The following is a 129,207-nucleotide window of genomic DNA, read 5'->3' as shown; positions in this document are numbered from 1 at the left end:
CGTGGGCAAATTTAGCCTCAGTCTGTCTTTCTTTTCAAAACCTTACTTCTTGAAATCCTGAATCGCTTGCCTTAGCCAAAGGAACATGCATTATTTGATTGTGATTTCAGATGCTAACCATTTCACAAATAGTTATATGGTAGCAGAACTTAGGCTACAAAGGGATGATCTCCTGGCAGTTTTATTTCAAGTGAACCGGAGGGAATACAAAAGAATGAAGGAACAATGTGTCTTTAAAAACCGCAGGAGTTCAACAGGTGCAGTGTCTCCCTTCAGAGGAATACAGCTATAGGTAAATCAACACTTGTTGAATGTTGGCACAGTGTCCCTGTCACAGAAAGGGTAATCCATAAAAGATTTAAAAAAAGATGCCAGCATGCTTATCTATGATAACATTGAGAAGAAATGCTTCGCTGTTAGGGTATGGTACTTTCACTTAATTAGCTGGCAAATGTTTGATATTTGACACTTATACACACTTTTGTTAAAGCAGGACGATGCTTTAAAATATTATTGTGAAATGGCAGCCTTGGTGATTCTATGGAAATACACACACACACACACACACACACTCAATTTCATACCTAGAAGTCCAGTTTTATGTCAAAGAAATCTGTTCAAACTGCTTTGTTCACCTTCAGAAGTTATTCTGGGAGCAGAATGTTTTTGCCTGCCACAGCTTCTTTGTAAAACTGCCATACACACTTCCCAATAGCATATAACCATAGAACGATAACTGAACGAGAGGCACCACCATGGGGTACTTAAGTCAGAGGGACCTGGGTTCAAATACACTTCTCAGCCAGAAATCCCACAGGGTGATCTCATGCTAACAGCTGCTGTTCTTCATTGTGACCTCAGGGTATTTGTGAGGAGGGAAGGGGCAACAAGTATGCTGCCAAGAGATCTTGGGTGGGTGGGGAGCTCAAAATGGCATAAATGAATGACCCCACCCCACGATGGGGTGGAAGGTTCACAGGCTATGATGGACTTGCTTACAAATTTATTGACAGCTGCACGAATTATGATAGCTAGGAAGTGGAAGGGGCAAGCAGAATATAAAATGGAAGAATGGTATAAAGAGGTGTGGGATACAGCTATTAATGATAAATTAATGGGTGCCATTAAGGTAAGATGGGGAACACGCAGGAGAAATGATTTTGAGGAGATATGGAGGGTGTTTGTAGAATGGGGTCAAACCATCGCAGGAGGTGTTGAAATTTTGGGAGGTTGAATAGTTACAATGGAATGATCTCGATGGTGGGGTGCACATTTTTATTCTTATTTATTAATGATTATTACTTTGTCAAAATAAAAAAATAAAAATAATGGATAAATAAAAATAAATAAATAAATAAATGACACCCCCACACCCTTTCAGGTGGCAAGACTGTGGGCAAGATGATTATTTCAAGAGTCCTTTGGCAGGGAACTCACTGCCCCTCCTCGTATTAAGTGTCAGGAGCTGGTCCTACACTTGAGTAGGACCCTGGCAGAGACACAGGCCCAACTGGCATGTTCTCTCCCTCCTGGTCTTTCATTTGGGAGCTTCAAAAGCTTTCTTCTTCCCGAACATCACAGCGACCGATGCCAACAGACACCGGCACACTTAGGGATCCGCAGAGTCTGCGCAGTTCCTCAGCAACTCAGCATTTTGGCTAATCTACTTCATTTACATATAAACACACACGGAGCACTGCAACATGGCTCCCTCTCTCTCTAGCATCAGTCAGCAAAGAGAAAAAGAACAAAGGACAATAGTCCCACTTCATGGAACACAGTAACACAAACATCCTGTCTCCGTCACTTCCCACTTTGTGGAGTCAAAACATATACCGTCATGTGATAGACAAAAATCCTATGACTGCAATCATGGAGCAGGAATTCTAACATTAAGCACCCCCATCATGAAGTCTTTGGACGTAACACCAGGGGTGAGGGGTCTGGTAAACACCACAAAGCCTGAAACAGCCATAGCTTTTATTGATACTTATCTAACAGTGTAGTGTTTAGAGTGTTGGACTATGACACACTCTAGTTCAAATCCCCACTTAGTCATGAAGCTCATTGTGTGACCGTGTACCAGTCACGGTCTCTCAGCCTAAATCTACTTCACAGAGATGTGATGGGGATTACATGAGGAGAGGGAGAACCACCTACACCACCCAAAGCTCGGGGGGGGGGAGGTATAGTATAAATGCAATAAATAAATGATCAATGTGTGCATGCAGGCTTTATGACATACAGAGGAACAATGGCTGCATCTTTTGGGGCAGTTAAACGTAATCCTACTTTTAATAACGTGGGTGGCGCTGTGGTCTAAACCACTGAGCCTTGGGCTTGCCGATCGGAAGGTCGGAGGTTTGAATCCCCGCGATGGGGTGAGCTCCTGTTGCTCGGTCCCTGCTCCTGCCAACTTGCAGTTCAAAAGCACGTCAAAGTGCAAGTAGATAAATAGGTACCGCTGCGGTGGGAAGGTAAACGGCAATTCTGTGCACTGCTCTGGTTCGCCAGAAGCAGTTTAGTCATGCTGGCCACATAACCTGGAAGCTGTACGCCGGCTCCCTCGGCCAGTAAAGTGAGATGAGTGCTGCAATCCCAGAGTCGTCCGCGACTGGATTTAACGGTCAGGGGTCCCTTTACCTTTACTTAATTTTAATAAAGTTTTTGCATGCAAAAGTTTTGGGGCAGTTATACTGCTTTGTTTCCAGTCTGTGCATGTCCTGTAACTTCCTGCTGAAATCCTGTAACTTTTTATATCACAAATGTCCCAGTTTATTCTTTGTCCCAGTTCTGTTGAGCTATAGTGCAAGAGTGCTCCTCCAGATGGCAACAATATGGTAGCGTTGAGGAAGCATCACAGAACTAATAAAGCAGAATGATGTGTAAACAGCCAGTCCAGCATAAATCCGCCACCAATGAACTATTAATGCATCAATTACATGTTGCAGAGTACATACACACCCCCCCACAGGCAGGAGCCCATAAGATTTTCTTTCTACTTAATTTTTCCCTAAGCCCTTCATTCAATATCTTTTGTTTGCATTCTCCTATGATTTGCTACTCCCCCCCCCATTGCCCAATATCTCTCCCTTGCAGAGTGCATGCGAGCTAACATCTCACTCTGTTGTCACAGTGCAATTTTTCTTTTACTATCTCATGGGAGCTGAATCCATATCTTTTCCCTTTGATTCTTTTAAATAACCTTCAAACTGACTTTAAAATAAGGCACATTATGTTATTTTTCTCCCAGTGCAGCCTTATAAACTCTCCGCGGGTGTGCTGCTAGCATAGTGCTAATGATTTATGTGTAAAAATAAAGGCTGCCCCTCAATTCGATTATGGCTTTTAATTCTTTCCAGGCACGGCCAGTTTGTCATCTCAACTCCAAACATGGTACTTGAAAGCAAGTCCCATAATGTCAGGGAAATGTACTTCCAATATAACTTACCCTCTGCTGTGCAGCCCAACTGCAGCATAAATGCTAAGGGCCTTTGCTTTCTCATGGGAACAGTTTATGAATAAGGTGATTCAATGCAACTGCAAACTATTGGGCATTCACTTTTTCTGGGAGGGAGAAGGGGGCTGCACTTTTTGCCCTTGCCCCCTCTGTCACATCACCCGGCTGTCGCCTTCCACACGTTGGTAGCGGAGTCTGAAGTGGGGAGCCTCTGCTACGGTGTAGGACAGGGGTCAGCAAACTTTTTCAGCAGGGGGCCAGTCCACTGTCCCTCAGACCTTGTGGGAGGCCGACTATATTTTTTTAAAAAATATGAACGAATTCCTATGCCCCACAAATAACCCAGTGATGCATTTTAAATAAAAGGACACATTCTACTCATGTAAAAACACGTCGATTTCCGGACCGTCTGCAGGCCGGATTTAGAAGGTGATTGGGCCGGATCCGGCCCCCAGGCCTTAATTTGCCTACCCATGGTGTAGGATCCCTGTGCAACTTACAACCCTGGCCATTTTAACCTGTACAGTTGCTGCTGTTCAGCTGCTCCCTTTTTCTTCTTTTTCTTTATCCCCCTGTTCTGGGACTGTGAATTTCAGACCTGCCCCCAGCTGCCATCTTCTTCTGAAGGAGCAGCGAAGGAGCTTGTGAGGAGAAGGGCAGAAAGTTCCTCACAACAGCAGTGGTGGTGACTGCTACTGTTGTTGCTGGATGAGCATTGCCCTGGCAGGGAGCAAGCGTTGTGCAGGGACGTGCCGGATTTCCGTATAAGCTAAACAAGCCATAGCTTAGGGCCCCAAAAAAATTTAAAGGGGGGAAAAACTGGATGCAGATTTCCAAAATATTAGATAAAAAACAAATAAAATAAAACCTACATACAGCAACAGTGTTTTGTGTTGTGTGGGCTCCTATGATGTAAGTAATGGGCCCCGCCTGCTAGCCTGCTCCCTCGAATATCACTGGTTTGCTCATTTCTATATATAGGGTGCCTACATTCTGCATGTGCAAATGGCTTTAGATACCTATTAGGTCCATAAATTACCATATAGCATATATTCAACACAAAAAACAGCAACAATTTGTTGTTGATGAAGAACAGCTGGACATATAAAGGGCCCCATTACCTTCAGTAGCTTAGGGCCTCATCAAACCTAAATCCAGCCCTGTGCAGGGAGAACTGGAGGCTGACAACTGGAGAGAAAGGGTCAGGTTCATACCGGGAGTTGTCAGATAAAACACTATATAGCTCTCAGAGAATTTCCGCTTTAGATGCTAGTGTCTGTTACCAAGCCAAAGTGGGATGACTTAACTTAGGCGCAAAATGATGTCTAATTGGGCTTTTCACAAGCCCTGCCTCTTGCAGCACTGTAAGGTATCTATTGGTCTGTGAAATGAGGGTGCTTCTGTCACTGTGTATGCAGCTGTTTATAGACATTACACATAGCTATGATAGGGTTGGTCACAAGATACAAAAGATTCACATGAGCTTGGCTGTGCTCAACAAGTGGTTTATGTTTACTCCTTCACTGATACTTTATCATGGAATGTGCATAGCAAAACCTGTGAAATACCATTCTATCTGCCACTCAGCAGCCAGAGGTGGGACTGTAGCAGAATGACAGAGCACAGGCTTTGTAGGCAGGTCTCGGGTTCAATCACTGGCCTCTATAGCTAGGGTTGGGAAAGTCCCTGTTTGAAACCTGCTCAACTGCTGCCAGTCTGTGAAGACAATATTGAGCTAGATGGGCAAAGGTCTGTTTTGGTATGTTTATTATCAGGAAGTAAATAAACCTCCTGTTTCTTTCTGCCTCTTTGGGACTGCAAAAATTGGGGGGGGGGGGGAGGTCAGAATACATGATCTATATAGTATGATTCATGTAATTCCCCTACCAGCAATTACCATATTTTTCGCTCCATAAGGTGCACCTGACCATAAGGCACACCTAGTTTTTAGAGGGGGGATTCAAGAAAAAAAAAATTTAAAGGGAGCGCTGATCAGAGCTTGTATGCTCTGTCCCTTCCCCCACCCGCAAAAGCCAGGGATAGCTGCGCGAAGCCTCCACAGGGCAGCGGGATGAAGGCTCCCCGCTGCCCTGCGGAGGCTTTGCGCCGCCAAGGTAGAAGCTAAAACAGCTAGAGGGAGCGCTGCGCAGCACGCTCTCTAGCTGTTCTGGCTTCTGGGGTAGCCCGCGAACCCTTCGCAGGGCAGCGGGGAGCCTTCATCCCGCTGCCCTGTGGAGGCTTCACTGGCTACCCTAGAGCTGCTTAGGAGCTTGTTGGGGCTGGCAGGGGAAACCCGGATTTCCCTCCCCCCCAGCCCCAAAGAGCAGCTCTGGGAGTATTCCCCACCTCCCGCAAAAGCCCACAGGAGCCGCACACACTTTAAAGAGTGTGCGGCTCCTGCGGGCTTTTCTACGAGGAGGGAGAAGGGACTGACACAGCCAGTCAGTCCCTTCTCCCTCCTGGGGAAAAGCCCGCAAGAGCCACGCAGTGTGCAGCTCTTGGGGGGCTTTTCCCGCCTGCCTCCCCCCTGCATTCGCTCCATAAGATGCACACACATTTCCCCTTACTTTTTAGGAGGGAAAAAGTGTGTCTTATGGAGCGAAAAATACGGTAGCCTTAGACTAAAAGTAAAAGTAAGTATGGATACTTCAATATTTTCCTTGAAGTGAAATGCTGTTAATAAAATTAAGAATGAAAATATCTCCTGTCTCCAGGAGCGAAAATTTGACATATCTGGATAATCATGGCAGTCTCTCTTCATCCTCGTCTTATATGCATAAGCAATCAAACTTGCTGTCAACATGAGTCTCTGGAAATGAGATGGGAGACAAATCAAATGATAAGTAATTAAGGACTATTAAGAGGTACTCTGACAGACATGGAAAATTATTTTCAGATAATCCTTTGAATTGTTAATGCATGTTCAGTTCAAACCTCAAGGGACCCTTTTAAAGAGAAGTGTACACAAAGCTATCTTGATTGCTTGGAATTGCAGTGACCCATAAACTCCATCTTGCTCTAAATCAACGACAATTCCCTCAATCATTAGATATCTGAAATTGTTTATGTTGCCCTTTTCTCTATACCCTGATAAACAAACTTATGGTGCACAGATCGGCTCTGTTCACACTTAATGCTAAGCCATACGCTCATTTGATTACGCAAGTGTGTGGGCTCCTGGAGGAGACTGTGTCTATTTTGCTCCATCTCTGCTTGTGATACTATTGCACTGCACTAAGCCATGATTTGGCTTAGTGCAGGGCTGTCTTAAACATATGTGGCACTGGGGTGCAAAGATCCGCCCAGCGCCCCCCCCGGTTGCCTAGTCCCAGGTGTGCAGGAGGGCGGAGCTGCCCGCCCGCCTGCCTCAGTGTCTTCCTGGCTCGGTCGCCCCTGAACTCGCGGCACAGAGCCACCTGCAGCAGACAAGCCCGCTGCGGCGCTCCAGTGGGCAGGCTCTTCCCCGGACTCAACTCTCGGGTCCCGGACTCTCGGTCTGGTGCCCCTGAGAACCTGGCGCCTGGGTGCCCCACACCCCTAACGCCTATGGGTAAGATGGCCCTGGCTTAGTGTGCTGTTTGACCTGAGTTCATTATTTGACTTCTCCAGACAAACCATGTCTGGATTTGGGCAACGCGCTAAGCAAAACTATGGCTTAGTTCACAGAAGTGCAGCAGCAGCAAGACCAGAGGAGGAGAAAAGCAGATGTGATCTCCATTCCAAGGATGTGCACCCTCACATGTTTGCGGTAAGCCAAGGATTAGCATTATGCACAAACCAGGTCAGAAGAACTCCTGGATTCAGTATCATCTATGGATCCTCAGGTGGTATTGGTGGCGAGAGATATGCTTTTTACCAGCTTTGACTGGTTTGCTAGCTGTGGCCTTGTCAAGAGAAAGCAGAGCTCACGTCAGTGACACATGTGTTAATTATGTTCATGTTTTAGATTATTGTAATGTGTTCTATGTGGGGCTGCTCTTAATGACACCTGAAAAACTTCAATTGGCGAAGAACGCAGCAGCTAAAACACTTGTACAAGTTATTTATTTTGATCATATTATGCCTGTTCTGTACCAGTCACATCAGCCGTCTTTCCATTTCTGGGTCCAATATAGAGTGTTCGTACTAACTCTGAAAGCCCTAAATCTGTGGCAACTAGCCTATAGTGCTGCAGATGTTATTGGACTCCAAATCCAATCGTTCCCATCTACCATGCCCAGTGGTCAAGGGTGAAGGAAAATGTAGTCCAGCAGTATTTTCAGGGCCACAGGTTAGTTTACATCCATATGAATTTCCTGAGCTTGAAGATCAGTATCCTTGGCCTTTCTCTCGAGCCACCAGTAAGGGCTGCCTGATCAGTACCAGCAGAATATTCTTAGGGAAATGTGTTGACCTTGAGGAGAGAGATTTGGACACTTGCTCATTCAGCATAGAATTGGGGTAATTTTATGGGACTTTAAACATTTGCTGCTGCTAATTTGAAATGTTAATACTTTGCTGGTTGTCATATATGGCTGCATAATCATATAAGATGAATTTTAAAGAAATCTGTTTTTAAAAGAAATACAGTAACCCCAAATGTAAACCACAGAGAACGTTTGTTAGTGGATGGTATATACTGTAAATAAGGAAAGGAACTGTGTAGACTGTAGTGAGAAAAAAGAGTGTTCTAACTAGCATCTATTGCCCACAAGGGAAAAATAATATTCTGGCCACCAGCTGCTGTACATGGGATACAGCATTCTGCTTTGGGGGGATTGTGTGAGGGAAGAGGAGCTATTATAACCCTCCCTGCCCCATCTTCCAGAATCTAATTCAAGCCCTTGTCATAGTCTCAGAAAATTCTCTCCTTATGTCTTTGTTGCTCCAAACATTTGAGGCACTTGATGCCACAGTCTGCTTCCCTGAACACCTCTCATTAAAAACATGCATATTCAGGCAGAACCCTGATCCTGTACTGTGGGGGGAAAGTCCCATTTCTGTTTTAGAACCCACTCTTTGCAACTTGTGTTACAAGGCATGCATACCACCAAGATGAATGATGAATTGCCACAGCATCAGACCCAAGTGCATGTATTAGCCTCCTGACACAATAGCCAGTAACACAGACAAGCATATTAAACATATGGCTGTATGGAAGATATTGCCAGAGTCCTTAGAGAGGAAACATTGTGGTTGCCATGATTTCCTGTTGGAAAAGGAACTAAGACTAGATTATATTGTCCTTACTATTGCCCTTACATAGGTCCATCTAAAATAGACACATGTGCCTGTGATAGCCTGAGGCTTGGCAAGCTTCCTGTTCTTTAAAAAAGAAATCAATGTGTCCCTCATACTGCATGGAAATTGCAGATGGCATTCTGCCTCTGCTTTAACTGAGTAACAGTAAACTTTCCTACAAATAATTCTCACTTTGAAGCTGCCATACTTCAGGTTCACCATGTGCCTGAAGTATGCACATGGTGAACCTGAAGTATGGCAGCTTCAAAGAACCATGTGCCTGGTTTGGTAGAACCATGTGCCTGTCCTTTAAGAGTACTTCCCTTTTCTGAGTTAAGAAGCCAGATGCAAAGGGGGCAGCCTCATGCGACAAACAGAAGCTAGGTGGACACCTTAACCTACCTTGTAAATCAAGGTGGAGAATGTGAGGTCCTTCGGATGTTCTTGAACATCATCCCTGACCATTGGCTATCTTGGATGGGAGTTGGAAGGGTCACAGGTTCCCCACTCCAAGTATAAATAGGGCATAATAAATGTTGCATTTGGTTAAGGCCACTTGCTAATTCCTTCCAGTTTTGATTATCATAAAACATCAGACATTCACCAATAACGGTGTCAGGATTGAATTTCCCAGATTTGCAGAACAAATGACAACAAAACAGATTTTAATTTCATTTTTAAATTGTTTTCTCCTGCTCTCCTTACCACAGTAACTCCAACTGTGGTAATATGGGGGAATCCCAAGATGTTAGCATCAATTGTGAAAACACACTTGCTTATAATTAGGCCAGAGGAATAAACACTACTTGACTACTTCTGAAGTCAGATGTAGCATACTAAGGGTAATAGTTTGTGTTACGGGCAGACCAACCACCAAATCAAATGCTGGATTGTTGAGTTGCTTCCTGTCTCAGTGAGGTGAGTCGTCCTTCCAATTCCCACATCTAGTTCTGCCTCAACCCAGTAATTTATGCTTACAAACAAGGAACACCTATCCAAAAACCCTAACTATTCAGAACAAACATATTTAACACCATTTTATAAACCAGAGGCAAAGCACAGCTGTATGCTCATGATAATTTTTTTTACAATTATATATACATATCTCTAGGGAACTCAGGTGCTATTTGAAATCTGAGGAGAGTGAAAGAAACCAAGATTTCCAGCCGTTTCCTGGTGTCCATGCCAGATTCACTGCTGGGAAACCAGTGAAAGAGTGGTGGTGGTTTCCCCCCTATAGTCTATGATTTATGTGTTTGAGAAACATTGACTAATATCTTCCTCAAGACACTCCTTAAACTCAAAAGTGCTGTTCCTTGTTAGGCTGCTTCAATAGCTGTGACAGCTGCTCTTTTATTCATTACTGCAAAAGATAAAAGTAGGAGAGGAGATTTGACTGTGTGGGAGGAAATGCAAATTTTCTGTTTAAAAGACAGATTGGTGTCAGGTGAAAGAGACCAGGAGCAAAATATATTAACCTGTATTTCTGCTCACCAGACTAGGAATAACCATCACCTCTAAAAGCATGCATATGTCCAAAACATACGAGCCTATTTTTCTATGAGAACGGATCCCTGGCAAATTACAGTCATACCTCATATTATGTTTGCTTCAGGTTGAGCGTTTTCAGGTTGCATCTCACAGTGACCTGGGAGTACCAGAAAGGGTTACTTCCGGGTTTCGCTGCTCGCACATGCGCAGACGCGCAAAATGACGTCACGCACATGCACAGAATTGACGAATCGTGACCCACGCACGCGCAGACGCGGGTTGCATTCTGATCATGTCACGAACGGGCCTCTGGGACGGATCCCCGTTCGTAACCAGAGGTACCACTGTACTCATTAAGCATGGCCCTTAGGAGAGCCAGTGTGGTGTAGTGGTTAAGAGCGGTAGTGTCGTAATCTGGTGAACCAGGTTCGCGTCTCTGCTCCTCCACATGCAGCTGCTGGGTGACCTTGGGCTAGTCACACTTCTTTGAAGTCTCACTCACCTCACAGAGTGTTTGTTGTGGGGGAGGAAGGGAAAGGAGAATGATAGCCACTTTGAGACTTCTTTGGGTAGTGTTAAAGCAGGATATCAAATCCAAACTCTTCTTCTTCTTCCTTAATATTGTCCTCCACATCAGCCAGTTCAGGAATCTCAAAATGTGTATGCAGGTCCAGTTAGTTTGTATCTAGCTTTTAGAATAGAATGGAGCAAAATTCATTTGAGAATGGTCTTATATGCATTGGGGTCCTTTGGTATGTATGCTGAAGCATTGTTCTTCTGCAGTCAGCTCGAATCAAAATGATAACTGTGGTACCTCACAGTATTTCATGTAGTATTACATTCCATATTACAACCCCACAATTGAGATGTGAATCGGCTTCTGGTCAAAACGTGCTGAGAATTGTAGTCTTCCGTTAGTGAAGGCTTCCCTATTTGTTGTGCTTTAAAAAAGATCCTGCTTCTCCCAAGATTATTGAAAGTGTCTTTTTAATTAAGCATTTCCTCAGGTGGTTTCCTCCTACCCACTTGCATTTGGCCTGCAAATGATTCATTTCCGGAACTCAAATCACACTGTTTCCCAGCTGTCTTTTTTTTGGGGGGGGGGGGAGGGATTAGGGAGTTAAGCACAATTGCAGGAACTTAAAAATTATTTTAATTTTTTTATTTTCAAAAGAAATGTGATGAATGCAGGAGAGCATTAAGAAGTAGCAAAAGATGCAGGAAAGAATGTAGCAAGAAAAGAGGAGGCAATGATTAAAAGGTGTACAGAGGAAGGTGGTCCAAATAGCAAAGGGGCTATTATGGTCTATATTGCTGCTGCCGCCCTAGCTTAATTTGCAAGTCTGCTGAAAATAATAATAATAATAATAATAATAATAATAATAATAATATTTATATCCCGCCCTCCCCAGCCGAAGCCGGGCTCAGGGCGGCTAACAACAATAAAACAGTACAACAGTAAAACACAACACTCTAAAATCATTCATTATAAAATTAATTCATAATAAGTCCCTGGAATCCAAAAGGAAATATCATTTGTGCAGCCACTGTGGCTGCTTCTAGCGTCAGTACTGATGGCATCAAGGCACACTGGATCCTGCATTGCAGTGGTGGATATATTCAGTTAAAAGTATTGTAGGTAGTTTGATCTTAGTGGATATGCATGAAACCCAAATATAGCAATGAAAATACAATTGTGTGTGTACTGCTATATTTGCATAAAAACTGATTTTGGTTTTGTTTTAATCCCAAGTGTTGAAAAGCTATGGGGGATGCACAACACAGGACATGGAATAACAATGCAACCAGCAAACACAAGGAAAAACAAATCAGAAAGCCGAGTCAACACCCATCACAACACCAGCTGCCTCATGGACCATTCTTCTGCCAATACACACAGGTTAGACTGATGCTGCAATTTTGTTTAAATCAGAATAATTGCCACAAACCTGGTCTTTAGAAAGATGGGAGGACAACTTGACTAATCAATTGGCAGTGACATATTGATTTTTATCTTTCGCTAAATTACATTTGTCTCTAAACAGTGTACATGAAACTCAATACAATGAGAATAAGATTGAGTTAAAACTATGACATCAGAATTCAGTTAAAATACTGGCTGGAATAAACAGTAGGCACCAGAAGTTCAAGAGGAAGCGGGATGTTATATTGAATGTACAGCTGAAGGCAATACTGAATGCACGGCTCCTGCTGGATATGAGCTGTGCATGCCAGCCATGGATAATACAAACTAAATAAACAAATGTCACCTCCAGCCTATATTAACTGGGTTTTTATAGGAATGTAGAAACAACTTAAAATGCCCACCGTTTTAATCCCAGGTGTTGTAAATTAGCACCACTAATAAGAACAAGTGAATCATGCACTTTGGGGTGGGGTAAGAGAGAAATGAAAATGTAGTTGCCAGATTATTTGTTTTTTGCTAGATGCTGAAGTTAGATTATTATTTTTCTTAAAGTTACTGGTTCACCTATACAAGCTTGCATATATCAAGCACACTCTGGTGTGCTTGCCTGTCAGGTCCCCCATGACAGACACCCATCTACAGCCCTCATTTTGAAATTTGTATTACCCTACTTGGAAATAATAATAATCCCTTCAGACATCTGTCCTGACGTTAGCTAAGTGCAACACCCAAAATCCTTTGATAAGGATTTCTGAGCGGCTTAATTTTTTAACACCTGATGGAACAGAGACATATTATACAGAGCATACGTTCTTCCGCATTTTAGGAAAATACAGCCATCTTGTGGCCAAAATTAAAGTTTTGATTCAGTGGCATAGAGCATGTTTTCCAGGCGAAAGCTGCGGGGGAAAATGCAAAATGGCTTGGGCGCATGCCTAGAAAGCACAGGAGAAGTGTGGACAAGCCCTGTTTTTGCCTGCTAGAATGTATCCTTGAAATGGATGTTGGGGTTAAGGCAGATAGCACAATGGGAATGTTGACCCAGCATGCAGCAACTGCAGCAAAAAGAGGAATTGTTGGGGACTATTAGGAAAGGGCTTGAAAACAAAGCTGTTGCTATCACCAATCTATGGTGCAACCACACCTGGAATACAGTGTACAGCTCTGGTTGCAGTATCTAAAAAAAGGGTACTATAGAACTAGAAAGGGGGCAGAAAGGGGCAGCCGAAATTTTTGGGGCTCCAGAGTGCCTTCCAGTTGTGAAAAAACTAAAGGAAGGAAGGAAGGACAGACCTCTCTTTTTAAAACCAGACAGCTGCAGATGACTTCATTTGCAGGTGGCAGCCCCAATTCTGCTTGCATTCATTAAAATATATGTAAGTAATACTTAGGGACACGGGTGGCGCTGTGGGTTAAACCACAGAGCCTAGGACTTGCCGATCAGAAAGTCGGCGGTTCTAATCCCCGTGAAGGGGTGAGCTCCCGTTGCTCGGGCACAGCTTCTGCCAACCTAGCAGTTCAAAAGCACATCAAAGTGCAAGTAGATAAATAGGTACTGCTCCGGCGGGAAAGTAAACGGCATTTCCATGCGCTGCTCTGGTTCGCCAGAAGTGGCTTAGTCATGCTGGCCACATGACCCGGAAGCTGTCTGTGGACAAACGCCAGCTCCCTCGGCCAATAAAGCGAGATGAGCACCACAACCCCAGAGTTGGTCACGACTGGACCTAATGGTCAGGGGTCACTTTACCTTTAAGTAATAGTTGTTGTTCAACTGTTGCCAGCCTGACAAGGAAATATTTATCTTCAACTATCTGTGCATGGCATATATTTCTACCATAAACAGCAAATGTAATATAATAAACAAATAAAAATTTTTTAACAAAGAGACTAGCACAACTTCTTTCAAAGTCTCATTTCCTACTACACAACCCCATGACAGATAGGAAAACCAAAGCCTCAAAGTGGCCTGGGAGATGACATCCAGACTATAAACCCCAATCCAAATCCTATAACAATATAAATGTAATAGGGATTGGGGCGGACTCCTGTCTCTTCCGTCAGCAGCCCATGCCCGGTTATTATTAATTAAATAAAAACATAATAACAATAAAGATTATGATATCCCTAGTGCTGGATAGCTCAGTTGGTTAGAGCCTCGTGTTGATAACACCAAGGTCGCAGGTTTGGTTCCCATAAGGGGCAGCTGCAGACCCTCCAAATATCCCTTTTTCAGAGACAGTCCCGGATTTACAGAAGCTGTCCTGGTTTCCGACTTGATCCTGGAATGTCCCGCTTTTCCTTAGGATGTCCCTATTTTCATTGCAGAAATGTTGGGAGGATGTGGTTATGTGACCCCCTCAAGCCAAGGAGATAAGTAACTATACAACCTTTAGAAGACATCTGAAAGCAGCTCTGTATAGGGAAGCTTTTTAATGTTCAATGTTTTATTATGTTTTTGTATAAGCTAGAAGCCACCCAGAGTAGCTAGGGCAACCCAGTCAGATGGGCATGGTATCAATGATAACATTATCATCATCATCATGGAATAGGAGGCCCCTATTTGCTTTCGACGGTAGGCACCAACATATTTCTTTATTGCAGGGGGTTGGACTAGATGATCTTCAGGGTACCTTCCATCTCTATGACTCCATGATAATGTATTTATTATCATTACCATTCCCCGCCCCGTTTCTTCGTGCTGAGAGAGGCCGCCTGGAAGCAGCAAATAATAACAACTACTTCTTCTTCTTAACTTCTTCTTCTTGCGTTACTCAACCCATTTCTTCATGCAGAAAATTAACTATTATTATTATTGCATTCCTCGCCCCATTTCTTCATGCATAAATTATTATTTTTATTATTTCTCGCCCGTTTCCTCATGCAGCAAACAACTCCTCCTCCTCTTTTTCTATCGTTCCTCCTCCCGTTTCTTCATGCAGCAAATAACAAGAGCAACTATTATTATTATTATTACGTTCCTCGCTCCGTTTCTTCATGCAGCAAATAACTATTATTATTATTTTGTTCCCCGCCCCGTTTCTTCGTGTTCTGAGAGAGGCCGTCTGGGAGCAGCAAAGAATAATAACAGCAATTATTAGTATTGTTATTACTACTACTACTACTACTACGTTCCTCGCTCCGTTTCTTCATGCAGCAAATAACTATCATTATTATTATTATTATTTTGTTCCCCGCCCCCCGGTTCTTCGTGCTCTATGAGAGGCCGTCTAGGAGCAGCAAATAAATAAATAAATAAAGATAGATAGATAGATAGATAGATAGATAGATATCGATAGATTAATATAATATAATATAATATAATATAATAATTTGTCCCCCCCCCCCCCCCGAGCGAGGCCGTCTGGGAGCGGCAAGCGCCTCGCTTCCTGATGAAGCCGCGGGAGGGCCAGCAGCGTCCAAGCAAGCGCCGGCCTCCGGCTCCGCCGGCTCCTCCTTTTCCCTCCCCGCCAGGATGTGAGCTCAGCGGCCGCGCCGCCTCCTTCCTCTTGTGTAATGCTTACCGGTTTCCCGTGCGGCGGCGGCCGAGGAGCCGAGAGCGCTGGGGGCAAGCGCGGCCCTGGCCTCCCGGGACTCCCCGGGGCCAGCTGAGGAGAGGCGGTGAGTCGCCGTTGGCGCGGCGGCAAGGCTCGCGCTCTCCCCCTCACGCCTCGCCTCAGGCGGCGGGAAAGCGCCTGAGGTAAAAAAGGGCGCGAGGAGGACCCACACGCCGCCCCTGTTGGGAGGAGGGACTTCGCTTCTGAGGGGTCCCCAGCGCCATGGCGGGCCCCCTTTTATTGGGGGACCCTTCGTGAAGCCTTTCCTTTCTGTCTCCCGAAACTGCAAAGGGATGTTAAGGAGCAGGGAGTGGTGTTTTCTGAGGGAGGGAGAACGGACGGACTGACTGACGGGCTCATTCATGGCCGACCGCTGGGCATGGCAAATAGAAATGTTGACCAGCGTGATGGGGCCTTGGCTTCGTCGACTTGAATCCGAGACGCCACAGAGCGGGGTTTCCCAAACTTGGGTCGCCGGCTGTTTGTTTTTTTAGGACTACAACTCCCATCATCCCTGGACTACTGGTCCTGCTAGCTAAGGATGATGGGAGTTGTAGTCCAAAAACAGTTTGGGAAACTGCTCCAGGAGAGAGAGAGAGAGAGAGAGAGAGAGAGAGTGTGTGTGTGTGTGTGTGTGTGTGTGTGTGTGTGTGTGTATACACAGTGCTCCTCCCCCAAAACAAAAAATGTTTAGGGCTACTCTTATTTTGATTTGAGAAAAATCACCATTTTATACTTCAAATTGGGAAAAATAAATAAATGGACAAAAGTACTGCACAAAGATTCACAAAATGTTTAGGGGTATGCGTCCCCCCAGAGAAAAGTGCTCTCTCTGTGTGTGTGTGTGTGTATATGTATGTATATATATATATATATATATACACACACACACACACACATACACATACATACATACAGGGTGAGTCCTTTAAAAGAGGCCCCGTGGATACAGAGTACACACGTTCCATGGGGGTCTCTTTTAAAAGACTCACCCTGTATATGTGTGTACAATAAAATGTGTGTGTGTGTATAATAAAATCTTCCAAGATGAATCTTAGAAGGAAACGGAAGGAAGAGGTGTAAAGTTAAAAGGCGGGAGAAGTGTGAAATGCTGTGGTAGAAATTGGCCATGGCTTGCCGTGGGAATGTTTCTAGAAGGCTGCTTGGGAAAGCGGTGCCTTTGCACAGCCTGGTCCTTCCAAATATTTTTAGACTGACTACAATTCCCATCAGCCCCAGCGAGCATGGCTCCATGGTCAGGTGCGATGGGAATTGTAGTCCAGCAGTGTCTTGGTTTGGAAAAGGCTGCCCTGTTAAATATTCTGTGTTAAGGGAAATGGGAGCCTTTGGGTTATTAAATGCTGTGATCTCAGACACGTTGTGAAAAATGGGAACGTACGGGGACATAACAGCCTCAGGTGACTCGAGGGGTCAGTGCGTCTGGCGTTTTGAGGTTGGTGTTTTGAGCCCATCCAGGGATGGCTGCAGACAGGATTCCTGCATTGCAGGGGGTTGGACTAGATGACCCTCAGGGTCCCTTCCAACTCTGCAGTCCTTTGACCCACCTAGTCCAGCATCCTGTTCTTTCAGTGGCCAACCAGAGTCCTATAAGAAGCCCAAAAGCAGGATCTGAGTGCAACAGCACTATTCCCACTTGTGATTTCCAGCAACTGGGCTCTATATCGACTTGCCGTCCCATTCTACACTTTCTAATTGATATTTTAAATCAAATTGGTACATATGTGGACTCAGTTTAATAACATTAATAAAACAAGACATTAACATACAAATTATTATTTATAAAATATTTCAGATAGAGCCACTTAATAGTAATTTGTGTGTTTCAAAATGAAATCCTGTATTGTGTGTCGTTTGTGAAGAGTTGAGATTAACAAATCATTCTCTTGTCTTTTTTAGGCAGAGTTGTGACGAAGAACTAAAGGTCTGCCATGGGGAACCAGCTGGCTGGTATTGCCCCTTCTCAGATCCTCTCCGTTGACAGCTATTTCTCAGACATCCATGACTTTGAATATGACAAAAGCTTGGGCAGTACTCGGTTTTTTAAAGTTGCCCGAGCCAAGCACAGAGAAGGTCTGGTGGTCGTCAAGGTGTTTGCCATTCAAGATCCAACTTTACCGTTAACTAGTTACAAGCAGGAGCTGGAGGAGCTGAAAATAAGGTTGAATTCTGCGCAAAACTGTCTTCCCTTCCAGAAGGCCACATTATCTGAAAAAGCAGCCATGCTTTTCAGGCAGTATGTACGAGATAATCTCTATGACCGTATTAGTACTCGTCCGTTCCTGAACAACATTGAGAAACGGTGGATAGCCTTCCAGATCTTGACTGCAGTGGACCAAGCACACAGGTCTGGGGTCCGTCACGGAGACATCAAAACTGAAAATGTCATGGTGACCAGCTGGAACTGGGTCCTTCTAACAGATTTTGCTAGTTTTAAACCAACCTACCTTCCTGAAGACAACCCTGCTGATTTCAATTATTTCTTTGATACGTCAAGAAGGAGGACTTGCTACATTGCTCCAGAGCGCTTTGTTGATGGCAGCATATTTGCAACGGAACTGGAGAATATGAGAGATCCTTCCACTCCCCTGGTGGACTTGGCTAACAGTAATCAACGAAGCAGGGGGGAACTAAAGCGTGCAATGGACATCTTTTCTGCAGGTACTTTAAAGTGATCAATTAAACGATATGCATAAGCTGTGCCTTCATAGAAAGTGTTGCTTTCTGATTTCTGGGGGCGAGTGGGGAACTTAGTGCAATCTTGTGATAACTAAAACCACCAGCCTTTTCCAGATATAATGTATGAGATACAGTATAGAACTACAGTGGTACTTTGGTTCTCAGACTTAATCTGTTCTGGCAGTCCGTCCCAAAACCAAGGCGTGTTTTCCCATAGAAAGTAATTCAAAATGGATCAATCCATTCCAGTTTTTTAAAAGCAACCCCTAAAACAGCAATTTAATAAGAGTTTTACTATCTTACGAGACCATTGATCCATAAAATGAAAGCAATAAACAATGTACTTCAGTCACACAATTAATCAGTAGCTGAACTAGGTTCCACACAGTCAGAAAAACAAACAAAAAGAGCCGCAAAAACAAAAATGCAAAATAAATAGCAAAAACAGACAGACCTCAGTGTAACATTCAAAACGGAAGTGTGGCACTCAAAAGGGAAGTGGCACTCAAAACGGAAGTGTAACACTCAAAACCGAATTGTGGCACTCAAAACCGAATTGTGGCACTCGAATCGGAAAGGTAACACTCAAAACGGAGCAAATTCGGCTTCCGAAAAATGTTTGCAAACCGGAACACTTACTTCCAGGTTTGCAGTGTTTGGGTTCCAAGTTGTTTGAGTACCAAGGTGTTTGAGAACCAAGTTACCACTGTACATACAGGCTTTACTTCACAGTCACATTAGTCTGCATGATAATTCTTAGCATTCCTTGTGAATCCTCAAGTCTTCCTGTGATTAGCAAAGTATAATGTTTAGCAGGAGGCTTGCAAACAATTAAGCTCCACATTTGTCCAGCTAAAGTATATATAAAAAAATAACATATAGTACATCTCTCCTGTAATCATACCACTTCAGAATGTAATGGGAAAATGCATCGTTGAAAGCTCCGTGTAAAAATCATAATAAAATCATTGCACATAGAAAACTAGCAAGTAAGTATGAAGGGTCCTAGCTTAGCCTTCTCCCCAGTACGCTAGTTTTTCCCATTTAGAATGGTGTTGTTGTTTGTTTGCTTCCTTGTATTTTTAAAAACAAACAAACAAACAAGCATGCCATTCTCTCATCTGCGTTCTGAAATGGTACTGTCCCAGGAGACATACTCTAATTTCTGTAGTTGCGAAGTACACTGAATAACAGTAGCATCTCTGTATTTTAATGGTGATTCATACTGGGCTAATTTCTATGCCTCTGAGGGTGTTTCCAGATGTGGGCTTAATATTACAAAAAGGCTATTGAGACACTGCAAATAGGGCATTGTAACTTGCTGGATTTTCCCTTTTCTGGAAAATCCTGATTAAAGGTGGGGGGAGGAAATATGGAGCGGTATTTTGATGTCAATAGCATTGTATCGAATGCATAATGAACACCATTCCCCCATAAACACCTGTCTGGAAGCAATCTGAAAGCACTTCCTGGTGTCAAATCCATGTGGCTACTTTTGTTCCGCTGGGGTCTCTGCATTAAGCCTGTGGGTTGTAGTGGGAGGATTGGTCACATGAGTTAGCCCCAGATACATTAGTGAAATTGTAAAACATGCTCACAAGAAACCTTATAATTTCATGATCCGCAATATTTTTTTGTTGGCATCAATGTCTTCTTACTATTTAGAGGCCAGACATCTTGCCCTGGTGCTGACAGTTAATTTGCACTTCTGTCATTCTTCCTAAGTGATGTGAATCTACATGCAGGTTTGGGGGCTTCATCATGTTGGGCAGCCCTTGATTGTTTCTGCTTCAGGAAGCAATGGTAGTTACCTTGGTTGAGAAATCCTACAGTCAGTTGAAGGACAGAGAAACTAACTCCAGGCACATCTAGAGAAGAACAGCTTATTTTCATACTTTCTTTCCTTTTTCAATAAACAGTATTTGGTGGGAGCTTTTCTGCCTAGCTGTCAGTGTATGATGTGGGTTCATATTGTGTTCTGAATGCAGTCAACTGGTAGTATATAGTCTCGCTCATTCAATAGCAGGAAATATGGATGCCAACAGGTGCTGAATGCTCCTTTTCTCCAGGCTGTAAAGGTTAATCTACAATTTTGAACTCCACATGGGGTTCTGTCTACATTGCATCCCTAGTCATATTGTTTTGGGCCACTGATCATCTCTTGTGGATGTGTGGGTGTGTAAAACATCTTCAGGCCTGCACGTATTCTTACTGGTTCTCTCTTTTTTTTTAAAGCAATTTATTAGGTTTTACAATAAAAATGAACATAATAAACAATATAACATTGATCTTAACATATTTTCACATTTTCTTTGGACTTCCTCACATCTCCCGCTCCCACTTTCATCGTTGTAACATTTTGTCAGCAATTTATCATCTTATTTAAATTCTTATATCCCTTCTATATTTCATAATCTTATAATTCTCAGAAGGAGCTAAGTTTCACAGTCTTACTTATTTTCTTAAAAACTTCTAAATTTAGTGGTGCTCAGTTATTTTGATCTAGCATCTTATTTAGCATTCACTCAAATTACAATACTTTTGTAAATAGTTCTTAAATTTCTTCCAGTCCTCCTCAATCCTCTCTTCTCCCAGGTCACGGATTCTGCCGGTCATTTCAGCCAGTTCCATGTAGTCTATCAGTTGTATCTGCCATTCTTCCAGTGTGGGTAGATCTTGAGTTTTCCAATGTTTTGCGAGAAGTATCCTTGCTGCTGTTGTTGCATACATAAAAAATGTCTGGTCCTTCTTTGCCACCCCTTGGCCGACAATACCCAAAAGGAAAGCCTCTGGTTTCTTAGTGAAGGTATATTTAAATACCTTTTTCAGTTCATTATAAATCATTTCCCAGAACGCCTTCACTTTAGGGCAAGTCCACCAGAGGTGGAAGAACGTTCCCTCACACTCTTTGCATTTCCAACACTTATTATCAGACAGGTGGTAAATTTTGGCAAGTTTGACTGGGGTCATATACCATCTATAAATCATTTTCATTACATTTTCTTTCAGAGCGTTACATGCAGTAAATTTCAATCCATTACTCCACAACCTCTCCCAGTCCTCAAACATGATATTATGCCCGATGTCCTGTGCCCACCTTATCATAGCCGATTTAACCGTTTCGTCTTGTGTATTCCATTTCAACAGCAAGTTATACATCCTTGAAAGTACCTTAATCTTTGGTTCTAGCAATTCTGTTTCTAATTTCGATTTCTCCACCTGGAACCCTAGTTTCTTATCATTTTTAAAAACTTCTTTAATCTGAGCGTAATGTAACCAATCTCGCACTTTGTCTTTCATTTTCTCCAAACTCTGCAATTTCCAATTGTCTCCATCCTTTTCTAGTATTTCCCAATATTTTGGCCATTTAGCCTCCATATTGGGTCTTTTTCGGGCCTTGGCTTCCAAAGGTGAAAGCCACCTTGGTGTTTTATTTTCCAGCAAGTCTTTATATTTTGTCCAGACATTAAACAATGATTTTCTGACAATATGGTTCTTAAAGGCCTTATTTGCTTTAACCTTGTCATACCATAAATATGCATGCCATCCAAAGGCATTGTTAAACCCTTCCAAATCTAACACATCAGTGTCTTCAAGAAGTAGCCAGTCTTTTAGCCAGCAGAACGCTGCGGCTTCATAGTACAACTTTAAGTCTGGCAGGGCAAAGCCCCCTCTTTGTTTTGCATCGGTTAGTATCTTAAACTTAATTCTGGGCTTTTTGCCCTGCCAGACAAACTTAGAAATGTCTCTCTGCCACTTCTGAAAGCACTCCGTTTTGTCCAAAACCTGAAGTGTTTGAAATAAAAACAACATCCTTGGCAATACATTCATCTTGATAGCAGCAATTCGGCCTAACAAAGAAAGTTTCAATTTTGACCAACTATCTAAGTCTCTCTTAATTTCTACCCAGCATTTTTCATAATTATCCTTAAATAGACTTAGGTTTTTTGCTGTTATGTTTACCCCTAGGTATTTTACTTTTTTAACCACATTAAGTTCCGTCTCATTCTGAAACCGTTCTGACTCTGTGTCAGTCAAATTTTTCCCCAAAACCTTAGTTTTCTGTTTATTTAGTTTAAATCCAGCCACCCGACCAAAGTCATTAATCAGTTGTAATACTCTTTTCGTACTGGGCTCTGGCTTCTGCAAGGTCAAAACCAGGTCATCTGCGAAAGCTTTTAATTTATATTGTTTCTGACCGACCTGAATTCCTTCCACCAACCGATCCCCTCTAATCATGTTCAATAGCACTTCCAGAACCGAAATGAATAACAAAGGGGAAATAGGGCAACCTTGTCGTGTCCCTTTTTCAATTTTAAACTCTTCTGTAACCACATTATTAACTATCAGTTTAGCTTTCTGTTCTGAATATATCGCCTCAATCCCATTCTCAAAACCCCGTCCCACTCCCATCTCTTTTAAATTTCCCATCATAAATTTCCAGGAGATATTGTCAAAGGCCTTCTCCGCGTCTATAAAAATTAAAACTGCTTTTGTATTTATGTCTGTTTGCAAAAGTTCCAAAATGTCAATAATGTTCCTTGTATTAGCAAACAGATGTCTACCTGGGAGAAAACCGGCCTGGTCCTTATGAATTACTTCATTTAAAACTTTTTTAAATCTATTTGCCAAAATGTCTGCAAATATTTTGTAATCCACATTTAAAAGAGAGATGGGACGGTAGTTCTTAAGTTGTGTCTTTTCAGCTTCCGACTTTGGTATTAATGTGATGAACGCTTCCTTCCAAGACTCCGGTGCCCTCTTCCCCTCCATAATTTCATTGCTGACCTCCATAAAGGTTGTATCAAATAGTCTTTTAATGTCTTATAGTACTTGGAGGTCAGCCCATCTGGTCCTGGAGATTTGCCAAGTTGCATGTTCTGGATGGCTTGTTCGATCTCCTGTCGTGTTATTTTAGAATTCAGGATTGTCCTATTTTCTTGTGACAATTTAGATAATCCGTTTTTTGCCAAAAATTGTTTAATCTCAACATCGTCTTGCGGCCCTTGGGTGTATAATTTTTTGAAGTATCTCTGGAAACACTTTCTGATATCCACTGGATTCTGGATGTTTTTTCCATCAACCTCTAAGTTTGTAACAGTATTTAATCTTTGTCTTCTCTTCAACTGCCAAGCTAGCAGTTTTCCACATTTATTCGCCGACTCAAACGTTTTTTGTTTCATTAATTTAACCTTCCATTCAATTTCCTGATTTATCAATTTAGAATATTGTGTTTGATAAAGTTTAATTTCTCTCAGAGTTGGCTGTGACTTCGGATTCACTCTTAATTTCTTCTCTAATTCTTTTATTTTATCCAAGATCTTATCTTTTTTCTCATTTTGTGTTCTTTTCTTTACTGCATTCTGTTGTATCAAGAATCCCCTCATTACAGCTTTGCTTGCGTCCCAGATTATTCTTTTTTCCACCATATTATTCATGTTTATCTCAAAGTAGTCCTTCAAAACTTTTTGGGCCTTCTTGGTAATTTCCTGATCTCTAAACAAATTGTCATTCATCTTCCATCTAAAGGATCCAGTTGGTAATAGTGTCATATCCATCTTTACTGCATTATGGTCGGAGCAGGTCTTTGGGCAGATTTCCACTTTTCTGACCTTAGGTGCCAGGCCTCTAGAAATCCATATTTGGTCGATTCTTGTCCAGGTCAGTTGGGCTTCAGAAAAGAATGTTCCCTCTCTTCCTAGTGGGTTCTTTGTCCTCCAAATGTCAATCAAATCCATATTGTCAGTCATTTCGAAAAAAGTTTTAGGTAGTCTGCCGTCTTTTGTAACATTTTGACTTTGTGACTTGTCCATGTTAGTTGATACGACCCCATTCATATCTCCCATCATTATGATGTTGTTGTAATCCAGATAGTCCAGCATTGTCTCCTGCAACTTCTTGTAAAATTCCGATTTCCCTTCATTAGGTGCATAGATTCCTAATATCAACAGTTTCTCTCCTTGATATTGTATCTCAATAGCCAAAATTCTTCCATGTTCATCTTTAAATAGGAATTTAGGTGACAGGCTCTCTTTTGCATATATCACCACGCCTCTCTTCTTGACTTTGTCCGACGATACAAATTCCTGGCCCAATCTTTTATTTATTAACACTTTTCTGTGGAGCCTCGTCACATGTGTTTCTTGTAAACAAATAATGTCCAATTGTTCTTTTTTTAATATATGAAATATTTTCTTCCTTTTTTCCGGAATGTTACAACCATTAATATTCCAGCTCAACAGTTGCAGAGACATCCTGAACTATCTGGTTATTTTTCAAGGGGTGGTATCTTGTTCTCAGGATCTTCAAGTTCCACAGGTGCTGGTGTTGGTACTGGCGTTGCCTCAGGCCCAGAAGGTAGTTCAATTCCTTTTTGAAGGTCCTCTCCGTATGTAGACAGGAATTTGTCTCTCTCTTCCAGTGTTCTTACTTTAACCTTTCTCCCTCTAAAGGTAAAAGATATTCCTTGGGGAAATTCCCACCTGAATGGAATTGCGTTGCTCCTTAGTAGTTTAGCAAGTTCAAAATAGGCGGCTCTAAGATCCAGCAGTAGTCTTGGGATATCTTTATAGATTTCAATTCTTCTATCCAAAACCTCCAGTGATTTTACGAAATGTAGGCCCAAGATCTTATCCCTTTCCTCCTTTGATCTCAATGTTATCAAACAGTCTCTGGGCCTCTCCTTCTTTATGAATCTTCCAAGTCTAAAAGCTGACACGATTTTAAAGTCCTTTTCTTCCAAATTCCAGAACTTGGAGAATTCTTTGGTCAAAAACTCAGTTAGATGTCCTTCTTCTGCCTCTTGTAATGATCTAATCCTCAAGTTATTCTCACGATTTCGCAGTTCTATCATAGAGAGATAAATCTGATGTTCCCCAACTTGTTTAGTGAGTGGTCTTACCTCTTGCTCTAAATTTTCTAATTTTTGTCTGGTGTCCTCAGCCAATTTCCGATTTTCTGCTGAGGCCTCCGTTAACTGTCCAATTGCTTGTGCATTCTGTACCACTTGTGTAGTTAATTTATTTAGACATTCTGTATTTTTGTCAATCTTTGCTGATTGCGCATCTACTTTCTTGTCCAAAGCTTCCAATTTTTCAAAAATTTTGTCTAGAACAGAAACAGATACTCCTAAGGCCATATCTTCCAATTGTAACTGCTCTGCTTCGCCCTCTCCCTCCACTTCTGAGGGCAAAGTAGGTACAGATGATCTACGTGTCTGCGAGGCTGAGGTTAGAGTTGTTAAAGTTGTTTGTTTAGCTCTCCCTCTTTTTCTTGTGCCACTCATTCCAACGTTATCTGTCAGTCAAGGTCACACTGAGTTATTCCCATGGGAATGGAAAGGTCCAGAGCAAGCAAACAACAAGGGAATCGAAAGTAAAATGTACATGTAAAGTCACTGTTTTAATCCAATCCTCTAGAGGGAGCTTAAAATGTCTTTCAGAGTCTAATTTAATGTCCAAGAACCTTCAAATACAAATGTTTAGCAGAGTTTATAAATTTATCACTTTGTTACAGACAGTGCTTATTTATCTCCAAAAAGAGTGTTTCAAATTTAAAAGGTCTCAATACCCTCAGATTGTTTCAAGTTCCAATATACAGTATCCAAATCTGCAGTGCTGACAGCTCCCTTAGTGCTCAGGCAGCTCCTGACTCTGGGTTTCACCTTCTAATTTGTAATCCAATAAAAGGAGGAAAGTCAAGTGCAAGTAATAATCCCAAATCTTTAGCTTAAAGTCTTTACTTTAAGATGCAAGTTCAATAGATGCTTAGATCTGTAAAGCTTAGAATCTCTTTCTTTCAGCCTCCACTCCTCCAGCTGATTGCTTTTTTCAAGTTCAATGGCTGCGGAAGACGGACTTCCTGCTTCCACGTCTCTCCGCTTTCAGCCAAGTTCAAGCCAATTTAGATTTTCCCTTTAAAGTCTCTAATTTCAAGTGACTCAGTCTTTTACTCACAAGTTAGTTGCTTTTCGTCCGAATCCGTAATTTAGCAGGAAAAGGGATCAGCGCTCACCGGCAGCAGCAGCGCGGCTTCGCTCCACAGGCTGTGAAGCAGCTCTCAGCGCCGCAACCCCCCTCCGCGCTCCGGAGCCCCTTACGGGGTTCCTTTTGCACTTGGAGGGTCGCTCAAGGCGCCCACCGAGCCTCAAGACCCCAGGCTCTTGCTGCCTGGGGTTTTCCAGAATGGGTCTCCGCTTCGCCGTAGCGGACGACCCGTTGCCTGCGGAGCCTCCTCTCCCATTCAGAAGAGGACCGCCATTGCCGTTCGCGCCGCCCCCGGAAGTCGTATTCTTACTGGTTCTCAGTGATGGTTTCCAAGATCATTTGAACACCAGAGGGGGGAAAAAAAAAAGGATGTGGTTGATACGCTTTTCCCACACACCCCAATTTGATGGGGTTTCTATTTCTTGTAAAAGAAATAGAATGCCCTCCCATCAGATGTTAAGGAGATGCGTAATTATATAACATTTAGGAAACATCTGAGGGAAGCCCTGTATAGGGAAGCTTTTTAAGATTTAATGTTTTACTCTGTTTTTATATATGCTGGAAGCCGCCCAGAGTGGCTGGGGCAACGCAGTCAGATGGGCAAGGTACTACTACAGTGGTACTTCGGGTTACATACGCTTCAGGTTACATACGCTTCAGGTTACAGACTCCACTAACCCAGAAATAGTACCTCGGGTTAAGAATTTTGCTTCAGGATGAGAACAGAAATCATGCTCTGGCGGCAGCGAGAAGCCCCATTAGCTAAAGTGGCGCTTCAGGTTAAGAACAGTTTCAGGTTAAGAACGGACCTCCAGAACGAATTAAGTTCTTAACCCGAGGTACCACTGTACTACTAATTTACTATTATTATTATTAGTAGTAGTAGTATTTATTATAGCAATAGAGTTAGAAAAAGCAAGTTCCTGTGCTGCAAGCTGAAGTCTTCATCAGCCTCCTCATGTCAGTTTTTGGAGTGCAGGATCATGGTTCTATATTGGTAACTAGAGCACTGAGGGCTGGAAGTTGAATGAACTATAGAGGTGGAGAGAAGTGATGTCTTCTTAAATGCTCAAACTTGAAAAGGAATGTGTGGCCAATTGGAAAGTGACATCATCTCCATCTTTTATAGTCTTGGTTATGAGCAGGCAAAACAAGAGATGTCTACCAAATAATTCTCAGGAAGCTGTTCTGTATTTTCCAGGTTGCGTAATAGCTGAGCTCTTTACAGAAGGTGTACCTCTGTTTGACTTGTCACAGCTTTTGGCGTATAGAAATGGCCTCTTTTCCCCTGAACAAGTCCTGAATAAAATTGAAGACCGGAGTATTAGAGAACTGGTAACTAATTCCATTCTATTTACAGTGGCTTATTGCATTTTCCATACCTACTTTAATAATAAAGCATTGCCTTCACCTTGCTCTTTTTGCTCTCTTTTATCTGAAGGTTACCCAGATGATCCACTGTGAACCAGAAAAACGTTTAGCAGCTGAAGACTACTTGAAACAACAACGAAACAACGCATTTCCTGAAATATTTTATACTTTCCTCCAGCCTTACATGGCACAGTTTGCCAAGGAAACCTTTGTATCTGCAGATGAGCGCATTCTCGTTATACGTAAAGATCTGGACAACATTATCCATAATCTCTGTGGGCATGACCAAACCGAAAAAGCTGAAGGAGAGACAAAGGAAAATGGGCTGGTCATTTTGGTGTCGGTGATAACGTCCTGCCTTCAGACCCTCAAATACTGTGATTCAAAGCTGGCTGCTTTGGAACTGATTCTCCAGTTGGCACCCAGGTTAAGTGTGGAAATTCTGCTGGATCGTATCACGCCTTATCTCTTGCATTTCAGCAATGACTCTGTGCCCAGAGTAAGGGCAGAAGCTGTTAGGACACTCACTAAAGTTCTTGCTCTGGTCAAAGAAGTACCACGTAATGATATCAATATCTACCCAGAGTACATCTTGCCAGGTATTGCACATTTGGCCCAAGATGAAGCCACTATTGTCCGACTGGCTTATGCTGGTAAGAGGGGAGATGGGGGGCTTTGGGGAAGGTTTTCTTTGATGTCATTGCATTTCTTTTTTAAAATCACAACTGGAATAAAGAGGGAAGTGTCTGCAAATGTAGATTTTTATTTAGTGCTGAATTTATTTTTCCTTGTATGAGAATTTGGGGGATAAAAAAAAGAAATTATCAGAATGACCTGTTGTGTCTAAATTAAATAAATAGGCCAGAATGTCAATGGCAAAAACATGTTTGGGTCCTACCATCTGCCTGTCTTACTCCTCTAAAAATAACAAACCAACCAGGAGTGTGCCCTGCTACTTGTGCTTCTGACACAAGAATGCCAGAATGATCATTGGTTTCTTTGGATCTGAAACAAGTTTGTCTAGACCTGCATTCTGTTTTTGCCAGTATGTGAGGGGTCTCTTGGAACCCACACACAGAATATGATGGTCGTGCCGAGGTCCATATGGCACAGACATGAAATGGGCATCATTGGTGGCTATTGCCCATGCCCTGCCTCCAAAAAACTGGTAAAGGAAGCAATTTCTCAAAGTTCAAGCTTGGTTTTCTATGTCTGGGGTAAGCCAGTATAAGATGCTGTTATTCTGAGAGCCTTCACATTTTAATCACATATCACCTGTGCTTAAAACTATTGCCACTGTTGCTGCTGTTGTTAATCTTTTTTTAAAAAAACGTGGATTATCTGTCTCTTACATCCTGCTCTGATATTTGCAGAAAACATAGCACTGTTGGCAGAAACTGCTCTGAGATTCCTAGAACTTGTCCAGTTGAAAAACTTGAACATGGAGAATGAACCAAATAGTGAAGAAATGGATGATGCAACACATCCAAGTGAAAATTATGATACTGGTAATGTATCTTTCACTTTCCTTTACTTAGAGCATGCTCATATGAATACTTATTGGGGAGTAAGCCCAATTGGATGTAGTGGTTGTTGTGTCCAAATGAACATGCATAGACTCAAGAGACTGTTAATTTTTTTCATCGTTATGGTTCAGATTCCAGAAGGATGCTGAGAACTACAGAAGGGATTTAAGATAGTCTCCCAATTCCTACTGAGAAAGAGGCACCAAAAGACCAGTGCCACAGTCAAGCCGCGATACCTTTATCCAGTCCTTCAGGAAATCAGACTGGTGATCATCCTAGCAAGAAATTATGACTTAAGGATAGCCATCACCCTTCTTGGCATTTTAAAGCTCTGTGGAACTTGACAGAGCACAGAGAAAACATTGTCCTACAAGGCAGCCTAAAAATAGCTGCTCAAAGAAGATAAAATATTTTGAATAAATAGAGTTTTGCACGTAAAGCAGAAGTGGGGAACATGAGGCACGGGGGCGGATTTAGCAATCCAGGCCTTTCTCACTGGCCTTTGGACTCTTCCCAGGCCACACCACTCCCATTGCCCTGCTTTGTGCCCTGATCAAGCCCTTATCAATCAGAGTGGTAGAGTGACCTTTATCTGTGATAATCCCGCTTGTTTGCTTGGATGGCTAGATGTGTTTGTGGGAGGTAGAAATCTCCAGCACTTGTGTGTCTAGAATATAGCCTACTGTACAAAGTTAAGAGTCATATCAGTTTTTCCAACAACCTTTGCCTCTGGCCTCATCCACCACTGGCATGTGTCCCTGGAAGGTTGCTGATGAGGTAGTGTAACCTTCTGGCTGAAAGAAGTTCCTCATCCCTAAACTAGAGCCTTCCATATTCCCTATAGTGTTAAGGAGATCACTCCAATGGGCGTAAGTGCACAGGTATATCCTCAACACTGAAGTGTGTGAGGAACGTAATGTTTGCAGAGTGAACTTTAGGTTCTGTGCAGCAAGTACCTCTAAAGAGGAGTTGCTTCCTAGTTTCTAAAATCTAAGGTGTTTAATTGAGCAAATAGTCAGGGAGACTTTTAGTTGTCCCTTCAGTTTCAATGTTGCGCATCTACTCTAAACCTCTCACTCCAAGGCTACACAAAGCTACCCACAAGAGGTTCGTCTCCTGATCAAAATGTTTTTCTACCCACAATTGCGTGCTGGTCCTGCTTCTGCTCATTCTCTCTTTCTCTGTTCTATCCACTATCCCTTCCCCTGCCATCTGAAGGGCAGTCTTTTATCCTTGTGCTCCTCAAGCCGCAGCAGGCCTAGAAGTAACCTTTGAAGTTATAGGAATGGCCAGAAAATTGAATTTCTTGGGTGTTGTTAACATAGTGCTTTTTCTGCATATTTGCTGATCTACTTACACACATAACCACATACATCCAACAGGTAGATCGCGAGCCACTGGCAGATTGCGGGGGGTCCATGGTAGATCGAAGTAGATCATGGAGTGCTCCCCCCCCCCCAAAAAACTTTGGCTCCCTAAAAAAGTTCAACAACTCTGGTAGATCACTGCCAGTTTTTTATAGTGGGAGTAGATCTCAGTCTCTTGAAATTTGGACATGCCTGGCATACATGATTCCTTTAGAAGCAGTGACATTGTCAGTGCAGCAAATTGGATACCATAACCTCAACCAGTTTAGAACAAGGAAGCATAGAAACTCAATGCGAGTGTTGCAGTTCATGTGGGGCTGTGACTGCGCCCTGATGTGTATGCTGTGGGCCCAACCCATGGCCTTTGACCACCCATGGCCTAATGCCGTTATATATATGAGTGTGTGTGTGTTTTAAAAATATATATTAAATAATACAAAAATAATGACCAACAAAAGGCGGGATTCCTGAGTGCAAATAATACATCACAAGGATGATAACACAGTCACATCTGGTTTTTCCTTAACCTTTTTCTATGGTCTTCTTTGTAGAGCTTCAGGCCTTGCATGAAATGGTCCAACAGAAAGTTGTCACTTTGCTGAGCGACCCTGAAAACATTGTGAAGCAGACGCTGATGGAAAATGGAATAACTCGCCTTTGTGTCTTTTTTGGTCGTCAAAAAGCCAACGACGTTCTCCTCTCCCATATGATCACCTTTCTCAACGATAAGAATGACTGGCATTTACGAGGAGCGTTTTTTGACAGCATAGTGGGTATGTGCTTGACAACAAATACCAGCTTTTTATCCTGAGGTCACATTTGGGCTGATAGCTTTATTAGGACCAACCCCAAAGTCACAGAAATGTGGTAAGCTTTCAAGTTTTCCAGAACTGTTCTTCAGACGTTATACAAATCAAGGGGTAGTGCGTGCAGGATTCCTTTTATGTGCAGATTGATAGAATGAATTAGCACAAGGAAGGAACACAGTCCCTCAAGCCTGTCACAGAAGACACTTTAACCTCAAAGCCAACATTTAGGAGAAGTTTTAGGAAGAGACAGGGTGGTATTTTAAGTAAATAAACCTAGTTAATCTATGGAAGACTAGTTGCATCAGCCTATTACTGCAGGCAAGGTCACCCCAAGTGTCGAAGCAACATGTATGGTGAAGGAGGCAGGCATGTTTTATACTATGTTTTGGGCACAGTGGTGACCTTAGTTTAGACCCCTTGGGTAGGAATTGTCTTTACAGATATCCATCTTCCCCCACACCTCTGGTTTTGTATACTACCTTGTCTGATGAAAACTTTCAGAAAATTTGAAAATTTGCCACATTTTTGTAAACTTATTGGTTGATCCTCATAAAGGTATTTTCCAACTGTGGAATTCATAGTTTTTTCTTGGGGACTAGCACAGCTACCTTTTGCTTTTTATAAGCAGATTTTCAGTGTATGAAATGAGGGTCTGTTAGTTTTTAATTGGGGGATTAAGAAGGTTTCAGTTGCTTATATGACTAATTGTCTGTGTTTGAGTGGCAGTGCTCCCCAACCTGGTTCCCTGCAGATATTTTGGACTACAACTCCCACCAGCCCCAGCCAGCAAGGCCAGTAGTCAGGGCTGATGAAACACCCAAAACATCTGCAGGGCACAGGTTGAGGAAGGGTTGACTAAGGACTAAGCCGAAGGCAGGCATGGCCAAACTTGGCCCTCCAGATGTTTCGGGACTACAATTCCCATCATCCCTGACCACTGGTCCTGTTAGCTAGGGATGATGGGAGTTGTAGTCACAAAACATCTGGAGGGCCGAGTTTGGCCATGCCTGGCCTAAAGTGTGGCAATAATAGCTGAATCATCTTATGTTTGAGTAACAATAATAAATACATATGAATTACCCTGGTGGATATGACCAACAGTATATCTAGTGCAGTTCTCTGTACCCAGTTGGATGCTCCCTAGCAAGGGAGATAATATAGTCACATGCCATCTCTTGATGTTTATCTCTCACATGTTTTAATCAGAAATACGTTAAGTCCCATTCTTCACTCTTAGAACTCATACATCTATCTGGCATGACTATATGGCAATCTTAAAGTCATCTATGCTAGTGGCCATAATATTATCTTGTGGCATTGGAATCCATTACAGTGGTACATTGGTTCCCGAACGGCTTAGTTGACGAACCAATCGGCTCCCGAATGCCGAAAACCTGGAAGTAAGTGTTCTGGTTTGTGAACGTTTTTCGGAAGCCGAATGTCCGTTTTGGCTGTTGGCATTGTTTCTGGGGCCAATCAGAAGTCGCGCCTTGGTTTGCAAATGTTTTGTACGTCGAATGGACTTCCAGAACGGATTGAGTTCGAGAACCAAGATACCACTGTATTTAATGGTGGAAAATAGATTTAAGATGAGACCTGATGATGAAAAGCACTGAAGCTCATGGGTAGCTCAAATTGAACCCTACTTATTTGGGTTTTTCCCTTCTTCAGGCTTGCATGAGTTAACCCTGCTTGCATGTGATATTTCTACTTGCGTTAGCTTTTAGGAATTGTAATTTGTTTTTATTCTGCCATGATTACAGGTGTTGCTGCTTATGTTGGCTGGCAAAGCTCTTCAATTCTAAAGCCTCTGCTCCAGCAAGGGCTCAGTGATGCAGAAGAATTTGTCATATATAAGGCCCTCAATGCCCTTACCTGTATGTGCCAATTAGGACTTTTGCAGAAACCACATATCTATGAGTTTGCCTGTGATATCGGTAAGCCTGCTCCCATAGCAGCAATTTTCTACTTTTAACAATCTTTTGTCTAGCATGCCGTTTATATTGCCAACTTCATTATCCAGCATATGGCATCACTTAGTTGTGAACTTCTAATCAGAATGACATTTAAGCAGTTGTCATTCAGTGTGTATTATGTTCTTGGCCTTACCTTATGCTTTTTTTACTCAGGAATGTTAGGGCTTATTTCAAAGTGACTGTGTTTAGGATTCCAGCCTTAGAAAGCTGAGAAGTCTTTGTTGCCAGTTCTACACATCTTCTAGTTCACATGTTACAGAAACCATAGAGATCCTGAGTCCATTAAATGCCACATGAAGGACTTATCCACACTTTAATAACCTGAGGAAATTAACAAAGACAACCGAGTCTCAACTTGGATTTGAACAGAATAATGTTTATTTACAGTGCCCAAATGCTGGTTGTCAAGGCAACTAAAAATGGCTTTTTGGCCTGAAGTGCCAAATGGAATGTCACAGACTAGCAAGATGGTTAGTTACTGCAAGGCTGAAGAGGTCTGCTCTCATGGGCTTGGGGAAGAAAAGCATGGAGCAGCCCCATGGGAGAGAGACTGAACAAATCGGGGCATTGACAGGTGCCAGTTATAGGAAGAAGGTTTCCTGAAGGAAGTGGTCTGTGAGACACATTTAGTTGGAAAAAGATATTGAAATCTAGCCCACATAATGGGCCATTACACAACAAAATTCATGGATAGTGAATTTCCTGGGACCACCTGAGTCAAACATATTGAGTGTCATGTCATTTAAAAATGTGCTCGTGCCTTTGCTGAAAGAAGTGAGCTTGGGAGTTTTCAGGAAAGGCAAAAAGGGCATTTGATTTATTTTAACTGTAATAATACAGTTGCAGGTCAGAATGGAACAAAAGTCCAGGGTAGGTGTCTGCCATGAGGCAAGATCCTAATGTGAACTTGATTTGGTGTTATTTTATGTTGGATCCCCTTTGGAATTTAGTCTGAAGTATGTGTGTGAGTGTGAACTTGTTCCTGTTTTTAGAATTTTAATTGCATGACTTACATCAATTAAAATCGGTTCCTCTCTTTTTGTTCATTTCCTTCTGCAGCACCATTCCTGTGCCACCCTAATCTTTGGATACGCTATGGAGCAGTAGGATTTATAACTGTTGTAGCACAACATTTGAATATTGCTGATGTTTATTGCAAACTCATGCCTTACCTGCATCCTTTTATCACTCAGCCAATAATACAGGTAAGGAATCAACTAGATAAGCACCTTTCCTTCATTTGGAATTGCAGCATATGAAGGGCTTGAAAATAATTTAGCTTAATATCTTCATGCCCTGATTCTGAAAGCTTCGTTAGATATTAGGATGATCAAGAAGGTGCTGCGAATGCCAGCATCTCAGTGGTGAACCCTCCCTACCTCTGCTGCAATGGCTTACCACATGATGCAAAAGCATCATGTGAATTTTGCTGTCCCAGCCTGATTTCATTGGCTACTGCTGGTGGAGGTGAGAAAACCTGGAATATGGTGATCCCTAATGCATTTTCAAGGGACCTGGGTGGCGCTGTGGGTTAAACCAAAGAGCCTAGGACTTGCCGATCAGAAGGTCGGCGGTTCGAATCCCCGCGATGGGGTGAGCTCCCGTTGCTTGGTCCCTGCTCCTGCCAATCTAGCAGTTCGAAAGCATGTCAAAGTGCAAGCAGATAAATAGCTACCGCTCCGGCGGGAAGGTAAACGGCGTTTCCGTGTGCTGCTCTGGTTCACTAGAAGCGGCTTAGTCATGCTGGCCACATAACCCGGAAGCTGTACACTGGCTCCCTCGGCCAATAAAGCGAGATGAGTGCTGCAACCCCCGAGTCGGCCACGACTGGACCTAATGGTCAGGGGTCCCTTCACCTTTAATGCATTTTCAGTACTCAAATATATTATTTCAGTAGGGACAGGGGGGATTTGTGACATGGATGCTTCCCCCCACTCATGCAAAACACCAGCCAGTGCAACGTGTGACCCAGCTCATCATGCATACAAACCCATCCTACCTAGGTTCTGTTGTGTAACAAAGCCATGCCAAAATGCATGCCAGGTCTGAGGAGCATTTTAATAAAATAGCCCAGATAGTTCAAACAGGCCCTGGGCAAATCCTGATTAGCTCTCAGCTTTCATTTTAGGGATGGGGCACCTGTGACCCTCCAGTTGTTGTGGGACTCCATCACCCACCATCCTTGTTCCCGGACCATGCTGGCTGGGACTGATGGGAGCCGGAGTCCAACAACATATGGAGGGCCACAGATTCCTCTTTCCTGCATTAAATGCAAAGTGTAGTTTTCATTCCTCAGATGATTGTTGCGAGGGAAACCACAGTATGACTTGTGCAGTCCTTTACATGTTAAAAAGTGTTGCACAAATAACAAAAAGTAGTTTAATGAAAAAAGTGCTGCACAAATAACAAAAAGTAATTTAATATTATCCAAAGTAACTAGCTCAAAATAGTCTGATATAAAAGAAGTAGATATTTGCAAAGTTTTTAAACTTACCAGCCAGTCCCCTTTCTTTCAAAACCTACCACTGAGGTCAGTGTCTAGACCTGACCTCCCACTCATTCCCTCAAGAAGAAAAATTCCTCAGTTGCATTTCTATGGTCATCTGATTACTTCCTTGTTCCCTGTCCTGAATTACAGATAGATAAAGAAATAGTCCTACTGAGCGTCCTCAAAGAGCCTGTAAGCCGTTCTATATTTGATTACGCTCTGCGTTCTAAGGACATAGGAAGCCTTTTCAGAACTCTACAACTTCGTCAGAAGAAAAGGAATGGCGCTCTTCCCGACTGCCCTCCCCCTGAAGATCCAGCAATTGTGCAGCTGTTGAAGAAGCTACTTTCTCAAGTATATTCTTACTGCTATAATGGTAGTGCTGAGAATCCACAATAAAGCAAGGACATGTATTGTTTCAGCATCTGTACTACATCAAAGTAGTACTTTGCCAGCGGCGCTGACAATTTCTCCTGCACAAGCCCCATTGAAATGAATCTGAGTTATGAAACAGCAATGGTGTCCTTTTACATTTCAGTAGGGCTTGTGCATAAATGGAAGTTCTGTTTAGGAACCCATGGCTGCAGGAAGCTTATCAGATAGTCACCAAAACTATGTGGTTGGTCTTCGTCCCAGATTATTCTGTTTTATTATTGATTCCTATTGAGTAAGAGCTCTCTCAGCATAAGAACTTGCATAGAACTCATATTGGCTTGATTTCCCAAATGTTTTCGTATCTGGGCAGCCCACAACAGACCTTCCAACATTCTGACCATTATTTGGGGAAGGGCCATAGTTCAGTGCCACAGTATCTGTTTTGCATGCCCCACATTCAGTTCCTGGGATGTTTACATAGGCCTTGGAGTGCCTCTTGTCTAAAGAGACACCTGCAGAGCCAGGCGCCAGCCAGTAAAAGACTACTTAGTTAGCTGGACCAATGGCCTGGCTCCGTATAAGGCAGTTTCCAATGTCCCTGTTTAAAAAAGGTGCCCTGTTATATTGTGGCAGCCAAAGCCACACATTTCTTTAGTTACAGTGTAAATCTAACTTTTATATCCTGAACCCTCTTGAGCCCAATTGCCACATGTTAAAAACTGAAAATCTTTGCTCTGTCTTGATGAACTGTCTATTTTTTTGTTTTCTTTTGGGATAGGGAATGACTGAGGAAGAAGAAGACAAGCTGTTAGCCTTAAGAGACTTCATGCTGAAGTCCAACAAAGCGAAGGCCAACATAGTGGACCAGAGCCACCTTCATGACAGCACCCAGAAAGGAGTGATAGACTTGGCAGCTCTGGGTATAACCGGGAGACAAGTTGATCTTGTTAAAACTAAGCAGGAGTCTGATGATAAACGTGGTTAGTATGGTCTTGTAATTTGCATTGTTGCTTTGTTTATAATTTTATATTGGAGGATTTAAAATGCTTATAGTAGACATGGAAGAGTCCACTATCAACACATTCCATCCACATCTAGAATATCTGCTTACATTGAACTCTTCAGACTGAAGGCGAAATTTAACATCTTGAGTTCACATACGTCTTTATCGTTTAGTGGGTGAAACATTGCAGATTTGAATGGGCCATCAAGCTTTCATGTGAAACTCAAGGTTTTCTTAATGGAAGCAATTAACATATAACAAGTGATTGTGCTGGCTTATTGAGTGATCTATAGGCCTGTGTGAATTAGTATAATATATGAGGATGGAGGTTCTGTACCAAGCTTGACTACAAGATATTCTCTCACAGCCTCCAGTCATGTTTCTCCAATTGTCAGTCTAGTTTCCTGCTAAACTACTAAAATAGGAAAATGGACAGGTTTTTATAGCTTTGTATAGTTTAACTTGGGGGGACGGGGGTGGCGCTGTGGTCTAAAACCACTGAGCCTAGGGCTTGCCGATCAGAAGGTCGGCGGTTCAAATCCCTGCAACGGGGTGAGCTCCCGTTGTTCGGTCCCAGCTCCTGCAAACCTAGCAGTTCGAAAGCACCTCAAAGTACAAGTAGATAAATAGGTACCACTCCAGTGGGAAAGGTAAATGGCATTTCCATGCGCTGCTCTGGTTCGCCAGAAGCAGCTTAGTCATGCTGGCCATATAACCCGGAAGCTGTCTGCGGACAAATGCCGGCTCCCTTGGCAAGATGAGGGAGCAAAATGAGCACTCAACCCCACAGTCGTTCGCGACTGGACCTAACGGTCAGGGGTACCTTTACCTTTATAGTTTAACTTTGGCAGCAGTATATGAAGCTGTAGTTGGTTGTAAAAAAGTAAAAATCATGTGAATTGAAAGTGTCATAATAAGGAAACCCATTTTCAAGCTAGGTAGGCACAATATATTGAAATGAAGTTTCTGTGTATTTTGCCCTATTTGTCCAACTTGCCTTTTCAGATATAATTGGCTGTGTCTGTTCTAACTTTTAGATGTGTTTACATAACGGCCTGAAAAACCATCTTGGAGATACATGATTCTTTCCCTACCACCACCACCACAAACTTGGCATTCTAGAACAATTACTTCCTTAATGCTAAGGCCAGCATAACCTTGCAAAAAACCACAAGGTTCATTCACCGATCTGTATAAATAAAGATGACATGGGTCATCTGCAAAAATTAGGCTAAGCATTCCAAGTTTATTTCATCTGTTGATGGATTGAAACCTTTGCCCAAGTCATGTAACAGCTGATTTATATGATCCAGCACTCAGTTTAACATTATGCCACAATAAATCAGGTTAAGTAACTCAAAACTCTGCTTATACAGCTAGAATCCTGTACATTTTGGTTGTTTTGTTATAAACAAAATCTTACAGTGATCCTTCTTTTGGGTCTTGCTGACCAGCTAGAAAACACGTAAAACAAGATTCAAATGTAAATGAGGAATGGAAGAGTATGTTTGGCTCTCTGGAACCTTCTAACATGCCTCAGCCAATTAGCAAAGGCCACAGCCAAGCCACAGATCAAGAAGCCATTCAGAGTGGGAAATCTCTTCGGTCAGAGTCCTCCGCTGGCATTTGTGCTCCTTTGTCATCCTCACCACAGGTACTTCTGGGGATTTTTAAATTAGTGTGTTTTACCATAGAATTAGAAGAGCTGCCAATAGTTTTTAACATAGAGTGATTTATTTTTACTCTCAATGCTCAATCATTTCTTTGAAATAGACTCTGGATCTATTTTTTTATACTATAAACTGCCCTGTGATATCCAGCTGAAAGGCGGTTTATAAATTTAATTAATAATGAATAAATAATATTTTTAAACAAGATTAATAGTCCTGAAACTACAACTTCTGAACTCAAATCAGCTTTTGATTTGGATGTTGTGGGGTGAATCAGATGTTGAAGAGAATTGTCAAGCCAACAACCCACTAGTAAGATACAGAACTCTTGACTGACCTGTGTCTTGGGCTAAATGAACCTGTGAGTGGGATCAGTGGTGTCACCCCTGCTTGGTGAAGTTTACAGCTCCATAGAGCAGCTCAGAGTCTGATCAAACAGTCAAAATATTTTTGCATTAGGTTATCATGGGCATCTGTTGTTTTTATGTTTAATTTCCCCCTGAACGCACTTCTTTTTGTTGTTGTCCCCCCTACCCCATGTAACACTGAATTGACAAGTGTGTGTGTGTGTGTGTGTGTGTGTGTGTGTACGTGTACACACATACACATATACATACACATATTTCATGCATCTGATAAAGCAGTTCACAAAAGCTTTTCTCATTATAAAAGTGTTGGCGTTTAAGGTACCACAAGACTCTCTGCTGGTTTTGCTACAGCAGACTAACACAGCTATCCTTCTGGAAGTTATATTTGAGATCATCCGTAGAGATCCTTTTCAGGGCGCCCTCAGCACCTGAGCTTTGCCTACTGGGGAGGTCGTTTTCTATGGTTGTGGTCCACCTGTGCCTCACTTTGCACCAACTTTTCTGTCTTTAAAGAGTCAGGCAAAATCTGTCTTGTTTACCTGGGCTTGCTTGGGATCTGACTGGGAAAAATCCAGGATATAAATAAATAAAATTAAACAAGCAATAAATTAGTAAAATGGTAGTTTGGAGTACAGGCAGCGGCTGTTTCACATGCATCTGGTTGATGCGTGATCACACACACCTGGAAGTGGCCCAAATATGGGCCGGGGTGGGCTGGCGCACACTCTGCCAACACGTGTGGGGATCGGGAATGGAAACCCCGTGCAAAACAGCCGCTGCCTGTAAAGTTGATTTCTGATGCAGAAGCTGGTTTTGAATTATAGAAGAGAGGATGTCGCCCTTTCCTTTGAAACATAAAACACGGATCGTGTTTTCTAAACGTGACTGGGCTTATTCCTTTCAGGCAGCAGATGGAACTGTTGTCCAAGCCAGAAAACCAACCATACAAGTGTTAAGCAATATAGCTTCGCCTTCCACATACCAGCTGCGCATTACTACTTGTAAAACGGAACTTCAGCAGCTGATACAGCAGAAACGTGAACAGTGCAACGCAGAAAGAATTGCCAAGCAGATGATGGAGAATGCAGAATGGGAGAGCAAGCCACCGCCTCCAGGTAATACTTGCTATACTCTTGACATACCGCCAGAGCTGCTATGAGGGTAGCACCGAACTGACCCCTTTCAGCCCTGCAAACACCAAGGTATACTGGCATGGGGTTGTATTTCTATTTATTGTGTCCTCTGAAGTCCAATTTGGCTGGTCTGCTTGCAAAGAAATAGAACATGTTAGCAGGAAACCAGGGCTCTGTATTACACGGGGAGACTTCACAAGTGGAGGAGGCTCCTTGCTTGCGGACAGGTCAGCCTCCAGCTTGGTGGGAGTGGAGGTAGTGCACTTGTTCCTGCTGTTCTGCTCTACTTATGAGTGTAATGCCTGAATGGGGTTTTAGTGGCTTGTAGATTGAGGGGCTGGGAGCTGGGGGCACTGTTATACAGTGCTTCCGCTCCTTCCTCCTGGGCCGTGTTCAGAAAGTGGTGGTGGGGGATGAGTGTTCAAACCCCTGGGCTCTCACTTGTGGGGTGCCTCAGGGTTCTGTCCTCTCCCCCATGCTTTTCAACATCTACATGCAGCCGCTGGGAGAGATCATCAGGGGGTTTGGGCTGGGTGTTCATCAGTATGCGGATGATACCCAGCTCTACCTCTCTTTCAAATCAGAACCAGTGAAGGTCCTGTGTGAGTGTCTGGAGGCGGTTGGAGGATGGATGGCGGCTAACAGATTGAGGCTGAATCCTGACAAGACAGAAGTACTGTTTTGGGGGGACAGGAGGCGGGCAGGTGTGGAGGACTGCTTGGTCCTGAATGGGGTAACTGTGCCCCTGAAGGACCAGGTGCGCAGCCTGGGAGTCATTTTGGACTCTCAGCTGTCCATGGAGGCACAGGCCAATTCTGTGTCCAGGGCAGCTGTTTACCAGCTCCATCTGGTACGCAGGCTGAGACCCTATCTGCCCGCAGACTGTCTTGCCAGAGTGGTGCATGCTCTAGTTATCTCTCGCTTGGACTACCTCAATGCGCTCTATGTGAGGCTACCTTTGAAGGTGACCCAGAAACTACAAGTCATCCAGAATGTGGCAACTAGACTGGTGACTGGGAGAGGCCGCCAAGCCCATATAACACCGGTCTTGAAAGACCTACACTGGCTCCCAGTATGTTTCCGGGCACAATTCAAAGTGTTGGTGCTGACCTTCAAAGCCCTAAACGGCCTCGGTCCAGTATACCTGAAGGAGCGTCTCCACCCCCATCGTTCTGCCCGGACACTGAGGTCCAGCGCCGAGAGCCTTCTGAGGGTTCCCTCACTGCGAGAAGCCAAGTTACAAGGAACCAAACAGAGGGCCTTCTTGGTAGTGGCACCCGCCCTGTGGAATGCACTCCCACCAGATGTCAAAGAGAAAAACAACTACCAGACTTTTAGAAGACACCTGAAGGCAACCCTGTTTAGGGAAGCTTTTAATGTTTGATGCACTACTGTATTTTAATATTTTGTTGGAAGCCGCCCAGAGTGGCTGGGGAAACCTGGCCAGATGGGTGGGGTATAAATAAATTATTATTATTATTATTGTTGTTATTATTATTATTATTATTACTACTATAGTTTGTCAAACATCACTTGCATGTCGTTGCTACAGAGCTGCTGAACCAGTGCTGTCTGAATGTAGTTTGGAACTTAGCTTTGTTAGGTGGCATGTGAAGAAACAAACAAACAAAAATTAAGGTAGCTCTGTCAACTGTAGTAGGCAGAGCCAAGCGGGAAACTTGCAATCTTGTTTAAAAGAGAACATGCTACGTAACATAATAGTATATATACAAGTATGTGTCCTGGTCCTTTGCAGGTACAAAATATCTACTTGTGTGGACACTTTTGAATTACTTTACACACAATTAGTTTTGTATTAATTTGCTTAAAATATTCACACCATACCTTTTCATCATAATGGGGTGTCACACCCGTTTACAAAACTTAAATACTGTCATAAAACAGCAGACATTGCAATCATCAGAAGCTTGTGGAAGCAGTTGTTTTTCATTGCCACCTGACAGCCAAACAAGAACGTGCTAAATGAATAATTCTGTATGCTGCCCAGTACATAAAATAAGGCCTTTGAATAGTTGTCTCCTCAGTGATGAATTTGGAATTGAAGTGCATCCACATTGTAAAACTGCTAAGATATATTTTAGATTTCCATCTGTGAGAAAAGAGAGCCAGAAACATGGCAACATTTATCCTTCATGGGATAAGTGATATATGACACGTAATCCTAATCCTATAACTCATTAGTCTCCATGTAGCATATGACATTCCTAGATGCAAATAACATGCAAGATGTTTACTGGCTTGAGAGTCTAGTTAAATTTCTTGGCCAAATGCATTCTAATTCTTTGCACATTTCTGAAATATTTAAACAAGCTCCTGTCCATTCAAAAGTAACGATGCTAACTTTGTCAAAAAGACAAAGCATTATAAAACAATTTGAAAAGTAAATCTTGCATTTCCTGTTCACTTTCAAATATATTACATGTTTATCCTGATCTAGTAATTGCTGATATATACAGTTGTCACAGTCTAGAGTCCCATGCGTGAGGCATTTTGCAAAAGGAACTCCTGCATGTGTTTGCTTCACCGCTGATATTAATGGGGAAAAATTCTGTTGCTTTCCTTAGGATGGCATCCTAAAGGACTTCTGGTTGCTCACCTTCATGAGCATAAGTCTGCTGTGAACCGCATTAGAGTTTCTGATGAACATTCAATTTTTGCCACATGTTCAAATGATGGAACAGTGAAAATCTGGAACAGTCAGAAAATGGAGGGCAAGACGACTACTACTAGGTAATGCATAACACCACAGGATGGCAGGATACTCATAAATAATAAATAAATAAGATTAAAACTTTTGCACCAACACAAGTATTTTGCTACCATCTGGGATATAAGGTTAAGAACGCATGCTCACTATTTTTTATTTTTTATTCATTGGCAATGGTGTTTGAAATCCTCTTGGATGTTACTGTTCAGATGTGTTACTAAAATAACAAAATCCAGCATTTTAAAATTACATTTCCTTTGACTTACATCATCCCTTTATTCATTTATATGTATTACTTATCTTGCTCTATCTCTATCCACTTCGACTCTTCAGTGTTTAAACAGTGAATGAAGAGCTGAAGTAAAATAAATATCACATGGGCTCAGCGTGGCTTATAGCACTGTGTTTAAACACCTATAGCTCTGTTCCCTAAGGTTTCACAATCTCAGGAATTACATGGTCTGGGGGATAGACTGAATGGGGGCAAAACAAAATCTGTTTTTTAAAAGTGAATTGTTCAAACCACAGCCAAAGCAACCATTAAAAAAAAATCATAGGATAATGCTTTCTGCAGACAAGCTAAATGTCTATTGTTAAAGAGGTGCTGAAGAGTTAAGTGGGATGGATCACAATTTTTGCCCAGGAAGTAGGTGAATCTTTACTCCCAGGCTTTGGAATGCTGCTCCTCTCCAGCAGCAACATAAATTAAGGAGCTGCAGAGTGGGATGTTCAGATATAGGGAGTCTGTAGCTGTTATTTCACATACCCACCCCTTCCAGATTAAAAAGGAAAAAGAAACAAAAATTCCAGAAAATAGTAGTCACTTATTCTCCTAACCAAATGAAGGACTACTGAACACTTGCAGGGACCAGTTGGGTTAAGACAAACAACTTCACTGAATGGAAAATGCAACTCGTTGATTGCTTACTATGTAAAACGTACTTGCTGTGTCACTGTTCGTGTCTCCCTCCCCCAATTCAAATAATAAATATATTCCTATCCAATCATAACGCAGCTGATATTATATCAGGTGATCTAACTTGTAATTTCTCTCCCAAGTTGATGGAAAAGGGGATCTCTTAACAGAAAATATTCATTTTCCTAACAAAACTGCAAATTCCCAGGATTCTGTAGAACAAGCCTTGATAGGATATGTTTTAAATTTAGTTGTCTATTTGATATTTCATTGGACCTTACTGTTCAATTTGTGTAGATTTTTAGAATCTAGCAGTCTTTGAACTATGTCCTTTCTGCTTCCTACGACAGGTCAATCTTGACATATTCCCGGATTGGAGGGCGTGTGATGACGCTTACATTTTGCCAGGGTTCTCATTACTTGGCTGTAGCTTCAGATAACGGAGCTATTCAACTTCTTGGGATTGAAGCTTCAAAACTACCCAAGTCTCCTAAGATCCATCCAATACAAAGCAGGTTTTTATCAATCCTTTGACGCATCCCATTGGGTATCTGCTGGGCTCACTAGCAGGCTCATATTAGAAGCCTGAAATGGTATAGTCTACTCTTGCCACCTTATTCTCCTGAATGTGTCTAGGTACTACACCCAGGGCCGGATTTAGGTTTGATGAGGCCCTAAGCTACTGAAGGTAATGGGGCCCTTTATATGTTCAGCTGTCCTTTGTCAACAACAAATTGTCGCTGTTTTTTGTTGTTGAATATATGCTGTAATTTATGGACCTAATAGGTATCTAAAGCCATTTGCACATAACAAAATATGTATTTTATCAAAGTAATTGTTGAACTTATCTTATATTTTGGAAATGTACATCCAGTTTTTTCCCCTTTAATTTTTTTGGGGGTTCCCAAGAGAGTGGAGCCCTAAGCTATAGCTTGTTCAGCTTATACGTAAATCCGACACTGGCTACACCTCTGCTACACCCGAGTTCCTTCATTCAGATATTGAGTTTATTGTGGGCCCTGGGGAAGATAGAGACATGCAGAGAACATTTTGCTGGTGTTACACTGCCCTCTCATTTTTCCTGCCAGGGAGGTCATTCTTTTCCAAGATTTGTGAGAGGGCTGAATGAATACTTGGGGCATGAATGATAAAACAAGTATCTGCTATAACTAGGTACAGAATCTCCATTCAGATCCAGAATTAGTAGTTCCAGCCAAATATGCATCACCAAAACGAGAGCAGAGTGGAAGGCTATAGGCAAAAGAAGCAAGAGTGTGGACAATTTGAAGTCCTGTGACATTTCAATGAATTATACCCATCTTGTCATCTCCTTTACTCAGGTTTTTAGATCAGAGGGACGATGGCTGTGTCGTCGACATGCATCACTTCAATTCAGGAGCCCAGTCAGTGTTGGCTTACGCCACTGTGAATGGTTCCTTAGTGGGATGGGACCTGAGATCTTCTAATAATGCCTGGACATTGAAGCATGATTTACGGTTGGGACTTATAACCTCATTTGCTGTAGACATACATCAATGCTGGCTTTGTATTGGTAAGATGCATTTTGTGTTTCCCCCATTAAATAATTACATGTATTTAGAATCACCATATAAATAAAATTGCTCTTTGTGAAGGTCTTGTGGGGAATGACTGCAACATCCTTGCTTTCAAGAGGGGCAGTTTAGTTAGGTTGCCGGAGAGATGGGTGGATTTGACGTCAACTCCATTTTCTGTTACGGATTTAATCTGGGCAAATCATGTCCTCTCGTTCTTGGTTTCCCAGTAAGTTGCTATGCAGGGCTGTTACAAGGGGCAAGTGCACTAAATCTCTTTGCGAAAGATAAAAAGTGTAAGTGATTAGCGGAAATCAAAGATGTCTTTGAACCTTAGGCATACTGGTACAGTATATGTATAATCAGGGCCAGTGGACATTGCTTAAAATGTCATTAACTACAGTCTTAACCATGTCTAAAGGTAAAGGTAAAGGGACCCCTGACCATTAGGTCCAGTCGTGACCGACTCTGGGGTTGCGGCACTCATCTCGTTTTATTGACCAAGAGAGCCGGCGTACAGCTTCCGGGTCATGTGGCCAGCATGACTAAGCCGCTTCTGGCAAACCAGAGCAGCGCACAGAAACGCCATTTACCTTCCCGCCAGAGCGGTACCTATTTATCTACTTGCACTTTGACGTGCTTTTGAACTGCTAGGTTGGCAGGAGCAGGGACCGAGCAATGGGAGCTCACCCCATCGCAGGGATTCGAACTGCCGACCTTCTGATCGGCAAGTCCTAGGCTCTGTGGTTTAACCCACAGAGCCACCCGCGTCCCTACATGTCTACTCGGAAGTAAATATTGAATTTAATGGGGCTTACTCCTTGGTCAGTAGGGCTAGGATTGCTGCTGATAGTCTCTTTTTCTTTACAAGGTACAAGCAGTGGTACCATGGCATGCTGGGACATGAGATTTCAGTTACCCATCTCTAGCCATTCCCATCCTTCCAGAGCACGGATCAGACGCCTGCTTATGCATCCCCTCTCTCAGTCATGGGTGATTGCAGGTAGAGCTCACTCTCTTTCTCTCTCTATCAGAGCACCAGCAAAATGGCAGATGGCCATCCAACCTCTGCTTAAAAACCTCCAAGGAAGGTTTTCTTATGGGATTCTGTTCCACTGTACTGTAAGTTCTTCCTGAGGTTTAGTCGGAATAAGTGAGGGCATTCTCCAGCGGTTGCTAAGGGACAGTCTTCACATGCATTTATTTTAATGAGTGCTGTCAGCAGCCAAGTAACTCGCTTTCCTCATCCCTTTTATATTGCTAGACTACAATTCAAGAAATAAACCCTAAGATGTAAGTCTGCCCCCATTCCTGCACTTTTGGTTTATAACGGTTGTCCATGGCTTTTCCGTAGCTGTTCAAGGCAATAATGAAGTCTCCATGTGGGATATGGAAACAGGCGACAGACGCTTCACGTTATGGGCCAGCAATGCCCCACCTCTTTCAGAACATCAGGTTTGGCTTTCTGATTGTAAAGTTTTGAGCAGAATAAAGCAGGCCTATGTAGTTTTTAGTCCTTTGGTGGATATTAAATGCCCATCATGCCAAAGTTTTATGTTTTCAGTTGGGAAGAGATGTATTATCTATACTGGGTTAAGCAAAATACATTTCGCCAATTCTGAAAGCGCTTCCTGTGTACTTCTGGGTGCAATTCAAAGCACTGATGTTAACTTATAAAGTCCTGCGTAGCTTGGGGCAAGTGTACTAAGCCCAGATAGTGGTACCAAACAAAATGATGTAAGCTTTCAGTTTCTCAGAACTCTTCATTAGGCTGGATAATACACGAAGCAGAAGTTGGGAAGATGATGCAGAGGGGATTAAAAAAAATAACCTTAAGGTTTGCATTCAGACTCGGTCTGAAGATGTAGATTACAGACTAAATCATTTAGCTTGCAGGCTGAATTATATGCTTGCAGGCACTGAATTACACATAGATTCTTGGATGAAGAGGCAGTTGCTGAGCCCCATTTTGAAACGTAAAAGCCTGGCTATCACTCTGACCTGTCTCTGTTTTAGCCCCTATTTGCTTACTTTAGACTTGCCATATGTCCCGAATTTCCCGGATATATCTGGAATACTGCAGTCGCAAGCAGTGTCCAAGGGGAAATTGGCCAAATCAATGGAGAAATCCTGACATATGGCAGCAACCCTAGCTTACTTGGAAGTAAGTACCACTGTCATCATTGGGGCTTACTCTTGAGAAAGTGTGCATAAGATTGCAAGCATTCAAACCTATACACGTCTACCCAGGTGTAAGACCTATGGGGACCAGTGGGACTTACATACTTGTGAATAAGAGCAGGGTTGCAGCCTTAGTGTTTTTATCTACTACTGTTTGAATATTTTTCTTTTGCTAAATGCTCAGCAGCTGTTTTTATTCTCCTCGTATTGTTTTCTATCCTGAGATTTCAGTTTATTTCATAACTTGTAAATTGTCTTTGGTATTAAGTAAATAATCAAATGTAAATGTGTGGATACAAAATTTAAAACGATTAATTTGATTTTTTAAAAACAAAACAAAACAAAAAAAAATGTTTATAGTTGTAATTCGAAGTTCAATGTCTTTCATTAGAAGCTACAGCTATGTGTTCAGGATTAGTGCCTTAATGACATGATTGTTAATTAAGATAACTCAGTTTTTAAAAGTTAGCATATTTTAACACCAGTTGTTGAAAAAAAACCTATTCCCCCCCCCCCTTTAGCCTTCACCTCATAGTGTTCATGGAATATACTGCAGCCCAGCAGATGGAAATCCTATATTACTGACAGCAGGTTCAGACATGAAGATAAGGTAAAATCTAATAAATGATGATATCTCACCACCACAGAAGCTAGAGTTTCCTTTTCTGCATAAAAATCCCGTATGAAGTAAAAAAAACAAAAAACAATCTTGTAAGGTTCAGAATTTATTTGACTAACATATTGATTCAAACTGGTTGGTGGGAGGAGGGAACCTACCAGATTTAGTGTGTGTTCAACCATTCTGTATATGGGACATAAACTTCTCCCTTTTGTGTAAACCTGCTGAACACCAAACTGTAAGGCTTTGAAATAGAAATATACCCCCCAAGTACCTTATAGAATAAAATTTTCTAGTCACCTGATGTAAGGCTAGACAGGCCTGTTATGTGACCCTATACCGCTCTCCTTATGATAGCTGCAATGCTGTTTTAAAGCCTGGAAGGATTCTAGTCAAAGATTTTAGGTTTTATATTGTCGCCTTTGTTCTTTGCAGGTTCTGGGATTTAGCATACCCTGAGAGGTCCTACATTGTTGCTGGAAGTTCAAGCAGCCCATCTGTGTCTTATTATAGGAAGATCATTGAAGGCACAGAAGTTGTTCAGGTATAGTTGCTCGCAAGTCTCATTCCCAGACCTGGGAAAGTGGGAATTGTTCCGCTGTCACTGCAGGCAGTAGCTATCTGTGAGCACATTCATACTCCGCATAGCAAACTCAACAGCTCCGGATTCACTGTCAGTTTTGCATGTAACAAAATAAAGAGTGTATCCAATATGCACTTGTTGGGCTTAAAACAGGAAAGCACCTTTCAGGGATGTGGGTGGTGCTGTGGGTTAAACCACAGAGCCTAGGACTTGCCAATCAGAAGGTTGGCAGTTCGAATCCCCGCGACGGGGTGAGCTCCCGTTGCTCGGTCCCTGCTCCTGCCAACCTAGCAGTTCGAAAGCACGTCAAAGTGCAAGTAGATAAATAGGTACCGCTCTGGCGGGAAGGTAAATGGCGTTTCCGTGCGCTGCTCTGGTTCGCCAGAAGCGGCTTAGTCATGCTAGCCACATGACCCGGAAGCTGTACACCGGCTCCCTCGGCCAATAAAGCGAGATGAACGCCGCAACCCCAGAGTCGTCCGTGACTGGACCTAACAGTCAGGGGTCCCTTTACCTTTACCTTTCAATAAAAACAGTTAAATACAATGCAAAACAGGAAAGCACCTGAAACCAAAAGGATTTAGTCATCAACGTTTCACCATTTTCCCTTTTCAACAGGAAATTCAAAACAAGCAGAAGGTGGGCCCCACGGATGAAACTCCTCGAAGGGGTCCCGAGTCTTTACCAGTTGGGCATCATGACATTATCACAGACATTGCTACTTTTCAGACAACTCAAGGATTTATAGTTACTGCATCACGAGATGGCATTGTCAAAGTGTGGAAGTAAAAGTTGCACTGACCTATAGGAACTGTAAATACAGGTAATAAAGAGAAACAGGACGGGATTGAGTCTCTTTTGAAGAATTGTTTCGAGAACATAAATGATGGATTGTAAAGCTCATGACGGTGACCAGTGGTCCTTTCAGAACCTGCCATTGTATTAAAGTAGAGTGACTCATGCAGTGTTTTTCTGAAACAACCAAGCAAATGCAGTTTAAAATGAAGGCATCACGCTTAACTTCTGACCATGTTATTCTTTGGAAGTCTAACAGATGGTTTATTATCACATGAAGAAATCTGTTACATCAACAATATTTATGTAAACTGACTTTGTTTTTTTTATTTACTTGAGCGAATGAGAAAGAACGATAAAATGGTTGCACTTTTGTTCATGTATATTCAAATCCCTGTATACCTAATAATGAAAAAATAAAAAGAGTTTGGATCATTCCTGTGTGCCAAAGCTGTGTGGCAGGCTGCACAAACAGCATCCTCTTTGAAACATTCATTCACAATATACCAACCCTAGCATGTTTTAAATCCCATGTACTCCTCACAACTGCACCCCATAAAAAAAAAAAATAGATGCAAACCTAGTCTTCAACATTTCCCCCTATGTTTCAGACCAGATTGTTTCATCACTGTAGCCCCGTAGCTGAGGCACACACCGCATTGATAGTACAGTACAGTAATCAGCAGGATCTGTGTGGTTTCTGTCTACAAACATTATAATGTGGCGTAGAAATCCAACTCACATAAAAAGTGACCTACTAAGGCACAATGATGTTTAAAGTATCGGGATGTTTATCAGCTGGAGGATGTGGGATTGAGGGGTGGAGGGTGTCCAATAAAACTTTCGGATGAATTGGGTGAGCTGGAATGGTTGGGCCGTTTGAAGCAAAAAAAATCTTTTGTGTGAATATTTTTGGAATTAAACGTCCTCCTTCCGCTCACCCTTTTTTTTTTTTTTTTTACGCTTCAGAATGATACAGTGATTTATTTGGTTTATTTAAGGGATTTTTACTCATCCTTTAGTTTAAAAATAATCCCAAGGTGGAGCCCTTAAGCAAATACATCATCCCAGTTTGACATGTTAACAGATGTATGTGTTTAAATTTCACATCTAATAAAATCATGTAGAATGATGGGGAGGGAGGAGGCCCTGAGGATTGTTTACAGCCACATGGCCTTGTTTAAATTCCAGAGGGATGGGAAACATCTTTACACGGCCCTTGAGTTTTTCTGCCTCACTGGAATATGCCCTTGAGATCCGATAATGCTTCTTGTGTTAATGGGAAGATAGGTGAGAGTGGGGGAATGTGAAGAAATGAGTTTACTGTACAAAGGTAAGATTCACTTCCATAGCTCCGCCCACTTTTGTCTCTGGCCCCGCCCACCACTGCCATGTAGCCGCCCCCCCCGCCCCCCAGAAAGTGAGATGTGACCTTTGGGCTGACCAATGTTCCCCAGATCTGGAGAGCAGGATTCCGAGCCTGTGTCACCTGATGTCAATTTTGTTTGTATGTTGAGGCGTAGATTTCATACCCTCCAACATTTATCCGATGAATATAGGGACGTCCTATTCCATAATCCTAATAATTTTCTTATTTATGCACCAGCCATCTGACTGGGTTGCCCCAGCCATTCTGAGCGGCTTCCAACATAGACAAAAGCATAATAAAAGATTAAATAACTTCCCTATAAAGGGAAACTACCATCAGATGTCTACTAAAGGTTGTATTCTTTATCTCCTTAGTTCAGGGGGTCACATAACTCCATACTCTCCAACATTTCTCTGATGAAAATAGAGATGTCCAAAGGATGTATAAGTAATAAATGATAATGATGCTGTGTAAAGGTAAAGGGACCCCTGACCATTAGGTCCAGTCGTGACCAACTCTGGGGTTGCGGCGCTCATCTCGCTTTATTGGCCAAGGGAGCCGGCATACAGCTTCTGGGTCACGTGGCCAGCATGACTAAGCCGCTTCTGGCGAACCAGAGCAGCGCACGGAAACGCCGTTTACCTTCCCACTGGAGTGGTATCTATTTATCTACTTGCACTTTCACGTGCTTTCGAACTGCTAGGTTGGCAGGAGCAGGGACCGAGCAACAAGAGCTCACCCCGTTGCGGGGATTCGAACCGCTGACCTTCTGATCGGCAAGTCCTAGGCTGTGATGATGCTGTGTACACCCCCTTAAATGCCCCATTGGAATGACACCATGCCATGCCACAGTGGTGCACCAGAAGTGCTGGGGGAGAGGAAGATGGTACCCCACCTGGCGAGTGGCAGCTGCCATTGGACTACTGCAATGCGCTCTATGTGAGGCTACCTTTGAAGGTGACCCTGAAACTACAGCTAATCCAGAATGTGGCAGCTGGACTGGTGACTGGGAACGGCTGCAGAGACAATATTAACACCGGTCCTGAAAGACCTACATTGGCTCCCAGTACTGAGCACAATTCAAAGTGTTGGTGCTGACCTTTAAAGCCCTCAACGGCCTCAGCCCAGTATACCTGGAGTATCTCCACCCCCATTGTTCTGCCCGGACATTGAGGTCCAGCTCCAAGGGCCTTCTGACGGTTCACTCCCTGCAAGAAGTGAGGTGACAGGGAACCAGGCTGAGGACCTTCTCGGTAGTGGCACCCGCCCTGTGGAACGCCCTCCCATCAGATGTCAAGGAAATAAACAACTATCTGACTTTTGGAAGACATTTGAAGGCAGCCCAGTTTAGGGAAGTTTTTAATGTTTTATTGTGTTATTAATATTCTGTCGGGAGCCACCCAGAGTGGCTGGGGAAACCCAGCCAGTTGGGCGGGGTATAAATAAATTATTATTATTATTATTATTATTATTATTATTATTATTTCCCTTGAGAGTACTTCTGGGGCAATGGCACATCATGAGACTGAGAAACCTGGAGGCCCCCTGGGCTGGTCATTGTTGCAGCTCCGTTACCACTCATGGAAACAGAGCAATTAAATTTAACGAAGGGTTTATCCTTTCTAGTAAACCCTGCTGCCCATGAATATCTCCTCCTGATTTGCCTTCCTTTCAGCATCCCCTGCCCCTTTTCAGCCCAATTTCCAAAAGGTCGCCTTTGCCCCCTTCCCCAACCGCCCAAGTCTACTGTCACAAAATATGGCATTGGCAGTGGTGAGAAAAAAAATTCTATTTATGGTGTTCTCTTATTTTGGGGTGGGGGAAGCTATGGTCCTTCAGACAGTGCAGCTTGTATTGGCACAGGGTGTTCCAATGAATTGCAAGAAGAGCTTCTCTCTTTGTATTTGGGTTGTGTTTTATTTCTTTTAAAACAAGATAATAGATATGTGTTATCACATAGCACCATGAGGAACACTCATCCCACCACAAAGCCCATCTGGAAGTGCTTTCTTTTGCCGGTAGTTCTAACTATCAAGCTGTCCCTTCTTATAGGACTGAAGACACAGAAGTGGCTCAGGTACACGAAGCATAATTTCACCCGTTTTGATTCCGAGATCAACTTTATTTGCACACATTCTTGCATCGATTTGTAGCCCCTTTATAATCCACAACCACTGAGCTATCTGGGATAGAGCGAAAGAGGCATCCCTGATGGGGGACAAGGTTTCAGTGTGCTGACTCAGCCCATTTGACACTTGCACGGCATGCGTTTCCCGTTACCTCAAGTCCAAAGTGCAGATTAGAAACGAGTGTCACAGTGAAATGAGTAAATCCCCACACAACATCATATCATCCCATGTACAAAATGAGCACAAAATTAAAGAATCAGCCGTACAAAAAAGCAACCTTCCACTGCTATTGCATTACAACATCAGATTGGCATTCAATATTTTTTTTTTGGCTGGACTGTCTTCAGAGAGCACAGCTATCCAAGGACACTAACAAACACAATCAGGAAACAAAACGAACTTTTAAGAAGAGTTATTAAAAATGGTTCAGGTCTGAGCAAGTGGAAACGAGGGAACTATCACTGATGATGTCACAGCTAAGAGACACTTGCAAGTATGGACATATTCCATATAGCAAACTCAACAGTGCTGGATAGGTTAGCAAGTTCCCAACTACAAAATACAGCACATCAGTTTGTGCATTGATTAGGCTAAAAGCCAGAAAACCTCTGGAAACAACAAAGGAATTGTGGCTTCTACGCTCCATAATTTTCACTCTTCTAAAGGAAATTCAAAACAAGCAGGAGGTGGATTCACAGATGCAAACCTTCTAATGTACAGGAAAACCTATTTCATTCTTCAGCCTGTCTTGTCAGAACCATCACTTTGCACCTTCCCAAAATTGCCTTCAGTTTGTCTTTGTTTTTAATAGAGATTTGTTTCCAGTTCCTGAACAAATGAATCAATGAGCAAAGTCATTAGCAACGACGACGGCAATAGAAATGGAAGTGCAGTACTTCTCAAGTTGCTGCAGAGGCATACCGGTATTTTCCAACCCAAACACGTTGCTAATTTCCAGGTACCTGAAAAGGGAAGGAGAACAATGTTACCTGCTGAACTTTAGGGCATGATGCAGTCGATGCTCAGCAGGTAAAGCTCTCTACCCATGGAAATGTTTGTTGGAAATGTAAGGAAAAGGAAGGCACCTTCTATCATATGTGGTGGAACTGCAAAGTGATAAAGGAATTCTGGGAAATGATACGCAAAGAATTTTTTAAAAAATTAAAATAACTTTTGTAAAAAAACTAGAAGCCTTTTTGTTAGGAATTGTAGGTGCAGAGATACCAAAATATCTGAAAAGACTGTTTATGTACGCTACGACTACGAGGATACTTCTTACCCAGGGTTGGAAATACAACAATATAACTACTAGGGAAGACTGGGAGATGAAACTATTGGACTATTCAGAGATGGCAAGATTGATCAGGAAAATCAGAAATCAGGAGGATCAGAACTGCAACAAGGAATGGGACAAATAAATATTGTATCTGAAAGACCACTGTAAACACTTGAACTCTTTGGCAGGCTTTACATAACTCTTGCAATGATACATAGATTTTGGATACAATGGAGGAGTGTAAGTTAGCTGGACTTATAATATGCAGTTAAAACAAAAAAGTTATTTAAAGAACCGACGGAGGGGAGGAGGGAAGTCTTGAGATTCGGAAGAATCTTGTGTAAACTTTATTATTTGTAATCATACTGCTTCTGTGAATGAATTTGTAAAAATCAAATAAAAAATATGTTTTTTTTAAAAAGCTCTCTACACATGGAATGGGGGCTGACCAAAAGGGCAAGTCATCAGTCAATGCTACATGGAACGGCAAGAATAATTCTATTTGTTTTGTTTTTTTAAAGCATCTTTATGGGACAAAGAAAGTCTACTTACAATGATCTGTTGTCCACTGCTGAAGGGATTTCCAGGGGTCACAAAATCATATGGTGTGGGCTCCCAAAAAGCAGATTCGGCATCTAGAAGCGTAGCTCCATTTGACATAGTGTTGTCAACAGCAAAACTAGGTATGCAACAAGAAAACAGAGTCTGGGATCAATGTGTGTGCAAAGGTTCTAATGTAATGCAGAGGATTAGCACAGAATTGCTTTGAAGTAAAGCTACTCTTTCCCCGTCTCCATCCAACGTTTTGCTTGGACAGGCGGAATCCCCCAAACCCATGTGGAATAACTACTCAAGACAACATGTTATGGGATTAAATTGGCCACAACTTTCTTATATTTCAGATGTGGGTAGACCTTGGCTCAGGCATTGGGCGTTATCCCTCCCCAGTCCCCAGCCGGGGGAACATCAGGGTTATCCAGTGTTTGGGGGGGATGGGCCGGCTCTGGAGAACATATGTTCAAGTAGAGATAGCCGCCCCCATTATGCCGCCGTCGCAGGGGAGAGCAATGACGACCTCTCGGCGTATGGCCAAAGCCTCCCCTCAGAAACCCCTTTAATGGGGAACCCTAATATCACCGCTGCAAAGAGGAAGGGGGTGTGGGTCACCGCTACACGCCTCTCCCATTCAGGAAGATAGACTAAAGGATTCCGCCCAAGGCCTGATACCGCCAAAGTTGTGATGTTTTGCTACAGGAAAGGCAAAACCTGCCAATGCAGGGGAATTCCTTTCCGGCCCTTCAACAGCGACCTTGACGTAGCAGCGCCTGCATACCTGTGAAGAAAAGCTTAACCTGCAAAATAAGACTTAACTGAGGGTGGGTAGGGTGGGAGAAGCTCTGGAGTCAACTGAGGATTCCCAGGTAAGGTCGTCCCTCTATTGTGTGGGCAGGTAGTCCCTCCCCTACCTGGCCTGGTCTCCTTGGCAACGCTTCCCCCAGGTGGGATTGGACAACTGACTGAGGTAGGCGGAGACCTCCAGGTATCCCACCAGAGGGTGGGAGGCAAAGCCAAGTCTATGCTGATGGAGACGCATCGGGTCCAGGGGCTGCGCGCGTCCACGCAAAGTGCGCCCCCCGTTTAATGCGGGGAGCGGTCATTACTAGCGGCCAATTGTTATATCCCCCTTCTTTTTCGATGGGGTATACAGGGTAAGGTGCTGACGGGTACAGGATCAGAGCTGTTGCATGAGAGCTGAAGCTCATCTCCAAGCCTTGCATTACAGCTGCCAGTGCTACTATATTGATGCTTCTCTGTTTCTCCTGCACGATTGGCAAGAGATGGCAATGTGGAGAGCGGTCATTTCTGTGTAGCAAAACCAACAGCCACGATCAGCCGTTGTTTCCTGGTGTAACAATACACACAAAGCAAACGTGATCTTATGTGAGTCAGACTTGCTACTCATTTAGACTTAGTTGAAGGCCAGCACAGCTCCCATAAGAGTGTAGGTCATGGATATACGAGTGGATATATATCAAAGTGGAAAAGTAATGTCTGGAAACAAACTCACATGCGTTTGGGTGGACCATACAGAGGCCTTTGTGCACTAATGCTTGTACATTTTCTCTTGAGCTGTGCTTGCGGATACTTGTTCATTTCACCTGTCAAGACATATGGCACAATAGGTGGGAAATGATAAGCAGAGCTATGATGCGAGAAATGAACTGCAGTCCTTTTCACACAAACACTTAGCAAACAAGGTTGGGTGAAGTCTTCCATCCTCTGTATTAAGTTGTGGGTGAACATATAAGACGACACAAACAGCTCTTGTTTATTCACAGGCCAGAACAGAACTGAACTGAAGGGTTCAGCCAGCCTGCTTATATAGAACTCCACTACAACGCAACAGTAACCACTTTCTGTAACTATCTAATCACTGAATGTCATTTTCAACCCCTTATTTGCATATGTGGACCTGAGTGAAAACTATCTATCCCCCTGCTGGCCCAGGGTGAAAACTTCAGTACATAACACCCTGCCAAAGGAAGCAGCAAACAGTCCAACTTTTGGGGACATCTGTGCACGCTTTCTGCCACACCCCACCCAGTCTGTGTACTCTTTTTGCACACACACCCTGCCCAATTCGTGCCCTCTTTCTCCCAGCAACCCCTCCCAATCTTTGCACCCCAGCTGCCCCCTCCCGCCACAGCCTTCCCTTTACTGGCTCCTCCTCCTCCTTTGCCACCGCCACAGCTAGGCCTTGACCTACTTGCCGCTTATTTTTGCGGCCTACTCAGCCTCGCCACAGGCACCAGAAGTGGTACGCCTGCTTCCAGAAGTGTTCTCCTAGATGCGCTTCACCTGCTTCTGGGAATATGGCGGTGGTGGTAGTGGTTGGCCACAATGGCAGTGAAGCCTATGGCGGAGGCTGTCCCAGAGGAGGAAGAAGAGACAAGGGGGCAGTAGCTAGACATCACAGACTTCAAACAGAAGCTGCGGCAGCTTCTGCAAATCCATGATGTCCTGCTTAATTCGGGACAGTTGAGTTGTGTGAAGCAGACTTCATTGTTGCAGGGACACCTGCTCAGCCCCTGCTCAGATATAAGCATCTTTTTGTACTGGCTTATCTCACTGAGCAATATTGGCTCCAAAAGGCAGTGACTCTCCAAGGTCTCAAGTACAGTACAGGTTTTCCCTGCCTTTGCTGCCTGAGTTTCTTAATGGAGATCCTTTCAATGGAGATGAAAGAGTCTGAATTTTGTATATGCAAAGCATGTTCTGTACCACTAACTGCTATGTCTAACCGTAATAATTTTCCAAATGATTACACAGCATCTGGAACCAAAATGAAACGAACCATCTGTCGGGGACTTGCACAATTGCTTTTCCTTTGGCGTTGTAAAATGCTCACAAAGCTGGGGGCATTCAACAGGCTGTGTAATCTATAATGTGTTTTTATCACAGGCTTACCAATATTTGGCAAGCGCAATCTCGAGGCCTGCCAAACTCAAGCTAGCCTGTGACCTGGATATGTCCTTGATACTTTATATTTCTCTTTTTCATCATCATTCTGGTGCAAGATGGGAGGAAACAAGTTCAGACATTAGGGGCTTTAAATTTAGCTCTTATTTTTTAAAAATAAAAATGGGCTCATTCACTGAAGGGTTTCGTGAACAGCACAGCTCTGACTCCACTGGGAGTGGCAGAAATGCGGTTGGCAAACTTTGAAAGTCCCCCGTTCAGCATTGTTTGGCCTGGGAATCATATTCAGACAAACCATTCAGGCTGTAACAACCTTAAATAATAGGTGTTGTCACTATGAAAGCTTACTTTAGCCCAAAGGTCTGAAAAGCCAACTACAATTCAACATCAGATCACTCATTCGCCCAATATTCAATTACACAATTTTTATTTCTAAGAATGTATGATTCTTCCAGATGCCTCAGTAAACACTAGGAATAAATGCTGGACTGAATTGGTTCCTTGTCATCTGGAAGCATTTAAGGGATTCCCTTGTAAACACAAAGCTCTTTCTCTATATAAAGCAAAGTCAGCAACAGTAGAAGGACTTACTCTTAAGGAGGCGTAGAAATGGCTTCAGAAACTTCACTGCATATCCAAGTTCAGCCTTGTGAATTCGTCCAAGCTGCACCAAGTGATGTTCCAGGGGCAGGCTTGCTAGTTCTTCAATTTCCACATCGTCATATTCATCTCCTAATGAAACCACAAAGAGTGCGTAGCCCAGGCACTTGGCTCTCAGAGCTGCATCCCTGAGCACTTCCTTGTCCCATCGACTTGTTTCTCCAACAGAAACAACAAAGATAGCCTTGTATTTTCTCTTGTTGGGTGCCTCAGAAAAGATGTTGCTAACGGTCCACTGTATGGCATGTCCAACAGCAGCCGCTCCATTTAGCTGCTGGATAGACTCCTGGATGTGTCTCTTCATTCGTAGTTTACTGCCGTAAGTCAAAAAGTCAAACTCGATCTCTACTGGGCTCCTCTGGGTTCGGGGCCTGAATTCTGGTGGAGCATGGCTCAACACAGCCACCCTGTCCCCTGTCAAAGAGGTCTCTGGTTCAGCAGAGATGTCAAAGCTGTCGAGCGCTGCGCTTAGAAAATCTTTCAGTTTCTGAAATTCCACCGGGCTTATTTTCCTTGAATTTTCCAAAATGAAAGCGGCGTCCACATAGCCCCGAGCACGGGGGGTTTCAGCGCGGAAGCAAGAGCTATCTGGTTTGCATTTGTCTGGAAATGGAAACACAGTCGTTTTAATAATACAATATGTGCGGGGAGAAGAGAAACTCTGGATGGAAGTTTGGTTCGCATGCTGTTTTCATGTGCTCTCACCATAGCAAAGTACACACGACTGAAGTCTTTGTAAGGCTGGAGTATAATCTCTCTCAGGTTGAATAACTTGAAACAGTCTTGTGTCACCTATCTGAAAGAATATAAGATTTAAATAGATGTATAACTTATCAGGCAGATGGTGAGAGTTGTGACCCTGCCCACATCAGTCCCCCTTTCTCGTCCATGCTTCCCAGAAAGCTCCCAGGAGGATGAAACTGTCAGTTTGCATTTCTTAGTGCAGAAAGTATTGATCTGATGTGTAGAGATCTTTCCTATTCTAATTAATTCAAGAGGGTTCTGGAAGCTTCTCTGCGTGAAAGAAACAAGCAGATGGTTCATGATGTTTGGGTTATTCTTTCAGAGAAGCTGAGTACAGCTGGCTTAAACTGGTTCTCTTATCTCTTCTGTCAAGGTCATGCTGACTATAATAATAAGGCCAGAAGGAGCCTGGATTTCACGTTCTCTTTCTATCTCTCTTCCTTCTGGTGTGGTGTTCTGTACATAGTATGTTTAGTGTTAAGTTTTAGCCTTATTATAAGTTATTGTAAGTCTGAAGGCAGCCCTGTTTAGGGAAGCTTTTCATAGAATCATAGAGTTGGAAGAGACCACAAGGGCCATCGAGTCCAACCCCCTGCCAAGCAGGAAACACCATCAGAGCACTCCTGACATATGGTTGTCAAGCCTCTGCTTAAAGACCTCCAAAGAAGGAGACTCCACCACACTCCTTGGCAGCAAATTCCACTGTCGAACAGCTCTTACTGTCAGGAAGTTCTTCCTAATGTTTAGGTGGAATCTTCTTTCTTGTAGTTTGGATCCATTGCTCCGTGTCCGCTTCTCTGGAGCAGCAGAAAACAACCTTTCTCCCTCCTCTATATGACATCCTTTTATATATTTGAACATGGCTATCATATCACCCCTTAACCTCCTCTTCTCCAGGCTAAACATGCCCAGCTCCCTTAGCCGTTCCTCATAAGGCATCGTTTCCAGGCCTTTGACCATTTTGGTTGCCCTCCTCTGGACACGTTCCAGTTTGTCAGTGTCCTTCTTGAACTGTGGTGCCCAGAACTGGACACAGTACTCCAGGTGAGGTCTGACCAGAGCAGAATACAGTGGCACTATTACTTCCCTTGATCTAGATGCTATACTCCTATTGATGCAGCCCAGAATTGCATTGGCTTTTTTAGCTGCCGCATCACACTGTTGGCTCATGTCAAGTTTGTGGTCAACCAAGACTCCTAGATCCTTTTCACATGTACTGCTCTCAAGCCAGGTGTCACCCATCTTGTATTTGTGCCTCTCATTTTTTTTGCCCAAGTACAATACTTAAACAAGCTTTTAATGTTTGATGTATTACGGTATTTTAATATTTTGTTGGAAGCCGCCCAGAGTGGCTGGGGAAGCCCAGCCAGATGGGTGGGGTATAAATAATAAATTATATTATTATTATTATTATTATTATTATTATTATTATTATTATTATTGCAACTGGTTTTCTTATGGACAGTGCCAATAATGGATTTGTGACCATTTGCCTTCAGTAGCAGTAAAGCTCTACAGGATGAAATACAATTGCCTCTGGTCTATTTTGGGGGAATCCTGCAACGTGTTTTAAGTTTTTACTCTGCTAACTATACACTGGAATCTACTCTGGATCGATATTGAGTAGAATTCAATGACAGTAACGTCATGATGTTATCCTCTCATGGGCTTATTGGATGGTACAGGTAGCTGAGAAATGTGCCAGTACAGCCCTTTTAAACCCCAGCATCCTCCCAAGAAATTCCACAGAGATTTTCTCGCACCAGTAAAAGAGCGAGAAAACAAACAGACGCTTGTATGGAGGTGCCAGGTGGGGAGTTTTACAAAAATAAAGGGCGACTTTCAGCACAGCACTCATTGCAACGGTCCAACTTGTAAAACTTCCTCGATGTTTAAAAGGTCCAATGTGCAGTGAAGCCCTTGAGGCAGTTCTGAATGCTTCTGGAAACCAGAAACATTTTTACTGGGCATTGTAGGAAGTGACATAAATAGAAAGGAATGTAAATTGTTTTTTTATGCAACAACAGCAGCAAGAACCTTATTGGCACAAAAACGGAAGTAAGAAGAATTACCGACGAAAGAAGAATGGAGGATGAAATTAATGGACTACGCAGAACTAGATAAACTAACAGGAAGGATTCGTAATCAGCGGGACCAGAAATTCACGGAAGACTGGAGTAAATTTACAGATTATATGGAAAGTATTTGTGATGATCAGGCTACGTTTGTAGGTTTGCAAGAAGTTTTGTGAGGAGAATTATTGGAACTATTGCAAAAATGGACTAAGGGGAGGATGGTTAGTTAAGATAATTAAAGGCAATATGAACTTAAGAAATGCATAAAAAGCGGTTAAAACGGTGGATCATCAGAGGCGCTGATGGAAGTCCAAAAAAAGATTGTACAAGTGGTGACGTTTTGTGGTATGTTTTATAATTAAATGTTAAAACTAATATATATATATATATATATATATATATATATATATATATATATAAGAGACAGTTCCGAACGCAAGGAAGAAAGAGGCAATAGTTTCTTACCGCAAAAGCACGATAGATGCTAGGGATAGTTTTAAAAGCAATGACCGCTGGGTGGATGTCAAAGGCGCTGAACTCCAGGACTGCTGTGCTGAGAGAATCTCCATTGTCTGATGGGCCGTTGCTGAAGAAGACAGCAACTTTTCTCATGTTAGCACCTGGGAGAGTTCTCTTGAAAACATTCCTGGCCACGAACCTCATGGATGCGCCAGTGTCCCGTCTGCCGGTTGACCTCTGGTAAGAAAGCTGAGCTATCTCCTGCAGCAAACGTTGCTTGTTGTGGAAGTCCGAGAAGCGGATCAGATAGTGGGTATTGGAGTTGTAGGACACAACGGCGACTCTGGCTCCCACTGGGCAGTTGCTTTCCCTTATCTGGGTATTGTTCACAACTGCTATGACCATCTCTCTCATCTGCTCAAATATCTGGGGTGTAGTGTCTTGAGACACATCCAAGGCAAATACTAAGTCTGTCGGATATACCGGGCACTCCGGTGTTCCTAGAATGCAAAATAAAGTACTGAGTAGCATGTTAAAAATAATTTTGAAAGCAAACAACGTATGCATTTTGGCGGAACGATGCCCTAAATGTTTGCATTGACGTAGGGCACCAGCCAATCAAATATCAATACTTTTGAGAAACGCCATTTGTTTTAATGAGAGAGATGTAAGCAAGTGTTTGGCTGTTCTATTAAAATCATTAGGGATTAAAATGGGCTTAATTCAGCCTGGATCACACACTACGTACGTTTCCAAGCACAATTAAAAGTGTTGGTGCTGACCTTTAAAGCTCTAAACAGGAGCGCCTCCACCCCCATCATTCAGCCTCGGAGGACCAGCTGTGAGGGCCTTCTGGTGGTTCCCTTACCGCGAGAAGTGAGGTTACAGGGAACCAGGCAGATGGCCTTCTTGGTGGTGGCACCTGACCTGTGGAATGTCCTCCCATCAGATGTCAAGGAAATAAGCAACTATCTGACTTTTAGAAGACATCTGAAGCCAGCCTTGTTTAGGGACATTTTTAGTGTTTGATGTTTTATTGTGTTGTTAATATTCTGTCGGGAGCCGCCCAGAGTGGCTGGGGAAACCCAGCCAGATGGGCAGGGTATAAATAATAAATTATTATTATTTGTTATTATTACTACCTAGAAATACTGCAAATACTGCCATGTGGAGCAATGCTTTAAAAGCACTGGTTTGGAAGTGGAGCAGCAGCAACAACAACAACAACAACAACAACAACAGGTGCGATACTCACCCGTCCAACAAGCTAAACAGAAAGAGGAGAGAAAAAGATATGGTTCCAAATTAGATTCCCTTGAAAACTTTAAAAGAGAGAAAAGCACAGTTATTAATGGCACATTTTCCCTAAACTGCCTCCATCAGGAGTGCTATGCATTTGGATAATAAGGTTAATTTAAATCATAAAATAAATTAATCCCTAATTTTCAACAATAGGTAAAGATTGCAAAATAGAAATATACAGGAGAAATTATAATCCAAAACAACAATTAGATCCAATTATTAAATGAATGTGCATTTGCTTTTATGTGATGATCAGAGTCCGCCCCCTGCCAACTTTCAAACATCAAATTGTGTCCCATGCAAAGACTCCATGGTATAAAAAGGGGATCTTTGGTGGGCAGAGTCTCCAATTTACACTACAAAACTGTTTATTGGGGCTGGCAATTGATATACATACTATGCAGTTTTATGTAGTGCCAAAGGCCCAAGAGAATCTCCCAGGAGCCCACCTTCCCAGATCTAACCCTGCCACACTACTACCAATCAGCCCACCCTGAACTGGATGGTTTTGGCTGGACAGGAAGTTGTGTGGTATAGGCTCTCTTGAGCAGGAATGACTTGCATGCGCCATGACTGCCTGGGATATCATAGCTCAACATGAGATTGCATCATGCCAACACTAGCCTTAAGGAAACCAGCCCTGAGTGCTCACTGGAAGGACAGATCCTGAAGCTGAGGCTTCAATACTTTGGCCACCTCATGAGAAGAGAAGGCTCCCTGGAAAAGACCCTGATGTTGGGAAAGATGGAGGCACAAGGAGAAGAGGATGACAGAGGACGAGATGGCTGGATGGTGTTCTCGAAGCTACCAAGTTTGACCAAACTGTGGGAGGCAGTGGAAGATAGGAGTGCCTGGCGTGCTCTGGTCCATGGGGTCACGAAGAGTTGGACACGACTAAACAACTAAACAACAACAACAATGCTAGCTTGAGGATAGCCCTTTGTAAACTGTTAACTGAACCAACCAACCAGGGTTTTCAGCCCCACTATTTATTGTAATTGCAGGCAAGTGGTCAATATATTAACCAGGCTCTGTATAGGATGTTCTTCCTCCTTTCGGTATCAAAATTCAAAATCGGGCAGTACTTACGGCTGTGTTGACGCAGATACTCAGTGAGTCCACAAGGCTGGGGTGGCACGGGAATGAAAATGAAAAGAGATATGTTGTTAGCAGAAGAAATATCTGATTTCTAAGCAGGAAGTGCAAGTTGAGAGCCAATATGTAATTATTAGGGTGATGAATCAGGTCTGGGAAAACCCAAGTTTAAATCCCTCCCAGTAAGGATGCTCATTGTGTAAGCCCAAGGTAGCTATCATCCCTCAGGCTATCGTATCTCATACATGTGGTGCTGCGATGCTGATAATGCCTATTTAAGGCACATTATGTGGGTGTGTCCTGTGGAGTGTTCTTTCTGGTCACAAATGGTATAAATTGTTTAGGCATGGCATTGAGAAAGTCAACAGAGGAAAGGTTTTTCTGCTTTTCTCACAACGCTAGAGCCAGTGCCGGATTTATGTATAAGCTAAGCAAGCTATAGCTTAGGGCCCCACTCCCTTGGGGGCCCCCCAAAAAAATTAAAGGGAAAAAACCTGGATGTACATTTCCAAAATATAAGATAAAAAACAAACAAATTTGATAAAATACATATTTTGTTATGTGCAAATGGCTTTAGATACCTATTAGGGCCATAAATTACCATATAGCATATATTCAACATAGAAAACAGCGAAAAGGACAGCTGGACATATAAAGGGCCACATTACCTTCAGTAGCTTAGGGCTTCATCAAACCTAAATCCAGCCCTGGCTAGAGTTTTGGGAAATTCAAGGAAGCTGAATTTCCCAAAGGGAAGTTTTTAATATTTAATGCTGTATTGTTTCTAACACTCGATTGGAAGCCGCCCAGAGTGGCTGGGGAAACTCAGCCAGATGGGCGGGGTATAAATAAATTATTATTATTATTATTATTATTATTATTATTATTATTATTATTAAAGATTCAGGACAGATAAACGAAAGCCTTTCTTCACACAGCTAACCTATTGGATTCACTCCTATTACAGAAAGTGAGGGCATCAACTTGAATAGATTTAAAAGAGGATTAGACAAATTCATGGAGGATAAGGCTATCGTAGCTACTTAACCATGATGGGTGACCAGCTGGACTAAATGAGCCATTGGCCTGATCCTGCAGGCTCTTCTTGTGTTCTTAATTATTGCTCACATTAACTTTCTTTTGGAATAGTCTTTAATATTTATGCACGTTCCTTCACTTTGAAATCATATCCCTGCGGTGTGGGGCGTGACAGGTGAGCAACAAAAGTGGATCCTGCAATCCCTTATGGTTGCAAAGAGACTTACACTTCAAGGCTGGAAGGGGAAAACACCCACACATCATAAATACTGCATTCCAGGTATACGTACCGAAAATGAAGACAGGCCCTTCTCGCCTTTTGGACCCTAGAAGAATAAGGTTGGGATCAGAGAACTATACGTTGAACCGAAGGTCAGCTGGTGGTATTTTTCTGATAGAAGAGTCTTGTTGGTGCCCATGCCATCAATGTTATAAGCCAAGGGCAAGTGCAACGTTTTCTGATCTCTTAACCATGGTTACCTGCTCAGCCATACCCATTTTTTCCACCTTCTCTAACGGATGCAAATCTCTCCTTTCCTTCTACAGCATTCACCACAACACAACTTTATGCCTACCCTAAGGTGAACATTAGCCATGGTTTGTTTTAATGCCTTCTAACCCTGGTTTAAAGCAACAGCTTATGCATTTACTTGATTGACTGATATAAAATGTTTTAAACCATTTGGCTGGTATAAAAATACTCTCTCCCCAGCTTCTGCTATTGCTTTTGTATTAATGTTAAGTAGCAGGAAGTGAGCGGCAGTTGAGTCCCATGGCATTCCACACCGTAGATGTCATGGGACAGAATAAAAATTCCCAAACAAGGCCTTTTGAAAGTGGTCTGACGCTTCAGAAAAGAACTATTAGACAAGAATGCCGCCGATTCTGAAAGCGCACAGGTACTTCTATAGGACTGATGAAATCAAAGTTGCTAAGCGTTTCACCAGCATCATGGGAATTGTGGCATTAAGGAGCCCCAGTTGGCTGCAGATGGGAGCATGACTTTACTAAAACTCAGATCACTTCATAGGCCTGAGAAGATAAGCGCATTAGAAATCTAGCAACTCAGAGAATTAGACTTGTTTCTGATGCATATAAAGCAGCATATGTTTATAGAACAAAACATACCGGACGTCCTGGAGGACCCCAGGCTCCTCGGCCACCCGGTTCACCTTTTAATCCTGGAGTACCCTAGAAATGTTACATAGACAATCTGTTTCAAGTACAACATCAAAAAGACGGTACGTTTGCATATTCACCAGAAATAACAGAAGACAAGGAACCTCCCGTCATCAGAAACGACACCCAATTAGTATTATATTAAGGAGGGAAGCTCGTCAGAAAAGCAGCTGAACAAGTACTAATATATACACAGAGAGAGCCATTGTGGCACATGTCGCCATCTCTTTTGGAAACAAATGCTAAATCTGGATGCTTTCCTTGGTCATAGCCAGCTCTTTGCTAGGGCTGAATAGTGGGGGGATTTTAGATGTTTCTACACATGGCACAAAGAGGGACGCGGGTGGAGCTGTGGGTTAAACCACTGAGCCTAGGACCTGCCGATCAGAAGGTCGGCGGTTCGAATCCCCTCGACGGGATGAGCTCCCATTGCTCGGTCCCTGCTCCTGCCAACCTAGCAGTTTGAAAGCACACCAGTGCAAGTAGATAAATAGGTACCGCTCCAGCGGGAAGGTAAACGGTGTTTCCGTGTGCTGCTCTGGTTCGCCAGAAGCGGCTTAGTCATGCTGGCCACATGACCCGGAAGCTGTACACCGGCTCCCTCAGCCAATAAAGCGAGATGAGCGCCGCAACCCCAGAGTCGGTCATGACTGGACCTAATGGTCAGGAGTCCCTTTACCTTTACCTTTAAGGGAAAGTTGGACTTTCCAGTATCAAAACAGAAACCAGGACGGCTTCTCTAAATCAGGGACGTCCCTGGAAAATAGGGACACTTGGAGGGTCTGTTAATCCCATCTTCCCAGAATCTGAAATATAAGTACCGTACTACAGGAAGGGCATGTAAGAACCAAACTAACCATTATACTATTTAAAAAGACACCCTCAAATTGCTGTTCACCATACCATTCTTCCCCTAACGCCTTTTGGTCCTGGTTCCCCAGGAAGGCCTGGGTCTCCACATTCACCCTGTTGAATTGAATAGAAAACAAAGAAGGTAAAAATGTCTGTCCTAGCAAAGAAAGAAAAAATCAAAATGTAAGCTATCCTGCTTATTCGCCTTCCCATGATAGACATCACTATGGCCACTGAACTGGGAAGCAGAGTGCATACAGTCAGTTCAATTTATTACCAGAAATGCTAATAATGACTGCATTAGGTTTGAATCCCTTGTCAGGATTTGGCCCTCAGAATATATGTACATGGGTACCTGCTCTCCAATGTCTCCTGGGAAGCCTTCTTCTCCCTATAATTTAAATATATATTTTATAATTAACATTCTAAAAATTCCTAGACGGATGTTTCTTTTGCTATTTTTTAATCAAGAAAGTGTTAACAAAACTGAGGATAGGTGTAAACTTAAGGTAGAGAAGGAAACAATCACGAAACGTAACAGGAAAAGGCTATCACTCCGAGATATGAGCAAAAAGCTAATAAATAAAAAAATGGGGTATGGTTTTTGTAGTGACAAAGAGATTCTAGTCTATTCCAAGCAAGCATAGTTCATTCATGCACAACTTTTGTAGATCACAGTTTAACATTCAACATTCACAAAGTAAAAATTAGTTCCCAGCTTTATATATATACATAGTTTTAAAACCATCCACCCACTCATGAAGAAGAAAAGCACAGTTTTGTTTGAAAAACAGCACCTCTCTCTTAATAATGAAAACTGCACAAGAAAAAAACAACACCTATTAAAATTGCTTATGTGTTTCCTTTTCTTGCATGTAAAGAACCCCTTTAGATTTCAGCCAGCAACTAAATATCTGATCCTTATATGCTCATTGTGAAAACTGTGGGACTCAGAAGTGCACCCTTTTGGATTAGGATTCCCCAGTCACATCAAAACAAGAATTTAATGCAGCAATTTAACACCAGGCAGTATTCCTTTCCCAAAGCTATGCACTCTGTAGGTTCTACTGATGATAATGACATTTGCACTCATGTAAGGGAATCCACAGTAATTAATTGGGAGTAATTCCAAACTGCATAAAAACAAGTTCAAAATTTCATCTACAGGTTTTTTTAATTTAAAAAATGTAATTACCTTTGATCCTTTCTTTCCTTCTTCACCATATCCAGGAATTCCCTCATCCCCCTAGGGCAGACAAGCAAGAGATATGTTTAAAAGTGGGTGGTCAATTCCTGAGGGAATGTATTAAAAAAGTGTGTATGAAACATATTTGTTCTGTCGTGAACTTGGGGCAGGGCTGTTGTGGAAGTCACAAATTTGACTTTCTGTGGTAAGGTATTTTGATTTCTGACACCACATCGTACACACCAGGGACAGATCTTTCTGGATTACAAGTTCCTTCGCCCCTGACTTTTGGCCATGTTGGCTGATGCTAATGGCAGTTAGAGGTCAACAAAGGCACCATGTTGGTTACCGTCATGTTGTTGTTGTTTAGTCATTTAGTCATGTCCGACTCTTTGTGACCCCATAGTCCAGAGCACGCCAGGCACTCCTGTCTTCCACTGCCTCCCGCAGCTTGGTCAAACTCATGCTGGTAGCTTCGAGAACACTGTCCAACCATCTCGTCCTCTGTCGTCCCCTTCTCCTTGTGCCCTCCATCTTTCCCAACATCAGGGTCTCTTCCAGGGAGTCTTCTCTTCTCATGAGGTGGCCAAAGTATTAGAACCTCAGCTTCAGGATCTGTCCTTCCAGTGAGCACTCAGGGCTGATTTCCTTCAGAATGGATAGGTTTGATCTTCTTGCAGTCCATGGGTCTCTCAAGAGTCTCCTCCAGCACCATAATTCAAAAGCATCAATTCTTCGGCGATCAGCCTTCTTTATGGTCCAGCTCTCACTTCCATACATCACTACTGGGAAAACCATAGCTTTAACTATATGGACCTTTGTCGGCAAGGTGATGTCTCTGCTTTTTAAGATGCTGTCTAGGTTTGTCATTGCTTTTCTCCTGAGAAGCAGGCGTCTTTTAATTTCGTGACTGCTGTCACCATCTGCAGTGATCATGGAGCCCAAGTAAGTAAATCTCTCACTGCCTCCATTTCTTCCCTACCGTCATATACAGGGGGGGCAATTCATATCACCCTTTGAGCCCAAGACACTTTTGGTTTTCAGTCAGGCCCTTTGAGTAAGATGAACATAAATAACAAACCCTCATTCCTTGTGGCCCACGGGGGCCTGCTGGTCCTTTCATTCCAGAGTCCCCAGGTTCTCCCTGTTGGGCAAATTGAGTACAACATCATATATGAGAACCAAAGGTGTGAACCAAAATGGAAAGTTGCTGAATCAAAATCAGAACAGAGAATGAGATATGTAGCAAACTGAGAAATAGTTACTGGCAGGGTTACAATAGCTCCAAAAGTGAAAATCAAGACAGAGTTGTTGCGCTTTTCTCTTTTTTTTTTAGGGGAACCAAAGCTTTTTCTAAGGAATGCTCGACACGATTTAATCTCTGTTGACAGTTTTCCAGGACATTTGCCTGATTTCCAAAAAACAATCCATGATGCCAATTTGGGGGAGAATTCTAGGACATTCTGGAGAATTCTAGGAATTCTGGAAAATCAGGACGTATGGCAGCCCTAGTTACTGGCAACGTAATTTGTGTTTGGCCACAATCCCCCCAAAACAAACTCAGTCAGAGTGGGATTAACCTTTCCTTACTTAAGGTAATTTGGGATTTATCAGTTAGAGACTCGAATTCACAGACATTCTTTCACTGTTAACAAATACTCGTTTGTTTGTTCAGTTCATAAGTCACCTAATAAAAAAACATGTGCACTATGAAATACACGTTTGCACAAACTTTGCCTTGAACAGGGACTGGCTCAGCCACCGTCTATGTAAAGTCTGTTTTGACTATTTATTTGAATAAAGGCAAATTAAATATTGCCGTTTTAGGAGCAGAAGCTCTGTGCCTTTTACAGCAGCATAGAAGGAAAGCATTGACAGGCACAATATTTCCTGATTACAGGAAAAAACAATGCCTGCTTGTCTTTTGTCATGCGACACATAATGGCAAAAAGCTCCTGTCAAAAAAGAAGTAGTAGTTAGCAAACCTAATTTAAATGCTAAGGGTTTTTTTTTCCCCCCACAGAGAGAAAAAAAGATTTTGGAGAATCTGCATTGGGAAATTTTCTCCTTATCATTTATAGCAGGGTGGCTAACATGTGGCCTTTGGGCTGTTGTTGGACTCCAACTCCCATCAGGCCCAGTCAATGCAACCAGTGTTTAGAGATGATGGGAGTTATGATCCAACAGCATTTGGAGGGTTGCACATTAGTCACACCTGATGTATAGACTGTATGGGCAGACTTTACACTTTGTGTAGAAAAATTAATAGCAGACATTTGAAAACATACTTCATTTCCTCTTAGTCCAGGTTTCCCTTGGTTTCCTTTAGGGCCTGGGATTCCCAAGTTTCCCTGAAAAGAAAACAAACATTATATCAAGCTTTTTAAGTTTGACCAGAAAGAAAGAAAGAGAAAAGGAAAAAGAAAGAAAGAGAAAAAGAACAAGAAAGAAAGAAAGAGAAAGAAGGAAAGAAAAAGAGAGGGAGAGAGAAAGAAAGAAAGAAAGAGAGAGAGAGAGAGAGAGAGAGAAAGAAAGAAAGAAAGAAAGAAAGAAAGAAAGAAAGAAAGAAAGAAAGAAAGAAAGAAACCCTTATCTTCTGTAATGTGTGGAACCTTTCAATAATACTCATTGCTGTACTCTATCTCTGTAGCACCCGCTGCCATTGGCTATGAAGACAGTGCCTCCCGTACTGTGTATTAAAGGTAAAGGGACCCCTGACCATTAGGTCCAGTCGTGAACGACTCTGGGGTTGCGGCGTTCATCTCGCTTTACTGGCCAAGGGAGCCGGCGTACAGCTTCCGAGTCATGTGGCCAGCATGACTAAGCCGCTTCTGGCGAACCAGAGCAGCGCACGGAAACGCCGTTTACCTTCCCGCCGGAGTAGTACCTATTTATTTACTTGCACTTTGACGTGCTTTCGAATTGCTAGGTTGGCAGGAGCAGGGACCGAGCAACGGGAGCTCACCCCGTTACGGGGATTCTAACTGCCGACCTTCTGATTGGCAAGCCCTAGGCTCAGTGGTTTAGACCTCAGCACCACCCACGTCCATTACAACCCACAAATGCATCCTGGCCAGGGCCAGCCCTACCATTAGGCAGGTGAGTCAGGTGGAAGATGCCAGGGATTGGCGGCAGTACCCCTATTCCCAAAAACTAGTCTGCTCTGCTCCTCCTGAGGGAGCCTGCTGGCTTCAGGCGCAGCGAAGGATATTCCATCGCCAGTTCTGAAATCAGATTCAATTGCAAGCCTAGTCAGATTCAATCCATGGAACGGGAGGCTCCATTTTGTCCTTTGCTACAAGGAACAAAATGTCTCAAGCCAGCTTGATATGTTCCTGAGTAAATTGCACACAAAGGCCTCCCCACCCCACACCCCATTCTCAGGGAATTCTTTGTTCCATCAGGCCAACCATACACCACTGCCGACTCTTTTAAGAGATACCTCTCTCCATGTACAGCACAGTTAAGTCTACTCATGTACATACTTCCTATATAGATTTACAAGGGGTTGTGCCCCCGCTCGCTCCATTCACCAACACCCTGCCACTCCTCTTCCAGGAAAGAAGTAGCAATTTTAAACAATGGCAGAATCACTCCCTTCTCACTTCCATGCCTTGGCCATTGCTGTTGTGCAACCTACCTTCAATTTTGCTTCCCTGCCCCCACCCTGACTTCATGCAAATCCCTCAACTGGGGCTGTGCGATGACATCCTTACGTTTTTATTATATAAAGAGATATCAACATGAATAGTGAAAAATACAATACAAAATTTATTCAGTGTTAACTACTGATGTAATATTCTTTTTGTTTGTAGAGAAAAAAGGCCAGCCTCTAAAGGAAGGGTTTGTTTATAAGTGCATCCCGAACGGCTGAGTTTTCGAAATCACAATCGGGTCTCGCTTCAGAATGCTTGAAAAGCAGTGTATTAAGAAAGATGAATCTCATTGAAATATGCATGAGGCCATTTTACCGGAAGACCTTTGTTTCCTGAATGTCCTTTCTCTCCTTTCTCACCAGGAATTCCACTTGTCCCCTGGAAAACAAATTATATCTAAGAAGTCTGGTAAATTCACCCAAATGTATACCTGAAAGCTTATTAACTTTATGCTACTAAACAGAAACATATATGAATTTGTTTTTATCGTATGTGGTGGACGTGTCCTAATGTGAAAGACTTCTGGGGAAAGATTTATAATGAGTTGAAAAAAATGTTGAAAAATACATTCATTAAGAAACCAGAAGCCTTTCTACTTGGAATAATAGGATTGGAATTGCCCCCAAAAGATGTTAGACTGTTTTTGTATGCCACTACAGCGGCAAGACTTTTATTAGCTAAAAACTGGAAATCGCAAGAGATACCAACAATAGAAGAATGGCAGATGAAGATGTTGGACTTTTTGTTTGCTGGCCGACCTGACTGGAAGAAGGAAGAGGAGATACAAGAGGATTGGAAGAAATTTAAAGAATATTTAGCTAAAAATTGTAATATAAGATAAATAGAAAATTCTTGGAAGATATTAATAGGCTTAGGGTAGAATAAGAATATGTGCTTGTGAATATTAAGGATTAGAACATTAATAAAGGAGAAGAGGTTCGTAAATGAAAGGAGTTAATATTATTAGAAATATGAATTTGGAGAACTGTTAAACAGGTGATATAATGAAATTCAGTTAGAGGGGACTTGAGGAAGTCAGTTATCAATGTAATGGAATTAGGGATTTGAAGTAATAATTCTTTTGTGTGTCTTTTTTCTCTGTTCTGTGTTTTGTAATGTTTTTCTTTTTTCTCTGTGATAAATGTGAAAATCAATTAAAAAATTTGGGGGAAAAAGAAACATATATGAATTTGAAAACTGGGAAACATGTGGGAAGTCAGGATGGAAAGGCTTTTTTGCAATAAGCATAAGCAGACACATTTGTATTTCATACACACACACACACACACACACACACACACATATATATAAAACCACGCTAGTTCCAGAATCTATTATATGTTGTTTTTGACACAGTCCAGGCAGATGGGCACACAATCAAATTTATTTCAAAGTCAAGTCGTTCCAAATACACGTATCCCTGTACACACATAGATGATGTTCTCTGGCCCAAGTTTTAAAGTGATTTGGCATGGGGACACTCTTTTTAAAGAAGTTTTTGAACGCTTTTAGACATTTTAAATATTTGATTAAGTGCTTGCTGCTCTCAGCGTCTTGGTGAGGAAAGGCAGGATAATTAAAGAGTGAATATCTTAAGAACAGTATACACTGGTACCACTTGCCCTTTAAAAAGCTCTCATGCCAAATTCTCAAGGTTTCTCTATATCATGTTCTACACACCTGTGTATTTAGCAGGGCAATTATTCTGTGAGCTTTGTGCAATGTTATTCTGTGTGTGTGTTTAATATACTGTTGATTTATGAGACAAGCAGAATCCCTGACAATTGCAGACACAATTTTTTTTACACATAGACAGAGAAGGTAGAGTGCAAACTGATATATTGCAAACGTCACCCACAGCAACTTATGAGACCCACAGCTACCTGATCTATTTAATGGGAACGACTGTGTTAGTTAAATTCAGCTCTGGTCCTCTGAGCTGATACGGCTCATCTTGGCTTGAGCCCAGCAGAGTATATACCCAGAGTCCGCAACAGAAGGATGAGGCAGGTATGACTACATTGCTAAGCTTTATTTCTAAGCTATGCAGAGAGCATACAAATGTACATCTTGTCTCTGTGAGAAGCAGAGAGCAACTCCAACAAAGAAGTGACAGTACAAAGAAACAGGAAACCAGTAAACGTCACATCCCATCTCCCTTTCCCGTGGGAATCCAACAGTATCTGGACTGTGGAATGAAAACATAGTCCTGTGACTACCAGCAGCTGCTCAGTGAGGGAAACAGAAACCAACAGACTGAACCTGGGATCATTTGCATTCAAACTATGTGATTTTCCATTTATTTTCACCCTTTCCCTCAAAACACACACACACACACACACACACACACACACACTGAATAGTACTAATACCCACCTGTTGACCTTCGAAGCCTTGTTTTCCTTCCAGACCTGTGGGGCCAGGGCTTCCTTTTGTCCCCTGAAAGAAGAACATTCTTGTTGGCTTTGGTTTTCCCCAGTGAGTATGATAACGATCTTACTTCCTCCCCACCTTAGTTTCTATAACTTAAAAAAACCACGACAATTTTTCATGCTACACAGTAATGTCATTTAGATTCAATAATGTTGGACGCAAATTTCATGTGGGGGATTTTAATAGGGCCCCATAGAGCTGTGCTTTCCTCCATCTCATGTCCGCACATTGGCACATAGGCATGTTCACAGGCCTTGATATCAGCAAAAGTGGAGAGTCTGTGCCTTCCATGTTTCTATCCAGTGCATGCTTTCCACCTATTTGTGCTCATGAAAAACATGCAGAAGGAAGGGGTAAATGCGTGGGATGTAATCCACTGGGAGCAGTCAAGTACAGCATTCCTTGTTTTCCTAGAGTAGACAAGCAAGGGAATGTTTGGTCCAGCCAGTCGAAACTTCCTGTTCCTCCTGGCCTGGAGCATGCTTCCTTGCATGTGACTAGTGGGTGGGCGTGACCTTTCCAGACCTGGTAAAAGACCAAGGCATGCTGCCACTCTCTCTCTTTTCCATCTTCCTTTTGTCCTGTGAACTGCTGGACTGCTAGCCTGCAGTCACTAGGTAAATCTCCCTTATGGGGTAAACCTGTTTGTATATGTTTGAAACTTCAAACCTAAAGCCTGCCTTCAGAGATCACACTGCCTGATCGTGAGTAAAAATTCTTTCTGTTACTTATGGATAAGACTGTGGTGTCTTTATTCTTTTAGGAGGGATTCAAGGGGGTCTTATGGTAAAGGTAAAGGGACCCCTGACCATTAGGTCTAGTTGTGGCCGACTCTGGGGTTGTGGCGCTCATCTCGCTTTGTTGGTCGTGGGAGCCGGCGTACAGCTTCCGGGTCATGTGGCCAGCATGACTAAGCCGCTTCTGGCAAACCAGAGCAGCGCACGGAAACGCTGTTTACCTTCCCACCAGAGTGGTACCTATTTATCTACTTGCACTTTGATGTGCTTTCAAACTGCTAGGTTGGCAGGAGCTGGGATCGAGCAAGGGAGCTCACCCCGTTGCGGGGATTCGAACCGCCAACCTCCTGATCAGCAAGTCCTAGGCCCTGTGGTTTAACCCACAGCGCCACCCACGTCCCAACAAGGGGGTCTTACCAGGAAAATATTAGAACACATTTCAATCTGAATAAGCCAGATTGAATTGCGTATTGTCTTGAGAAACTCACATGAGTTTGCAACTAGTTTTCTGCTGTGTAAAGGGGAATGTAAACTCTGCTAGGTAAAGGAACTTGCTAGCGCAAGTTAGGAAGGATATTAGTAAGCAATATATCCTCTCCTGCCACCCTGAACATCCCCACAAGATGGAGATAAGGGAAATTCACACAGGCTTCCAAGAGTCAGACTAGATGTTTGCTAGATATGTAGATACATTGCTTGGGGGGGGGGGGGCGTGCAGGGAAGATTTCCATTCCAAATGTGGCTGGAGCCCTGTGTGCTGCCTTTTGTACAAGGATCATCCTTGATCACTTAATCACAAGCCTGTGATTAAGTGAGAAGAAAAAATCTTGACTTGCAGCTGCACGCTACATATCTAGTAAATGTCCACTTTGTCCGTTATTCTCCCCAACACCTCATCATGCTGCCTGCTAACCAGCAGGGAGAAGATTAGGCTTCTTACAACCAGTGAAAAATGCAGAAGAGAGATTAAAAATCTTCTCTTGTTTTGTTCGGACAAGCGTCCTTTGAATTTCTTCTCTTTGACTCCGTCCAGAAGGCAGACACCCACACTTCCTTCATTAGACTCTTCCCCCTCCAGCCAACTCTGAGCCCATCTAGGGTTGGGCGTAACTGTTAATTTCAATTTCTCTCGGTTTCTCACTTTTTCGGTCTTGTGCCCCACATTTCCATATCAATCTGAATATATATATTTTTAAAGTAAACATGAAAATTCAGCAACATTTTAGTGTGGCTGTCTCCTAATATACACTGTTGCGTGTGCAATGTTGTCCAAAATGCAATTTTTTGCAAAGCTCTTTCCCCCAATATAATGCATTTTTGTACGTTTCTCTTCATTAAAATATGCATTTTTGGGTGAACATTACTTGGCTGCACAACTGCATTGCAAAATTCAGAGAATTGCTAATTGCGTGTTCAGACCCAGAAACCTCCCCCCCTAAATAAATTCACACATGATTCAAATTTTGGTTTTGGTTTTTGGCAGAATTTAATCCACAACTTCATTGATTACAAAAAGTGACTGGTTGCATAGGCTCTGGTTCGACTAGCTCCCTGCCATGCAGGTAGCGCTGATCCAGGGTTCCAGCATAGGTCAGCCAAGGGTGAACACCTGGATGAGCGGAAAGCCAGGAACGGGCTAACTCCACCACCCAAATGTCCCCTTGGACTCAGGCATGGGCACAGCCCCCTCTCAGGGGTTGACCAAACCATCGAGTCCCTGGATTACTTTAACGGAATACCCTTCACATAGGGATGGCGAGAGCGTTCTCCCATCCCTATCACCTGAACCAGAGCCTACCCACAACCTTACAAGTTGTGACATTTTGCTACACGGCAAATGGCAACAGCCAATCAGCCAAGTGGGGGAAATTCCTGCCATGCCCCTGTCCCAATGACAGACGACACACGATAGCATAGCAAGGTCAAGCGCACAAGCCCTAAAAATAAGGAGAGGTGGGCAGGTATTCCAAATGCACGCGCCGAAAGAGGAAGCTCTGGGTCACGTGCATGGGCATAAATAGGTCCCTCGAACCGTTTGGACTGCGTCCCATTGGCCAGATTGCACCCAGCTTCGAGGGACCTACCAATCGGGCGTTGTGGCTGACCAATTGTACCCACCCACAACACACGGTGTCGGTTGTCCAGGTCTCACCGCAATATGTGCCCTCTTTAAAGGAGGACCCGATTTTCATAAGATGGCTGTGTTTCGGTTGGTGTTTCGGTACACAAGTGCAAATTAGGGAGGTTTGCCTTCTAGTGTGAACCAAATATAATCCCACCCCAACCCACCCAATTTCTACACTTTCAGACAGGATTGGGGGGGCATGAAAATGCCAGGTAGCTCCATCTCCCACCAATCTACTCTTCTCTCTCCAACCAGTTTCTCCTTACTGACCTGGGTAGTCAGGAGTTCCTGTGGTTATGTCTCATAGCATACTTACTGAAACTGGTAAAATTAAGAAAGACATACCGGTGGGCCTGGAAGTCCTCTTCGTCCCTCTGGTCCCTGCGACAAAAGGAATATTTGTTACTTTAAAGGTCCTAACTTGATGCTACAAACATTCACAGGCTTGCTTTTTGACGAGTGAGCAGCTCATGGAGCCCTTGGTTTGTTCCACACTGCTGCCACCAGCCAACATAGGCTTGGCACCATCAACATCTTTTACTTCCCTCCACCACCCCTTCCTCCATCTTTGCCAGACCACCATCCTTCTCCCCCATTCCTCCCCATTTCTCCTCCTCTTCCTCATACAGTTCTCTTCCCATCCCCCCTTTTCGGTAACATTTAGTATCATTGCAATTATAATTTTTTATTTATATCCTGCCCTCCCTGGCCAAAGCCGGCCTCAGAGGGGCTAACAACAAATAGCACAGTGTCCATAAAATCACACAGTCAATTAATTAAAATACATTCTAAAATCAATTCAGAATCAAATTAATGGCAACCATTGGGCTAGAGTTCTATGAGGATTACAGAAGGAGAGAGGGGGTCAGACTGTGCCTTGGCCAAAGGCCTGGTGGAAGAGCTCCGTCTTGCAGGCCTGCGGAAAGATGTCAAGTCCTGCAGGGCCCTAGTCTCTTGTGACAGAGCATTCCACCAGATCGGGGCCATGGCCGAAAAGGCCGTGGCTCTGGTTGAGTCCAGCTTAACCTCCCTGTGGCCCGGGATCTCCAAGATGTTTTTATTTGAAGACCGTAAGGTCCTCTGTGGGACATATCAGGAGAGGCGGTCCTGTAGGTACAAGGGTCCTAGACCTACATCTCCTCTCTGCCTCACCTTGCATGGGGTTTGAGAAAGAGCCATGGAGGCCATTCTTCCCCCCAATTCAGGCATTCTGCGTTCATTATTTTTATAAACTCTAAGTTTTAAAAGCCTTTTCAGCTGCTATGGCAAACCACAGCAGCAGTGCAGGCAGTCTCGTGGCCATCTCACCCCAAATATCTGGAAGACCTTGACCCTGAGTCAGGCCAGTGTGTGCCCCTTTTGAGGTTGGCTTGTTATAAATGCTCAGACAGGATTTATGTGACATTTCACAAACAGGGACCGTAAAGTAAGTTCTCCATTGTTTCGGATACCGAAGATGTGGTCTAGTTTGGAATTTGCTTAATCTTTTATTTACTAAGAAAACCCAGGTGAGCTACATTAGTCCTTACACTGTTTCCTGGAGATCCGTTCTCGCCTGTAGTACCTTGCGATCCTTTTTCTCCCTGCGGATAGAGAATTTAACTTTACATCACGGTTTCTGCAGCAATTATTGTGGCTCTTAATCTTTCAGCTTTTCACACTTTGCAATTCTGTTGGGGCAGACACAGAAAGAGCAGGCACACAGTTCACCTTGGTGGGGAAACGTAATGTTCGTATACGTGCCTGAAGTAGTAGGAATAAAAAACATAAATAGGGGAGGCCAAGAGTCAATTGTTGCAGGATGACTACAGTACTACTATCAAATGGTCACTGGTGGAACAATAGCAACTCTTATAACCTTAATGGTCCAACTGGGTCAAGTGACAAGCTTGCTACTTGATAAAAACATCTCCAGCTGATTGCAGGTAATTTAATCCTTCTGTCTTTGTTTCTGGATTTCTCAACTCACCCCCACAATCCCCCTATCCAGAATACATGTAAAGTGATACTCTGTGCTGGTTCTTGTACCAATGGTTGAACAATTGATATATATGAAGATTACCGGGAAGCTTTTAATGTGTGGTGTTCTGTTGTATTTTTGCATATTCTGTTGGAAAGCACACAGAGTGGCTGGGGCACAATTTTTTTTTTATTATTATTTACCACTAGGGTTGTCAGAGAATTCCGATGCAAATAGAAACGGGAGCAGTAATTGCTGATTTTTGCTTATTTGTCCCATGTCCAGTACAGAAGACGCGGGTGGCGCTGTGGGTTAAACCACAGAGCCTAGGGCTTGCCGATCAGAAGGTCGGCGGTTCAAATCCCCGCGATGGGGTGAGCTCCCATTGCTCGGTCCCTGCTCTTGCCAACCTAGCAGTTCGAAAGCACGTCAAATTGCAAGTAGATAAATGGGTACCACTCCGGTGGGAAGGTAAACGGCATTTCCGTGCGCTGCTCTGGTTCTCCAGAAGCGGCTTAGTCATGCTGGCCACATGACCCGGAAGCTGTACGCTAGCTCCCTTGGCCAATAAAGCGAGATGAGCGCCGCAACCCCAGAGTCATCCGCGACTGGACCTAATGGTCAGGGGTCCCTTTACCTTTACCTTACCAGTACAGAAATTAATCCATTTGTGGTTTCTATTGCATTCAGTACACAAATGAGAAGTAACTGATTGTTTCCTGCCCTCATTTAAATTTCACTTCCTTTGCATCTGAAGTAATGGGGTAGAATAATATAATCACAACACAATTTTTGTAATTTACTCAATTAATTATGTAAATGACCTAAGTTATGTAAGTTATGCAATATTGCCATGGTGGGTAGTGAGACAAATACAATAGTTTTTGGTGGAAGGTGGACTGTAGCAGAAGAGAAACAGTGATGCTACCAATTAAAATCTTCCAATTAAATGATTTGAAAATTCTTATCTAAAGCTGTGATTAATGAATCAAATTCATCAAATCAATTTATCCATTTCGCTTGTAGTCATCTTTATTTGTTCATCAATACCTTATAGTAAGGATCGTATTTCAAGTGTTCAAAAACAAAAAAGATATAAGCAAAGCTATAATTATCAATAGTTACCCTGCTCCCTTGTAAACCTTTGTAACCTTTTGCTCCTTCTACATCATTAGCCACTCCAGAATCTCCCTAAATAAATAAAAAAATAAGCTGAGGTTTACTTTCATGAAGACAAAACCAAAGTGTTGAATAATACACAGAGTAACACAAAAGTTGCCGTTCGTTGTGTAATCAAGATATGAGATATATCCACCCTTAAGGTTTTTAATTAGTTGAGAAGCATGCATTTTCTTTATATATAACAAGAATATTGTAGCGCCCTTTCATATTCCTGCTGAATTGGAGCAAATGTCAATCAGGTGTTTTTTTTCCTGGATTGCCATTTGTTCCGATTTATCGCTAAAGAGCGGATTTTCCAGAAGAAAGCGGTGGATCAAGGGCAAAACCACTTGAGTTGGACCCATGCCTGGAAAACATGGGACAAGCAGAAAACTGCTCGGACCCTTGGTTTCTAGGCAGAGGACAAACGCAAGACTGGGCGAGCCCTAAGAGGGGCTGTTGATATATATTTTAGTGCATTATAAACACAATCAGAAACTGCAACCAGATATATGGTGTAGTAGTATGTTCATGGAGTGCGGAGAATACTTACAGAATCTCCCTGGAAGCCTTTCTGACCTTCATCACCAGGAAGTCCACTTGGTCCTGGGCTGCCCTGGAGATGTAAAATAATTCTGTGTAAACCTCCCAGATTGTCTGTTTGGACTTGTGGCTATTTCAAAACCAAGAGAGTTGGGACCTTGCAACCCTTTCCCGTATGGTGAGGCTGCCCTTTGTAACCTTCACGATTGACTTTTCTAATGTGCTTGATATACAGCTGCGCTGAAATATGACCCGGAATCTGCAGGTGGTACAAAATGCTACTGCTAGTGAATATTGGGAAGTGAGGGCATAACCAACTTCTTTTGCAACAGCTGCACTGGGTGCTTGCTAGCTTCTGGACCCAATTCAGAAGGCTGATGTTTACTGTTAAAGTCCTTCATGCACGAGCCTCCATATCTCTTTGTTCCACTAGTAACACCCTGCTCTATATGCATTCATTACATGAAATAGATATCAAAGGTAAGGAGCTGGGCATTCCCTGAAGTGTCCCTCAAGACTGTGGAATGGTCTCCTGGTGGAGGTCAGAGATTCTTCTATTTCAGCCTTTTGTTGGGACTATTAAAGCCATTTATTTCAGGTGACATTTGGCTGACTGATTCTTATCTATGGGATGCCATGATTTTCAGTGGTGGCTGGGACATGCTAACTAATACAATTATATCCAGTTCTCAATTAAGCCATTTTAAACCATGTGGAATGCATTTTTCTTTGTTGTTGTTTTGTTGTAAATGTCATTTGTGGTTTTGGTGCCTTCAGGTGCCATCAGACTGGTGTGGAATAGCTCGGTTTGGCGAGAGATAGGTAGCTTGGGGCACCTGATAGATTTTGTAATATTTACAAGGTCACAAAAAGTACAGCAGCTTTCCAGATGGGAGATGCCATTCAATACAGGCAGTTCAGAAAATTTCCCCCGAAAAGGAAAGACATATATATTTTCCCCAGATTATCATATGCAGAAACTGGGAAGCCCACCAAGCAAAATGCAAAGCTCACAATGTCTACGTGTCCCTGTCAAAATTTAGCGCCAGCATTTTATGGATGAAATTGCAATATTCCCATGCATGAGACATAGACATTTTTTCAATATCTTAGGAAGCCCAACTATCCTAAACTTCTTACTAGTCTTTCCTTTGAGAATTATGTAAAAGTTCCTCACTTATACAGTACACTGGCTTACCAACTCTGCTCAATGTCAAACTTGGAAGCAATGATAGAATTTGAAAAGATACCTGCAGGCCTGCATCCCCCTTTTCTCCTTTGTGTCCTGGGAGTCCATGTGATCCCTTGAAGAAGATTTTGAAAATTAAATTATTTCCAGAGTTAAAAAAAGACTGCGACACAAGGAGGTGGAAAATAACTTACCTCTTCTCCCAGAATTCCATCAAGTCCATCATCCCCTTTCTCTCCCTAAGAGAACAAAACCACGCAATGAGTTGCACTGCTACTCAGAATAATCAGCCTGCATAAACAGTCCAAGAAAAATAGAATCTTTGTCAACTCCAGCACCTGACCAAAGCCTAATAAGGATTTTTATTAATAGTGTCAGAAGTTTGTCCTACACTTGAGTAGGATCCTGGCAGAGACACATGCCCGATTGGCATGTTCTCTCCCTCCTGGTCTTTCGTTCGGGAGCTTCAAAAGCTTTATTCTGCCTGAACATCACAGTGACCGATGCCAACAGACATCGGCACACTTAGGGATCTGAAGAGTCTTTGCAGCTTGCGTAACAGACCTCAGCAACTCAGCATTTTGGCTAATCTACTTTATTTATTTACATATAAACACACACGGAGCCCTGCAACATGGCTCCTTCTCTCTCTAGCATCAGACAGCAAAGAGAAAGAACAAAGGACAATAGTCCCACTTAACGGAACACAGTAACACAAACATCCTGTCTCCGTCACTTCCCACTTTGTGGAGTCAAAACATACACCGCCATGTGATAGGCAACAATCCCATGACTGCAATCATGGAGCAGGAATTCTAACAATTTTTAGGGTCCCCCTCCTTGACCCAGTGTCTCTCTATGATCCACTCCAAAATCTGCAATGTTATCTGTCTCTAGTTTCACATCCTTTCCCACCTTTTCTAAAGACCTAACCTCAGCCCAGAACTAAGAAATATAAAATATGCAACTGAGCCAGTTGTTTACATTCATTTACTTTGCCTATAACAGTAAAAATTCTGTTTTGTTAAGCACTAGTCATAAAAAAAACTTCCAGTTAGGGGAGGGAAATAACTCACTTCAGGCAACCTTATACAAAACAGAGACCAGAAGGTTTTGAATCGCATCTTCCTATGCCATTACTATAGATGTGACCTAGATTCATAGTCCATAATTTGCTACTTACTCTCGGGTTGCAGAGCTAACAGAAGGGGAAACGGTGCAGAGCAGGGGGTGGTGATTGGGGTGTGATGGCCAATGGCCAACTGTGGATGTGACATGTTGGGAAAGGCCTGGTGGGCTGGCCAGAGAGGGCTTGGTGGACCAGTTGAAGTCCCCAGGCTGAAGACTTCCCAACACTAATGCAGGGCTTTGCCTCACTGATTGGGAACCCACCTTTGCCTATGAGAAGGCAAAATCTTTTCTGATATCCGATATCTAACAAGTGAGTGGGTTCCAGTTCCTCTTTCATTCAAAACAATCTGAGACAAATCATACCTCAAGTGGCATGGGTAGAACTCCACATGGAACTCCACCATGCATCTTGGCAAGGTCATATATTGAAGAGGAATAATGGTAATGGAGGAGAAGGGGCTCAGTCCTTTCCACACTAGCCATTTTTGTATTCAAATTCGCCTCTCCCTTTCCCCTGTAGTTTTCATATTTATATCTATGATAGTAAGTGTGCATCTGGAACCCTACGTGGAGGAAAGCATATGCAGGGATTTTGAGAAGAAAATGCAGTTGGTGGGGACTCTATGTTGTCACACCCTAACTCAAAATTTGTGTTTCTTGAGGCTGCTCCTCATTTAAAAAAATAAATAATGGTGCTTTTTAACACTCATTTCATGTAATATGTAGCTCATCCATTGTTGTCGTCATCATTTTCATTATCATTATAATTCCAGGAATAGGTTTATAAATCTTTCACATTCGCCAAACAATCCCAATGTTTTTGCAGACATAAGACAGCACAGACAACATTTTCTTACTGCACCTTTCTTCCAGTTCGGCCTTGTAGCCCCTGAAATATTAAAAACAAAACAAAACAGGTGTTCATTAAATGACAAAACAAAACATTACAAAATCCGTCTTTTGATTATTACTTTAATTGCTTAAGTGTATTCCTACCTTCATTCCTTGACTGCCTGGGTCTCCCCTGTAGCCTTGGGGTCCCTCTGGCCCAAGGAATCCTCTGGAACCCTAAAAGAGAAAGACGACGTCAGTGGAAACAAGGACCCTACTATGAACTGAAAAATTATTTCAACGTTGATATAACTTACTGGCTCTCCATCCTCTCCTGTATATCCCCGATGGCCGGGCAAACCAGAAGATCCCTGAAAATAAAATTTTAATAAAGAAGGTCAATACTGAAATTTGGGGAGCATTCAGATGAAGTGCTTTCTTTAAGAGTGGCTCAATATTTAGGAAAAGGTGCAGTCTGATAGATGCAACTTCAGTATTCTAGAGTGTAGAATATTTGCATGCAAGTTGGAGACTCTTTTACTTTTTCTAAAATTGAAGGGACCTCGTACGTTACAAGTGTTTATCTGGGATGCACAAAGAGTTGTATTGTTTTTGATATTTGGTCGGAAGCTGCCCAGAGTGGTTGGGGAGACCCAGTCAGATGGGTGGGTGGGGTATAAATAATAAATTATTATTACTATTATTATTCTTAAAACATTACCACTGCATGGAAGGCTGCCTTCATTTCCTATACAGTTGTACCTTGGAAGTCGAACGGAATCCATTCCAGAAGTCCGTTCGAGTTCGGAAACGTTCGGAAACCAAAGTGTGGCTTCTGATTGGCTGCAGGAAGCTCCTGCAGCCAATCAGAAGCCGCGGAAGCCCCATCGGACATTCAGCTTCCAAAAGAACGTTCGAAAACCGGAACATTCACTTCTGGGTTTCAATTGTTTGGGAGCAAAGGCATTCGAGATCCAAAGTACGACTGTAGTTTGAATTATCAAATGTTAACTTGCAGAATTAATAAACAATAAAATCCAAGCATTTCTGTTTTCCTTGATGAGCATTCGGCAAGTTTCTACAAGCTAAATATTAGATTTAAAATGTAAGTTATTTTATCAGTGGCATATGAACTCCTTGAATGTTCAAATTAGGAAACTGGTAAAGGCTTCCACATGAAAGATACTGCATGTGGAAAGGAGTCAACATACACAGATGGTTGTAGTAAATTAAATTATGCACAAACATCCATACCTGTGATCCAATTTTCCCTTTTGGTCCACGGGGCCCTTCCTCTGGCATACACGTACAGAATTTGCAGCAGCATGTTCTCTCAGCAATTTGTGTCTTGAAAAGAGGAAATTGTCACAGATGAAACATATATTCTTAGCATATTCCTGTAGCTTTAAATGTGATGAGAACTGAAATCACTGCACCCCATACCAATCACTTATTTTCTGGTCAAAGGTAAAAGGTAAAGGACCCCTGGACGGTTAAGTCCAGTCAAAGGCGACTATGCAGTTGCGGCGCTCATCTTGCTTTAGGCCAAGGGAGCCGGCGTTTGTCCTCAGACAGCTTTCCAGGTCATGTGGCCAGCAGGACTAAACCACTTCCAGCGCAATGGAACACCATGACGGAAACCAGAGTGCACTGAAACACTGTTTACCTTCCCGCCACAGCGGTACCTATTTTTTACTTGCACTGGCATGCTTTTGAACTGCCAGATTGACAGGAGCTGGGACAGAGCAACGGGAGCTCACCCTGCAGCGTGGATTTGAACTGCCCACCTTCCGATCGGCAAGCCCAAGAGGCTCAGCGCTGCCCACATCCCTGTTTATTTTCTGGTATGAGGAGCATAAAGGAATGGACCCTTAAGCCTTTAAATGTCTTATAAACTTACCACAAAGGCAAACAGCCTGCTGGCAATATTTTGTGTACCCATACTTAATTGCTTGTTATATCCAAATCCCTTTCCAAATTCAATATCCAGAAGATCTGCAAAGTTGGTAACTCCTTCCAGAGCAACTGTTATTATTCCATCCAGTCCTATTTGAAACATTGGTTGTTAAAAATATGTTACACATATCTATTTCCCAGACTGTTATTTGACCTCTTATTTTTCAATTCCTTATCCTGAAGGATTAACTCACATGCTATGTATGCTATAGTAACTAAAATGAGGAGAGTGAAGAATATATCATTTTTCACATTTCGTTTTTACAACTCTGGCTGGGACACCACTTAGTAGCAGATCAAAGAAGCAAAGTAATCCTCTAACTTTCTGAATTTGTTCGAACATCTTAGCACCCAAAATAGTTCTCATGGATGCAACAAATGGGATCTATAATTATTTACAGCTATAGTCGTACCTTGGAAATAGAATGGAATCCGTTCCAGAAGTCGGTTCGACTTCCAAAACATTTGGAAACCGAAGCCCGGCTTCTGATTGGCTGCAGGAAGCTCCTACAGCCAACTGGAAGCTGCGGAAGCCCCGTTGGATGTTTGGCTTCCAAAAATAGTTCGCAAACCGGAACAGTCACTTCTGGGTTTGCGGCATTCGGGAGCCAAAACGTTTGAGAACTGAGCTGTTCAAAAACCAAGGTACGACTGTAATCATAAACAATATCAGAGCGGTTTTTAACAATTATATATGAAACCATACACTAAAAACATATAAAAATGTTAAAATCGGAAATCACCTATAATGGAAAGATGCATTCTTAATTGCCTGACGGAATAGAAAAGTTTTCAGCAGGTATTTAAAAGTTAAACAAGAAGGCACACAATACTGGGCTGGTGACCCTAAGGCAGGGGTTGGCAGCCTAAGGCCCATGGGTCACAAGTGACTCACAGGGGTCATTTAACTGCCCCACGAGCTGCCCCCAAACCAAGCCACCCACTCAGTGAGTCCCCGCATGCAGTGCTAAAGTGGTGTGGCATGGGGACTCACTTTCGTGATGCGGGAAATCATGTCTGCACATGCGAGAAACTTAGGGCGCAGGCGTGATCTGGCCCACAGAGGGATCTCCGCTGGAGTGAACTGGCCCAGGCAAGGTAAACCTTGCCGACCCCTGCCCTAAGGCTTACTTTTTTTTTGTCAGATGAGGCTTTCCAACACAGGGAACAACCAGCAACACTCCAGCAGATGAGCTCAGTGATCAAGCTGGGATATAAGGTATATGGGCAGACTGTGGTGTCACATGTTGGACCAGTTGGAGCTTCCGAACCAGGCACAAAGGCAGCCCCACATCGAGCACATTGCAGTAATCCAGCCTTAAGGCTACAAACATATGGACTACAGTGCTAGTTGTATATTGCAGAGGTACATAACTGCAACACTGAACCAGAGTAGTCCAATGTTGAACTCATGCTCGAGATGTGCTGCGCACATCCTGAATGTCATGTACGGGAGTTCCCCTCTCCCTTCCGGTGGCTCACCGATAAGAATTAATGAGCATTTGGTAGATTTATAGTCTTTTTATTATAGCATTCTGTTATGAGCACAAACAGGCAACTCTCCGCAAGGATATTAGCTGCCTACTCTGACTCCTCCTTGCAATTTCTGTAGCAAGGAGTGTGCCAAATGGAAGTTCTCACCCTGCGTCTCCTTTGTTCTCTGACACGCTTAGATCTCTGAGTTTGGGGAAAGGGAGGCGATTCCCCCCCCACTCTCGATTGATGTATTGCCCAGCTGCTCCCTCCCTTCTGGTTGCTTAGCTACTATATCATAGCTGGGCAGCTCCTTTCTCAACTGTGCAGCTTCTGTGTCTCCCTGCTTCTGGAGATGCTGGAAGCAAGGGTAGGCGAATATTCCCCCTCCTCTCCGGTTAGGATCCGAGCTTCCTGTGATTGCACCCCCCATCTCCCGATTCAGACCAGCCCCTGACACTGAATACTAATAATAATAATAATAATAATAATAATAATAATAATAATTTATTATTTATACCCCACCCATCTGGCTGGGTTTCCCCAACCACTCTAGGCGGCTTCCAACAAAACACTAAAATACAATCACCTATTAAACATTAAAAGCTTCCCTAAACAGGGCTGCCTCCAGATGTCTTCTAAAAGTTTGGTAGTTATTTTTCTCTTTGACATCTGGTGGGAGGGCGTTCCACAGGGCAGGAATAAGAATGTTATTATAGATTAATGCAACAAAATTTGTATATACCACTCGGTCATTTATTACCCTGAAGAGTCTCCATTTTCTATCCCTTGAATGTCAAGGAATTCATCCCTCCAGTCTTTTGATCTGAACAGTTCTGCTACTCTGGGGATGAACTGAAGGCACATGACACCGAAATCTTGCTAAAGCTATGTGGGGTTGAGTTTGGTTAGTGTCAGGACAGCAGACTTCCCAAGTGAGTCCTGCTGGTGCACTTCCCACAGGCGACTAGTGAAAAGAGCATGCTAGACTAGATGGACCATTGACCTCATCCAATAGGCTCTTTGTATGTTCTTAGTGCCTTACATATGTCACCTTGCATACCACCTTATTGTTATAGCTATAACTTATCTGCGCTATTTAACGAAATTAAAAGACGCCTGCTTCTTGGGAAAAAAGCAATGACAAAACTAGACAGCATCTTAAAAAGCAGAGACATCACCTTGCCAACAAAGGTCCGTATAGTTAAAGCTATGGTTTTCCCAGTAGTGATGTATGAAAGTGAAAGCTGGACCATAAAGAAGGCCGATCGCCGAAGAATTGATGCTTTTGAATTCTGGTGCTGGAGGAGACTCTTGAGAGTCCCATGGACTGCAAGAAGATCAAACCTCTCCATTCTGAAGGAAATCAGCCCTGAGTGCTCACTGGAAGGACAGATCCTGAAGCTGAGGCTCCAATACTTTGGCCACCTCATGAGAAGAGAAGACTCCCTGGAAAAGACCCTGATGTTGGGAAAGATGGAGGGCACAAGGAGAAGGGGACGACAAAGGACGAGATGGTTGGATAGTGTTCTCGAAGCTACCAACATGAGTTTGACCAAACTGTGGGAGGCAGTGGAAGACAGGAGTGCCTGGTGTGCTCTGGTCCATGGGTCACGAAGAGTCAGACACGACTAAACGACTAAACAACAACAACAACAATCTGTGCTAAAACAATTATATCCTGATTTTATGTAACGTACCCTTTTTTCGAAGTTCTTCCGATTTCTTTTTAAGTACTTCTTTGTCAGCATCCAAGCCATCAGAGAAAACAAGCAAAACCTAAAAAGTATTAGAAAGGAAAGACTAAAACAGCAACTGTATATACCCTAAGAGCAACAAGATATATGAAAGTATGGTACAACTTCATTCATCAAATAGTATAATGGCTAGCTAGACTGAAAGAATAACTGCACATCTGGGGAATTGATTTTCTTTTTTTTATATAAAGTAGAACTAGGGATGGAGGAGAAATTTCATTCAGTGTGCATTTAAATACATAATCCAAATGGCAGCTGTCTTTTGAAATCTGCATTTTTCTGAATTTTGTGATTTGGTTTCTCAATCAAAATATGTACAAAATGTATATTTGCCACGTATATAAAAATGCATATATTAGTGAAAATAATATACCAACATTCATTAGGGAAAAATGATTCCAAAAATGCATATTTTAGGAAGAACCGCATCCAAAAATATTGTTAGGAGAACGTGCTCTAAATGACAAACTTTCATCCAGATCTTTTGAATTTATTTTTTTTTGAAGTGGTGCAGAAATGTGATTAACTGAATTTAAGATACGAAAAAGGAGAAACTAAGAGAAGCTGAAGATTTGTTCCTTCTTAGTTAAGACTGACAGGCGACTACAAAGCAGATACAGTGATGGAGATTCGGATTATTCCAAAGGGTTAGCTGGCAAGTATGGAATAAAAAAAACGTGCTTACGCAGCATTTAAGTACCATCTGTTGAGCATGAGAATAACTTACCTGGCTTCGCATGTGATTACCAGATACACTTTCAAATACATTCCAAAGGCTGTCTAGGAATTTGACATTGAGATATGATGGGCCGTTCAGCCTAACTTTCCGGAGATCCTCTAGGATTTTTTCATGGTCAACTTGGAGCGTCCGCAGGAAAGGTGTGTCAGTATTTTCTATTAGATTTGCCACACTGAACTGTGTTTTTGTTCCTTTGTTACAACTCACAGCCCCATAAGATGTAAAGTCTTTTAAAATATCAGGGAGATAAGTCTCCAGAAGGTGCTGCTCATGGAAAATATGGTCTCCTGCTTTCTGAGATGAGATGTCGAATCCAATAACGACATCCATAAAACATACTGTTTTAGGGAAACACAAAGATTTTTAAAAAAATCACAAATTAATTTTAAAAGTAAACCCTGGAAGAAGATAGGTACAGAAGGAGCAGTGCAGAACTGTATTCTAACAAACTTGAACCATTTATCCTTTGAGATTGGTTACTTCTAAGTATCTCAGGTGATATCTAGAGAAACATCTATCTTAAGATTTTTTGATCAGTCTTTAACATCAGCAGTTAGGAGTGTTTCAGCCCTGTTTTTGAGTTTGTTTAAAATCTAAAACAGCTTATCGCATTTTCCTTTGTAAGTTTTTTTAAACCTTTTTGTAAAGGCAATACTAGAGTTTTCACAGCTGAGTCCTCAACTCCTTATTAATACTGCTTGGCTTTCTTTAAACAGGGCTATGTCTAAAACTTGTCATTGAGGTTTTCATACCTTTTTTGTAAACTCAGGGAAGCGTTTCAGCCCTGTTCTTGAGTTTGTTTAAAATCATTTAAGGTTCGTGATTTCTCTATTTCCTTCTGAAGAAACCGAATAGTTCAGTGAAACGAGGTTTGTAGCCGGCATCCCGTTATGGCTTTGTTCAATTCTAGGTTTTTTTTTTTCCTTAAACTTTTTTATTTTTGTTATTTAGTTTAATTCTATAGTCAATTACTGCTCATTTCAGGGATTTTCATGGCATTTCATTTGTTTTGTGTAATTTCTTGTTTCCGTGACTGTCTTTTTTCTACTGGTTAAGATTTTTTACTCGCCAAGGAAGAAGTGGATTTATCCATATAGAGGCAAACTTGGAAATTTAATGGATGGATACATTTACTTGGGTTTGCTTGGTTTAAGGGAAGGGCGACCAAAGTTAGAACTGTCAAAGTTCTCAAGGAAATATGGCCTGCCTTCTCCTGACATTATGGGCTGGTTTTTATGAAGGTGCCTGCTGGAAAATACCTTGAGCTGGATGGTCGTCCTTAAAATTCCCATTTTAAAATTGTCAACAGATTATAAATGACAAGAGGAGATATTTGAATTGGAAATGAAAGAGGACTCTGACAGGTGGAATCTTGGACCAATTGGACTGAGCAGATATGAAGTAGTAGGAAAACATCTAGTGAAAGTGAACTCTTAGCTTTCCATACACACAGAAGGAAGGAAAAGCATTTATTTTAGAAATAATAATTATTGATTTATCATGGATTGGTAATTTGTTGAGTAATCTCACTTGTAGATATTGTAAATGTTAATATATTGTACGTGCAGGAATTGGCAAGTGGATAGCTGATGGCTGAGGATAATGAGTTAAAAACAAAAAAAAAAAGTAATGTAAGGTTAGTTGCAAGGAATGGGATGTGAATTAGAAATAACTAGGAAAATAATGCAGCAACAGGAGGAACTATGGATACATCAACAATGGAGTGTGGGAAACCAATTTTTGGAAAAATTGTATTAAATGTGCTTTAATTTGTGGTTGATTTGGGAAAAAAATGGAAAATCAATAAAAGCGGTTTGGCCACAAAAAATAAATAAAAATAAAATTCCACTGGCCAACCATACATACATTGAAATGGACTATATAAAATGATGCTTAGCAAATTTCAGCAACAGAAAAAAGCGATACTTTGAGCTGATGTACATTTGCAGCAGAATCATGTGGTGCAGCTTTTCCCCCCTGGACCATAACACTGCACAGTGCAAGGGGAGGTACTCTTCCTGGACTATACCTGCAGCTAATCACCCTCACATAAAAATGATTAATGGAGAAGGGTATGTTAGAACCCTTCTAGTTTATGTGTTAATCTTCAATATGCAGCGTGTGGGATAACCAGCCTCATATAATCAACATGCTCAAGTCTAGTTAATGCATGAAGGGGTTAATACCATAAAGTAAACTGTCCTCCTTTTGGCTTAGCTATACCCACTTCCAGTCACTTTGGGAGAAACTAGGTAATCCCCAGTCTACCTGAGAAGCTCAATGTGTGAAGAGGTTTGAGCTGATTGCTCTGCATGGCGCTCACAAGCCACTTGAGCTCCTATACCAATAATTTAGCCACTTTGTAACTAAGCCAAGTTTTACTGCCTGTGCAAGTTTCTGAAGCACATGAATTTGGCTTTGGAGAGTTTGTAAGTAAACCATTTTTTAAAACTTACTTTTCCTATGTTGGGAGAAGAGGGAAACTTTGGAAATAAACTTTTTAAGGGGACATTTTGCAACTTACTTAGGGCAGACATATTTTAAAGGTCATATATATATATATATATATATATATATATATATATATATATATTCTAACCAAAGCCAACACAGGGAAGGTGTTGGGTTGCTTGTTTTTAAATGGAACATTCACATATGAAACCCACACCAGCATTTTGGAGCAGTAAAGTTCAAGGAAAGGTGCCTGATATCTCACTCTGGTGCATGTATAGTAGATGTCCTCTTAGAATATTCAAAATGCTAGAAGTGGAAGTGACTCAAAAGCTCACACTTCCAATATTTTGAATATTCCTTATACAAAATTATTATTTGAATAATAAAATTCAACACATATCTGAGGTAAAGTTCCACCTCTAATGACCGCTCCCCGCTTAAAACGGGGGGCGCCCTTTGCGTGGACGCGTGCAGCCCCTAGATCTGGAGTGGCCCCAACAGCATAGGCTTGGCTTTGCCTTCCCTCAGGTGTGATACCTGGAGGTCTCCGCCTACCTCAGTCAGTTGTCCAATCCCACCTGGGGGAAGCGTTGCCAAGGAGACCAGGCCAGGTATCAAATATTTTTAGAATGCTAATGTCAATTAATTTTCACATTGGTGTTCTTACTTAGCAGAAGAACATTAAAGAGAGGGGAAGAAGTGGATCAAGGTCCTTCTTAGCAGGCAAAGCTAGTCCCATTATTTTGTGGATTATCACCAATGGGCTTCAAGTGCCAAGAATGAAGTAATGAAGGGCCCTCAAGTGTGACAGTAAATAAGGACAAAATAAAAACAAAAAGTAGTTTTCTAAGGAGAAGGGAACAAACTCTTGGGGGAATGAATTTACACATGCACAATTCCTTTTTATATTGCATTAGCCATATGCAATGATATTTTTCTAGAAAAAGATGTGCTGGAACTCACTATGAACACTTTCTTTGCTCTCTTATACAGTGGTACCTTGGGTTAAGTACTTAATTTGTTCTGGAGGTCTGTACTTAACCTGAAACTGTTCTTAACCTGAAGCACTACTTTAGCTAATGGGGCCTCCTGTTGCCGCCGCACCACCGGAGCATGATTTCTGTTCTCAACCTGAAGCAAAGTTCTGGGTTAGCGGAGTCTGTAACCTGAAGCGTATGTAACCTGAAGCATAGGTAACCTGAGGTACCACAGTAACGGCAATGGCGCCCACCTAAGAGGGGCTGGAACTGAGTTCCAGTGAGTTCCGGCTGAAAAAAAGTCCTTGCCCTTTATGAAAACATAAATCTATTTTTACATAAATAATGAAAGGAGATCTAAAATGTTGTTTTTGAATGGAGCTTACTTGCTTCACTTTTATCTTGACACACTTCTTTAGTTACGCGAGTTAGAATACTTGGCAGATCTGTGAAATTCGCCACAGAGTATATCCTGTCAGAGTCATCAGTTATCTCCATGAGTTTTGCCCGGTCAACCTCTCCCACTCCAATAGCGTGAATCTCGACACCATCAGCAGCCAGGGCTCTTGCACTGTCAGCAACAGGGTCATCGGAGACTCCATCTGTGATTAGCAGTAACTTGGGCACGACGTGTCTAGGTATTCTGCGTCTTGTGGAGTTGAAGAAGGCCTTCACTCCTTTGAGAGCCTCTCCAATGAATGTATTACCACCTTCCATCATTGTAACGTTAATAATTTTTTCTTGAAGTTCTGGTTTGTTCTGATAAGCGCCCAGACCAAATTCTTCTTCATATCGGTCCGCAAATTGGGCCATACCAACTCGCACGTTGTCATTATAATCAATTAAATCAAGCAGGTTTTTCAGGAAGACCTTCATCCTCTCGAAGTCTTCTGGGGGTATACTTGTGGAACCATCAATCAGGAAAACAAGATCAGCTTGGATCTCACATTCTGCAAGGGGGGAAACAATGTAAACCAAGATTTTTGTATTAGTACTGCAAAAAAAGGTGAAAGCAACAGTCACATGGAATAACTTATTCCATGAAGGTTATCAAGTCCAGTCCACCAAGAGCTGTCTATTAAAAAGAGATGTCAGTAGCCACAGTAAGACTTTAAAACCGTACGGTACAACTGCCTTGTCTTGGTTTATGTGAATCCCTTAGGAGTCTTTGGGATAAATGTGCTTTAAATGCATGGGGTATACAAAGTCTTAGAGTGGTGGACTCTATGTTAGTTTTCTTGGCATCTTCTATTATGATTATGATTATTAATAACATGGGATTCCACACCTGTATTCTGTAGCATCACAGTCCAAACCTGCTCTCCCTCTCCTTGCTTCCTATCTGGGTACTCAGATATAAGGATAATGCTTGTTCAGCCCCCCAAAAGGGTTGGGGGTTTAGAATGAATTGTGCCACCTTCTGCTGTATACTGAAAACCAAACTGAATATTATTTTCCTTCCTCCCTCCCTCATTTAAGGAACAACAACAGAACCAACCATGACAAGTTTCTAGTCCAAATAGAAAAAGTGAAGGTAAGGGGAGGGGGACCCTTAAACTTTGAAACCTCTGCTGTTTTCCAGCTGAAAACTTGACACATCTCTGAGCTGCTCTTTCAACCTGCATCAAGAAGATGCAGGTAACCTCCATACAATATCTCGTTTGGTGGTCTTCTGTGAGCTTTCTGAGGCAAACCGGCAGACAAAAATAGATCTCTATTGCATTTCAATGGGTCTTGATGAAGATGGCACAGGAAGGCTAGTGGGGAATTATTTCCTAGTTTGGTAAAAGAGGTGTTCTGTGGTTTTACTTTGCATGTGTAGATGACTGCTGTGCTCAGTCGTGTTTTCATTATTCTGTGATGGGGTTGCATTTCCTGGGCTTCAAAGGAATCCACAGATTTAGACTTGTCCACACACACACACACACACACACACACACACACACACCATGTACAGTCCTTCTATCAAAGTTGACTGGGAGTAAAAGGTGAGAAAAAGAATATTCGGCATGAAATCTAATGTAGGAAAGTCATGTTTCCTGAAAGTTATTTTAACAGAGTAGAACAGGACATGATTAAACAGTTGAGGTCCTGATGACCAAAGCTCAAGGCTCATGAGCTGCCCTGAAATCTACAGATCATGGGCAGTGTGTACATTTAAAATAATAATAATAATAATGGCTAAAGGAAGGACTAAAATATAATGTAATTACAAATGGGTGAAGTGAAATTATCACAAGTCCATTATCTTATAACTGACACAGCAACCTTTTGAAAGAAAATGGGCAACTGGGGAATTGCCATGCAAAACTTTTCCATTTCCCAAATGTCTCTGGAAACACCAACTTTAACCACGCTACATATATGAGGATAGGCTGTTTCACCCCTACTACTGAAAAGCAACAACACGTAAACACAACAAAAGAGTAAGTCTGCACCTTACCTGGCCTTGAATTGTTGCATAGATTATCTGATAATTTCTTGGATATGTTTTGCAGTCCTTCGAATGTGTCCACAAAATACTGGTTTTTTTCTGATCCAGCCATAGTCAAAAGTTCATCAAGTTTGGCTTCTTTTATCCCAATGGCCAAGATAGTAATTTTATCATCCCTGAGTTTTTTAGACACTTCCTCAAGTCTTTCTGTATCGTGGGATTCACCATCGGTTATGACCATAAGAATTTGGGAAACGCCCCTGTGTTTGCGGCTGCCCCGTGCCTCCGTGAAAAGTGCTTTTGAATGTTCAAGAGCCTCAGCTGTGTACGTATTGCCCCCTAAATGTGTGTCACTCCTGATAGCATCAATGACTGCTGATTGTGTACTGTGGTCATCGAGATCAAACAGAATGTGTGGATCATCTGAATATTTGAGGGCTCCAAACTGAACAAACTCCTTGCCAACATCAGATTTATTCACAATGCCAATCATGAAGTTTTTCATGAGATTATAGTTGTTAGGACCAATGCTGCCAGAACTATCAATTACAAATACTATATCCAAACGCTCTAGCCTTTTGCACTCTGGAAAGCAAATGAGAGAAGATACCATCAATATTCATTAGTCATATTCAAACACCTTGTTACTCTTAGAAATGCAAGTTCATTGCACACGGCAAAGTGAAGAATGCAATATTTCTCATTATTGCAATTATGAATGAGTTCGTCGTGATGGTGCCAATGTTATATTCTATATTTACCCAGAGTGCATGAAGTGTGCAACATTGTGAGATGAGTTGGATGTGTGTGCAAGCAGGTGGGTCGCCTGAGATGGAAAGATGCGCTTGCCAAAACCACCCAGCGAATTTGTGGCAACAAAAAGTCACAATTTGTAGCACAGTTAGCAACATTGCACTCCAATATTTGCAACTTTAGAAAATTGCTGTGTACATAACAATTCTATCTTTAAAATACATGTATTTCTTTACAGACCCATTATAGAGAAGATTCAAGACCCCTATTTAAGAATCATTGAAGTGGTACATGATAGCATTAAGTCTATTTGTAAACTATCATTTCAGTGCAGTAAATTATGCATGGAGGATCCTGGTATGACAAGTGAATAAACACAATGCAGTTAGAAATGTATTGTAGCTGAATCGGTGAAAGCTCAACACAGACATTTTGCGGGATTTGGGCCACTTTCCTGTATCAAACAGCCTCAGCAGTAAAAGTGAAATACAAGCGATCTACTTTACAAAGTTATGGTCTGGATGAAAAGGGTAAATTGAGGTTGCGTGTCATCCAGGACATTAAAAAAGACAGCATAAGGCAAAACAACTGAAGGTGGGAAAATACTGAAAGAGGCACACCTCTCTAGCAAAAAAGAAAAGAAAAAAAGGTAAAGGACCCCTGGATGATTAAGTCCAGTCAAAAGCAGCTATGGGGCTGCGGTGCTCATCTCACTTTCAGGCCGAGGGAGCTGGCGTTTGTCCACAGACAGCTTTCCGGGTCATGTGGCCAGCAGGACTAAACCACTTCTGGCACAACGGAACACCGTGATGGAAACCAGAGCACATGGAAACGCTGGTACCTATTTATCTACTTGTGCTAGCGTGCTTTCGAACTGCTAGGTTGGCAGAAACTGGGACAGACCAATGGGAGCTCACCTCATTGCAGGGATTCGAACTGCTGACCTTCTGATCTGTCAGCCTAAGAGGCTCAGTGGTTTAGACCACAGCACCACTCACATCCCCTACCTCCCTAGAAGAACTGCCACAGAAATATATGATGGGGGCATAAAGGTAAAGGTAAAGGGACCCCTGACCATTAGGTCCAGTCATGACCGACTCTGGGGTTGCAGAGCTCATCTTGCTTTATTGGCCAAGGGAGCCGGTGTACAGCTTCTGGGTCATGTGGCCAGCATGACTAAGCCGCTTCTGGCGAACCAGAGCAGCACACAGAAACGCCGTTTACCTTCCCGCCAGATCCTACCTATTTATCTACTTGTATTTTGACGTGCTTTCGAACTGCTAGGTTGGCAGGAGCAGGGACTGAGCAACGGGAGCTCACCCCGTCATGGGGATTTGAACCGCCGACCTTCTGATCGGCAAGTCCTAGGCTCTGTGGTTTAACCCACAGCACCACCCACATCCCCCGATGGGGGTATAATGAAATGTAATTTGACTTATATGCCCTAAAACTGAGTTTTAGATTATCTTTCTACTGGAAGATAGCATTTGAAGCACTGCCCTTTTGCTGCTGCAGAAATCTCTCTCTCTCTCTCTCTCTCTCTCTCTCTCTCTCACACACACACACACACACACACACACACACACACTGTGCATATGTACCCAAGACCAACAGAAACAGTACTTACCCTCTTCAGGGTTGCACACACCAAACCTGAGCTCATTCTGTACCTTATTCAAAACATCAAAGTTCTCCACGTAAAACACCCTCTCAGGTTTCCCACTGATCTCTTCGAGCTGAGTTTTATTGGCATTAAAAACACCAACTGAGTAGATTGTGATGCCTTTATCTCTCAGGGCTGTGGCTGGAGTTTTCACCTCATCTTGTGCTTCCCCATCAGTGATCAGGATGAGAACTTTGTGGGCGCCAGGCCGTGCCCCTTTGGCAGCCTCAAAATACTTGGAAATATTTGCCAGTGCTTTTCCAGTGAGTGTATTGGCACTGATAAGAGACATATTCATAATAGCATCAATGATATCATTCTTTGTCAAGTACCTATTGAGGGGGAACTTTTCTTCGGTTGTGCCACTGAACTGCACAGCACCAACGTACATTTGTTCTGGGCCAATGTTAGATTTGTTCACAAACTCTGCCATGAAGTCCTGCATTTTTGCAAAGTCCTCAGAGCTTATGCTACCAGAGCTGTCCACTAGGAACATGACATCAACCTTCCTCCCCTCACAGGCTGTGGAAGGAAAAGCAAGGATTGCTCCGGTTAAGAGAAATACATTTGAATTAGGCCAAATTCAGCAGAAAAGAAACATGTTAAAGCAGGTCAGATTGAGGACATTTTGTTGCTTGAGGTGGAGCAGGAAATTGCACCCCCTTTTCCCAAATTGAGTTTATTTTTTAAATTTATTTTACAAATATTTCACAGCATGCAGTCACGGAAGCAGCCTACAAGTTGCATACCCTGTAGTGTCTAGTAGTTCCAACCAGAAAATAGGTTCTGGAAGCAATAAATGTTCATGAAAATATTGATGCAAGGACTTGGGTTTGCTTGACAGCATTGACTCGAAAACTACAACTAATCCAGAATGGCAACGTGGGAATGGGCCTTTTCTGTAGTGGCTCCCCGTCCTTGCAGAATGCAGCAGCTAGACTGGTGACTGGGGGTGGCCACCGAGACCATATAACACCAGTCCTGAAAGACCTATATTGGCTCCCAGTAGGTTTCTGAGCACAATGCAAAGTGTTGTGCTGACCTTTAAAACACTAAACGGCCTCGGCCCAGTATACCTGAAGGAGCATCTCCACCCCCATCATTCATCCCGGACACTGAGGTCTAGCTCCAAGGGCCTTCTGGTGGTTTCCTCACTGCGAGAAGTGAGGTTAAAGGGAACCAGGCAGAGGGCCTTCTCAGTGGTGGCGTCCTGTGGAACTCCCTCCTGTCAGATGTCAAGGAAATAAACAACTATCTGACTTTTAGAAGACATTTGAAGGCAGCCCTGTTTAGGGACGTTTTTAATGTTTGATGTTTTATTGTATTTTTAATACTCTGTTGGGAGCTGCCCAGAGTGGCTGAGGAAACCCAGCCAGATGGGTGGGGTATAAATAAAAAAATATTATTTTATTATTATTATTCTGTTTATGGAAAGAATTACCAAGGGAATTTCTCTTTACCCTTTTCATTGCATATGTCCCGAAAAACAACATTTTTTATTTTTTCCAAGGCTTCGTACTGTTGCACAAAGTAAACCCTTGACGCTGAGCCCGCAATATCAAACAACTCTTCTTTGATGGCGTCTTTCACTCCAATGGCGTAAATGTTGACATTTGCCTGTCTCAGTAGCTGAGCAGCTACCTTCACGTCATCACGTGCTTCCCCATCCGTCAGCACAATGAGATAGCAGGGAACATTGCCGCGACACTGTTGTCTTGCTTCCTTAAACAATGTCCGTGTGAAATTTATAGCTGCTCCTGTATTTGTTTCTGGTTGTGCTCTATGTCCGATACGATTCACTTCTTTTTCTAAACTGATGCGGGTGGTGTGCTGACCAAGTCTAATTGGTACGATAGTATTTTTTGAATACTGAACAACTCCAAATCGAACATTATCAGGTCCTATAGTAAACAGCTTAGTAGCATTCCTCACAAAATTCTTCATCTTCTCGAAGTCATTGACATGAATGCTTGACGAATCATCAAGGAGAAAATAAATATCAGCCCTTTCTGTCTCCATACATCCTACAAGAATATAGAGAGATTTTATGTCAGTAGAGGTCAATTCAACACAGTCTGGGTGGGGACCAGCAGCCCTCCAGTGTTGCTGGACTCCAAGTCCCATAAGCCTCAGTCAACATGGTGAGTGGACAAGGATAGTGGGAGTTGTAGTTAGGCAATATTCGGAGAGCCACAAGTTCCCCATCCTCACGTTGGACCCGAAAGATAAGCATTGGGCTTGCATGATAGTATTCAAAGCTATGTAGGCAGAGGGCCAAATGCAGACAGAGTTTGTGGTATCAAAAATATGGTAGGCAGAATGTTAAAAAAAATGAAGGCAGAATATATATATTTTTTTAAAAAAAAGGAGAAAGGAGAAAACATTTATACAGGTTAGTTTTTCACAGTTCAGTGGTCTTTTCAGAGTCTTGCCAGAGTGGTGCATGCTCTAGTTATCTCCCGCTTGGACTACTGCAATGCGCTCTACGTGGGGCTACCTTTGAAGGTGACCCGGAAACTGCAATTAATCCAGAATGCGGCAGCTAGACTGGTGACTGGGAGTGGCCGCCGGGACCACATAACAGCGGTCCTGAGAGATCTGCATTGGCTCCCAGTACGTTTCCGAGCACAATTCAAAGTGTTGGTGTTGACCTTTAATGCCCTAAACGGCCTCGGTCCTGTATACCTGAAGGAGCGCCTCCACCCCCATCGTTCAGCCCGGACACTGAGATCCAGCACCGAGGGCCTTCTGGCAGTTCCCTCATTGCGAGAAGTGAGGTAACAGGGAACCAGACAGAGGGCCTTCTCAGTAGTGGCATCCACCCTGTGGAACACCCTCCCTTCAGATGTCAAAGAGATAAAGAACTACCTGACATTCAGAAGACATCTTAAGGCATCCCTGTTCAGGGAAGTTTTTAATGTGTGACATTTTAGTGTATTTTTGGTCTCTGTGGAAGCCGCCCAGAGTGGCTGGGGAAACCCAGCCAGATTGGCGGGGTACAAATAATAAATTATTATTATTATATTATATTTGAAACCTCAAAACAAAGAGCTGAAAGACCGAAGCTAGGACCAGATTGCGTCAATGTCTTTACCTGATTTGAGCTGTTTTTTCATTTCAGGTTGGACATAGAGTCTGCCTTTTATTTGGTTGAAGAGTTTCTTGTGAAACGTCTTGTCCTGTCTGGGCAGGTCGGAAAATTCTGTCAGTTTGATAATATTCGGTTCTGACGGATATGACACAATCTGAGTCAACTGAGCGGCGTCTGCTCTTTCAACGCCGATGGCAAAGACAGTCACACCAGCCCTGCTAATGAGAGAAGCTGCCCCTCTTATATCATCATCTGAGGGCCTGTGGGTGATAATGGTGGCTACCTTCTCTACACTCCTTCTCCTGTCGGCAAAAACACGTTTTGTGGTCATATTAATGGCAGCACCCAAATGAGATTTCCCTTCTTTAGGGGAAAAGCTCCTAATTTTCTGAAAAATGTCTGTTTTCTTCGTTTCGTCTCTCAGAGAAGTTAATACTTTGGCCTCCGTGCTGTACGTCACGATGCCCATCCTTATGCACGCTTCCTTCACGTCGAGAGAGTTTACTGTGTTCTGCAAGAACTCTCTGATATATTCAGCATTCGCCTGTGAAACACCCTCATCCACAATAAATACGACGTCTGCAACTGAGTCCTCATGGCACGTCAGAGCTGGGTGGGGGGGAAATAGCACAGCGTTAGTAACATAGCTGTCAACTTACAGATTTGAAAATAAGGGACCAGCAGCCTCGAAAATAAGGGATCAGCAGCGAAAATAAGGGATTTTCCAGGCACAGGTATGCTAAAACTTCTGAGCCCCTCCAAGCCAAAGGCAGAAAGCCCAGCCAGCAGCCAAACGAAGCCTCAAGCAGTGGTTCCCACAGCGCAGCAACCTGGCAAAGGGGATGCAGCAAGGAAAACCACCGTCACCTCTCCGCTGGGAAGCGCTGAGCAAAGGCGAGACCCGAGGCAACGCGACCGATTTGATCGGCACAAGGCATGCAAGCTCCACCCCCCAGTCGTTCTTAGACTCCTTCTTGGGTGAGCAACGCAGCCAAGCAACACAGTTGGAGCCTCCCTCCTCCCTGGCCGGTAGGGAGGGAGGGAGAGGAGCTGCTTCCTTTGAAACCTGGGAAATTTAAGGGACATCATCAATAAGGGACAGCAGCAGGACATGGCGCTGGGATAAGGGAGTTTCCCGCCAAATAAGGGACAGTTGACAGCTACGGTTAGTAATCCACCTCCCCACCGCACAGTTTGTTTGCTAAAGTTTCTTAAGTGCACAAAGAATACTCAGCAGTCCTAGGCATTCACCGTCTCCTGAACTGCTTTGGGAATGTGCTTAGCAAAGCCATTCCTGCCATTAGGGGGGAGAGACTTGCTGAATCCCCCCTCCCTCCACCAGGAAGAGAATCAAGTTGCTCTCTCTTGGAAGGATAGGGGTCAGCAAGATATCATAAAATGGGTAGCCAGCCCCACTGGTACCATCTCCAGGGGGTCCTGGGGACCCGGGGACCCACAATTTTTTTGCTGTGGGTGTCCAGCCTCTGCCCCCCTCCTGCCTCTGCCCCCACCTCTGCTAGCATTCTGATGGCAACAAACACTTGCAGATTGTTTTTCAAGCTAATAGGATAATTGCGAATCTGCTTTTCACCATATGCCTGAAAGGTTCAAATCCCCCGAGTTACCTTTCAGATTTCTTATCAGGGAGACCAGTTCCATTCTCCTAAGAAAGAGCCAGGTGAGTTGTGCAGTGTCTCTTTAAGGGACAAACATTAAGGGAAGTGTGAGAGGATTGATAGGAAAATGCTTTCACTGTTGGATGCAAAGTCTGAGAGAGGGGACAGAGAGGGGGTTAGACATGCTGTGCTGGCAAAAAGTCTCGCTGATTCAGGCCAAGACAATCAGCAATCAGGACATTATTCCGCCAAGCTTTTTTCCTGCTCTTCTTATAAGTCAGAGATTTCTGCCCTGCAGCTTTGAATAAATAGTTGGAGCATTTCCACCTGGGGTGATATCCAGCTAAATTTCAAGAGCAGACCCATCGAAATTAATGGACCTAACTTAGCTATGCTCATTTATTGAAATGGAACTAAAGTGGTACCTTAGTTCTCAAACGCTGAAAACCCAGAAATAAGTGTTCTGGTTTTTGAACACTTTTTGGAAGCCAAACATCCGATGCAGCTGTCAGCTATTGTTTCCGGAGCGCCTGCACCAATCAGAAGCTGTGCCTTGGTTTTCAAACATTTTGGAAGTCAAAGGGACTTCCGGAACGGATTAAGTTTAGCACTTTTATTTTTGCTATTTATTTTGCATTTTTGCTTTTGAGGCTTTTTTGGTTCATTTGTTTTTGTGACTGTGTGAACCCAGTTCAGCTACTGATTGATTGATTGATTGATTGATTGATTGTGTGACTGCGAAAATGGATTAAAGCCCCCCAGACTGTGCTATAAAATAAATAAGACAGTATTGTAGATAATAAAAAAATAAAAAAAATCTTATCTTCACTGATGATAGTCATTGTTTGGATGGGGGGCTTTAATCCATTTTCGCAGTCACACAATCAATCAATCAATCAATCAATCAGTAGCTGAACTGGGTTCCACACAGTTTTCATTTTATGGATCAAAAGTCTCGTTAGATAGTAAAATTCATGTTAAATTTCTGTTTTAGGGGTTGTTTTTAAAAGTCTGGAATGGATTAATTTGTTATGCATTGTGCAGGGGCCATGCTAATCTTCTCTGTACTGTTCCAATTTTAGTATATGTGCTGCTGAAGAGAGCCAGGAACTAATCTCAGCTGCGGAAAAAACATGTTCCCATCTTTATTTTCGACTCTTTTGGGCGCAGGAACTTAACCTTAATTATTTACAATTTTTGTTTAACCCGCAAGAAAGAAGGGCTTTTTTGCTGGCTAGGTTCAATTCTAATCTTTCTAACCTCCTTTGGGGTAGGTTTGCGGGTATGGCAGAAGGAGATAGGATCTGCCCATGCGATACCCACCTGGTGGAAACTCTAGCTCACATGGCCCTTAAATGTAAAATGTACGATGATCTCCGCCAACAATTCTTAGACCATCTATGTATTCCATAAAGAAGGCTGATCGCCGAAGAATTGATGCTTTTGAATTATGGTGCTGGAGGAGACTCCTGAGAGTCCCATGGACTGCAAGAAGATCAAACCTCTCCATTCTGAAGGAAATCAGCCCTGAGTGCTCACTGGAAGGACAGATCCTGAAGCTGAGGCTCCAGTACTTTAGCCACCTCATGAGAAGAGAAGACTCCCTGGAAAAGACCCTGATGTTGGGAAAGATTGAGGGCATAAGGAGAAGGGGACGGCAGAGGACGAGATGGTTGGATATGTTCTTGAAGCTACCAGCATGAGTTTGACCAAACTGCGGGAGGCAGTGGAAGACAGGAGTGCCTGGCGTGCTCTGGTCCATGGGGTCACGAAGAGTCGGACACGACTAAACAACAACAACAACAAAATGCATTCCAACATGGAAACCAGAGACAGAGGTTATACGCTTCTTATTACAGGAGAGAGACCAGGAGCTCACCAAGACAGTAGCTAAGTTTCTCTATTTGATTTTTTGTCGCCGAAGTACGCTACAGGATCCTGCCCTTGCTGGAGACCCACAGAGATGAAATAGATTGCTTGCCTCTTCTTCCCTTTGGCAAATGACTATACTGTCCCTCCTCCCCACACACTGCAACCCCAGTGTCATTTTTAAAAATACAAACATGACACATTAGATATGTACGTGATATGTACGTGTATCGTCTAGGAAACATTCACACCATACATTTCAAGCACTATGACACCACTTTCAACAGTCCTAGTTCCCCCGCCTCCAAGAATTCTGGGAACTGTGGTTTGTTAAGGATCAAAGCGTCGTTAGGTGACGCTTATTCTTCATCACAGAGCTACAATTCCTGCAGTGATTTAACAACCGATCCTTCATCCCAGCAAAGGCTGGGACTTTTAACTTTGTGAGGAGAACAGGGGTCGCCCAACCACTCTCAGCACCCTTAGCAAACTACCGCTCCCAGAATTCTTTGGGGGGAAGCCGTGGCAATGAAAGTGGTATCATAGCGCTCCCAAAGTTTGGTGCGAATGCGGTACAAGTTTGGGATTTTCTGAATTTTGTCCAAAATGTATAAATTGCTTCTTGAATGGCATTTGAAGGATAAAGAGGTAAAGTTGGTTATGATTCATTAGGCTAAAGATTTTGGGTATAATATACAGCTGAGTGATTGGATAAAATTATGGAAAGAAGGTTTAAAATTTACCGCATGCAATGCCTTAAAAGAAAATGTGATGAAAATGATGCATAGATGGTATATTACACCTGTCAAATTAGCTAAAATGTATAAAGTTAGTAATAAATGCTGGAAATGTAAAGAAAAAGAAGGAACATTTTATCACATGTGGTGGGAATGTAAAAAGGTGAAAAGCTTCCGGGAGATGATATATAATGAGATGAAAAAAATGTTGAAATAGACATTTATAAAGAAACCAGAAGCATTCTTATTGGGCATTGTAGGAAGTGATATAAATAGAAAGGAATGTAAGCTGTTTTTATACGCAACAACAGCAGCAAGAATGTTATTGGCCCAAAAATGGAAGCAAGAAGAATTACCGACGAAAGAAGAATGGAGGATGAAATTAATGGACTATGCAGAACTGGACAAACTAACAGGAAGGATTCGAAATCAGCGGGACCAGAAATTCACAGAAGACTGGAATAAATTTACAGATTATTTGAAAAGTATTTGTGATGACCGGACTACGTTTGTAGGTTTGCAAGAAGTTTTGTGACAAGTATTATTGGATTTATTGCAAAAATGGATAAAGGGGAGGAGGATTAGTTATGATAATTAAAGGTAATAAGAATTTAAGAAATGAATAAGAAGTGGTTAAAATGGTGGATCAGCAGAGGTGCTGAGGGAAGTCCAAAAAAAGATTGTATAAATGATGAAGATTTGTGGTATGTATTATAATTTATATGTTAAAATTAATAAAAATTATTATGAGGAAGTTTGGGATTTTCTGACCCATGTTTCTGAAATTCTGCTGCCTTGTTTTCTTTACCTTCTGGAGATACAGGACCAACGGTTCCTGTGACACTTTCTGTCACATTTGGAGGTGCAGGCGTTGGCTTGGCCATGAAAATCTCCATTTGTGCTGCCTTTCCAATAACTTCAGACATGTTTTGAGAAAACGCTAGGAGATCCCTTGGTGTACCAAATTTATAGTGGAATGGAGGAGTAGCTATTGACTGCAGCGCTTGAGGCAACGCCTCCTGGATTCCTAACACGATTATTTTTATTCCATCCCGCCTCAATCGGCTTGCCGCTTCTTCCACGGGATCATCTGACATCGCTGAAGTTGTGACCACCACAATCTGGCTCCTGTCTTTCCTCGGGCTTCTGAAAAATGTCTCGTGGACCCTTCGTATGGCATTCCCAGTCCTCAAAGGTCCACCTTTGAATGAAACCTTTTTGAGTTGGTTCAGCATGGGGTTCTTTGCTTTATAGTCGTCCAGCTGGAATTCAACCTTCACGTCATCGCTGTATTGCACGAGTGCAATTCGATACCTGTTTGGGCCAATTGGGAGGCTGTTGATGATTCTGCTAACGAAGGATTTCACAGATGGAAAAGCCCTTCTCCCAAGGGCATCAGAGCTGTCGATCAAAAGGACAATATCTGCAGATTCATTGGCTGAGAAAGCAGAAAATAAAAACTTAGTGCATAAGCTTATCAGGGCTTTACACAGACAATAAACATACCTTCCAACAAATTGAAGGTAAAAAAACGGGACCCCATCTTCCAGGACCCCATCTTCTCATTTTTTCTTTCTTGTGAGAGGACGGCGGCCATTTAGGGTGCTGTGATCTCTCATGATTCCCCTCCCCAAAGTGTTTTGGGGGGACATAGTGCCCCAAAACATGCCTTTTGGGGCACCACACAAGACCGTGGCCCCCAAAGTGCTTTTCTTGTGGGAAATCACAGCATGAAATTGCACGAGATCACGGTGCCCAAAGTGGCCACCATTTTTTCCTCTCATGAGAAAAAATAGGTTGTCCTGGTTTTTCTGGGACAATTGCAGGGTATAAATAAATAAAAAGAAGTGGAACCCGAATATGTAAAAATTATACAGTTTATCATGAATTCTCTTTTATTTGTTAATATTCTCTGGTGTCAGAAAAATACCAATATATCTATTGCTCTTGTGAACTTGTATCCTCAATTTATTGTACTTTGTATTTACACTGAAATTGCTTTAGTCTTTCTTGTAAATTGCTCTAGAGAAATGAAGGGCAGTGTAAAAAGATCTTGAAGAATTAAGTGCGTCAAATGTTATAACATGCCTCACATTTCCCTGCGGTCACACTTTGCCCTCCTAATTTACACAACACGCAAACAAAACTGGCTTGCTGTTGTCTGCCCCTGAATCCTTGTCCCATTAAAAATAATTTAATATTAAGGATAACAATGATAATGCCATCTATACATGTGCAGTTTTCTAAAGTTTCACATGTAGCTATCCCAGATCTGGCTCAATATATTTTGGCACCTGAGGCAAAAAAAGAAGGGGGGGGGCAGTGCCCAGGGAACAACAGACCCCACCATTTCCTCCCTATGAGTGTGAGGAGACCAGCATTCTCTCCTATTGTAGAGATGGCATCGAGGGAGGGCTGCCAAGGAGACAACAGATCCGGCCCCTGCTGCCAATGGTGGTGGCAACAGCGGATGATGCATTCCTTGGAGGCCAGATCTGCTGCTGCCCCTGCGAATCCTGCCGCCCGAGGCACCTCACCTTGCCACATGGGTGAGCCGGCCCTGAACTCCGTCTCTCTCCCCCCCCCCCACTGCAAACCTACTACCAAATATCTATTTGAAAGGTGCTTATGATCTAAATTGCCACCAGACTGTAAGGACCACTGAGAATTTAATAAAATTTATATAATTTTCTAAATTACATTTCAAAATATCCATTTAGACAACCTTAAATCAGTGACTTCCCTTCTTTTTCCGTGGTTCATTTTGCATACCATACATCCCTGCATATTTTGCATTAACGAAACCATTCAATAATCCATTGTTACATCCATCAAAACCTATTTACACCGTTGAATTTATCTCAATGCTACCAGCGTCTTTAAATAGACACAATTGAAAATTGTGAAAATTGTGTTTATTTAGAACCACTGATCTTAACACAAAATATGACATGCTACATTTTTAAAAAAGGATACTGAATTACCAGGTCTCTGTGCTGTAGACATCTGTGCTCCGAGAGTAACCAGAAGAAAAATTAGAAACATCTTCATTCTGTGCACAAATGAGCCAGGAAAAAATCTGGAGGTGGGGGAGACATCATAATCACATTCATTTCATTTCATTTCATTTCACTGATACCAATTTTTCCTCCAAGGAGTTCTAGGTGGTGTACAATACGATATGATACGATACGATACGATATGATACAATACGATAATCTTTATTGTCATTGTCCCATACAGAACAATGAAACTGAAAATCTACATCAGACATTCAGAAACCAACAAGCCTGCTATCCCAGCTCTCCCAGCCTGTTTAGCCCCCTAAAAACTCTGATACCCCATAATTAAATACAATATACTCCCATAGAGACTACCTTAAAAAGGTAAAGGGACCCCTGACCATTAGGTCCAGTCATGACTGACTCTGGGGTTGCGGCGCTCATCTCGCTTTACTGGCCAAGGGAGCCAGCGTACAGCTTCCGGGTCATGTGGCCAGCATGACTAAGCTGCTTCTGGCAAACCTTCCGAGCAGTGCACGGAAATGCCGTTTACCTTCCCGCCGGAGTGGTACCTATTTATCTACTTGCACTTTTTGGTGTGCTTTCAAACTGCTAGGTTGGCAGGAGACTACCTTACACCGCATTTAAAACCAAAATTGCATTTGAATAGAACTGTTTCTCAGGCAGCTAGTCCTAGTCTTTATAACCCTCTACCTTCTTCCAGAAGGCAGAAGCTGAAAGAGATCATTTCCGGGTTGCGCACTATCCTGCACTATCTCTGCAGCTTTCTTATAGCACCTGGAAGCATAGATTTGATCCAAGGTGGGAAGAGTGCACCCAGTTATTCTCTCTGCAGTCTTTACAACCCTGGACAACATTGTTTTTTCCTTGACCATGCAGCTCCCAAACCACACACACAGACCATAAGTTAATACGCTCTCAACAGTACAATGGTAAAATGCCATCAACAGGTCCTTTGACAGATTATTTTTCCGGAGGATACTCAGAAAATAGAACCTCTGCTGTGCTCTCTTCATCAGGTCTTTGTTGTTTTCTCCCCAGGTTAGATCATCTCTCAACTCCATTCCCAGAAATCGAAACACCGAGACCTGTTCCACACACTTCTCCTCAAAAATAAGTGGCTGAATATTCAATTTATATTTCCTAAAGTCCACAATAATCTCTTTTGTTTTCTTTAAGTTAAGGAGTAAGTTGTTCATGGTTCTCCTCCTCCTCATTCCATCCTCACAACAAACCTGCAAAGGTGGTTAGGCTGAGAGACTGCAACCAGCCTGAGGTCACCCAGTGTCAGGGACTGGCTAGATGAGGAGAAGTAGGGGACAGTGCCTGACAAAGAGGCTTTTGGGGCGAGTGCAGAAGAAGATAGTATGGATCCAGGTTTGTGGTAATGGGAAACAGGACAGGGAACAAGGGTGAAGGGTGAAAGGTCAAGGGTGAAAGGTCAAGGGTCAAGGGTCATGCCTGAGGTCACCCAGTGTCAGGGACTGGCTAGATGAGGAGAAGTAGGGGACAGTGCCTGACAAAGAGGCTTTCAGGGCGAGTGCAGAAGAAGATAGTATGGATCCAGGTTTGTGGTGATGGGAAACAGGACAGGGAACAAGGGTGAAGGGTGAAAGGTCAAGGGTGAAAGGTCAAGGGTCATGCCTGAGGTCACCCAGTGTCAGGGACTGGCTAGATGAGGAGAAGTAGGGGACAGTGCCTGACAAAGAGGCTTTCGGGGCGAGTGCAGAAGAAGATAGTATGGATCCAGGTTTGTGGTGATGGGAAACAGGACAGGGAACAAGGGTGAAGGGTGAAAGGTCAAGGGTGAAAGGTCAAGGGTCAAGCCTGAGGTCACCCAGTGTCAGGGACTGGCTAGATGAGGAGAAGTAGGGGACAGTGCCTGACAAAGAGGCTTTCAGGGCGAGTGCAGAAGAAGATAGTATGGATCCAGGTTTGTGGTGATGGGAAACAGGACAAGGGTGAAGGGTGAAAGGTCAAGGGTGAAAGGTCAAGGGTCACCTTGAAAGGTCAATGGTCACGCCTGACTGGGACAATCTTTCCCAGTCTTCAAACATTATAGAAAGAAAGGGTCCCAGTGTCAGGGACTGGCTAGATGAGGAGAAGTAGGGGACAGTGCCTGACAAAGAGGCTTTCAGGGCGAGTGCAGAAGAAGATAGTATGGATCCAGGTTTGTGGTGATGGGAAACAGGACAAGGGTCAAGGGTCAAGGGTGAAAGGTGAAGGGTGAAAGGTGAAGGGTGAAAGGTGAAAGGTGCTACAGGAGAAGGCGGTGTGTGATCTCCACCATTCCTCCCCCTCTTCAGTCCAGTCCCTGACCAGAAGAAGAAGAAGAAAAGAACTGGGAAACATTGGAGGGTGAGGAACAGGAGAAAGCCAGCAGGTGCAGCAGCCCTGAACAGAGGCAGAGTAATCCCAATGAAAGAACTTATTTACCCGAAAAAATTACAAAAAAAATTGATGAGGTATGCAGAACTGGCTAATTTGACATACAAACTGCAGGACAAGGACAACTGTGTCTTTAAGGGAAAATGGGAACTTTTTACGAATTATCTAAAAAGACAACAAAATGAACTGGACTCCTTGGCAGGTTTTGAAGAAACATACACAAATTTATTGGTTGATAACATGATAGATAAACAACACGAGGATATGTATAATTTATAACATGAAGAGAATAATATGTGCAGAGAAATCAGAGAGAGGAGCTGAGGGAAGTCCCTGGTGGGGGGGGTGGGGGGATGGAAGGGGGGGAAGGGGGGAAATAATGTATGTGATTATATGGTTTGATAATTTGTGATGTTGAAATTGGTTAATAAAAATATTTTTTTTAAAAAAGAACAGAGGCAAGAGTGAGATGTGAACAGAGGCAAGAGCGAGGGTGAAGGGTGAAAGGTGAAAGGTGAAGGGTGAAGGGTGAAAGGTGAAGGGTGAAAGGTGAAAGGTAAAGAGTGAAGGGTGAAGGGTGAAGGGTGAAAGGTGAAAGGTGAAAGGTGAAGGGTGAAAGGTGAAAGGTGAAGGGTGAAAGGTGAAGGGTGAAGGGTGAAGAGGCAAGAGTGAGATGTGATAGAGACAGTACCAGAGCCAGTCAATAGCATGTCCCTTAAGAGCCTGCAAGACCCATACAAAAGATGAGCAGGTTAAATCAGTGATGATAGATTGGGCAAGAGATGTGGGACACAATATAATGTTTGAAGACTGGGAAAGATTGTGGAGGAAAGGGGTCAAGTTCACTGCATGCACGGTGTTAAAGGAAAACATTATGAAAATGATGTATAGATGGTACTTAACCCCTGTAAAATTAGCAAAGATTTATCATAACAGTGATAAGCTATGCTGGAAATGTAAAGAAAAGGAGGGTACCTTTTATCATATGTGGTGGACCTGCCCCAAGGTGAAAGACTTCTGGGAGAAGATTTATAATGAATTGAAAAAAATGTTGAAATATACATTTATTAAGAAACCAGAGGCCTTTCTTCTTGGAATAACAGGTTTGGAATTGCCCAAGAAAGATGTTAAACTGTTTTTGTATGCCACAACCGCAGCAAGAATTTTGTTAGCTAAGAATTGGAAAACGCAAGAAGTACCTACAGTGGAGGAATGGCAGATGAAGATGATGGACTTTTTGGAGCTAGCCGACCTGACTAGAAGAGTCCACGACCAGAAGGAGGAGGAGTACCAGGAGGAATGGATGAAATTTAAAGACTATTTAATTAAATATGTTAAGATAATTTAATTGGAAAAACTTGCAAATACCGGATAGGCCTAGGATTTAAATATGTAATGTTAGAGATTAATATGTTTAAAGTTTAAATAGAAAGAAAGATGTTAAGTGATTAAGTAAATTTTATGAGACAATTGGTTTTGGAAAACTGTTATAATGATACACACTGAAATTCAACTAGGGGGACTTGAGGAAGTCACTTAACAATGTTACTAAGATTGGTTTAAATACAGTTGAGATTTATGTTTGTTTGTCTAATTTTTTTTGGAAAATTAATTGAAAAAATTGGAAAAAAAGAGCCTGCAAGACCCCCTTCCTTCCCCTAAAACCAGGTATTTCATCCCCGTCACAGAGCAGAAAACCAGACAGAGACAGGAAGGGTCCCTTGGCAGCCATTGTAGGCAGCAGGAAGGGTCTGACACATACAAAATGAGTTGGTGTGGGAAGGATCGGGCACACTACGCAACAGCTCAAGCCTTGTGGGAGTACACTTTATGGATCTCTGTGTTTTTCTGTTTGATGCTAATACATGAACTGCTTAAGAAACTCACGGTGTGCCTGGTTTCTCTCAGCTATTCACCTGGCAGCTACCTCGTAACAACCAGGGAGTTTTGTGGCAGAGCGGGGATTTGAACCTTGATCTCCCAGGTCAAAGTCCAACACTATAACCATTACACCGCACACTGGCTCAACGGTACCACTTTTATGCATTAAAATACAATTTGTTCTCCTGCCTTAGAAAACCAGTTGACTCCAGCTCACTGCCCTGGGTAGCACCCCAGCTGTCAACTCAAACACCTTCAATGCAAAAGACGGCACATACCTGGGTCTCCCTCTGAAGATAGATAGATACAGTGGTACCTTGGGTTAAGTACTTAATTCTTTCCAGAGGTCCGTTCTTAACCTGAAACTGTTCTTAACCTGAAGACCACTTTAGCTAATGGGGCCTCCTGCTGCTGCCGCCGCACAATTTCTGTTCTCATCCTGAAGCAAAGTTCTTAACCCGAGGTACTATTTCTGGGTTAGCGGAGTCTGTAACCTGAAGCGTATGTAACCCGAGGTACCACTGTAATTTATTACGGTCGGAGACCAGCTTATAAAACACACTTGGGAGTGCAATTCCAGAAGGAAAACAAACATTTAAAACTATGTACAACAATAAATTTAAAATTTATAAATGCGATAAGCGTATAGACACTTAAAACTTTAAGATAAGCTACAGCAGAGAGATGACCCAGAGTCACCCATGGAACCGAGTTTGGGGATTGTCTTAATGAACTAGTTTGAGTCGGGGGATGGTCTACGCCTACAGAATCTGGTGACCATCCGGGTTGTTTGCCTAACAGGAAAAGGTCGAATTTTTGCTTTTCCGGGAGGTCAGCGAGCCTCACCAGCAGGGGATCAATGGTCTCACTACGTGCCTCTTCATAAAAGGGACATCTAAAGAACAAGTGCCCTGGGCTTCCTATATCCCGGCTTCGGCTGGGGAGGGTGGGATATAAATAAAATTTATTATTATTATTATTATTATTATTATTATTATTATTATTATCCCCCAATGAACAACAGCTAAGTCTCTGAGCATATGGGACTTTTTTAAAGGATCCTTCCAGGACCGGTCTCCCTCTGAAATGAGGATGGGGTGCTTTTAGCATCCCACCCCCTCTTCAACAGGATGAGCTCCCTTGAGCCACGCAAAAAAACTTATGAGAACTCCGGAACTAAAAATATACACATCCAAGCATGCGAGCCAGTTCCCATTAATGTGACTCAGGCGTCGTAACTGAGATCCAAAGAGCCACTTTAGGAAGTCTAAGGGGCGTGAGCTTGACCAGTGGGATTTTAAAAAAATGTCTCCTTCGAACATTAGTCCTCCATGCATATCAGAAGCTGTTTCTGAAGCTCCCCTTTGATTCAAAAGCAGTCTGCCATATGGCATGGGCTGAGAAACATGAGCAGAACTCATTGTGCAATTCCTTGGATCCAGAGAAATATCTAGCCTTTTTAAACATCTCTGTTTCACCCTCTGGCTTTACGAACTAAATCAGGCAGAACAAAAAGAAACCATAAAAAGCCCAGCGGAGTCACAGAATCATGGAGTTGGAAGGGACACTGAGGGCCATCTGGTCCAACCCTCTTCAATTCAGGAGTCCAATTACATACCACCTGCAATTCCCTCATTGCATTTATGAAAGGAAAGGTAAAAGTAAAGGGACCCCTGACCATTAGGTCCAGTCGTGACCGACTCTGGGGTTGCGGCGCTCATCTCGCTTTATTGGCAGAGGGAGCCGGCGTACAGCTTCCGGGTCATGTGGCCAGTATGACTAAGCCACTTCTGGCGAACCAGAGCAGTGCACGGAAGCGCCGTTTACCTTCCCGCCGGAGTGGTACCTATTTATCTACTTGCACTTTGATGTGCTTTCGAACTGCTAGGTTGGCAGGAGCAGGGACTGAGCAACGGGAGCTCACCCCATTGCAGGGATTCGAACCGCCAACCTTCTGATCGGGAAGTCCTAGGCTCTGTGGTTTAACCCACAGCGCCACCCGTGTCCCTAAAAGGAAAGGAAAAGTAGACCCAACCTATTGTTTTTCAACTGACTGATGGCCAGGTTTAATTCAAATCCATCCAACCTCCTTTGGGGAAGGTTCTCAGGCAGGGTGGAAGGAGAAAGAACTTCCCTTGTGAAGACCACCTGATGGAAACCCTTACACATATGGTTGTTAATTGTAAACTACAGTGGTACCTCAGGTTAAGTATTTAATTCATTCTGGAGGTCCGTTCTTAACCTGACACTGTGCTTAACCTGAAGCACCACTTTAGCTAATGGGGCCTCCTGCTGCTGCCGCGCCACCGGAGCACGATTTCTGTTCTCATCCTGAAGCAAAGTTCTTAACCCGAGGTACTATTTCTGGGTTAGCGGAGTCTGTAACCTGAAGCGTCTGTAACCTGAAGCGTCTGTAACCTGAGGTACCACTGTATATGCTGATCTCCGTCAGCAATTTCTAGATCAACTCTGTATCCCCAAATGGAAACCAGAGTTGGAGGTCACACATTTTCTATTACTGGGGAATGATCAGGAGCTCACCAAGTTAGTAGCTAAATATCTCTATTTGGTTTTTTGTCGTCGAAATAGACTGCAGATGTCTGATTTCCCTGGAGACCTAGAGATGTGACGATAGACTGCTCTGCCTCCTTTCTTTTAGCAAATGTTTTGTGCCACTGGGTAAGTGGTAATTCTGTATTGATTTGTTTTGGATGTTTGTATGTGATGCCAATAAAAGGTTTGATGATGAAGAGATGAAAGTTGAGGATATGATGATGGTAATAAGAGAAAACTCCGTTCTCAAGGTTTAGCATCTGTGGCCAGCTGGGTCCAAGAGTGTAACTATGGGGCAGAGAGAGACCAGTGGCAAAACCTCTCCAGTACGCAGACTCCCACAACTGTCCCGATTTTACTGGGAAATCCTGGATTCACAGAAGCATTCCCCACTTCCATTTGAATCTGGGAGTGTTCCCCTTTCCCTTTCCAGAACTGCCACCGAGCTCTGGGAGGAGGAAGGGGAGCTGGTCAAGCCCCTCCAGGGCTGCTGCTGCCAGCCTCCTCCCTTTTGCAGTTTGTAGTGGCATGTGGATGCCAAGATGCCAAGAAAAGGAATTGACCTGGCGGCTGAGAAAGTTTCCCCACCCCTGGCTTCATAAACTGGAGGTCAATCAATCAAATCCGTTTATTGTGAGGACCATGCCTGTACACAAACATCAACACAACAATAGTTAAAAAATATTAAAATTCATTACATACTATGCCAACAAAACCTTCATCCCACAAAATAGAAAGAGAGGGAAAACAAGCAACGAGTTAAACAGACGATGAAGGGGTCTTTACATTGTCATCCATAAATCTTTCCCTGGCTTTCATGGCCTTCATCACAAAAACCGCTACCACATGGGTAATACGTGGGTTTGCATCAACTAACAAAAATTTTACTCTATCTTCAGGATTGGTTATAGAGTTGGGTATAATTTGCAGCAATGCGTCTCTAAAGCCCGAGTAGATGGGGCAATAGAGGAGGTAATGTGTAAGATCCTCTTTAATTTTCATAAGGCAAGGGCATAAACGATGTTCTACTGGGGTTTTTGTGAATCTACCGGTCAGATATGCAGTTGGCAGTGTTTGAAACCGTGCCATAGTGAAAGCTCTCCGAAGGGTGGGATCAGTGATCTCCACCAAGTAGTTGGCACAGATTTTGACTGCTTTTACTCGGGGAAACCAGTAGGAAAACCCAGAGTTTTTTATCTTTGTGGAGTCCAAAAAGGCGTCTTTTTCAAAGATCCATTCCCGAACTTTATCAGGGCTCCACAATTTGAGGGTATTAAACTCAGGTAGATTGTATCTGGATAGGATATCTAGTAGGTTTTTATGCCAAGTAGTATTATTTTGTGATGATACAAAGGCTTGTTTAGCCAATAAGGTGTTCGGGGCATCTGTGAGGTTGGTGAAAAAACGCAGGAATCTTAAGTGGGCCCTGGCAGACACAGAAGGTAATCCTACTTCCACTCTTAGGAGAGCTGCCGGAGTACTCTGAGGGAGGCCTAGAATTCTTCTGAGGTAAACATTTTGGAAGATTTCAAGCCGCAATGCGCAGAACACATGGCGTAAATGTCTCCATGGCAGCCAGGTGGGCTGCGAGCAGGGAGCGGGCAGCCGGTCAGGTCCTCCCCTGCTGGGCTGGAGCCCCTTCTCACTGTCCACACCTTTTGGCACCTCAGGTCTGCATCCTTCACTCGCAAGCGCCACATGCCACACACTTTTCAAGCCATGACTGGTGCCGCTGCTGTGTATGCCAGGTCATTGCTGTGCTGGGTGGTCCTTTTAGCTCCCCCCTGCTTCGGGATGGAGGTTGCGGGGCCCCTGCAGTGCCGCAGAGTTCCCAAGCCAGGCCCCCATATGAGATCAGGCAGCCAAAGACATGGTGGGCTTCCGCCGCAGTGTTTGGCGTGGATGAAGAGGAGGCCATGTTAGCCTTGGCTGCCAGCCGGACTGACGGGGCTTCCTGCGGGCACACCACAGAGAGCTGAAGCGGCTGGTGCAGGGTGAGCAAGGTCAGTATAGTTGCCTGACATCCCAGTTCTGATTTTAACTGTGGTGTCTGAATGTAACTCTCTAAGTATTTTGAGAAGTCGTCTATCAATATCTGTTTCATATAGTTTTTGCCATAATTTGTCCCTACAGATTGAATCAAAAGCGGATGTGAGATCTACAAAAGCCACAAAAAGTTTGCTCTTATGTACCTTTGTATACTTATCTATCATTGTCTGTAGTACCAAACAATGGCCTGTTGTACTATGGCCCTTTCTAAACCCTGCCTGTTCCGGATTAAGCAGGTTAGAGTGGTCAGCCCAGTCAACCAGTTTATTTAGCAGGTAGCGAGTATAAAGTTTATAAACTGAAACCGACACAGGGACAAATGGAAGAAGACGCCTTCACCCCGGTATGGCTTCCTTTTATCCCATACACAGCCCAAGAAGGCAACGACAAGAATCCACCAACAGCATACAAATCAAAACGGCTAACCTGATTCAAAAACACCCACCCACCCAACTCACACATGAAAACAAAGACCACCACAGACAATCACAAACAAACAACCACACCCTAGGCCAACCCCAACCTCACCACCAGAGGAGCACAAGCGAATAGCAAAGAGAACCCGCACAAACGACGCTGACACAAAACCCCACAAATACATTAAGTAAAATGGAAACATCGCCACGCCACGCCACCCCTACTCACCATGGCCCCTCCACCTCTTCCCCCCTGTTCTTCCTGATGTAACCCTAATGTCTCAACAAATGAAACTGATCTGTAGAAAATGTAACTTGAAAAAAGGGACATTACACATCCTTTTGTAAACCAAGAAAACTTTAATAAAAAAATACGTTAAAAACAAAACAAAACAGTTGCCAGCATTTTTTCTGGATGTGAAGCCCGATGGAGGAAATCATTTTACTGTACTGGTTTTTCCTTTCACTGTCTATTAAGAGTATTACAAAAGACATGAACCTAAACAAAGATGAGGTCATTAGGGCAGGATGGGAGAAGCAGCCTTCCTCTCACAATTTGGCAGATTGAAACTTGCCCTCTATTTTATTCACCCATGTTAGGATTGATCTTTATTTACTCTAACATTCTTCTGGTGTGGCTAATCAGTCCCACTCCCCTCCCCCCCCGCTTCGAAATCCAACAGCTGTTTCATAATTTTTTCCCCATTTGAAATCCATCCATAAACCTTTTATTTTGTCTATCCGTTTTGAAGTATGGCGTTTTTATCAGATGTAAGGGATCAAGTCCGTTGCCAAATGGTAATCAAATTTTTTTGAAACCAAAAGCCACAAGCGAGAGCCAATTCTCAGTCCTCTGCAGAACAAGCAAATGTTCCCACAAATGCATATTTTTCATTAGAGGTCCCAATAACTTGGATACACTAATGGCGATGAGTCCAACCATTGCATCCATCTAGCTCAGTATTGTCTACACACTGACTGCAGTGTCTCTAGGTTTTCAGGCAGGAGGCCAGCACTACCTGGAGATTGCCAGGGATGACCTGGGCACTTTTGCATGCAAATATACTGACTGCCCTTCTGAATTTCTGAATCTTTATAAACCCAGCCTTTCTTTCAAACTGCTTCTGTCTTTCAGTGCCTCATTAACCCATCTCAAACTATTTATTTGCAAAGATCCTGGGGGTGCAGTTGTGCTCATGGAAGTCACTGTGCTATACATGAGAATCTGTAGATAAGAAGGTAAAGGTAAAGGGTAAAGGGACCCCTGACCATTAGGTCCAGTCGTGACCGACTCTGGGGTTGTGGTGCTCATCTTGCTTTATTGGCCGAGGGAGCCGGCGTACAGCATGACTAAGCCACTTCTGGCGAACCAGAGCAGCACACGGAAACGCCGTTTACCTTCCCACCGGAGCAGTACCTATTTATATACTTGCACTTTGACGTGCTTTCGAACTGCTAGGTTGGCAGGAGCAGGGACCGAGCAACAGGAGCTCACCCCATCGCAGGGATTCGAACTGCTGACCTTCTGATCGGCAAGTCCTAGGCTCTGTGGTTTAACCCACAGCGCCACCCGCATCCCTCGTGCTCCGCCCTTTCTCTTACTTTTCTTCTTACGTTTCTTTCATCTCAAGTCCAACTCACCCACTGAACCCTGTGAGAGACTGACTAGCTGTGAACTTTACTGCATGTAATGCTTTGAAAGAAAATGTAATGAAAATGATATATAGATGGTATATGACCCCAGTCAAACTTGCAAAAATATACCACCTGTCTGATAATAAGTGTTGGAAATGTAAAGAGAGTGAAGGAACATTCTTCCACCTCTGGTGGACCTGCCCTAAAGTGAAGGCGTTCTGGGAAATGATTTATAATGAATTGAAAAAGGTATTTAAGTATACCTTCGCAAAGAAACCAGAGGCCTTTCTTTTGGGTATTGTCGGCCAAGGGGTGGTAAAGAAGGACTTGACATTTTTTATGTACGCAACAACAGCAGCAAGGATACTTCTTGCAAAGCATTGGAAAGCTCAAGATCTACCCACACTGGAAGAATGGCAGATGCAACTGATAGACTATATGGAACTGGCCGAGATGACCGGCAGAATCCGTGACCTGGGAGAAGAGAAGATGGAGGAGGATTGGAAGAAATTTAAGAATTATTTACAAAAACATTGTAATTTGAGTGAATGTTAAGCAGGATGCTAGATCATAAATAATTGAGCACCACTAAATTAGATGATTCAAGATAATAAGTGAGATTGAGAAAATATAAACCTTTTTGGAGAATTATAAGATTATAAATATACAGATGGGACATAAGAATGCAAATAAGATAATAAATTGCTGGCAAAAGTTATAACGATGAAAGTGGGAGCGGGAGATGTGAGGAAGTCCAAAGAAAATGTGAAACTATGTTAAGATATATGTTATACTGTTTATTATATTTATTTTTATCGTAAACCCCAATAAATATTTTTTTTTTAAAAAAAAGAGAGACTGACTAGCTGGCCAGAAGCCAGTGACCATGTCACAAGAGTTAGCAGGAAGGGGAGAGGCAAAGACCCAGGGGGAACCCCAGCTTTCTTCTGATTTCTGGAGAAGGGGTCTCTGGCACTGATATATAGGCTGTTTGCAAAGTTGGCAGGAGAGAATGAAGACCTCCAGTGAAAAGTCATGCAGCTGCTACCTTGAGGAGTGTGCAGACCAGCTTTTACAGTCATACCTCGGGTTACAGATGCTTCAGGTTGCGTTTTTTCAGGTTATGGATCGCCGAAACCCTGAAGTACCGGAATGGGTTACTTCCAGGTTTTGGGGGTCGCGCATGCACAGAAGTGCTAAATCACGTTTTGCGCATGCGCAGAAGTGCCGAATCACAACCCACGCGTGCGCAGACGTGCCGCTGCAGGTTGCGAACGCTGCGGGTTGCAAACGTGCATCCCGCACGGATCACGTTCGCAACCCGATCGCCCACTGTATTTTATTTTTTTTAGCATTTATGCTAACATGTTTGTACTAAACTTGCAATGGGTTTATACGATGTTCTCTGTTTATCGGTCATTCATCCCAATAACTTCACGCTGAGATTATGCAGCTTTGCCGGCTACTCTTGGTCGTCTCCCGCTTTCCTGTCATTTCCTGTCATGGGACAACTGCAGAAGCTGACGGATAACAAGCAACTTTTGTGGGAATAAACAGCCTGCCTGGAAGTGTGCTAACAGCTGCATCTGCTAAACTGGTGACTGGGAGTGGCCGCCGAGACCACAGTCCTGAAAAACCTACATTGGCTCCCAGTACATTTCTGAGTACAATTCAAAGTGTTGGTGCTGACCTTTAAAGCCCCGCAGAGATTAGAAATTGTTTCCAGAGGTACTTTAAACGATTATATACCCAAGGGCCATTGAAAGAAACAGACTTAGATCAATTTTTGAAAACAAATGGATTACAAAAAATATCCCAAGAAAATAAACTAATTTTGAATTACAAAATAACTGAACAGGAGATAGAAGGTGCCATTCAAAATATGCAATTGGGTAAATCTCCAGGACCAGATGGTTTGACATCTAGATCCTTGAAAGAATGGTTAATACAACCTTTGAAAGAGGTCTGTAATGAAATAATGGAGGGGAAAAGAGCACCAGAGTCGTGGAAAGAAGCATATATTACACTTGTACCGAAAACAGAGACTGAAAAGACACAGCTTAAGAACTACCGCCCTATATCATTACTTAATGTGGATTACAAAATTTTTGCTGACATTTTGGCCAAGAGATTTAAAAAAGTGTTGATGGAAGAGATTCATAAAGACCAAGTGGGCTTTCTCCCAGGAAGACATATGTCTGACAATTTGAGGAATATAATTGATATTTTGGAAAAACTAGAAGTGAACATAAACACTAAAGCAGTTTTGATATTTGTGGATGCGGAGAAAGCTTTTGACAACATTTCTTGGAACTTTATGAAGAAGAATCTACGGGGCATGGGGGTAGGCCAAGGCTTTGAGAATGGTATAAGTGCAATTTATTCAGAACAAAAGGCTAAATTAATTGTAAATAATGTGGTGATGGAAGAACTTAAAATTGAAAAAGGGACACGACAAGGTTGCCCAATTTCCCCACTCCTTTTTATTTCGGTCCTGGAGGTTTTGCTGAACATGATTAGAAGGGACCAGTTGGTTAAAGGTATACAGGTCGGAGCTAAACAGTACAAATTGAGAGCATTTGCAGATGATTTAGTATTGACATTATAGGAGCCAGAATCTAGTACTAAAAGAGTTTTAGAACTGATTCAAGAATTTGGTCAAGTTGCAGGATTTAAATTGAACAAGGTAAAAACTAAGGTTCTAGAGAAAAATCTAACACCAATGGAGAAAGAGAGGTTTCAGAATACGACAGGTTTAACAGTGGTTAAGAAAGTGAAATACCTGGGGATTAACATGACAGCAAAAAATGGGAATCTATTTAAAGATAATTATGAAAAATGTTGGGCTGAAGTGAAAAAAGATTTAGAAATTTGGTCAAATTTGAAGCTTTCACTGCTGGGCCGTATCGCTGCGATAAAAATGAATGTATTGCCTAGAATGTTGTTTTTATTTCAAACATTGCAAATTGTGGACAAAATGGATTGTTTCAAGAGGTGGCAGAAAGATATTTCTAGATTTGTCTGGCAGGGCAAGAAGCCCAGAATAAAATTTAAAATATTAACGGATGCAAAGGAAAGAGGTGGATTTGCCCTGCCAGACCTCAAACTTTACTATGAATCAGCAGCTTTTTGCTGGTTGAAAGAATGGCTGCTTCTTGAAAACACTGACATTTTGGACCTAGAAGGTTTTAACAATGTATTTGGATGGCATGCATATTTGTGGTATGATAAGGTCAAAGCACATAAAGCATTTAAAAACCATATTGTCAGGAAAGCGCTGTTTAATGTTTGGATAAGATATAAGGATTTATTAGAAAACAAAATTCCAAGGTGGCTGTCACCAATGGAAGCGAAAGCCTTGAAAAAGCTCAATATGGAGGTCAAATGGCCGAAATATTGGGAAATTTTGGAACAAGATGGAGATAGACTGAAATTGCAGAGTTTTGAAAAACTAAAAAACAAAGTGCGAGACTGGCTTCATTATTTTCAGATAATGGAGGCATTTAAATTGGACAAAAAAATTGGCTTCCAGGTGGAAAAATCAAAATTAGAAACTGAAATGTTAGAACCCAAAACTAAAAATTTGTCAAGCATGTATAACTTGCTGCTAAAATGGAACACCCAGGATGAAACGGTAAAATCTGCTATGATTAAATGGGCACAAGACGTTGGACATAACATTATGTTCGCTGACTGGGAACAGTTATGGACCACTGGTATGAAATTTACGGCATGTAATGCCTTAAGAGAGAATATTATGAAAATGATATACAGGTGGTACATAACCCCAGTCAAGCTTGCAAAAATCTATCATTTGCCCGATAATAAATGTTGGAAATGTAAAGAAACTGAAGGCACATTTTTTCACCTTTGGTGGACGTGCCCAAGGATTAAGGCTTTCTGGGAAATGATATATAATGAATTAAAAAAGGTATTTAAATATACCTTCCTGAAGAAACCAGAGGCCTTTCTCCTGGGCATAGTCGGCCAAACGGTGTTAAAAAAGGATAGAACTTTCTTTATGTATGCAACAACAGCAGCAAGAATACTCATTGCAAAGTATTGGAAGACACAAGAACTACCCACACTGGAGGAATGGCAGATGAAACTGATGGACTATATGGAACTGGCGGAAATGACTGATAGAATCCGTGACCAGGGAGAAGAGTCGGTGGAGGAAGATTGGAAGAAATTCAAAGATTATTTGCAGAAACATTGCAAAATTAAAGAATGTTAGAGTGATGTTGGATTGAAAATAAGTGGCTTCTAGCTATACAGGTTTTAAATTCATATATAGATCAAGATTAAGGATAAGGATTAAAAAGATAAAGGAAATGGAAATTCGGCTTTTAAGAGGTAAAAATTTAATGTTATGTTATATTAAGATTAAGGATTGGGATTAAAAAAGAGGGAAAGAAATTGCTGGACATACAAATTGAACTGGAATACAAAAGAGGGAGGTATGAGGAGGTCCAGAAAATAAGTAAATTTAAAAAATGGAGATGAAAAGGTGGTATTGCTTTTAAATGTTTTCTTTTTTGTCTTTTGCTTTTTGTTTCTTTTCTTTTTTTTCTTTTTGGATTATGTATTGTGTATTTCTGAATTGCGCATTTTTCTTTTCTACTTTTAATTTTTAGTTTGGAAACTCTAATAAATATCATTTTTTTAAAAAAAATTAAAGCCCTAAACAGCCTTGGCCCAGTATACCTGAAGGAGTGTCTCCACCCCCATCGTTCTGCCCAGACACTGAGGTCCAGCTATTATTATTAAGTTCTGAAGATGATGGGGAGCATTCATAGATACAAGAGGCTCCTCAAGGCAATCACCTTCCGTGTGTTAGGTGACAATCATAGGGATGGAGAGACTTCACAGCTAGTGCTTTCATCTCTGCCTCTCCTCACGAGGCAACCTCCCCAATACGCAGCACCTAAGGAGTGCTTTAGACAGCTGGAGTCAATGATCAAGATATATCTTCTGGGCTTCATACTGCAGAGCCAGAATGTCATTACAGAAGCTCACGCATTGTCCTCCTGGATATTGCCTGGACTACATTCCAAGAAACACTGTCCTGGCTAGCCTAGAAAGTCTGCCCGCAGTTAGGCACTGAGCCAGGCTTTTGACAGTAGATATGTGGGACTACTTACAAGTACATTTACTTTTTGTTAGTGATGGCAGGCAGCCACTAGAAACGGGAGGGCAAAATCTCTCCTTGCAAAGGATGCTTCAGTGACACAAGGCATGAATCTCCTGAAGTTCTCCACTCAAACACATTTTTCTCATTATTATTTTATGTACACCCCCACAAAAAAACAACCCAGTTCAATAAGGACAGGGCTAAGCCCAATAACCAAACAGCCCAACAAACACTGAGTATATTGAATTTCAGCTGGGAAAAAAGAGAGGGGAACCTGGGTGGTAGAGGTAGAACATTTGGCTGCAAGCATCTGGCTTCAAGGTATATGTATTACTTTAAATAAATAAAATAGGAGTCTTAAACAGAAAAAAACCTGACCCAATTTCCTAACAAAGCATCAGATAATGATGAAGAAGTGCCTATATATTTCTCATCACCCCACCCCACCAATAATTTTATAGAGTTAGAAAACAGCAGCAGGAAGACGACTTACCTGTATATTCTGGGTCACTCCAACTCCAAAAGCACATCACGGAGCTGGAAAACATGCAGGAAATAATAATAAAAAATCAAGCAGGTTTAGCACATTTCCTTAAAACAAGGGTTTGAGGATTTTTTTTTAATTTTAAAAAGGATACCATGATAACAATTTATGAAATTGTACACAATGTGGAGGAAATATTTTCTCCCTCTTCCATAATATTTGAACCTTGTGTCACCCAGAGAAACTGACAGGGACTGCATTCAGGACAGTCAAAAGGGTACACTCTCACCATGAGTGCGTAGAGATGTCCACTAGCTTAGATGGTTTTAACAGAGCATTAGAGAAATTAATGGAGGATGAGCTTGTTGATGGTGATTAGCCACAATGGCCAAAAGGAACTTCTCTGACTGCCAGGTTTAATTGGGGTGGGGATGAGGAAGAGGAAGAGGAAGAGGAGGAAGAAGAAGAAGAAGAAGAAGAAGAAGAAGAAGAGGAGGAGGAGTTTGGATTTGATATCCCGCTTTATCACTACCCGAAGGAGTCTCAAAGCGGCTAACATTCTCCTTTCCCTTCCTCCCCCACAACAAGCACTCTGTGAGGTGAGTGAGGCTGAGAGACTTCAGAGAAGTGTGAGTAGCCCAAGGTCATCCAGCAGCTGCATGTGGAGGAGTGGAGACGCGAACCTGGTTCCCCAGATTACGAGACTACCGCTCTTAACCACTACGCCACACTGGCTCTGTAATATAGAAAGTTACTGCACAGAGAATGTTAGACTGTTGATCTATCTAGCAGCACTGACTAGCAGAGGTTCTGCAGGGCTTTCCAACCCTACCTTTAAATGCTGGTGAATGAACTTGTGATCTTCTACAAAGCAAGCGTGTGCTCTATCACTGAATGATGGTCCTTCTCAGTGGGAGAGAACTGTGATCTGTCTGACCACTGTGAAAAACTGAATGCTGGACCAAATGGAACTTGCGTTTATAGTCCTCTGACAGGGAAAAATATGGAGATACCAGTATGCAGGGCAGCAATCTCACACCCGGATTCCTAGGAGTAAGCCCCAAGGAACTCAGTTGGTTTTACTTTTGAATGGACCATATATAGCAAAAAATGAAAATCAAATGCTTTCACTTTACTATTAAGACGCTCACATTTAATCTCTGATGATAGTTGTATGTGAAAGTTCTGCTTCTATTACACAGTGACAGCAATAATTGCAGAGGGGAGGAGAGAAATGAATTGTGATGTGATCTACTAAATTAGGGTTGCCAATTTTGGGGTAATTTCACACAAAAAATAAAGCTTTTGAGCTATTTTTAAGGAAAATCGCCAAAAACAGCACTGCAGAGATGGGTTGCCATATGTCCGGATTTTCAGGGACATTGTTTGCGATTTCCTCCCAGACACTGCTTCCGACTGCATTATTCCTTATACGTCCGGAATCTGTATATTTAATTGTGTGTTTTGTTGGAATACCTTGCCCAAACAAACTTCCAGACTGAGTGGGGAAGTTTTGCTGTGCGCTTAGTTTGCTCGCTTTTACTTAAAAGAAATTGCACTAGAGGCTAACAGCACAATCTACGCAGAAGTCTCATGGATTTCAATGGGGCTAGTTCAGGTTAAGGAGGCACAGAATTGCAGTCTCTGCTTGGGAGTAACTCCTAATAGACTCAGTGGGACTTAATTTTGAGGGGAATCGACAGTATGCACCAACCAATAGACAAATCTGTAATAAAATGCTCAGTACTAGAAGAAAATCCATACAGAAACAAACAATGGATGTCAACAGTCATGTTGTGTTCCAACAATAATCTCATTTCCCTCTCCTCAAGATTTTGCAGAATAAGAGGATCACAAAGCAGCGGTTACTGTTACATTGAGCAGTCATAGATTAGTACCTTTAAACTAATGTCATCCAGGGAAAGCTAAATAGGTGCTTAAATCTCCTAGGAAATCAGTAGGATTTTACAAAGTGCTTAGCGGTGAATAGGTTACATCCATGGAGGATATGTATTTTATTTATGCTTTTTTCTGCACTTGTGAAATATTCAAGAACTGTGCAGGAGGGAAAGGAAAGGAATGAACATGGTATCAGAATGATGCCACACTTAGAAAAGAATTGTGTATTTATCCACAAAGCAAATATTGCCAGCATCACAAACGAGGAGTTAAGATTCAAATTCAAAAGTGTACACTATGCACTTTTTTTTTGGTTTAAAATCAAAGTGAAGTACTGAACACAGGTATTGGGCACAAGAGTTAGTTATGCATACTTAAAACAAAGGTTTCCAATATCAGAATACAATAGCTTAAGTTTTGAGAGAGAAAGAGAGAGTATTTATTAAGGCAACATCAAAACATTAAAACAGTATAATTTTAAACAAAATAAAAGCACATTTCAAACTTATTTTAAAAATTCTAAAACAGCATGGGCTCCTTTGGGAGGAACGACAGGATGTAAACTGAATAAATAATTATGAGAACAATTAAAAACATTCAGAGCTTCTAAGAACACTTTGAAGCAATCACATACGGTCACGACCTCTCATTTCAAATTGGACTGTAAAATCTGCAGTCAGTAATGTCTTTCTTTAGTATATCATGTCAAGGGGGGGCGGGGGGGGGAAGCCACCTCAACATCTACACCCCAGGAAAGTCTTCTGACAAAACAGTAACTTTAAAAAATGGGGGTTTTGATCTCAACAGCTTCAGCAACCCCTGACAAGCAATGAATGAAGACACTTACCAATTGACAAGGTAGCTGCACAACTTCATCAACCGCAAAGTGGCTCAGGAAAGACTGGCCCCTTTTATGAGCAGCATTGTCAGCAACATCCCATAAATCCTCTCCCAAGGCAGCAAATTGGAACAAATTCCCCGGAAAAGCAAGCAGCACCACCCACCCTTGATATTGGTTACTGCACCATTATCTCTGAATCCATAGGCCATAGTGGCATTTTCAGAGGGGATTTCCTCTCTTCCACCCTGTGCAACTGGACTGCAAATTGCTGGATAGAAAAGAACTTGGTTTCTTGTGAATTATTATTTTTTAAATGCTGGTCAGAATGCTGAATTCCCCTCTCTTTCATCCCCCTCCCCTCACATCTGTTAGTCCCCCTGCCTCTTATCACAAGCTCAACTTCGCTAGCCAAATAATATAGCAAAACTACTGGCAGCGGTTATTTGCAGAGGAGTATCTGGCTGCTCACCATATTAAATAAGGCGACAGCCAAAAGCAAAAGCCCCAACCCAAAACGTTGTTTGGTAGCATTTCAGGAGACATGGACACAGAACGGAGAACCTTTCTGTGCAGTTTTTGTGTGTGTGTGTTTCTCTGATGCACAGAGCCTGCACAGTGTGCCCCAAAGCTGTGCTTCTGTCAAGGGAATGGCATACTGTCCAGTACGACTTGCCAAGCTAGCAGTTCGGAAGCACGCCAGTGCAAGTAGATAAATAGGTACCACTGCAGCGGGAAGGTTAACGGTGTTTCCGTGTGCTCTGGTTTCCGTCATGGTGTTCCCTTGTGCCAGAAGCAGTTTAGTCATGCTGGCCACATTACCCGGAAAGCTGTCTGTGGACAAACACTGGCTCCCTTGGCCTGAAAGCGAGATGAGTGCCGCAACCCCATAGTCGCCTTTGATTGGACTTATCTGTCCAGGGGTACTTTACCTTTTACCACCTTCTTCTTCTTCTTCTTCTTCTTCTTCTTCTTCATTCCAC

At 42.6% G+C, this 129,207-nt stretch overlaps 2 protein-coding genes across 3 annotated transcripts; one reads left to right on the top strand and one right to left on the bottom strand.

The window, feature by feature from the left end:
* The first annotated feature begins 15,601 nt into the window (after positions 1 to 15,601).
* Positions 15,602 to 50,232, top strand: PIK3R4 (phosphoinositide-3-kinase regulatory subunit 4). The gene is made up of 20 exons (XM_080974564.1): positions 15,602 to 15,716; positions 17,570 to 18,331; positions 27,536 to 27,669; positions 27,776 to 28,358; positions 29,079 to 29,213; positions 31,150 to 31,371; positions 33,171 to 33,344; positions 34,443 to 34,588; positions 36,022 to 36,225; positions 37,025 to 37,226; positions 38,704 to 38,903; positions 40,192 to 40,402; positions 43,006 to 43,171; positions 44,415 to 44,579; positions 45,405 to 45,616; positions 46,489 to 46,620; positions 46,972 to 47,072; positions 48,320 to 48,408; positions 48,853 to 48,961; positions 49,619 to 50,232. The coding sequence occupies exons 2-20, from the start codon at positions 17,602 to 17,604 to the stop codon at positions 49,787 to 49,789; spliced, it is 4,086 nt and encodes a 1,361-aa protein (XP_080830690.1). The 5' UTR covers positions 15,602 to 15,716; positions 17,570 to 17,601; the 3' UTR covers positions 49,790 to 50,232.
* A 3,033-nt stretch (positions 50,233 to 53,265) lies between these two features.
* On the bottom strand, positions 53,266 to 128,375 carry LOC308459338 (collagen alpha-6(VI) chain-like). 2 transcript variants are annotated; one of them, XM_080974528.1, is made up of 39 exons: positions 128,234 to 128,375; positions 125,497 to 125,540; positions 108,909 to 109,003; positions 106,733 to 107,362; positions 101,706 to 102,311; positions 100,072 to 100,635; positions 98,576 to 99,133; positions 96,205 to 96,780; positions 94,148 to 94,711; positions 90,319 to 90,668; positions 89,535 to 89,613; positions 86,306 to 86,451; positions 85,660 to 85,752; positions 84,723 to 84,776; positions 84,571 to 84,642; positions 84,437 to 84,463; positions 82,638 to 82,682; positions 82,505 to 82,558; positions 81,265 to 81,327; positions 80,676 to 80,741; positions 79,120 to 79,173; positions 77,936 to 77,971; positions 74,672 to 74,734; positions 72,611 to 72,673; positions 70,928 to 70,990; positions 69,721 to 69,783; positions 68,649 to 68,699; positions 67,809 to 67,844; positions 67,505 to 67,567; positions 66,551 to 66,613; positions 65,713 to 65,748; positions 64,379 to 64,415; positions 63,243 to 63,254; positions 61,994 to 62,487; positions 59,415 to 59,505; positions 58,641 to 59,312; positions 56,638 to 56,728; positions 55,122 to 55,248; positions 53,266 to 54,255 (listed from the first exon to the last, which is right to left on the bottom strand). In XM_080974528.1, the coding sequence occupies exons 3-39, from the start codon at positions 108,973 to 108,975 to the stop codon at positions 54,241 to 54,243; spliced, it is 6,744 nt and encodes a 2,247-aa protein (XP_080830654.1). In that variant the 5' UTR covers positions 108,976 to 109,003; positions 125,497 to 125,540; positions 128,234 to 128,375; the 3' UTR covers positions 53,266 to 54,240. The 2 variants fall into 2 exon arrangements, with proteins under 2 accessions (XP_080830654.1, XP_080830655.1); XM_080974529.1 differs by lacking the exons at positions 106,733 to 107,362; positions 108,909 to 109,003; positions 125,497 to 125,540; positions 128,234 to 128,375 and adding an exon at positions 105,198 to 105,336.
* Between the last annotated feature and the right edge of the window lie 832 nt (positions 128,376 to 129,207).

This window comes from Podarcis pityusensis, assembly GCF_964106645.2.
Source record: "Podarcis pityusensis genome assembly, chromosome: 12".
In the NCBI taxonomy this organism is placed as follows: domain Eukaryota; kingdom Metazoa; phylum Chordata; class Lepidosauria; order Squamata; family Lacertidae; genus Podarcis; species Podarcis pityusensis.
The sequence above is the reverse complement of the archived record's forward strand: the minus strand, read 5'-3'. Positions and strand labels throughout refer to the sequence as shown.

Excerpts from the sequence above, each read along its gene's own strand:
- PIK3R4 (XM_080974564.1), top strand. The coding sequence starts at position 17,602 with ATGGGGAACCAGCTGGCTGGTATTGCCCCTTCTCAGATCCTCTCCGTT. Across the intron at positions 37,227-38,703 it reads GGAGTCTGATGATAAACGTG|CTAGAAAACACGTAAAACAA; the intron begins GTTAGTATGGTC and ends CTTGCTGACCAG. Across the intron at positions 48,409-48,852 it reads GGTTCAGACATGAAGATAAG|GTTCTGGGATTTAGCATACC; the intron begins GTAAAATCTAAT and ends TGTTCTTTGCAG.
- LOC308459338 (XM_080974528.1), bottom strand. The coding sequence starts at position 108,975 with ATGAAGATGTTTCTAATTTTTCTTCTGGTTACTCTCGGAGCACAGATG. Across the intron at positions 94,712-96,204 it reads ATGCAACAATTCAAGGCCAG|AATGTGAGATCCAAGCTGAT; the intron begins GTAAGGTGCAGA and ends CCCCCCTTGCAG. Across the intron at positions 80,742-81,264 it reads AAGGCTTCCAGGGAGATTCT|GGAGATTCTGGAGTGGCTAA; the intron begins GTAAGTATTCTC and ends TTATTTATTTAG.